This window comes from Pongo pygmaeus, chromosome 7 (genome assembly GCF_028885625.2).
Source record: "Pongo pygmaeus isolate AG05252 chromosome 7, NHGRI_mPonPyg2-v2.0_pri, whole genome shotgun sequence".
In the NCBI taxonomy this organism is placed as follows: domain Eukaryota; kingdom Metazoa; phylum Chordata; class Mammalia; order Primates; family Hominidae; genus Pongo; species Pongo pygmaeus.
The window spans coordinates 87403348-87525243 of record NC_072380.2 but is presented as its reverse complement, the minus strand read 5'-3'; the positions used below and the strand labels follow the sequence as shown (position 1 = coordinate 87525243).

The following is a 121896-nucleotide window of genomic DNA, read 5'->3' as shown; positions in this document are numbered from 1 at the left end:
CTTTTGGGCACTCTTAAATTTAGAAAAAATTTTTCACCTCTTAGAGATGAAAGTGAGATTGAAATTTACTATCTGATTTCCAATGAGCCATCCACATTTCAGAACCATAGTTTAATTTTCATTTATTACTAGACACAGCAAGCAGTACCTACAGAAATATGAATGTAAGTAGAATCTACAAGTAAACATAGGTAGCAAATGTTTTGGAACTCTACACATCTTTATATGAAATTGCATTGCAGAATATATTGACTGTTAAAAACCTGATGCCTTATTATCATGATGAGACAGGAATAGAAAATGGCAGAGGACTACAGGCAATTTATTTTCACTACAAGCCTGCAATATCATGAAGAATTGTAAACATAAACCATTCTCATTGCCATCTCAGGACTGTAATCTTGTCCTCCAAAGGTGTCACACCTGGGTCTCAGTTGTTTTAAATGATTCATTTCATATTTCTAGATATTCTTGATCAGTCAAGTTATCAGGTTCAACAGTTTTTAAAATAAATGATATTATTCTCGTCCATTTTATTGAAGAAAATCATGTCAACATAGGATGCTAGGTTTGAATATTTATAAACCATGGAAGCAACTTGGAAAGAATTAAAGTGATTTTGTTAAAAATATGGTTTTTGAGTTCACATTTTGATGTGTATATAAACAAGTCAATTCCAGAGAAGATGTTATAAAATGTGTCTTTTAAAATAAATTGGACATTAGAGATGTATGTGTGAACGTGTGCATGTGTGTGTGCACGTGGCATAATTAGAGCTCTTGTGACCTCACATGCCTAAATTATATTGCAGGCATGCCAACAGAGGGACAAATAAGCGTCAGAAGAAAAGCTCAAGTAGTCCTACAGGAGAGACTTAAATGCATTTTATAATTCAAAACAAATACATATTCATTATCATATGTATTCTATGGGAATTATAGAAAAAAACCTTTAATTATGACAAGGTAAACAATGATTGAAGTTACAATAAATCTATTGTTATGATTTACTAACTTAAAATATTGACCTTGATGTAATAATACATATTTTGTGTGGTGTGTCCTTTGAGAAATACAATGTTATTATTACACTGAGATAAATACTGTCATATGCTTATACATTTCTACATTTATTATTATAATTTAGCAGGAATGATTAATGAATGAACTATGATTTCATTTATTTCTACTTCGTTAATTTATTTGCTGTCTCTTTTTAACACCTCCAGTGCTTCTCCTTAGTTAAGATAGATGTCATGTCAAATCAAAAATATTCACTGGATTCCTAATGTACAGTGTAAAGAATTCAAAAAAGTACATTTAGATAACTAGAGAATAGTACTTAATACTTTCTAGTATAGCTTGTAATGTTTTTTTTGAACACAGAATATTTTAAAAATCTGATGTAAAGATGGAGATCTTCTCCCTAGAAAAATCTACATTTGCACATCTAAACTAAATTTTGCATGAAATTACATGGGATTCACTGTTTTCTTCAAATTTAAGATATGTCCTGTTTATAAAATCTTGCAAAAATAATGTTGGACTAGTCACATAACTGTGGGTAGTTTATGTAAATTAACTGTGCCTCAATATCCTCATTTGTATGTTCCGAAAAATTTGACTGCTTATCTCTTGTGATTGTTGTAGGGATTAGAGGAGTTAATATATGTCAGGAGCCAAGTTCAATGCCTGGTTCAATGTAATACTATGTGTCTGTCCTTATTGCAGTTTTAAAATGCTGCAGGTAGGTTGAAGGGGAATGTAAGCCTGGCTTCCATAGTATATGAAGATGCTGCATTTGGGCTAGGCCTTGAGATTTGATTTTGGATTAGCAGAGAAGAGATCCAAGTGTTCCTAAAAACTGTGAATATATTTTTAGAAGTAGAAAATGGTGTGACAGGAATTACTAAAGTATTTTCAAAAGCTGAAGCCTCTATTAATGAAAGCAAGGGGTAGTTACCAGAATGGATGAGGCACCCACACAGAATGAAGAGCTCTTATATCATGCCAAAGGAAGTTTGGGTAAGTCAAACAGGATCCATATTTCTATCACACACCTTTCTATCTTGACTTTAATTCTAGTTTGCACAAGTCAAGCAGACTGTAACAATGAGGAACAGAGTACTCAAGCTCACATTTGCTACACATAGCTGAGTGGTAAAGATAAATTAATTTTTCCAAGGCAGGATCAATAAACCTATGGAAAATGTTGCTAAAAATAATGACATTACACTGAATAAAAAAAGGAATGGTAGAGTAAAGAGAGAACAAAAAAGAACCAAAATAGGAAAACAATTTGGCCTTAAAGGTACAAATATCATGTGAAGAGTGAAATAGTTCAAAGGTCCCATATACAAACTCTTTAACACTAATGGAATGCATTAGATTCCCATGCATTTAATTGCAATGTAATATTTTGAAAAACACTGATGGCTATTTCTCTCTCTCTCTCTCTGTCTCTCTCTCTCTCTTTTTTTTTTTTTTTGAGGTATATTTTACCCTAGCAAGCCACACGCATTTGTCCATCTACCTGGTAGAGGTGGGTAGAGATGGAGGAGAGTTATAGAGTGTGCCACAGAAGGAATGAAGTTATGTTCAACTCTTGATATATAAAGTAGAATTCTCTAGCAAGACTACAGCCTAGAGAGGGATTTCTCATGGCTCCATTTTCTCCCTTCCTCAATTTAGGGTACCAGCAGGGAATCCAGAAGAACATAACTCTAAGAGTCATCCCACAAGATGGAGAAGATACATCTTTTGTCTATAACAGGTGGGCCAATTCCAAGGTAGGTAAGAGGATATGACAAAATAAAACAAAATTCCACCTGCATTCCTGACATTAGGAATGGCAAGAAAGACAAATGAGGCCAAATGAGGGTATTTCCTCTGCTCTTTCCTGAAGTTGTATGTGTTATATAAGGTGAGGGACGTGGGAAGAGGAGAGGATAAATCCTGGCCCAGCTTCTAGTTTGGGTCCATAGAGGGGCCATACATATTTCAGCCTTCTTCCAGTGCATGTCTATAGGCTGAGTTGTTGATCATTTCATCCAGGATGATGAGCTCTTCCTAGGACTATTTTAATGATCAGGTCAGGGTAAAATTTAAGATAAATTGACTTTTTTTTTTCCTGCTAATAAGTAAGTAGGGTCATAGAAAGAAAGTCCAATTGCTTAGAGACTAAACACAAGATATGATGTTAATGTTCTGCCTATTTGAATATTGATGTGAGTTAAATTTACTCAATCTACTTTTATATCCATAATTTAAAATATGAAGTTGAGGAACTGATTTTCATTTATAGTACATCACAATTATGAAGTTACTACACTATGTTCTACTTCCAAGACACTGAAATGAAACTGAAGTTTTAAAACATAAATGCCCTATGCTGGAATAATTTTCTTTTAGTACAATATACTTAAGCAACAAGCAAGTAATAACAATGAAATATCTTTAGTTGTTTTAATTTTAAATTCATTCCGTTTGGTTGTTTCAATTATTTCCCTATCGTCACAAATAATCAAGGACAAAATGTAATACTGTGTTCTGTGGTTTAATTTTTTTTTATTGTGAAATTTTCTACATCAGGAAACAATGTATTGAAATAAAATTCTCTGCTAGTACTTGTAATAAGCTTTGCCTTACAAGTCTCTAAGCAAAGTCTGGAAAATTCTCTGTAGAAAACAGTTGAAAAGCATTTTAGACTTAAGAAATTTTCCATAACTAATACCTGAGTAAATTGTTTTCAAGTTATTGAGGAAAGGGGGAATAGAAACCTACCAGATAAAGTGCATATTAACCTTCCAGTTTCTTTTTTTGTTTTGTTTTGGTTTTTCTTTATTTTTTTTTCGAAACAGAGTCTAGCTCTCTCGCCCAGGCTGGAGGGCAATGGCGCCATCTAGGTTCACTGCAACCTCCGCCTCCCAGGTTCAAGCTATTCTCATGTCTCAGCCTCCCGAGTAGCTGGGACTACAGGCACCCACCACCACTCCCAGCTAATTTTTGTATTTTTAGTGGAGATGGTGTTTCGCCATGTTGGTCAGGTTGGCCTCAAACTCCTGACCTCAGGTGATCCACCTGCCTCGGCCTCCCAAAGTGCTGGGATTACAGGCGTGAGTCACAGTGCCCGGCCAATCTTCCAGTTTCTTAACCAATAATTGTACTAGAGAAAATGCTGATTCAGTAAATGTATGAAAATAAAATAAAGACTGATGATTTTGTAATTGGGAACAATTCCAGAAATAAATGAAGGCTGCTCATACAATATATTTCATAGCGTTGTTTTTCACATAGTAGTTACTTAAAAAAAAAAAAGTTTGCTGAATGAATCAATTATCCTTGAGAACACCTGGAATCAGTTAGCCTAATACATTTACCTGGAATACAGAGTGCATTCTTCCAGAGCTAAAGATTTGTCCGTAGCACATTTGAATAATACGGCCATTTCATTTCCTCCCATTCATTTCCCTTCACCTCCAATCTTGGCTTTCCCGTAAATGCCTTCAGCTGTGCTAAGAATTTCACCACTGACTGCTTTGCCAGTGTAGAGGCCTGAGCAGTGGTCCAGGCCCAGACCAATTGCTCCTGGGCATTTTCCTCAAGTAGCTCGAACATTCAGTTCTAGGGTTTGGATTTAAAAATATCTGCCAACAATATACTGACAGTACAATGGGCTTTTAGATTTTTCTTTCTTTTTTATCAAAATGAATTTTTAAGGTCATACACTAGTTTTTTTTTAACAACTTGTATTCTTTTTAAGATGTTTCCTAAGTAAAATTATTTTATTTGATACTACTTAGAAGGAGCTCAGTGACAGGATGGATATAATCCTGAATTTTATTTTATTCTATTTTTGTTCCTATTGTTACTCAGAAAAAACTCCTAATATAGTTGTTTATGTGTTAATTGTGCTGAAATGTTAATTAGGTTGTCTGCATACAAAACTATGTTTTCCCTCAGTTCTTCCATTTATTAATTGGAAAGAGTCTACAATTTGGGGTCAAATATATCTATTTCTGAACCCCTTTACTCTTCTATAAAAGCTGTGGCCTTGGCCAAGTCACTGTTTTGCTCCAATTCAATTCCCTTTTTCCTTCATCATTGCTACCAGGACAAAAACAAATATCTGCAGACATCACACAGAGTCTGAAAATAACTGGGCATGGTCCATCACACATAGACTTAGCTAAATGTGCCAATGGCATACGTAGTCATATTCTGACCTGCAGTTTTGGCATCTTCGAAAGTAGCATCATTGTGTTCTTTTAGGATGCCTTTGTCTGTAGATACATTTGGCAGCCCGTTGGTGATGATTCCCTTTGGCTGTGTGTTGTGGGAGTTTGTTGTTGTTTCTTTAGAAAAGATAAATTTTTGTATCTGTTTCTTCTTCTTTTAAAAATGTCTATTAAATGTCAGCTCAAAGATGGGCAGTAGGTAGTATTAGTCAATGCTTACAGGTCTCATACAGTAAGGGAGCAATATGGGGTTTTGAGATGTAGAGGCAGATTCAAATCCTAATTCTACCTCTAACTAGCTATCGGACATTATTTAACCTTTCAGAACTACCTGGCTCTTCACTTCTAGGAGAAAATAATACCTCCCTTACAGATTATTGTGAATACAAATTAAAACTTTTATAAATTGTTTAGCACACAGTAAGCTCTCTCCCCACAATATTTTATAAAAGAATCAGAAATATTAGAGTTAGTATATGTAACTCTTTCATTTTCCAGTGGGAAATTGATATCTGGCAAAGTTAAATGACTAGCACGAAATCATACAATTATTTACTGCTGAGATTGTTATGTAATCCACTTCTCTTAATAATATCTAATGCCCTTTTTACTCCAGAACAATGCCATCTTTATTAATTGAGTATACCAAGATCCTATTTCTGACCTAAAGAATGATTACATTTTTCACTGTGATAGGAGCAAATTTTAGTAATCTTATTTTATATTGGAGGTTTACATTAGAATTTTTTTTGTCTAGAGAAAAATTTTGTTCAAAAGCTAATGCATTAGCAAAGTATAATTTATTTAAGGACAATATAACTAAGTTCAAAACAACTTGATTTCCCTGGTGTATACTCTGAACTTCACTCTAGCAATCAAGGATAGTATATTTAAATGTGATTTAATAGTACTTAGTTGATGCATTATTTAATTTATTGCATCATGTGACTGCACAATTTCATCATTGTAGTGCAAAAGCAAGTTTACTGAATAAGTGCTATGGTTTCAGCTACTTCTTTAGTATTAGAATGTAGTTTTCTCCATTATTTATATATAGTTCATTTTATACCATGATGATTTTGAAGTAAAATGCTATTTCTTACTTTCCTTATATAAATGTATATTCATCTCATGTCTAATATAATCAAGACAAAATAGTGCTCAGTTCAAAAGTCCTTTGCTGTTCAGAATAAATGGTTTGGTAGAATGAAGGTCTAAACTGAAGCACTATGCATGTGATGGCCTAATGGCTTTCTTAAAAATATATTTCTGACAGAGTTAATTTTGTTAGAAACAACCCTGCCAAACTAACTACACTTCTTAAAAAAAAGAAAAAAAGAAAAAAGAAAAGAAAAGGTAATAGTGGCTGTAAGGTACAGATCTTCTGTTGAAGGAAGCGCCTTATAATGTCCCTGTGGGGTGGTGAAACATTAAAAATCGAATTCTAACAGTTACTGGTATATCTGGTACATCAGAGTCTTCTTACACTAATTGGCCATTATAACTTTGAGTAAATCACTTAATCTCTCTGAACCTCTGGTTCCTTTTCTCTCTAATCATAAACAGTAATCTCTGCCTAAGAATAATGAGATATTTAAGCTTTTGCCATCCCTGAGAGAAAACTGTGTTAAATTAATTTTTTGCCTGGGCTTTGATCTGTCAGTGACACTCTTTGTGTCCAATAACTTCAAAGTATCTCTTACCACATCCCATTTTGTTAATTCATCAAACCCTGACCCTAATTTCACCGTCATTCCCCTACTAGACCGTACTCTTTTTTTTCTTTTCATAGCTAGTTTTCCTGGCATTTTCTCACTCCTGATATAACCACATATGACAGCAAAAACATTGGAAAAACTGCAACTTATTTCATGTGCCTGGAGTAGAAGGACAGACAGATTCAGTGAAGTTGCAGGCATAATCAGAGGTATTTCCAGTTTCTGGTCCTTCAGGTAGGGAGCTTGGAAGCCATCATTTTATTCCTAAGATCAAGTAAAGAGCTGAATGAATTGAAAAACCATCTCCTCTTAGATCCATCAAAGAAATGAGGTTACAGGTCAAACTGCTGCCCTCAACATTGGCGAGACAAACAGGCAAATACATAATATACCAGAGCACTAACCATCCAGCAAAAACCTCTGAGGGAACCCATGCTGGGATAGGAAAACCTGAACTGTAATCAATGACTTGCTGGAGGCTTAGAGCAGACAAGTCTGAGAGTTAAAAACTCCAAGGGGGACTTAGCCGTAGAGGGACACCCCCACTTTTGTGAGCCAACCCTCAGAAGTGCAAGCTGGTTCTCAAAGTAAACAACAGAGGAAAATCCCCTTGTCCTTCCAGAAGAGAGAAAGGAAAAGGAACCATTTTGAAATGCACCAGAGCATGCTGCTCTTCTCCAAAGGCCTGTCCTCAGGATAAACTATTTAACCAGAGTCTAAATTATTGCAGTTTTATGAAGGCTAACCTACCTGGGGAAAGGAAATATCCAATTTCAGCCCACTCTAGCCATCCTCTCCTACCTAAATGGTGTAGGTAGGGAGACTGTGTGTGAATTTTATGCTCCAGAGGAACAAGCTCACTAACAGATTGAGACTTAATTACGGGACAGCAGAATGCTTCCCCTCCCCTCACACCTCACCACCACATTACTAAAGGCCTATTTAAAGCAGTTCCATTTACCCAATACATGTCTGGCTATCAAGAAGGAAAAAACAAGGCGTACTAAAAGGCAAAAACACAGCATGAAGTGATGGAGCAAGCATCAGAACCAGACTTAACTATGATAGAGATGTTGAAATTATTAAATTGGGAATTTAAAACAACTATGCTTAGTAAGCTGGGGGCTTTAATGGGAAAGTAGATGACATGAAAGCAGAGAGATGGAAATTTTAAGAAAAAAATTTTTTAATGCTAAAGATAAAAAACACTGTAACAGGAATGAAGAATGCCTTTGATGGACTCGTTAGCAAACTCACAAGACTAAGGAAAAAACTCTGTGAGCTTGAGGACATGTCAGTAGAAACAGCATATCCTCCAGTTTCTGGTCCTGGAAAACAGCAAACAGAAAAAAGATGTAACAAAAGGGAACAGGTTATCCAAGAACTATGGAAAAACCGCAAAAGGTAAAACGTAAACATAATGGGAATACTAACAGACAAAGGAAAGGAGAAAAGAAGAGAAGAAATATTTGAAGGAATAATGACTGAGAATTTTCCCAAATTAATGTCAGGCATGAAACCTTAGATCCAGGAAGCTCACAGAACACCAAGCAGGACAAATGCTAAATAAACAAAAACAAAAACAAAACAAAACCATCATACCTAGGCATGTCATATTCAAACTGCGAAAAAATCTCATGTAAAGAGAAAACCCAGATAAAAGCCAGAGGAAAAAAAATACCTTACTTATATAGGAGCAAAGACAAGAATTGCATTGAACTTCTCAAAAACCACACAACTAAGAAGAGAATAGAGTGAAAGTTTTGACCAAAAATAAACACACACACACACACACATACACACACACACATTTACCAATCTAGATATCTGTAACATGCAAAATTATCCTTGAAAAGTGAATAAAAAATAGTTTCTGAGACAAACAAAAATTTTGAGGATTTGTTGCCAATAGACTTGCCTTGTAAGAAATGTCAAAAGAAGTACTTCAGAGAGAAGGAAAATTGTATAGTCAGAAACTGAGACCTCCATAAAGAAAGGAATAGCATCAGAAAAAGGATAAGTGAAGATAAAAACTTTTTCTTATTCTTAATTGATCTCATAATGGTTTATTCAAAATAATAATAGCAACAATGTATTTGATTGTATATGCTTATATATACATTAGTATATGCTTATGTATAAGTGAAAGGAATGACAGCAACAATACAAGAGACAGAAGAGAGTAATTGGGAATAATTTGTTATTATAAGATACTTGCACTACCTGTGAAGCAGTGTAGTGTTATTTGAAAGTAAACTTGAATTAGTTGTAAATACATATTGCAAATTCTAAGGCAACCACTAAAATACGTTTAAAAAAAAGTACAACTGATATGCCAAAAAAAGGAGAAAAAATAGAATCATATAAAATGTTCAAGTAAAACCACAAAAGGCAGAAAAAGAGTGGAAGACAAAAGTAGGAACAAACAACAAATGCTAATGAGGAGAGCAACAGGATCTCACATTTATTGCTGGTGGGAATGCAAAATGGTATAGCCACTTTGTAATAGAGCTTGGCAGCTTTTAATGAATCTAAACACACTACTACCATGTGATCCAGCAATTGCCCTCCTTAGAATTTACTCAAATGAGGTGAAAACATGTCCACACAAAAATCTGCACTCATATGCTCATAGAAACTTTATTCATCATTGCTAAAATGTGGACTCAACAAAGATGTCCTTCTGTAGATGAATGCATAAACTGTGGTACATCCAGACAATGAAATATTATTCAGTGCTAAAAATAAAAGACCCATCAGAAGATGAAAAGACATGGAGGAATCTTAAATGCATATTACTAAGTGAAGGAAGCCAATCTGTGAAAAGCTACATCCTGTATAATTCCATGTATATTAATTTCTAGAAAAGACAAAACTATAGAAACAGAAAAGGATCTGTGGTAAGTAGGGGTTATCAGAGAGAGAGAGGAATGAATAGGTGAGGAACAGAGAAATGTTAGTGCAGTAAAACTATTATGTATGATACTATAAAGGTGCTATATACATATAATTATATTATATAGAACACATGTTATATAATTTAGACCATTATATTATAAAATTAAATTACACTATTACATTATTGTATATTATATATATTATTTTCACAAATGTGTAAACCCATAGAATGTATAACACCGAGAGTAAACATAATATGTGCTACAATAATATAACGATATAATGTAACATAAGGTATCTGTAATGATACTGGCTCTCTTCTTGCTATAAAGGCATACTGGCAACTTTGGGAAAAAGGGATAGAGGCATACAGTGATTAAAATGAAATTATTCATGACTGAGTAAAAAGAGCTAAAAGTAATTGATGTACATTAATATACTCACATATAAACCCATGTTATTTTCACCAGCTGTGTATCTCCTTAAATATTTTCAAGTACTATGAGCGCCACAGCTTGGAACACGTGACTTAAGAGACTAGTGTGTGATATCTTATTACCCGGACATTTCAAATCATGTTTTTTTAGCAATCCAATCAAGACTGTCTGCCCTCAAACTCATGTGGTTTAAGAGTATCTGATATTATTTTTACTTTTTTTTGTCTCCCACCTCATAATATACAAAGGAAACAATATGATTATTTGAGAGGTTTAAACTTTCATATAAATTTTAGATTTTTAAAGAAGAAATTTAAAAACAAATTTTCCTAACTTATCTTGAATCTCTCCCTACCTCTTCTTAGAAGATTGTTGATTCCAACTCAAGGACTAAGATAATAACTTGAAGTATATAATTATTTTCCTGAGTTTTGATTGCTCATTCTCTTGGGGATCCCTAGTCTTCTTTTCACACTGTATTCATACTTGTTAGGTTGGTGCAAAAGTAATTGCAGTTTTTGCCATTGAAAGTAAGGGGAAAGCTGCAATTACTTTTGCACCAACCTAATAATTTAACAGAGCTAAAAAAACAAAAAACAAACAAACAAACAAAACAAAAACAAAAAACCAAAACACTTTTTCTTTGTAATTTAACAAAGTTGAACCTAACTGTAGCATCTGAATTTGTTTACATTATATAGTGTACACATAACTACATATGTTAATATCACAAGTCCTCCACCCTATTTTTATTTGTGAAAGTCAAAACATTAAAGTTAAAAAGTCAACCTGAAGAATGCTACAATGACATTATTAATAAAAAACAAAATAGTCTTTAAATTAAAAAATATTACTAGAAACAAAGACATATATTTCAAAATAACAAAAGGGTCAATACACATTTTATAAAGATATAATGGTAATATTGAATAAACACTTAGAACAACAGAAAATATGAAACAAAAACTCCAGGAACTGAATGGCAAAATGGACAAATTAAAATAAAAATCACAGATAAAGATTCTAATACTTGTCTCCAGTAGTTGATATAATAAGTAAAGAGAAAATCAATTTTAATTTAGAAGACTTGAACCAAATTATGTTTATGGAACATTCCAGTCAACAGCAGAAAGCGTATTCTTTTCAGTGAAGATAGGATATATTCCAGGCCTTACATCAAGTCTTAATATATTTAAAAGGACTGAACTAGTACAGAATATATGGTTTCTGACTACAATTGACTTATAAATTAGAAATCAATAACAGAAAGAAATGTGGAAAATACAAAACTATTTTGAAATTTTGATTCCAAATAATTCATGGATAAAACAATAAATCACAAGGGAAATTATAAAGCATTTTGAAGTAAATGAAGATTAAAATGCAACCCATCACCATTGTGTTATGCAGCTAATGCAGTTGTCAGAGGGAAATTCATAGCTTATATTAGTAAAGAATAAAGGTTGAAATTAATTATATTAGCTTCTGAAGCTAGAAATTAGCTAGAAAATAAGAGTAAATTAAATCCTGAGCATTGGGAAAAAAAGGAAATGATTAAGAGAACATGAATAAGTGAGAGGGACTAAAACATAAGCAATAGAGAAAAATCAATGAAATAAGTATAACCGATTTATTGAAAAGATCAATAAAATTCTAGCTAGACCAATCAACAAAAGAAAAAAACAAAATGATTAGCCTCAGCAGTAACAGAAGAAACTTCCTTACAGGTTTCTTACATACTTAAAGTATAATTAGATGTTATAAGTAGCATCTAAGATGGTCTCTAAAGATGCCTACCTTCTAGTATTCAGAGCCTTGTGTAATACATACTCTCTCCTTGAGCAATGTGCTTCTAACTAATAGACTATCTCAATATTAGGGCATATTATTTCATTGGTATATAATAGGAAATTGTAACTCTCATTTTCTTAGCAAACAATTTCATTTGTTGCTGGCTTTAATGAAATAAATTGCCATGCTAAATAGGCCCATGTGTCACTGAAGGCAGCTTCTGGCCAATAACCTGCTAGGAATTACGGCCCTCAGTTCAATAGTTCAAAATAAACTGTACTCTGCTAACACGTAGGTGAGCTTGGAAGTAGCTCTTTCCTTTGTCAGGCTTTCAGATGAGACCCAGTTGACACCTTGAATGAAGCTTATGACAGACTCTGAAGCAACAGACCCACCTAAGACATAATCTGATTCTGACCCACAGAAACTGTGAGAAAACACAGTGTGCTATTTTAAGCTGTTAAGTTTGTGGTCATTTGTTATGCAGCAATAAATAATTGATATAATATTACGAACAAGTGCACACCAATAAATTCAACAAATTGTATGAAGTGGATGAATTCCTTGAAAGACACAAGTTGCCAAAATGAAATTAAAAAATAATATGCCTAAATTAAAAAATATTTCACTAATAAACAGTGAAAGTTATTATATTCATATTAGGGAACTTTCTCACAAAGAAGTCTCCAGACTAAATGGCTTCAGCAGTGAATTCTATCAACATGTAAAGAAGAAATAACATTAATCTTATAGTACTTCTCTCAGAAAATAAGGGAAAATGAATCATTAACCAACTCATTTTATAAGACCAGTATTACCGTAACAAATGAAAGATCAAAAGGAAACAAAACCATGTACTAATATTTGTCATAAATATAGAGGCAAAAATTCTTACCAACATATTATCAAATCCCAACAAAATTTAAAAAGTATAGTGCATCACAACAAAAGGGATTTATCCCAGAAATGCAAGGTTGGTTAGCATCTGAAAATCATTTAGTGTAATTCATCATATCAACAAAATGAAGAGAAAACAGACATTCATATCATTTTAATAAATGCTCAAAAAGAATAGGACAAAATTTAGCATCAAAACAGAAGAAAAGAAACCTTCCCACTTTGATATAGGATATTTATGAAAAAGCTACAAGTTATATTATGCTTACTAACAAATAGCTACTTTTTACCAAAGAGAAAAGATAAAAGGCAAATATTTCTGCACTCATCACTTCTAGCACACATTTTTCTAGAGGTCTTAGCCAATACATTATGGTAAGAAAAAAAGAAAACAGGATAAAGATTGGGAAATGAAGAACTAAAAGTTTCTTTATTCATATATGACATAATTGTGTGCATTAAAACGTCAAAGAGTCTTTTTAAAAGCCACTAGAACTTATTTAGTAAATTTTAAAATAATGCTATAAAATAAGACCAATATACAAAATCAGTTGTGTTCTTATATACTAGCATTGAAGAAGTGGAAATTGAAATTTAATAAGACATTATTTAAAGTTGCATAAACACTAAGCATTACATTTAATAAACAACTTATAAAATGTGTACACTATAAATTCCAAAAATTGCTGAAATTTTAACAACTCTAAAGAAGTTGAGATATATATATATATTATATATATAAAATACCATGTTCATGAATTAGATGACTCAATAATTTTAAGATTGTAATCTCCCACAAATTTTTCCAAAGTTTAAAAAAATTTTAAGCACATTCTCAGTTGGGTCTTTTTTTCATTGATAGAAGTTAACAAACTTGGCCAGGTACAGTGGCTCCTGCCTATAATCCCAGCACTTTGGGAGGGTGGGGTGGCAGGATTGCTTAAGTCTAGCAGTTCAAGACCAGCCTGGGCAACATAGGGAGACCCCATCTCTACAAAAGAAAAAAAAATAGCTAAACATAATGGCTTATGCCTGTAATCCCAACTACTTGGGAGGCTGACATGGTAGGACCACTTGAATATGGTAATTGGAGGCTGCAGTTAGCCATGATTGTGCCACTGCACTCCAGCCTGAGTGACAGACTGAGATTCTCATGAAAAGCAAAACAAAGCAAACAAAAAAGAAATTAACAAATGGGTTGTAACATTTATATGGAAATGTAAAAAATTTAGAACAGCCAAAACAATTTCAAATATATATATATGAAGAAATAATAGTTTTTATGAAGTATTGCTGAAGTAATTGGATATCCATATGCAAAAATAAAAGTGAATGTTAACCTTTACCAATCCTCATACAAAAAAATTAATTCAAAGTGCATCATAGGCCTATTCAATAGAGCTAAACCATAACTCTTTGAAATAAATCATAAGCGAAAATCTTTGTGGCTCTGGGTTAGGCAAATATTCCTTATATGGCACATAAAAAACACAGAACACAAAAGAAAAAGATTAATAAATTGAATCTCATAAAAATTAACACCTTTTGTTTTTCAAAAGACACAATTATAATGAAAAAAGACAAGCCACAGTCTAGGAGAAAATATTTCAAAATATATATATGTGAAAAGGGCTCGTATCCAGAATATATGAAGAACAACTTATAACTCAATAATTAAAAGCAGCCCAATTAAAGTAATGGACAGAAGATTTGTAGATCCTTCACATATATACTATATGAATGACCAATACATATAGGAAACAATCTTAGTTCTTAACAATAGTTAGGAGAGAAATATGAATTTAACCACACTAAAGTATCACTAAACTAGAATGACAAAAAAAAAAGCAAATTAAAAAATAAAACTACAAAAACAAACAAGCAAACAAACAAAGAAACCTAGGAATACTAAGTATTGGCAAGGCTGCATCACAGCTGGAACTTTAATATATTGCTGATGAGAATGTAAATAAATGGTACAGCCACCTCAGAAAACTGGCAGTTTTTTATAAAATTAAATATAAACATCATATAATTCAGCATGTATACTTCTCGGTACTTATCCAAGATAAATGAATTTGTGTTCACACAAAGACCTATATATGAATGCTCATAGCAGCTTTATTTATAATAGTCTGTAGTTGTAATTAATTCAAATGTCCACTAACTAGTGAATGAATGAACAAATTGAGTTATATTTGTAGAATGGAACATTATTCACCAATAAACTGAATTACTGATATGTGTAACAACCTGCGTAGATCTCCAGATCATTAAGTATAAAATTCTATATATGGAAGACTACATTCCATGTGATTCCATCTTACAAAATTTTAGAAAAGATTAATCTGATCTATTGTGACAAATAGCCATTCAGCAGTTGCTTGGGACCAGGGTGGGGGAAGTGAGTTGCCTAAAGGAGCATCAGGGAACTTTTGGAGTTGATGGAAATGGTCAGTATTTTGCTAATGGTGAAGCAATAAGACTATACATTTCCCAAAGTCATCAAACTCTATGCTTAAAACAGGTAAGCATTAATGTATGTAAATCACACCTCAGTAAAGCTGTTTAAAAAATTCATCCTGTCCAAGTAAGAGATAAAATATACAGGTAAAATATTTTCATTTATCATTATTAATATTATCTACCTTCTCTTTCTCATCGATGTTAGAAATATCCTCAATATGACATATGGTCAGATATTGAGAATTTTAGTTTCTATTGGGCAAAATGAGGTGATCATCTTCATACATACCAGTCACGTTATGTAGACCTGGAAAGAGAAACAAAACAGTTTTATTTAGCTTCAGAAAGACATTTTAAAATAAACAATATCCATCCTATCAATTATCTTTTAAATAAATGGAATCATTTTGCCCTCTCTATTTTTTATTTCACACCTGGAAGGTCTTAGTCATAGAAACTGTATTTGCTTTCTGCTGGGTGTCAGGCTTGCTCTTGTTTTCTTTGGCAATTCTTTAGAGGCATCATTGTGAAATTTACTCAGAGGATAAAAGTTTAGATATGCTTGAAGAAATTTCTGGTATTCCTGACATCATATGGTTAGAAAAACCTCTTGGGTATTGGGGTAAAGGAAAGGGATGGGCATATCATTTATGGGGAAAATAAACATTAATCACAGAATTTTACAGATAAATTACGGCTTCTGAACTGCAATTATTTTAGGTGTACAAAAGGTAATCACTTTTTTCTTTTTCTTTTATTATATATATATTTTATTATATATAATATATATTATATATTTTTATTATATATATTTATATATATATAAAATATATAATATATAAATAAATATATTTTTTTTATTATACTTTAAGTTCTAGGGTACATGTGCACAACGTGCAGGTTTGTTGCATATGTAAACATGTGCCATGTTGGTGTGCTACACTCATTAACTCATCATTTACATCAGGTATGTCTCCTAATGCTATCCCTCCCCACTCTCCCCAACCCACATCAGGCCCCAGTGTGTGATGTTCTCCTTCCTGTGTCCAAGTGTTCTCATTGTTCAATTCCCACCTATGAGTGAGAACACGTGGTGTTTGGTTTTTTGTCCTTGTGATAGTTTGCTGAGAATGATGGTTTCCAGCTTCATCCATGTCCCTACAAAGGACATGAACTCATCTTTTTTATGGCTGCATAGCATTCCATGGTGTATATGTGCCACATTTTCTTAACCCAGTCTATCATTGTTGGACATTTGGGTTGGTTCCAAGTCTTTGCTATTGTGAATAGTGCCACAATAAACATACGTGTGCATGTGTCTTTATAGCAGCATTGATTTATAATCCTTTGGGTATATACCTAGTAATGGGATGGCTGGGTCAAATGGTATTTCTAGTTCTAGATCCCTGAGGAATCACCACACTGACTTCCACAATGGTTGAACTAGTTTACAGTCCCACCAACAGTGTAAAAGTGTTCCTATTTCTCCACATCCTCTCCAGCACCTGTTGTTTCCTGACTTTTTAATGATTGCCATTCTAACTGGTGTGAGATGGTATCTCACTGTGGTTTTGATTTGCATTTCTCTGATGGCCAGTGATGATGAGCATTTTCTCATGTGTCTGTTGGCTGCACAAATGTCTTCTTTTGAGAAGTGTCTGTTCATATACTTCGCCCACTTTGTGATGGGGTTTTTTTGTCTTGTAAATTTGTTTGAGTTCTTTGTAGATTCTAGATATTAGCCCTTTGTCAGATAAGTAGATTGCAAAAATTTTCTCCCATTTTGTAGGTTGCCTGTTCACTCTGATGGTAGTTTCTTTTGCTGTGCAGAAGCTCTTTAGTTTAATTAGATTCCATTTGTCAATTTTGACTTTTGTTGCCATTGCTTTTGGTGTTTTAGACATGAAGTCCTTGCCCATGCCTATGTCCTGAGTGCTATTGCCTAGATTTTCTTCTAGGGTTTTTATGGTTTTAGGTCTAACATTTAAGTCTTTAATCCACCTTGAATTAATTTTTGTATAACGTGTAAGGAAGGGAAACAGTTTCAACTTTCTACGTATGGCTAGCCAGTTTTCCCAGCACTATTTGTTGAATAGGGAATCCTTTCCCCATTGCTTGTGTTTGTCAGGTTTGTCAGAGATCAGATAGCTGTAGATGTGTGATATTATTTCCGAGGGCTCTTTTCTGTTCCATTGGTCTATATCTCTTTTTTGGTACCACTACCATGCTGTTTTGGTTACTGTAGCCTTGTAGTATAGTTTGAAGTCAGGTAGCATGATGCCTCCAGCTTTGTTCTTTTGGCTTAGGATTGACTTGGCATTGCAGGCTCTTTTTTGGTTCCATATGAACTTTAAAATAGTTTTTGCCGATTCTGTGGAGAAAGTCATTGGTGGCTTGATGGGGATGGCATTGAATCTATAAATTACCTTGGGCAGTATGGCCATTTTCACGATATTGATTCCTCCTACCCATGAGCATGGAATGTTCTTCCATTTGTTTGTATCCTCTTTTATTTCGTTGAGCAGTGGTTTGTAGTTCTCTTTGAAGAGGTCCTTCACATCCCTTGTAAGTTGGATTCCTAGATATTCTATTCTCTTTGAAGCAATTGTGAACGGGAGTTCACTCATGATTTGGCTCTCTGTCTGTCTGTTATTGGTGTATAAGAATGCTTGTGATTTTTGCACATTGATTTTGTATCCTGAGACTTTGCTGAAGTTGCTTATCAGCTTAAGGAGATTTTGGGCTGAGACGATGGGGTTTTCTAGATATACAATCATGTCATCTGCAAACAGGGAAAATTTGACTTCCTCTTTTCCTAATTGAATACCCTTGATTTCTTTCTCCTGCCTGATTGCCCTGGCCAGAACTTCCAACACTATGTTGAATAGGAGTGGTGAGAGAGGGCATCCCTGTTTTGTGCCAGTTTTCAAAGGGAGTGCTTCCGGGTTTTGCCCATTTAGGATGATATTGGCTGTGGGCTTGTCATAAATAGCTCTTATTATTTTGAGATGCATCCCATCAATACGTAATTTATTGAGAGTTTTTAGCATGAAGGGCTGTTGAATTTTGTTGAAGGCCTTTTCTGCATCTATTGAGATAATCATGTGGTTTTTGTCTTTGTTTCTGTTTATATACTGGATTACATTTATTGATTTGCGTATGTTGAACCAGCCTTGCATCCCAGGGATGAAGCCCACTTGATCATGGTGGATAAGCTTTTTGATGTGTTGCTGGATTCGGTTTGCCAGTATTTTATTGAGGATTTTTGCATCGATGTTCATCAGGGATATTGGTCTAAAATTCTCTTTTTTTGTTGTGTCTGTGCCAGGCTTTGATATGAGGATGATGTTGGCCTCATAAAATGAGTTAGAAAGGATTCCCCCTTTTTCTATTGATTGGAATAGTTTCAGAATAAATGGTACCAGCTCCTCCTTGTACCTCTGGCAGAATTTGGCTGTGAATCCATCTGGTCCTGGACTTTTTTTGGTTGGTAAGCTATAAATTATTGCCTCAATTTGAGAGCCTGTTATTGGTCTATTCAGAGATTCAACTTCTTCCTGGTTTAGTCTTGGGAAGGTATATGTATTTAGGAATTTATCCATTTCTTCTAGATTTTCTAGTTTATTTGCATAAAGGTGTTCATTAGTATTCCTGATGGTAGTTTGTATTTCAGTAATCACTTTCTTAAAAAAGAAGTTCTTTAAGATCTGAGAGACAGAGCAAGGGTCAAACACATATGATTTTTAGTTAGATATTTTTCTGACTTTATTAGTCCTTGATAGACCAATATTTCCTTGTATTTCCTAAAAGCTTTTGGAATTTTATTTTATTTTATTTTATTTTATTTTTTGGTTGAGACACGGCATTGCTTTGTCACCTAGGCTGGAGCACAGTAGCACAGTCACAGCTCACTGTAGCCTCAACCTCTTGGGATCAAGCAATCCTCCCATCTCAGCCTCCTAAGTAGTTAGTTAGGCCTATTTTTTTTATAGAGACGGGGATCTCAAAACACCTGGCCTTAAGCAATCCTCCTTCCTTGGCCTCCCAAAGTGTTGGGATTTCAGGCATGAGCCACCACACCTGCCCAGAATTTTATAATTTAAAAACTCCACCCTAGTCTTCTAAATAAAAGCAAATAAAATAAATAAACTTGAAATTTCTTCTTAGCATCTAAACTTATGCTTTAAACCTTTTATGTTTGACTAGTATATTCTGCAAGCAAGAAATCAATATGCTTGGAGTTTTCCTGAATTCTTTTTGAAGAAACCTTTTCCCTTCTGTAAGAGAAATTTGACGTATGGCTCCTTTGAATTATCTGAAAGAACAACTATTGGGTTGAGACAGTCAGACCATATGAATGAAAGCATTTAAAAATAGTGGCTTTTTCTGGCCGGGCATCATGGCTCACACCTGTTATTCCAACGCTTTGGGAGGCCGAGGCAGGCAGATTACTTGAGTTCAGGATTTTGAGACCATCCTGGGCAACATGGTGAAACTCTGTCTGTACCAAAAATTAGCCCAGCATAGAGGCATGCTCTTGTGGTCTCAGTTACTCAGGAGGCTAAGGCGGGAGGATTACTTGAGCCCAGGAGGTCGAGGCTGCAGTGAGCCATGATTGTACCACTGCTCTCCAGCCTGGGCAACAATAAGACCTTGTCTCAAAAAAAAGGAAAAAGTGACTTTTTCAAGATCTGTCTTTCAGTATGAAAGAAATTAGAGATATCAAAAGGCCTTAAAGAAATAATTGAAAATATTATCACCATCCTCAATGACTGGCATTACATAGTCTTCTTAGACATCTTCTTTGTGGTAAAGTTTTATACTTTAAAAATATAATATTAAAAAGAATTAAAGTAAATTGATTTAGAACAGTGAATAGATTATTCACAAAGATAAGTAGCAAAAGTAAAAATTATCCGATTGGTGGAATATGAGGTTCAAATTTGAATAAGTTAGGTGGAGCATATAATATTTTAAAATTTACCTTAATTCTATAAACCACTGGGGATCTGTTGAAGATTTTTTTCTCTCTTCATTTTTTTCTGTTTTTTTTTAAAGAAATGTATTCTTGTTATGAATTAAAAGAATATACAAGTATATGTAATAAAAAACAAGTGTTCCTTAAGCCTTCATTTTTCTCACATCTTCCTCTAATCAAGACAAAGTAGTGAATAGTTTGGTTAGAATTATTCCAGAATTTTTTCCTATGAACTCATATATAGTTTGCCTGAAAAAAAGTGGGATGATAGACATTACATTGCAACTGTATTTTTTAATTAATTGGCATTTCAACAACATTTTTTCATGTCTGTACATATAGATCTTTTGTATTCTTTTTAAATGCAGTGAAATATCCACAGGATATATATGCCATAATTTTTTGATGCACATTTAATCTGATTTCACTATTTTATATGGTTTTTAATTTTTCATTTTGACATCATTTCAGACCTAACTATAATTGTAAAGCTTCCTTAAATTTTTACACCTTACTTAACCGTAGTACAATAATCATAACTAGGAAATTAACATCAATGTAACACTGTCAACCAATCAAGAAACTTTATACGTATGTTCCCAAGTGTCCCACTAATGCCCTTTGTACTGATTCATATCTAATCCAGAATCACACATTGTATTTAGTTGGCATGTCTCTTTGGTCTCCTTCATTCTGGGACAGTTCTGAAATTTACTTTGTCTTTAACACTTTTGAAGATTATTGGCTACTTATTTTGTAGAATTTTCCTCAGTGTATGCTTATGTATTTCTTCATAACATAATTTACCTTATGCATTTGGGCAAGAATCTTACGGAAGTGATATGAGCTCCTCAGTACGTCGTATTTGAGGACATGATAACAATATATCACATTGTTGGTAATTTTAAATTGATTGCTTGCATAAATTGGAGGATTCTAGGTTTTACCACTTTAACATTGCTGTATTCCCTTTGTAATTATTAAGTATCAATGGAAGATGATTTTGAAAATATGAAAAATCCTAGTTCTTATTCAACTTTGCCCACTAATTTTAGCATCCATTGATGATTCTGGTCTGCAACAATTATTATTTTTTTTTTCTGAGCAATTTCTTACTTTCTAAAACTTTCCGTGACCCAGACCTAGAATCAGCCATTTTACCAAGGAGCCCCAGTTCCTTATATTGGAGAGTAAAATTTAAAAGTCAAGATCTGAAGGCTGGATGTACTTATTACTACTGGGAAATCATTGCTTATAGGCACTCAGTGGACAGAGCTGATTATACATATATATATATATATGCATATTTAACCGTATGTCTACACATATGTATATTAATTTCTATATTATCCACGTATGTATGTATATAGGTCACACACAAACGTCCATGTATATAAAAAACCATGAGTTTCTACCAATATTTTCAATTCCATCTGGCATTATAGTGTTCCTTCTAGCCTTCTCTCCTACCTTATTTGAAACTTCTTGCTTCAACAGTGAGAAGCCTGGCTGTTGTTATCTACAATATAGTTATGTAATTGTTTAATCCTAGAGTATACATTGTATATTTTATACATATTACATATGTATATACTTATGTAATTGTTTAATCCTGAAGTATTTTTAGAATTGCTAAGACGTATTCCATGAAAACAAATTTACAAACTATAGAACAATATTTGTATATAGTTTTTGTTTGTTTTTTTGTATTCTTGCCATATGTAATCAAAACACTGTTTTCCAAGGTTACTTAGATTAGCTCTTTTCTTCATCACTCGCTTCAGTGTGGTTATGTTATTCATTTATAATTCACTTAGGCTTATTGCTCATATCCCATTTGGGTTTTCCCTACATCCTAGTTGATTTTATGATTCTACTATTTTTGACTCCACAAATAATCTTGCCAAAATCATCTTTGTTCTAATGACTTTATGTGAATTTGTAAGTATTTCTATAGGTAGATTCCTAGAAATGGAAATTCTAGGTCTAATACATGTACATTGTACATTTTGATATACATTACCAATTTATTACAAATACCAACACTAACATACAACCCAACCAAAAGCTTCTGAGACTTTGTTGCTCATACACATCAACACCAAATACTGTAAATTTTTTAAATTTTTGCTAATCTTATTACTGAAAAAATTTGTCACCTGTTATTTTAATTTGTTTTTATTTGACTCATGTTGGAGTGGATATTATTGGCCATTTCTACTTGTTAGTGTGAATTGCTTGTTCATTTTTTTTTTGCCTCCAATCCTATGCATATTTTATACTTATTTTATACTTTTCTTGTTGACGTTTTTTAGAGTTTTAAAAAATATAATAGATATTGACCCTGCTGTTTCCTATACATGTTGCAAATATTTTCTCTCAGATTGTCACTTGACTTACTTTTCTTTTTTGGTGGCTTGTGCCATACCAATGTTTTCATTTCTTATGGAGTAAAGTCTATCAATATATTCCTTTATGAAGTCTTCGTGTGTGGTTTAGGAAGGCTTTCTCCACAGTAAGATAATAAAAATATCAACAAAATATGTAAAACAATTTTTCTTACTGATTTGAAATACCACTTGTACAATACTCTAAACTGTCACCTAAACATGTGTCTGGAATGCACCATTCTGGCAGTCCTTGAGTACAATCTCAGGGCCCCTGGAAGTCCATGTGATCTTTTCATAGACCCACAAGATAAAAACTATTTTCATAATAATACTACAATGCTATTTATCTCTCACTTTCATTCTTTTATGCATGGTTAGTGAATTTTTCCAGAAACTACAAGCATGACATGTGATGTCTTAACAGGTTGAATGCAGAGGCAGCTGTGAGAAACCAGTTGCCTTCTACCAAGTCAGTAGTATATATGTGTATGTGTGTGTGTGTACACATACATATTAGCTTCCTATGACACACACACAAAGCTAGTATTTAAGCTGAAAGAGATTTTACATTAGTGAATATAATTTCTGTGAGATAAATATTTTAATATTAACATGTCAGATTTAATGACTACATTTATTGGGTAAACATTTAGTGGATTGGGGTGTAACTCCATCTTTGTTTTTTTTTTTTATATATTTTTTATTTTTTTGAGACACGTTCTCACTCTGTTGCCCAGGCTCACCTGCAGTGGGCCACACATGGCTCACTGAAGCATTGAACTCCCCAGGCTCAAGCTGTCTTCCGACCTCACCTCCCGAGTAGCTGGGACACAGGAACGTACCACCATGCCTGGCTAATTTTTGTATTTTATGTAGAAACGAAATCTCGCTATGTTACCCAGGCTGATCTCGAGCTCCCAGGCTCAAGCAATCTTCGTGCCTCAGCATCCCAAAATGCCGGGATTACAGTCATGAGCCACCACACCCAGGCTGTAACTCCATCTTTGAAACCATGATTGAAATGTGACAGTAGATTGGTTACAGAAACCAGAGTTCCATAGAAATCATGAACAACATTCTGTGAGAATTAATTGGCTATAGAGGATTTAAAATAATAAATGTTAAATTTTAAAATTTTTATTTGTAATTATGTGCAACACATCCTTTAGACAAATAAAATTTATAATTAGTATGTGCATATATATATATGTATTATGCACATGAAGTTTTTGGGGAGCAGGTTATTAAACATTTACCAGCATACTACTGATGAAATATCAAGGGGATAAATATTAACACTATAACAAATTCTACTCTGCATACAACAGAAAGGGTAACATTTAAAAATCTACTAAACTTTATACCAAGTGTTGATGAGGATGTGGAGCAACGAGAACTCTCATATGCTTCTGGAAGAAATCTAACTTGATGAAACCACGAGAAAATTATTTGGAGGTACCTTTCAAATTAAACATACTCATCATCTGATGCAACAATTTGATCCTAGTTATCTATGTTTGTAGAACTGTATCTGTACACAAAATATATGTATAAAAATATTTATAGCTGCAAACTGTAAATAAGCCAAATAGACATTAACAGCTAAAAAGTAAATAAGCTATTAAGCAATCATACAGTCGAATTCTATATAGCAACCAAAGAGAATAAACCACTGTCACATGTAACAACATGGTTGAAACTAAAACCAAGAATCCTGTGTTGCTCAATGACTGCAGGATGATATCGTGAGAACATATGGCTAATGAATGAGGTGGGTAATAAGCTGAGATTCTGATGGCAAGAAGAAAAAACAGGAGAATGGTAACAGACCAATGGGAGAGTAAACTAAAAAATTTTCAGCAGTCTATGTTATGGGATAACAACTTAGGAATCTTCATGTTGCATAATAGAGAGTCCTTGAGGCAGTTATGGTGTGAGAAATTAAGGAAAAGAGAAATGAAAAGTGCTGAATTTCAATCATTTTGGCATGGCAAATAAATAGAATCTTTGATGTACTTAAAAGTAATTCTAACGCAGACAATTTGCTTTTAAAAATAAAATTTTATTTTAAATAGTTTTAGGTTTACAAATTAGTTACAAAGATAGTATGAAAAGTACCCAAATATCCCACATCCAGTTTACATCTTACATTGCTATGGTACATTTGTTTTACCTAATTAATCAATACTGATACATTATTATTAACTAAACTCCAAACTTTATTCAGATTTTATTGGTTTCTTCCTAATGTCCTTTTTCTGCTCCAAGATTTTATCTAGGACTACTAGACAATTTGTTTTAAATTAACCTTTTGCTATTGCTGGACTTAGTTCTTTTAATAAAACACTTTCCTGAGGCTGACTTCCTGGCATGAGCCAATTAGTCTGGTTTTATGTAGATTATACTAGGATATGATGATTGAATCCTCTTTGTGATTCTCATGTTTTATTGCCAGGTGTTATACTTTTTTTCCTAGAAGAAAATAAATTTGTTTCAAGATGTTAGGATGATCATCTAAAATGATTGAACATAAACAATCTAACGTCAGAAAATATGCCAGGATGACCAATTTTATCTACTTCTGAAGCCATTGGGCTTTCTTTTAACCTCTAGTTGAAGGGTCTTGAATCTATTTCTAAGTACCAGTATAACTTCTGTTGCTCTCAGATTTTTGGCAAATCATGTAAAATTCCTAAGTATCAAACATCATGGTGTGTATACTAAAACTAGAAATCAGAAAAGTCTGAAAACTGCCTTACCAAAGTTAATCATGACTCATCTGTATGCCTGAATTCAGCTGTGAGGAACTAGAAGTACCAGTCTTGACACTTGTGATGTATTAAACAGCCCTTAGCAAAACAGATTGCCCAAATTGTTCAATTAGTTTTTCAACACTGATCCAATTCACCTGTGGTCATGTAGCCAGAGCCTAGGAAAATATTTCCCTGTGGATGGATGTCCAGTGAAATAGAACATTTAAAAATAAAAAAATAAGTAAATCTTCCACAGACTTTTTTTTTTCAAACTTCTTCTGATATTCAACCAATTTTGATTCCAAAAGAATCTTTTGGAATATAACAGAAAATATGCTATCTGGGTATTAAAATGTTTGGTGAGATCTAAGATTTATTGTATTCATTCATTTAAATATATACTGAGCTGCTATTAATAATAAGTGCCAGCCACTCTACTAAGCCTTGGAAATACAATGACAAATCACTACAAGGAAAGAAAAAGACAGGGTATCTGCCCTCATGGAGAACATTTTCTGATGGGAGAGGGTTTTTGCTTAAATAGAGAGACACATACAGCACCCATGTGCTCCAGAAGTGCCTCAAATAACTTTAATAGGGTACAGTTGTCCTTCTTGATTTAAACACAAGCAATTATGGTCATTTCCAGTACAATACAGGTTTCACTAAAAAAGCATTATGAATTCAGTATTCTTATATATATTTTAATCTTTTATTTGTAGCCATCAATGCTTTCAATATTTGTAAAAACTTCTCTTGTGACAATGACCTCCAAAAACTGTCTTCTTTATAGTCTTACTACATTAACTACTATACGAATCAGTCAATATTTACTGAATGCACAAGTATTATATCCTGGCAGCTTGTCTTTTCAAACTTCAAAACATGGGAGAGGAAATATTAGGTGACTTGTTATAGGTCATACAGCAGATAAGTAGTTAATTAGACTGGGTCAACAGTCATAACCAAATGAAGCCAAATCTCACATATCAATGCTGACTGTGTACATGTTGGCAATGCTATTTAAATTTCTTCATTGATAAAGAGAGTAGCTCTAATAGCCTTGTGGGGCTGGATTACAAGTTGAGTACATTTTTGAAGAGCACGTTTTTTAGTGTATAAAATTATGTTAATGGAAAAATATGGCTGATGAATTAATAGTATAAATATATTATTTTGCAGATGGATGAACCCAGAATAGTGTGTAGGAGGGAATCACTGAGCTAAAAGATGGTTCATATATATATTTTTTCTTATGTCCAATAGGTTTAGCCAATACAAATGTTTCCGATGTGAAATGGAGAATATGGACTAGCACATTTTATATGCTAGCAATGTTCATAAAGTTTTTAAAGATCTTTTTGACATTTTTCATTGAATTTCAAAATGATTAATAGTAAAAGTTTGCAAAACTGAAAAGATAAAAAAAAGTAGATTCTCTTTTTTACACATTATTAAATTTTGAACTACCATAATAAGGAAGTATGGCTTACATTATTAACTGTTCATAAACACATCTTAAAGACTATGAGCCTTTCTGAATTTTAGGATCATTTATGAGTTGTTCATAGATAAGTTACCATCCCAAATACATGTTGGTTAAAAGGTTTTGTGTATGAGTTTTAGGATCATTTATGAGTTGTTCATAGATAACTTACCATCCCGAATATAGGTTGGTTAAAAGGTTTTGGGTATGATGCCCTGAACTTTGTATTTGTCAAACTTTCCTAGGTGAATTTAAATAGATCAAGAGAAACAGAAAAATAGAAATAGAGAAAATAAAGAGGAATAGCTAGGCACGACATAATGTCCCTAGCCACAATAAATAGCATAATCACAATATTAACAATGTGAGCGTTGACCACATTATGGCCATGCAGAGCCACAGAAAATAAATAATTACTATATAGAAGTATAGTGATTTCAAATACTTAGAGTTTTTATAATCATTATTTAAATTTATAGATTTATTTAATCCTTCATATTATAAATAGTTCTTAATTTTATCAATTTTAAAGACTATATACAAGATAAGAAATTAGATTTTATTTCTTAAACTTCATGGTGAAGAAGATAAAATGATATAAGAAAATTAAATATATTAGTAGTACATTTAAAAAATCTCAGAATTAAGTGAGCCTCAATACTCAAAATTTAATATAAAAAGAAAAAGTGAAAGGACTACTAGTAAAGAACCTGGGGCTTTATACAGATGCAAACTGATCTAATTATTTTTCAGCATGAAATATTATATTAGTCTACTTACATATTATGCACCTACCACAGATCTCAGGAGTTCTAATATTTCAATATGTTGTTAAATAATGGTCGGGCATGGTGGCTCACACCTATAATCCCAGGACTTTGGGAGGCCGAGGAGGGCAGATCACTTGAGGCCAGGAATTTGAGACCAGCCTGGCCAACATAGTGAAACCCCAGCTCTACTAAAAATGCAAAGAAATTAGCCTGGCATGGTGGCAGGCACCTGTAATCCCAGCTACTCAGGAGGCTGAGGCATGAGAATGGATTTCACCTGGGAGATGGAGGGTGCAGTGAGCCAAGATGGTGCTACTTCACTCCAGCCTGGGTGACAGAGTAAGACTCTGTCCCCCCCACCCAAAAAAAAAAAAAAAGAAAGAAAGAAAAAGGAAATAATTTAAAATATTTGTTTGAATGCAACCAATCAGCATATGATTGATTTATAAGCTTGAATTAATGAATTGATTAATCTCAAAAATGTGATTTCAACAGATTGATAGTTGGTGTTGTGACATTGTTCCTTGAGTTTTACAGAATCATTTGTTTGCCTCACAAGGTGAATTGAGGAATGAGTGTAAGGAATACTAAAGTCAAACATGAGAATCACTACATTAAGCAAATCCATTCTTTGCATGTGTTACTCTGAGGTCGACATCATTTCTAAATTCCTTTCAAGACTATTCGCAACAGACTTGCTTTCTTCATTATTGTGACCTTATTAAGTGCGACTTCACTTCCCCTTTGTTCAGCTTTTATGCCCTTTTGCCATACTTGTGTCCAATTCTCTTTGCTGGCTTCTTTTCCTCTTCCACTGACTGTGGACGTTGGTCCCATGAATTGGCTTAAGTTGAAGTGCAATCTCTGACATTAACTTTGCTGCAACTGTTCTTTCAACCAATTATGTTAAATGAAAGCTGGATTTCCCCCACCACACAGCTCATCTTTCTCAAAAATCCTAAGCAAATGACACCTAATTCTCTTTCCTTCCTCTCCACTTGCAACTTGCCAAGATCTAGAGAAAAGCTCAAATCAATGCCGGCCTTGTTTCTAACAGTTGCTCTCACATCCTTGCCATTTCTTCAATTCAGAAGCAGCCTTGACAAATGCAAATCTTGCTTTTCTAATGGTGCACTTGTCCTGTGAAATGCTGCTGCAGAAAGTTGAGGAAGCCTCTGGGTGTTCTGCACCTGGGCCTTGCAGAGCACACAGGTACTCCCTGCACCTCTGTTCCCTCTCCCGAGGGTCCCCACACAGCTGCTGCAGAATACTTGTCCCTTCTCGTTCTGACAAGGTGCCATAACTAGACAGCATAACTTTCTACTTCATTCAAGGCATTCCATAACTCTCCTCTTTCCCCTGAAACACAATTCTTTACTTTCACTTTTCTGCTTTTCCTCCAATCTCAGAGGACAGTTATAATTTCTTTTTTAGGCTTAATCATGTTACTTATGCTCATAATCAATGGCCCCCTCTTCCTTTAAGAATGTGTTCTAAAAACTATCCAATTCTTATTTTTTATTACTCCTTAACCTAAAAATATTCCCAAATCCTTTTTTTCTTCAAAAATACGTTACTTTTCCCCCCATATCTTTCTATCCATTCAAGGAATCATATCTTTTAAAAGAGAATTTGAATCCACCATCCTCTTTTTGCTTTCACTCTTGGCCACCCTTCTCTAGCAGCTAACATTTCTCAGCACCTCAGTGGCTGAGAAATGTGGCTAACCCTATTTCCTGGTGTACTGCACACACAGTACACAGAACAGGTAAAAACCTGCCTTCATGGAGCAGACGTTACAGGTCAGCTATATAATACATTAGAACATGATAAGGACAATGTAAAAAAATACAGCAGGGATAGGGATAGAGAGGAGGAAGTAAATGGGTTTGTGGTTTACAACATTCTTGCCAATGATTAAGAAAAGCCTCTCTGAGAAGATGCCATTTGAGCAAAAATTTAACGAAAATGAGGAGTGAGTCATATAGAATTTGAGGGAAGAGCCTTTCAAGGAGAGGTCAAGCCAGTGCCAAACATTGAGACAAGAAAATAGAGGCAAGTGTGGCTGATGCAGAGAAAGAGAGGCATGACATGAGGTCAGAAAAGGGAAAAAAGGAATGCTGATCATTTACCAGACATGAAAGCCAAGTGCTGGACCACATAGATATGGCTCATCTCAAGTGGGTAGTTCGATTCTCTTCTGAATGGTACTTGGAGTGTACTGGAAAGAGAGAATAGCATGTGCAAGTGTGTCCACATGCACATGTCATGTTCAGTTTTAGGCAGATGGACCTTCCTTGTAAGGAAGAGAAGGTAAGATGGGAAAGGAAGGCAGGAGCCAGACCATGAAGGGATATGAACATGAGGGTAAGAGAGTGGAATTTCAGTCTATAGCCAACAAAGAGCCATCTATACCTTATCAAAGGGATTAGATAAGGAGAGTGACTTCAAATATATGGAAGAAGAAGTCTGAACCAGATGGCAAGGTTCTACTAAGGGCAAAGAACCTCCTGAGCTCTCGGACTTCCTAAGGAACCTTCTCCAGCCTCCCTCCCACATTCCCAGGTCACCACACACACCCAGATAGTCTGTTTGCATCAGATCGCACGCTTTGCTTGTTCTGTCCGTTGCCTCTGCTCTCTTGTGTTGGTTATTAAGCTCTTGTCCTTCACAGCCTTCTATATTCTGTTTTGTGATTCTGCAGTTTGGACTCTGCAAATTACACTTCTACTCTGTCAGCTGTCTCCTGTTAGGATCTGCCACTGCATAGAGATTGGAAGTTTGGAGCAGAAAGAAGGGAAATGCTCATTTCTTTTCGTTTGCTGTTCTTTCAGCAACAATTCTTCATCCCCCTCAGGCAGCAGCAGCTGCTTCCAGTGGTCATTGGTTATGATTTTCACTTTTTTTTTTTATTTCTTCATTTCACTTACAGGCCCTAAACAGCCATGTCTGAGATATTAGTACCAGCCACCTGATATCCAGCTCCTCTGAGATGTAGGTTCTGCTTCAAGGGGCCCCTCCTCAGAGTTTCAGAGGTACCAGCACCCGCTGGACAGCATCTCTCCTTCGAGACTGTGGGTCCCAGCACATGGAGACCTGCCTCCAAGCTTCTACAGCCTCATGAGCAATCTTTTCCCTTTGTTCCATTAGTCCTACAGGTGAAGGCTGCCTGTTGAAATCACTGCTCTGTGTTATCTCAGTGTATTTTTTTTGTTTGCCTTTGTACTCCTCCAGTACTTGTTTAACCAATTTTCTATGTTAAATTTTCTCTATTAAAATATCTGGTGTAATTACGCTTTTCCTGACTGGACCCTGACTGGCACATCTCTTTATTTTTCTTCTTTCTCCAAACATTCTGCTGAAAACACTACATAGACCTTTGTTACTACTGAATCTTCAAGGATATCTTCTGTGTTATTTTTTTTGTCAAATAAAATTGCACTTCAAAAAAATTAAACAAGTATCTAGGAGACTGCAATGTTCAAGACATTGCACTAGACACCATAGAGGGCATGGAGTACTAGAGAAGTCTCTCTCTCTCTCCTGGCAGAGCAATAACCAGAGAGTTCTCATATAGTGTAAGCTTTTGTATTCTACGCTGTCAACTAAAACAATCACTTACATCATTTCAACAATTGGTAAGTTTTATTAAACAACCTTCTTCTTAGTATGTTTGTCTTACTTCATCATAAGCTAAAATAATATAATGTTTTAACCTATTTTATATTAGTATTATTTATTTTTACAGGGATAGGCCAATCACCTCATTTATACACTAACACAGTAAAACCTCAATATTAAATTGGCTCAAACAGAACCATTCTCTTTATGCAAATGTGCTTTAGAATTCACAGCCTTCTCTACCTCCTTCCTTCCATTCCTTCTCTTTCTGGCTAGGCTATTGAGGGAAGGAGCATAGGAGGAAAGGAGAATTGGTAGGAGATTGTTAACTTGTGTAAACAAAGTAATAGCTGTTTAAAAATTGGAAGGCAGAATTTTGCAGGCCCAGAAGGCAAAAGAGAGGAAGCTAAAACTGAGGAGTCAGGACCATTGTAAAGAAAGAACATTGGCACTGATTAGAAGCCTGGAAAATCAAATACCAGTTTAAAGGTTGGTACATTGGACCTCTTAGGAAGTGAAAAAGGCATATTTCACATCCTTTGTTTGAGATGAATGAATTCTCAAACTGCTAGATTTCAATGAACTGGAAGATACATTATTTGTGGGATATGTTCAAGAATTCCTAAGGGTGATAGATCAACAGGAACGGGCATAATTTATTACATTCTAGCTGACAGAGTGAAGAATAAAGACAATTCTGTGTAAGGCTCACATGAAAAAGGAAGTCAAGTGTAAAAGAAATCAGATCTTATTTTTTCCTGATCTCTAGCCAAACATTCAGTTAAAAGGTGAACTTTTCTTCCAGCAAAGAAATGTTTCTTGCCAGGATTGTGGAGGTAAGCTATCTTATTCCAGGCCAAACTGGGAATGAATTATGAAAGCAAAACTTATATCTTTTGGAAACCGGATCAACTAAAGATCTGATGCAAATGTTAAAAGGAATTGAATTCAGGAAGATCTGGATTCTAACTCAGTCTCAAAGGGAATTTAAAGACTTTGTGGTTTCCTCCCTGCCCCCCCTTTTTTTCCTGGAATCAAATTTTATAGCTATTATATTTGTAGTAAAAAATATGTTTTCTGAAGTTTGTATATGTTATGTGAAGCTTTTAAACCACTATTTCATTTAAACAGCAGCAGATGGTGCATTTCGTTTATGACAGTTCTCCTGTGGATCCTGTGGGACAGTGTTGTTCTTCGAATGTTTCTATAGCATCACCAGCAACTCCGTGGGCCTGCCAATTAACAATGCTGTTGCAAAAAATCATCAATGATTCAAATCAAGCACAATGGTACTATTCTTTGATGCTAATAGTAAAGATTATAGAAATAATATATTTATAATTTGCATATTCAGTTACTTTTATCATTTTAAAGGGATGAATAAAGAAAAAAGTCCTGCTTTGTTCAAAGAAGAAAATAATCACACATTTGAAGTTTGTTTATAATAGACATTCATTTGTGATTGGCTAGTATTAGATTCTCTTAAACCTAGTAAAGTATATCTGCCAAGAGTATATACTCTACTATAGATAATGTATTTGTAAACTATTTTAAAAGACAAAGGGAATTTTACTGCAGAGTTTATAAAAATAAATAATACAGAATGTTGTTTGACTAATGAAACGTGTGAGAAGCAATTATTACTCCTCTTCCCCACATTTTATGAGGTGGGGGGTGGTAATAGCAGTCCATTGTTATAGTACGTTTTATGAAATTGCTTCACTATTTTTTATGAAATTATTGCATGGACCTAGGTTTTATTATGAAGAAATAAGTGTCAGCTTGTATACCAATTTCTTTAGTATACATTTTAGATTTTTTTAAGAACAATTTGCATCTAAATGGCAGAAGACATAAACCCTGTAGTGTACTTGCTTCAAGATGTCATGTGTCAATTTTCAATTTCAAAGTGCTTTTTGTAGAAAGTAATGTAAACACAGAGCTAACCCAGAGCCATTAGTTCTGTTTCTGAATTTCAAGAATATCTTATTATAGTAGAGCTTGTTATAAAAGATTACATTGTTAAGAACTTCAATGGCATGTCTTGAGTCCACTAAGTAAAATGAAAATGAGATAGTTTAATACATTTTCTTCCACTGGGTGTTTTGAAAGTTATGTTGATTTTACTAGTTACAGTGTTCATGATATTTGAGGTGAGGGTTTTAATAGAAAGGTACCAAGGTACTCTGTTTGGCTGTCCTGTTAGGAGGGATCATGACAGAGATAGACACCATTCAGCAATATTTAGTCAAAAATACTATGTGTAAAATATTGTGATAGAAATATATTGAGAATTAGATACACTGTAGTCAAAACCAGTATGTTAAAAGTACTCAAATAAAACGATAAAATGATTAGTGGCATGAAAAGAAAGCGAATCAACTAGTATAGGAATTCAAAGACCAAAAAATTTACTTTTCCTGAGCAAAGCAAGAAAGAAATGATATTTGAGGAGTGTGGTTAGTAGACAGCATCTAAGATGGTTCCCAAAGATCCCTGTCTCCTAATATTCACGTCCTGTGTAATCCTTCTAAGTGACTCTACTACGGGATAGAACACTGCAAAGGTGACTGGATATCACTTTTGAGATTACATTACAAAATGACGTTGGCTTCTATCTTTTTGGCCTCTCTTGCTAACTCGCTTGCTCTGATAAAGCAAGCATGTTGCGAACTCCACTCTGTAGTGGCTAGGAACTGAAGGTGGCCTCCAGTCAACAGCCAGTGAGGACCTTAGACCCTCAGTCCAACAGTTCACCATGGACTGAGTGCTGCCAACAACCAAACATACTACTTTGATGTAGATTCTGTCTCCAGCTGAGCCTTGGGAGCAATGCAGCCCCTGCTGATGCCTTGATTTCAGCCTAGTGGGAGTCTCTGAGACAGAGGCATCCAACTAAAATGTGCCTAGATTCCCGATGAAAAGAAATTATGTGACAATAAATGTTAGTTGTTTTAAGCAGCTAAGTTTGGGGGTATTTGTCACAATCATAATTATCTAAAGCAAGAAGTGTGAAGAAAAAGCAAAAAATTTCAGGTAAATATGTTTAGGCAGAAGAAGGGAGATTAAAGAGTATCCCCTGTTAAAGGAATAATAGAAAAAATGCACAGAGCTAGGAAATTTCATGGGGTGCTTGAGGGAAAGCAAATATTTGAATTTGATGAAGTATAATGCACACAAAGATTTTGTAGAGGTCAAAATTTAAAACACTACATTGAAGCCTCAATACAGAAGGTCTGGAAAGTCAAGTTTAGGATATATATATATATATACACACACACACACACACACACACACACACACACACACCTATACATACATATATATACACACACACACATATACCTATACATACATATACACACACACACACACCTATACATACATAATACACACACACACACACATATACATACAAATATATATATATATTTAGTTGAATTAGGTACATGAGCTAAGCAAAGGAGTACTTTAGGTACTTTTACCAAGAGTAATGTGTAAATAATGTGAGAAGGAAAGAATTACGAAATGTACTTTGAAAAACTATACAATTGTACGTGGAAAAAGTAACAAATGAAAGTGATAGAATAAAGATGTGAGAGACTGAGGTAGAGGAAGAAATGATAGGTTTTTTTGTTTCAATCATGAATTTATCTGAGATTTTTAAGGAGATATATAATACATCCATAAGGATTTAATTTTGGATTATGGGGAAAATAGTGACGCAATATGAGAAATATTAAATTCAAGGGAAGAAGAATGACTGGGAACGGAGAAGATATATCTAGTTTTTTGACCTGAAGGCAGGATAGCAATACCACACTGTGATGACAAAGCAAAGCTACTATGAGCATTTTAGGATATAATTTGCATGTGGGTTATATTTAAAGATGTGCAAAATGATCAAAGTCAAAGTCTGGAGAGAATCTTGGAAAAGGCTCACATTTAGGACCTGAATGAAAAAATATTAAAAAGAGCCAGAGAAAACCGGGAAATTAACAGGAAAAGTAGTTGGTAAGAATGTAGATGCAGACAAATTCTTATGCAAATAGATCAAAATCCAGTGCTTTAGACCAAAATCAGTGTAGTCAAACTTACTCCTTAGCCATTCAAAAACAAATTTCAGAAAAAACTGCTATATTTGGAGGCAGAAATTGCATGTGGGTTATAGTTAATTTTTTAATTGTGCCCTCCAAAACAAACCAGTTGTAAATGTACTTAAGCAATTGAACTAAGTTACTTGCTACATAATATTTTTAAAAGATAGTTTGTGTAAAAGATAATTGTGTTAATTTTAGAGTCTGTCTTTCTGGTATCTAGATAAAAATGTCAACTATGGATTTATTCATTTATTTAACAAACAAATTTATTTGCACATTTGCACCTTCTATGTGAAAAGCATTATTTTAGGTCTTGGGGGCATAGCTCTAAGTAAGACAGACATAAACCTCACTCTTTTGGAGCTTACATTCTAACAGGTCATGTTTCTAATAGAATATGACACTTTCATAAAAAGGTATCCCTTAACTATATATTAACTTATGAAGAAGGACATGCAACTATCTTAGCAAATACAATGTCAGGCCTTACCACTACATAAGAGCCACATTAACATAGTGTATTTTTGGGGGGAAGACCAGATGTTGTTTGAAGTCCACCAGGGTATTACTCATTTGTGCCGCTGAGTTGTTTTGATATCTCCACCTCCTATTCAACATTTTACTTCCCTCTTTGGTAGCTTTGGTTTGAAATTCTTATTACCCTTGGTACATTTTGATACCAGCCCCCACTCACAGGATTTGGTCTAGACCTCACTCCAACTCTCTTTTCTCTCTAGGCAGTACATAGGACATGGGAATATTCAGTGGTACATTTCTATACATATGACTTACCAAGTCAAGAATAGTACCATGATAGTGATGGTGGTAATGACATAAGGGTTAATCAGAGAAGGAGGACTGATCTGAGCCCACCAAACCAGGGTAAGAATTAGCACTCCAAATCCAAGAGCTGTCGAGGTTTGTTATTGACACTCCCAGCACATGCAAACAATTGAAGTATAATGGTAGCACTCCAAGTCTAATACCATGAGGTCTTCCCATTTGTACAAAAGCAATATAAAGTCTAAGATATTTATCTGTTGAGTGATGTTTCCCAAGTATTCACAACAATACGTAGAACAAGTAAAAACTCAGTAACTATTGTTGAATGACTGAATATGTGCATTGTAGCTATGTGTAATTTTTGTAAAAGTCTATGTTCATCCCTGTTAGTTATCTCTTTTTCGCATGCATACTCATGCACAAAACCCCACAAACTTTAATTTTCAGAGAAAGCACAGTATAAACCTAAGAGAAGGAAGAGAAGCACTTTCATGTTTTGTATTTTAGAAGAACATTTCATTTAATGATGGATTCCATGTATGTATTATTATGCAGCATAGCGCTATTTCTTCCTAACCAAATTTTATATAAAAAATCATCTCTCTTTTAAGAAATGGCTTTGGAAAAAGTAAAATGTCTTTCTAGGCTTTTGATACAGTCCTTTTACATAAAGTGACCTGCCCGGAATTATTAATTTTACCCCTGCTTTACTGTTTTATAATCCCTGAACATGTAGATTTCACTGTTTTTTATTTTGAAAGGAAGGCATAAGGTATTAAATAGTATAGATATTCCATTTACTTAAATATGACCAAACATTATTATTGCCTAAGTTGTGAATAACTACATGTTCATGTTATTCTAGATTATATACGTGGCTAAAGGGGCCAAAAGAAATTATGTTTTTTGGAACATTTGTTTTCCTTTTATGAATATCAGTGTGTCTGTGTACTTGTGATTTAGGTGCTTTTCTATGAAACTTGGTGATATTTAATAATTTCATAACTATCATAAACAAAGTATAATAACCCCTTAATAATTATACTATATGTTATAGCTACTTAAGTAAACAAAATATCTATATTCAGTGTACCTAATAATTTGTCTATACAATATTTTGTGTTTGTTGTTTTAGAATATCTCACAAGAACTTAATTTAGCATGAGATTGAGAATTTCTGACTGACAATAAACATCTCCAAAATTTAATATTTTCTTCTTTCTTATAGAAATTATTTAAGAATCTTTTATGACAATACAGTTAAATAGCAAGAAAAGGATTTTATTAAACCAGTCATTTATTTTTCTCTGTGAGTTTGAAGAGTTGCAGAAAATGTGAATTCATATTTCTGAAAATCTGTAGAAAAAGGTAAGAGATAATATCAGTACCCTCTATTCAAGTGCAGGATCATTTTCCCATGAATTTAGAGTGAAGACACCTGGTTTTGATTTCAATTTCAAATATTTTAGGTTAATTTACACTTCATTACATTAGACCATATTGAGCTAAGAAGCTTTATAAAATTTAATTAACACAGTCATTGCTCTTGACAAACTTATGTACTGATATGATTTAGTGTGCTTTGATTTGGTTGAGTCTTCTTAATTTGTGTTGAGATCTCTGCTGTCGGTTAACTTTGTTCATTAGAAAAGTGATACAAAAGAATAGGACCTAAGTTTTCCACATATGGACTGATTTGCTTTATGCAATTCTATAGCTCCAAACCACAACTCAACCATAATCAGCAATGCCAACAACTAACCAATCAACTAATAGAGCCTTACTCAAGACCTACTACTACATGTCTAGAATTGAGGAAGCTTCCATAGATATAAACACAACACACTCCTTAATCAATCCATGCTACAGGGAACAAATAGGGTGAACAGGCAAGCAAGAGAGGACTTTGTAGGACTAACACTTCACTACAACCAGAAAAAAGTTCAAGTCAATGGGTCAGAAATGTCCTCTCTATTGTATGACAGCTCATTATCTTTTATAGGTAATGATCACCATGTGGTAAACATCTGTACTTTACAATCTTCAGCATTAAGAGAAGCAGAGCACTGGAAATTGTCCAGAGAATTAGGATGGGTAGGCAACACACTTTGGACTACTTTGGTTCAGTTAGGAGATTTTCCTATTCCATCCCTATTCTGTTTCTCCTATAATAGGCCAGAACTGTTGCAGAGCTATAATCTTAGATGGTGACAATGTCATTAATATTTACTCTTGCTGTTGTCATCTACTCTACATTTTTGAAAAAAATTAACAGATGATGGGGAAAAAAAAAAACCTAAGAACCTCTCTCCTTTCTCTCTCTCTCTCTCTCTCATAAGTAATCACTTTTCCCCATCTGAAACAAATTAACTCCTGGGGAGGAGAGATATTCCAAGAGCTTTCACATATTCGTTGCCAAGGAAACATCTTCTATTGTCCACACCCATCTTGCAGCTCACACAGTAGATGGCTTCGTATCATCAGACACGTGTCCAGAGAAACCAGCTAGTTTACATATACTTTGAGATTGTTAAAATCAAACAAATGATCCCACTGTAATCTGCATTGGATTACTTTTTTCTTTCTTTCTTCGTCTTCTTTTTTTTTTAAGTCCCAATATAGTATATGTGGGGTTGTGACAAATGGTATGGGTTGAGTTTTCAAATACTATTTACTGTGTTGTGTATAATCATAAAATGGCTTCACTAAAGGTACCTCCTCAGTGAACATCCTTCAGTATTGTGGAGCCCTCTACTGGGAAGCTCTGTGTATCAAACTCAGGAAAAAAGTTTTGTTTTCGAAGATCCACCAAGTTTCAGCTTTTGTACTGGTAAATATTATGTAACTCTTTCTTTTGAACTTACGTTTATTTCAACAGTTTGAAGTTACTTTATCAAAGTGGTTTCTCTTAAATTGTTTACTGTTTGTTTTTTCTTTTTGGTTAAAACAGTTTCTTAAAAATACTTGATCTAAACTCCAAGTTGATATAAACCATTATTCTAACTTAATCTTTTTAATTTTAAGAATGGAGTAAGTAGTTTGTTTGTTTGTTTTTTGACTGGGAAGGCCTCAAAAGCAAGCACAATTCAAACTGTGTGGTTGTTACTAGTCATTCTGTCACACTTTTAAAAACCTCATATCAATATCATACATAAAATATATTAAAAAGTATAAGAAGAAAAGATAATCATTTTTTAAATATGACACAATGAAGCTGCAAGTGTTATAAGATCTGAATTGCACAGCCTTGGGTGAGAGAAATTACAATATTCACTATGCAAAGAACAGTACCAAGGGAAAGTTTGAAATTCAGTGTAAAGATTAAAGTCAAATAAAGAATTTTTTTTTGAGGTGAAAAATTTTTAAAGACAAGGTTTTATTTCAGGAAATGTCTCAGTAGGGATGGTTATCATAGGTTGCCCTGTTTTAACTATGTAGTCAACATTAACTGGAATGACATTTGATATGCCCAATAAAAATATTACATTTAAATTATGTTTCTATAACAATATAGGGATATGAATTACTGCTCCTTGTAATGTGTGATTTCTATGTCTTTAAGTTAAAATTAACCTAAGTATCCACTAAAAGAGTTGTAGAATACAGAAAGCACTCTATAAACATTTTATCATATTCAGGGGATATTCTACTGACTTTGAGACGGTACACTCAGAGAAGCAATGGTAAGGTGTAATCCCTCTAGATTTAGCAAGAAACATTAAAGTAGAGTGTTCATATAATTCATTGTCCCAATCAAGACACCTTTTGTTGGGGGTTGGGGGTCTCAAACTCCTAGGACCAAGTGATCCGACCACCTCAGTCTCCTGAGTAGCTGGGATTACAGGCACGCGCTACGGTGCTGGTTACAAATCATGACACTTTTGAAAGTAAAAGATATTCGAGTTTGCAAAAGCAATATCACAAATCAAAACTGTCTTGGGGAACCTGAGACCTATGGTCACTCAATATGTGACTCCATATATGTCTGCTGCATGGAGGCTTAGTTATTTTAGCATGGGGTAAATATGCTTAAAAGAAATATTGTGAATAATGTTTTCCTAGGTTTTACTGTATTTCCTTTTTTTTTTGCATTAAACTGATAGCTAAGGGCATTGCATTTTGAGATCTGCTATACCAATGGACTGTAATAATTCTGCTTACTGTTATATAGTAGTTGGTGTTTACCCAAAGTATCCTTCATCAGTTGGAATAGTGTATTGAAGTCAGACAGACTGCGTTTGAATCCTACCTCGGTGATTTAATGTTTGGCATTTAAGCCTAATTTTCCACATCTGTAAAATTGAGATACTATAATGCCTGTGTCTAAAGTTTGTTATGGAGGATTTAATGATATATATATAGGATTTAATTATATATTAAAATAATTTATATATATACAAAATAAAATGCTGTATACATCACATGGGCTCCATATATGAAAGTTGTTCTTCATTAATAAAAGGATTTTTGTTTATTCAGTGTTTTTTGAATATTCTATATGCACTGTTTGACTTTTTCCCTTGTGACTCTGAAGTTTGTATTATTTGTTTATATTTTACAAGTGAGGTTACTAATGGTCACAGACATTGTGTGATTTAATCAACCTTGGGTTTTTTGGTTTTTTTTGACATGGTCACTTACTTTAATAACAATACATAAACCACGTTATCACCATGGAATGTAAATTCAGGTTAGACAAGAGAATTTCACAAGTGTAACAGCATTCTGTAGTATATAAAAGTTTGTATACACTGTCTGACTAAACCAGCATTCTCACAAATCATTAATCAATTCCATGGTAGGTAGTTTGTTTAGTTTAATGTTTACAATTCTTGTGGAGAAAATAAGCAATGCATACTTTACAAAGTGTTCATTTACCTTTGCATGAGCCCTTAAAATACATATTTCTATTTCAAGATGACATTTAAAAATTATTCTAATATAACAGCAGCAAAAATATAATTCTGCAATTACAAACAAACTAAACCAGAATCTGTAAGTTATTCTCATGTTTACAATTATGATTCTTTAATAAATACTACTACTATGCAGCTCTATTATAAGCTTTTTACATTTAATTTAAACACACATGCATATATACTTTCAGCTGTGGGAGGCTTTACAGGTTCTATTCCATGCACTTTTTTGACAGAGTTCTAAAAGAGCCAGCCAGTCCACAAGATAGGTAGAAAAAAAGTTAAATTAACTGGGCAAATAGGACTCTTATATAACATCCCAAACATGCGAGACTCTGCAGCAAACTGGGAGTACTTCAGGGTTAGCCTGCTGTCTTCTCTGGAAATAATTTCATCTTCACAGTTTAAGAAGGTGGACATTTCAACACTATCAAGCGCGTTTAGGTGACATGTTTTTTTGTGTGTTAGCTTGACTCCCCTAGTTAGTAAACTAGTCACAGGTGATTTAGTCACCAGGAAAATGAAGCCTGCAACAAAGGAAGCCAATATTCAAAAATGCCTTGTTACCACCTGAACCCACTCAAACAGTTCATTTTCAATGTTAGTATGTAACTTCGGTAATGAGATGTCTAACTAAAGCAAGCTCCTCCAATGAGATCAAGACAGCTTCTTTTCCTCTTAGGCTTAGGTTTTGCCCAGAATTCCCGAAACATGGACTAGCCCATATCAATGGTCATTGCTCCTACAAGAAAGCCGTGGGCTGCCACATGCATGTGGATCAGATGAAGGGACATTTTAGTATTTCCCCTGCTCTTCAATTTGTATAATCCCTATGCAACAATTGCTGCAAAACCTGCCATTCCGATGGGGATGAATGGTGCGTCTTTAGCTCTGCTAATAAGTTTGGATCCCTGATCTTCATCATATGAAGAAAGGGAAGCATCTGTGTCTGTTGACAGCAATTGCTTGAAGACTCTCCCTAGAGCAAGCAAACCCCTCACACAGCTTCTGATCCCTGGGACTATATTATTGAATGTAAAAATCATTGGGAGATGTTTATGAAAAGTAGGCTGGGGAAGGTATCAACTCATTTGGTTAGATGCACAGCTAGGCTAGAATTACTTCAAAGGTGTTTGAATATTTAAACTCATCATTGGAGAAGAGAAGAATATAGCCTTTCTTTTTAAAAGAGGGTGAAGTTTTCTTTTTTTTTTTTCTTTTATTATTATTATTATTATTATCATTATTATACTTTAGGTTTTATGGTACATGTGCGCAATGTGCAGGTAAGTTACATATGTATACATGTGCCATGCTGGTGCGCTGCACCCACCAACTTGTCATCTAGCATTAGGTATATCTCCCAATGCTATCCCTCCCCCGTCCCCCCACCCCACAACAGTCCCCGAAGTGTGATGTTCCCCTTCCTGTGTCCATGTGTTCTCATTGTTCAATTCCCACCTATGAGTGAGAATATGCGGTGTTTGGTTTTTTGTTCTTGCGATAGTTTACTGAGAATGATGATTTCCAGTTTCATCCATGTCCCTACAAAGGACGTGAACTCATCATTTTTTATGGCTGCATAGTATTCCATGGTGTATATGTGCCACATTTTCTTATTCCAGTCTATCATTGTTGGACATTTGGGTTGGTTCCAAGTCTTTGCTATTGTGAATAATGCGGCAATAAACATACGTGTGCATGTGTCTTTATAGCAGCATGATTTATAGTCCTTTGGGTATATACCCAGTAATGGGATGGCTGGGTCAAATGGAATTTCTAGTTCTAGATCCCTGAGGAATCGCCACACTGACTTCCACAAGGGTTGAACTAGTTTACAGTCCCACCAACAATGTAAAAGTGTTCCTATTTCTCCACATCCTCTCCAGCACCTGTTGTTTCCTGACTTTTTAATGATTGCCATTCTAACTGGTGTGAGATGGTATCTCATTGTGGTTTTGATTTGCATTTCTCTGATGGCCAGTGATGGTGAGCATTTTTTCATGTGTTTTTTGGCTGCATAAATGTCTTCTTTTGAGAAGTGTCTGTTCATGTCCTTCGCCCACTTTTTGATGGGGTTGTTTGTTTTTTTCTTGTAAATTTGTTGGAGTTCATTGTAGATTCTGGATATTAGCCCTTTGTCAGATGAGTAGGTTGCGAAAATTTTCTCCCATTTTGTAGGTTGCCTGTTCACTCTGATGGTAGTTTCCTTTGCTGTGCAGAAGCTCTTTAGTTTAATTAGATCCCATTTGTCAATTTTGGCTTTTGTTGCCATTGCTTTTGGTGTTTTAGACATGAAGTTCTTGCCCATGCCTGTGTCCTGAATGGTAATGCCTAGGTTTTCTTCTAGGGTTTTTATGGTTTTAGGTCTAACATTTAAGTCTTTAATCCATCTTGAATTGATTTTTGTATAAGGTGTAAGGAAGGGATCCAGTTTCAGCTTTCTACATATGGCTAGCCAGTTTTCCCAGCACCATTTATTAAATAGGGAATCCTTTCCCCATTTCTTGTTTTTGTCAGGTTTGTCAAAGATCAGATACTTGTAGATATGTGGCATTATTTCTGACGGCTCTGTTCTGTTCCATTGATCTATATCTCTGTTTTGGTACCAGTACCATGCTGTTTTGGTTACTGTAGCCTTGTAGTATAGTTTGAAGTCAGGTAGTGTGATGCCTCCAGCTTTGTTCTTTTGGCTTAGGATTGACTTGGCGATGTGGGCTCTTTTTTGGTTCCATATGAACTTTAAAGTAGTTTTTTCCAATTCTATGAAGAAAGTCATTGGTAGCTTGATGGGGATGGCATTGAATCTGTAAATTACCTTGGGAAGGATGGCCATTTTCATGATATTGATTCTTCCTACCCATGAGCATGGAATGTTCTTCCATTTGTTTGTATCCTCTTTTATTTCCTTGAGCAGTGGTTTGTAGTTCTCCTTGAAGAGGTCTTTCACATCCCTTGTAAGTTGGATTCCTAGGTATTTTATTCTCTTTGAAGCAATTGTGAATGGGAGTTCACTCATGATTTGGCTCTCTGTTTGTCTGTTATTGATGTATAAGAATGCTTGTGATTTTTGCACATTGATTTTGTATCCTGAGACTTTGCTGAAGTTGCTTATCAGCTTAAGGAGATTTTGGGCTGAGACAATGGGGTTTTCTAGATATACTATCATGTCATCTGCAAACAAGGACAATTTGACTTCCTCTTTTCCTAATTGAATACCCTTGATTTCCTTCTCCTGCCTAATTGCCCTGGCCAGAACTTCCAACACTATGTTGAATAGAAGTGGCGAGAGAGGGCATCCCTGTCTTGTGCCAGTTTTCAAAGGGAATGCTTCCAGTTTTTGCCCATTCAGTATGATATTGGCTGTGGGTTTGTCATAAATAGCTCTTATTATTTTGAGATACGTCCCATCAATTCCTAATTTATTGAGAGTTTTTAGCATGAAAGGTTGTTGAATTTTGTCAAAGGCCTTTTCTGCATCTATTGAGATAATCATGTGGTTTTTGTCTTTGGTTCTGTTTATATGCTGGATTACATTTATTGATTTGTGTATATTGAACCAGCCTTGCATCCCAGGGATGAAGCCCACTTGATCATGGTGGATAAGCTTTTTGATATGCTGCTGGATTCTGTTTGCCAGTATCTCATTGAGGATATTTGCATCAATGTTCATCAAGGATATTGGTCTAAAATTCTCTTTTTTTGTTGTGTCTCTGCCCGGCTTTGGTATCAGGATGATGCTGGCCTCATAATATGAGTTAGGGAGGATTCCCTCTTTTTCTATTGATTGGAATAGTTTCAGAAGGAATGGTACCAGCTCCTCCTTGTACCTCTGGTAGAATTCGGCTGTGAATCCATCTGGTCCTGGACTTTTTTTGGTTGGTAAGCTATTGATTATTGCCACAATTTCAGCTCCTGTTATTGGTCTATTCAGAGATTCAACTTCTTCCTGGTTTAGTCTTGGGAGGGTGTATGTGTTGAGGAATTTATCCATTTCTTCTAGATTTTCTAGTTTATTTGCATAGAGGTGTTTGTAATATTCTCTGATGGTAGTTTGTATTTCTGTGGGATTGGTGGTGATATCCCCTTTATCATTTTTTATTGCATCTATTTGATTCTTCTCTCTTTTTTTCTTTATTAATCTTGCTAGAGGTCTATCAATTTTGTTGATCCTTTCAAAAAACCAGCTCCTGGATTCATTTATTTTTTGAAGGGTTTTTTGTGTCTCTATTTCCTTCAGTTCTGCTCTGATTTTAGTTATTTCTTGCCTTCTGCTAGCTTTTGAATGTGTTTGCTCTTGCTTTTCTAGTTCTTTTAATTATGATGTTAGGGTGTCAATTTTGGATCTTTCCTGCTTTCTTTTGTGGGCATTTAGTGCTATAAATTTCCCTCCACACACTGCTTTGAATGCATCCCAGAGATTCTGGTATGTTGTGTCTTGGTTCTCGTTGGTTTCAAAGAACATCTTTATTTCTGCCTTCATTTCGTTATGTACCCAGTAGTCATTCAGGAGCAGGTTGTTCAGTTTCCACGTAGTTGAGCGGTTTTGAGTGAGATTCTTACTCCTGAGTTCTAGCTTGATTGCACTGTGATCTGAGAGACAGTTTGTTACAATTTCTGTTCTTTTACATTTATTGAGGAGAGCTTTACTTCCAAGTATATGGTCAATTTTGGAATAGGTGTGGTGTGGTGCTGAAAAAAATGTATATTCTGTTGATTTGGGGTGGAGAGTTCTGTAGATGTCTATTAGGTCCGCTTGGTGCAGAGCTGAGTTCAATTCCTGGGTATCCTTGTTGACTTTCTGTCTCGTTGATCTGTTTAATGTTGACAGTGGGGTGTTAAAGTCTCCCATTATTAATGTGTGGGAGTCTAAGTCTCTTTGTAGGTCACTCAGGACTTGCTTTATGAATCTGGGTGCTCCTGTATTGGGTGCATATATATTTAGGATAGTTAGCTCTTCTTGTTGAATTAATCCCTTTACCATTATGTAATGGCCTTCTTTGTCTCTTTTGATCTTTGTTGGTTTAAAGTCTGTTTTATCAGAGACTAGGATTGCAACCCCTGCCTTTTTTTGTTTTCCATTTGCTTGGTAGATCTTCCTCCATCCTTTTATTTTGAGCCTATGTGTGTCTCTGCACGTGAGATGGGTTTCCTGAATACAGCACACTGATGGGTCTTGAGTCTTTATCCAATTTGCCAGTCTGTGTCTTTTAATTGGAGCATTTAGTCCATTTACATTTAAAGTTAATATTGTTATGTGTGAATCTGATCCTGTCATTATGATGTTAGCTGGATATTTTGCTCGTTAGTTGATGCAGTCTCTTCCTAGTCTCGATGGTCTTTACATTTCGGTATGATTTTGCAGTGGCTGGTACCGGTTGTGCCTTTCCATGTTTAGCGCTTCCTTCAGGAGCTCTTTTAGGGCAGGCCTGGTGGTGACAAAATCTCTCAGCATTTGCTTGTCTGTAAAGTATTTTATTTCTCCTTCACTTATGAAGCTTAGTTTGGCAGGATATGAAATTCTGGGTTGAAAATTCTTTTCTTTAAGAATGTTGAATATTGGCCCCCACTCTCTTCTGGTTTGTAGGGTTTCTGCTGAGAGATCCGCTGTTAGTCTGATGGGCTTCCCTTTGATGGTAACCCGACCTTTCTCTCTGGCTGCCCTTAACATTTTTTCCTTCATTTCAACTTTGGTGAATCTGACAATTATGTGTCTTGGAGTTGCTCTTCTCGAGGAGTATCTTTGTGGCGTTCTCTGTATTTCCTGAATCTGAATGTTGGCCTGCCTTGCTAGATTGGGGAAGTTCTCCTGGATAATATCCTGCAGTGTTTTCCAACTTGTTTCCATTCTCCCCATCACTTTCAGGTACACCAATCAGACGTAGATTTGGTCTTTTCACATAGTCCCACATTTCTTGGAGGCTTTGCTCGTTTCTTTTTATTCTTTTTTCTCTAAACTTCCCTTCTTGCTTCATTTCATTCATTTAATCTTCCAGGGCTGATACCCTTTCTTCCATTTGATCGCATCGGCTCCTGAGGCTTCTGCATTCTTCACGTAGTTCTCGAGCCTTGGTTTTCAGCTCCATCAGCTCCTTTAAGCACTTCTCTGTATTGGTTATTCTAGTTATACATTCTTCTAAATTTTTTTCAAAGTTTTCAACTTCTTTGCCTTTGGTTTGAATATCCTCCCGTAGCTCGGAGTAATTTGATCGTCTGAAGCCTTCTTCTCTCAGCTCGTCAAAGTCATTCTCTGTCCAGCTTTGTTCTGTTGCTGGGAGGAACTGCGTTCCTTTGGAGGAGGAGAGGTACTCTGGTTTTTAGAGTTTCCAGTTTTTCTGCTCTGTTTTTTCCCCATCTTTGTGGTTTTATCTACTTTTGGTCTTTGATGATGGTGATGTACAAATGGGTTTTTGGTGTGGATGTCCTTTCTGTTAGTTTTCCTTCTAACAGACAGAACCCTCAGCTGCAGGTCTGTTGGAGTACCTGGCCGGCCGTGTGAGGTGTCAGTCTGCCCCTACTGGGGGGTGCCTCCCAGTTAGGCTGCTCGGGGGTCAGGGGTCAGGAACCCACTTGAGGAGGCAGTCAGCCGGTTCTCAGATCTCCAGCTGCGTGCTGGGAGAACCACTGCTCTCCTCACAGCTGTCAGACAGGGACATTTAAGTCTGCAGAGGTTACTGCTGTCTTTTTGTTTGTCTGTGCCCTGCCCCCAGAGGTGGAGCCTACAGAGGCAGGCAGGCCTCCTTGAGCTGTGGTGGGCTCCACCCAGTTCAAGTTTCCAGGCTGCTTTGTTTACCTAAGCGAGCCTGGGCAATGGCGGGCGCCCCTCCCCCAGCCTCGCTGCCGACTTGCTGTTTGATCTCAGACTGCTGTGCTAGCAATCAGCGAGACTCCGTGGGCGTAGGACCCTCTGAGCCAGGTGCGGGCTATACTCTCCTGGGGCACCGGTTCCTAAGCCCGTCGGAAAAGCACAGTATTCGGGTGGGAGTGGCCCGATTTTCCAGGTGCCGTCTGTCACCCCTGGAAGGGGAACTCCCTGACCCCTTGCGCTTCCCGAGTGAGGCAATGCCTCGCCCCTGCTTCGGCTGGCGCACGGTGCACTCACTCACTGACCTGCGCCCACTGTCTGGCACTCCCTAGTGAGATGAACACGGTACCTCAGATGGAAATGCAGAAATCACCCGTCTTCTGCGTCGCTTGCGCTGGGAGCTGTAGACCGGAGCTGTTCCTATTCGGCCATCTTGGCTCCTCCCCGAGGGTGAAGTTTTCTAAAACAGCTAATTCTGTTGATTACGTTCTTGAACTAGGGTTAGAATTCCTCACCCTACCCCTAACCCCCAATTTATGTAACACCTGTTCACCAAAACATTCTGTGAAATGCTGAGAAAGTCTCCAGCCTAAGGATTTTAAGGTACAGTTGTTGCACATCTTATTTTGGCACTTGAGTTTGGTGAGAGAATGACCTGATGAATCTTTTGTGCTTGATATTGTAATTTTGCGTTGTTAGCCAAAATGTTAGTACTATCAGTCTGCCTTTCACTTCCATAATTAAGTTGCCGAACTCAACATCTTTTTTTATTTCCTAACCTCGATCTTTCTGTATACATAGTGGTTAAGAGTATGCTTAGGCATGTATCAGATTTTCTGGCTTTAACACTTCTTACCTGCATAAGCTTGGGCAAGTTATTTAATTCTTTGATGCCCCTGTTCTCTTATCTGTAAAATAGGCAAAATAGTATTAGCTCAAGATAATACTATATAGCTTATGATGATTAAAAATGAGATAACATCGCATATAAAATGCTTGGAAGTGTCTAGATTATAGGAAGAATCTAAAATATTAATTTTTATTATTATTGACACTCCTTTTACCTCTCAACAATTTCCTAAAACAGTCCAATTCCATCTGAGCCAGATACAATTCAATTTTATAGCAAAGAAATCTCCAACTATTCTAAACGCTCTGTTTCATCATTAAAACCTGAATTTCTGAAGAATTCGGTTTCTCCTATTTAATCTGTAAGTGGATATATAGCTTATGGTCCATAAGTCTATAGTTTTTTGTTTTTTTTTTTGAGATGGGGTCTTGCTCTGTTGCCCAGGCTGGAGTGCAGTGGAGTAATCTCGGCTCACTGCAAGCTCCACCTCCTGGGTTCACGCCATTCTCCTGCCTCAGCCTCCTGAGTAGCTGGGACTACAGGTGCCTGCCACCACCCGCGGCTAATTTTTTGTATTTTAGTAGAGACGGGGTTTCACTGTGTTAGCCAGGATGGTATCAATCGCCTGACCTCGTGATCGGCCTGCCTCAGCCTCCCGAAGTGCTAGGATTACAGGCGTGAGCCACCGCACCCGGCCAAGTCTATACTTTTTAGGTTAGGAAACAATGTTTGCGTTCTACTTCATTGCTTCCAAAAACATTATTCTACTCCACTCAAATAAAAAATTCTTCTTTCAGCTTATGCTATTATGCTATTCCACCCTCCGCCTCAATGCTGGTGTCTGCCGGCTTCATGGTCAATCACTGGTTATTGCCCCTGGCTCACAGTTCTCTCACTCACAGATCCCACTATTATCCTAGATGACTTCAATGCCTATGGTTGATCTCTCCAAAAGTCTTGTCTCATGATTTGTTGACCTTCTTAGCATTAACACACCTCAACTACTGCAGCCAACCTCACCCATAGCCATACCTTGGAACTGGTCATTACTAAGAATTACCCAACATTCTTAAATATAAACTGTAATGCTTCACTCTCGAACACATCTTCACTTCCATCAGCCTCCTTAACATCTCTGTGTTCTTTATATCTTTTACTTTGACCTCAAGAAGATATGTAGTTCACACATGTCCTCCCTTGTCTTCCCTCCACTCTCCTCCCCTCCCATTCCTTCCCTCTCTTCTTCCCTCTCCCTCTTTTTCCTTCCTCTCCCCTCCCCTCTTCTGTCATCTTCTTTTCTTTCACTCTCTCACTCTTTCTTCTCTCTCATCAGTCTCAAATCTTCATTACTTAAACCAGTAGGTGGTTAATGTTTCACTGTCTTGTCTACTAGTTCTACACAAATCTGATAAAATTTTACAATACACCTGACAAAATTCTAACCTTTCATTAGTCCACTTATTCAGTATCTCTTATAGCCAAACTGCCAAGAATTTTTATACAAAATACAGCTTGGATTGGCACCATGATAAAATCATGGTCTTTTGTCTTAACTGGAAACTCAATGATGTCTTACTGAAATTTCATAGATTCTCATAGAGTTCCATCTTCCATTTCTCAAAATGGCCACTTTGGACCTTAATTACTCTCATTAAAACATATATATATACACACATATATATATACCCACACATATGCACACACACATACACACACACACACACACATACATATATATCTATACCCTTTTTGACCACTTATCCCCAAGTTCTAAAAATATACAGTGCCACAATCATACTCAGTAGAAAACCTTGCCTCCCAACCCAATAATGAAATGGAGGCTAATAGAAATATTTTCAACCATTGTCCCTCTCACTAACAAGTTCATCTGCATTGTAATAAATGATTTAAGACAAGGATGGGGATTTTGGATATTTACCTGAAGGGATGGATGTTCGTTGCTGAAACTCTATCACACAACTCTTAGTGTTTCTCTGATCATAGATGAGTGTATCAGCACACCAACTCAAGTTGGGCTAATTAGATGATCTCTTCTGAGAACTGGAAATTTAGTTTTAGAGATTTTAGGTGGTCTCTGATGGTTGTTTGAACTGCCATGCACAGACTCAGGAGCGATGTGCACATAAAAAAGCAGGCTATGTGGCATTGAAGCAGAGCTACCAAGGGAAGCAGAAATGAGAAACCCACAGCCCTAGAGAGTGGGATTTTGAATCTTGAAGAGTTTCTGGCTCCTATTTCTAGTCCCTAGTGAGGTGTGTTTCCTGCTCTGAGGTCTGAGGAGACACTTCTAAACATTATATTCTCTCTTTTTGCATAAACTGGTTCAACTGGGCTGCTCATAAATGTAACCAAAAAACTTCTATTTAAGCAAGTGTTCACACCCATTTATCCTTCTTCCTTGCAATTTCTATGGAATGGTCTCTCTTCTACCATAGGTAAGTCCCTCCATGTTTTGCTCTGAATACCCTCCCTTCTTGCTTTCTTTGAGACCTTATACTATTGGTCATCAGTACTCTCTCCCATGTCTTCAGCCTCACCTGCATCTTAGAATATAAACATCCTCACACTGATGACACCTTGGAAAATAATAACACATCTTTCTTGGAACCTTCTCTCATGAGTTGCCAAATCGTCACAAGTACACTAAAAAAACCCTTTCTCCATCCATTGCTAAACTTCTAAGAAAAGCAGTCTAACATCAGAACCCAATTATTTATCTTCTATTTATGCTTTGCCACCTCAATTTTCTTTCTGTGCTCAATGCCCTCCATTGATAATTTCTTAACTTTCTGGGATACATTATAGCGTTTGACATAGTTAACTCCCTCTTTTCTTTTAAAACTAGCTCTTTCCTTCATTTCTGACATGCTACACTCTATACTATACATATTCTTGTTTGTGAAATCAACACTTACTCATCTTATGATACAGAATTGCACATATACAGCCCAGATCTCTCTCTTCTAAGCTCTAGTCACATACATAGATACAAACATGCATATATATATGCACATATATGTAAACATATATGCACCCATTTATGCATGTATTTAAATATATGCATACATATAAATTGTATGTTTTGTGTGAACGTACACACACACACATCTTTCCTCTTAACATTTTCTTCAGGTACCTCAAACTCAACATTGCCCAACGTGTTGTTCATCATGTTCATCCACAACCCTCTAGTCCTCCAGAGTTTTCTAGCACCTCACCAAATCACACTGCAATCCACTCAATCACCCAAGACAAGAATCTGATCCATGAGTTTGGGACTGCTGCAAAATCTTCTCCCTGTCTCTAATGTAATTCTCCTCAAGCCCAGAATTTAAACTATTGGCAGAGTGATTTTTCCAAATGTACATTTAGTCACCTGTGCCCATGTCTACTGCTAACAGTGGGGGCTTGGAAGAAGAGTATACTTGGGGACTCACCTATTATATATCTAAATAATTAAAAGTGATATGATAAATACACTGTCATATAGAATCAATTATTTCCTCCTACCTTAATATATTTTCATACCAATAAAGTCATAATATATTGCAAAGCTATATTTTAAGTAACTAATGTTTGGTAAAGTATCACAGATAAATGAATGAATTATTATTGCCCATGTCTAGATTTTCAGATGTTAGGATGATAATATTTGCATATATCTACTTCAGTAACATATATATATTCAGTAACATATATTTTACTCTATATAATTCAAGATACATTCAATTATATATTACTATATATAATTCAGTAATTATTTTTTCAATAAAATTTGTTGACTTCATTATAAAAAATTGTAAGTTATATGGTTAATATCAATATTTTCTTGTAATCTATGTTCTATTGAAAACAATACCAAATTAGCAAGCCTTCTTTGAATTGCTGTAGCTCATGAATAGCTTTTTATTAATTGCAATTTGTAGAAACCTTTCTCTGCTGAGGCAGTAGCACTTGGCAATTGTAAATAAAATTCTTAAATAAATACTTATATCAGAAATAAACATTTTAGATTTAAACTTTGAAGTAGGGTCACACATAATAAATTACTATGATTGCAGTAAATATTATAAAACATTTTAATTTCATTATATAAAGTCACTATTAATCACATCACATTTTTTGCCTTCTCTTAAAGTAACATTTAAATGCACACATTAAACTAAAGACTTGGTGTCACACTTACACTTTTTTATGGTGTATCATGTTTACTTCTTAAATAATTTTATGAGTTATAATTGTTTCATATATATTTGCCCAGGCTGATCTTGAACTCCTGGCTTCAAGTGATCCTCCCGCTTTGGCCTCCCAAAGTGTTGAGATTACAGGGGTGAGCCACCACACCCAGCTTATAAATTATTGAAAAATGCAAAATAATCCTCAGTTGCCATATGTAAGTATTGTGTATACCATATTATTTTTGAGTACTTCCATATCTTGAATTGAAATACAATGAGAAGCAAAAAAATGGATGCTTGGCACTACTGGAAAGTGATAAAATGGTTTCAAGTATCTATTATATTTTAGATATCTAAAGGGAAAGATTTGACAAGGTGCAAAAATTTGTCTTTTTCTCTCATTTAAGTATTTCTGCAGGTCAAATTCTGAACATACTGCAAAATAGTGTTTGTCTACAATATATCCAGTGGTACAACCTTATAAGCCTCTATGGCTTTTGGATTCGGCCGCCTTTTGTTTCAAGAATGTATGGAAAATATGTGCAGAAACATTTCTCTGGAGCCTGAATGGGTTTATTCACAAGAGTGTATGTTTAGGATTATGGGTCACACTGCGCCAGCATTGACAGCCAGATAGCCAGGGACAGAGGTAAGGGTGAACAGCCTTCCTTATTTGCCTAGGACTAAGGGACAGGCATTCCTGGGATGTGGGATTTTCAGTGCGAAAGCCAGGGAAGTTCCAGACAAAGTGAAATTATTGCACCAGAGAGTCCACATGTCTTTTAATAAAATTTGTGTACATGTTTGTAAGATGCATAGTTCCAAGTCAGTGGTTCCTTTTGCCCACGTCTTAGGGTGGTACTATGTCATTCATTTGCTTACACTACTTTAATCTTCCCTTGATTACATAATAATAATATCCAAACAGCTAAGACATTAGATAGCATGAAAAAAACACTAAGAACAATGCCTAATATAGCAAATTTTAAGTAAATGTTAATCATTATTATCCCACCTATAGTTAAAATCCTAATAGTTAAATCCCACAAATAGTTAAAATCCTACCAATAATTTGTCTGCATAACACACAGTGGGTGATAAATAAATGTTTTTGAATGGCCCAGGAGGAGTTTCTGCTCTGTATAGGATTTACAATTTACAAATTGTAAATGGGATTTACAAATTAAAATGGAATAGGGACTGGAGAATTGGTCTGGCTTTAAAATTTTACTTCAGAACTTCCAGTGATCAGGCCATTGGTGTCCAGAGGATCTGAAAGTATAAATTAGGATTCTCTAAATGATAAGATCCAGGTATTTTCACTTGAAATTTGGAGCATAATTTTAGGGAATTCAGAAACAGTTGTCAGAAGAGTGGACAGCTGTCATTTAAAGCATACATTCTGCAAGTCAGGAACTTAGACTTCAATTTGTGAGGATAAGGAGCCAGTTTTAGGGAGGAAGGCGGAGAAATAAAAGCAGAGTAGAAAGTTGCACTAACATTCAGAAGTGTTGATTTTCTACTTTATGCCAGAAACTTTGCTAGGGTTGGACTTTGATCAGACCTCTGGAGCTGAATGAGAACTGTATTACATTCAAAAGGGGTTCAGAGTTGGTGGTGCTGTGACTTGAAGTGCACACACACCTATCTTTTCTAACTGGTAATCCTGTTTTCTGGATCTCATTTGCACAAAGGTAGACAAGCAGAGCGGTGTGAGAGTACAACAGATGTCTATGAGTTACTGGATTTGGGGAGTAAGAATCTGCCCTTGGCAGCCAGGTGCGTTGGCTCACGCTTGTAATCCCAGCACTTTGGGAGGCCAAGGCGGGCTGATCACGAGGTCAGGAGATCAAGACCATCCTGGCTAACACAGTGAAACCCCATCTCTACTAAAAATACAAAAAATTAGCTGGGTGTGGTGGCACGTGCCTGTAGTTCCAGCTACTCGGGAGGCTAAGGCAGGAGAATGGCTTAAACCCAGGAGGTGGAGGTTGCAGCAAGCCAAGATCGCTCCACTGCACTCCAGCCCGGGTGACAAAGTGAGACTCCGTTTCAAAAAAAAAATAGAATCTGCTCTTGGCTTTTGCTGTCTGCCTTGGCCACGATTGTCTCTTATATTGTACTGGGCTAAGGATAAGGTGTAAGAGCATCAGTGGACCTCGATGTATAGAGCAGAGACTTTTAAAGTAACTGCATTAGAACTCCAATCTGGATCTGAATTCTGAATTTTGTGCTTCTACCATTTTAAAACATACCAGGCATCATCATTGAATGAAATAAATTTGTTCCAGATAGTAAAATTAAACTGTGTTTCCACTAAACCCTTTTCCAACAGTTTTTATTATAAATTTGGTGACATGATTCTACCTGCAGAGAAAGGGGACTATTTCAACATGAACATGTCAAAACAGAATGTAAACAGTTATTTCAGCCTTATGAAATCCCTGTAAGATAGGGCAGGGAGCTATGTATTATTGCCTTTATGTTTCCTGTGTAGAAAGGAAAATGAAGCACACTGGGGTCAATTAATTTGTCAAAGGTCACCTAGCAAGTTGGTGAGACTACCATTCTTCCAATATGCTTTCCACCAGACCATGTTAGACCTTAAAGGTCATGGATACACATTTGTTTCCAAGTCTGCATTGCATTTTGGAGTGCGGGACCAGGTGACTAATGGAGAAATAGTGTTTGGATACTATGTTGTTGAGTTTGGAAGAAACAGCCCTATTTAAGCCAATGACTGAAACTGAGGGAATAACCTGACGGAAGGCTTTAATGTTCCACAGCCAAGTCCTGCCTGCCTGTGTCAAGATACATGCAGTTTTACTTCAGCAGTAAAGAGGGAAACATCTGTTACAACGGAGCTACTCCAACGCAGGGGAGATGAGAGAAAAGTTGATTATAACATTGAAAATATCCACCTAATTTCATAAAAATGCACTATTGAACAGGAACAATTTGCTGGGTTATAAAAGCTGTTGGATTAACCAGATGGCATTGTTGGATGCAAATCTTGCTTTCCACTTTGCACAGTAGATGTTTAAATGTCAACAGATGAGTCCTCCAAGTCCCTTTCAGTTCTGTGCTTTCTGGAAATCTTTAATTAGCTCTGTTGACACCCATCAGTCAATCTGCAAATGTTGAAACTTCAAATATAGTAAGCTTACAAGAGGATATTTTATATATATCTGTGTATATATATTTAAATACCCTTATAAAGAATGATAATGGATACATCCTTTCTATTTTTCCATCTTGATCCAAGTCCATTTTTCTAGTCTGCTTGCTTGTATCAGCAGGTAAACTTCTTTTAGGAGAACATCTTTGTTGATTAACCCAAGAACCCTAAATAATTGATCTATGTAAAGTGGTAGAGGTCTTGTGACTGCCACCCATCTCTTTCCCTGCTTGATGTCCTATTGCTCACCCGCGCCTGCTCCCGTTTGCCTCATGAGGCCAGGATAGTGAGAACTATGCCTGCACTAATTTAATATGTGTGTTTTGCTACATCCTTCCCCACAACATGATGTTTAATACTGTCAGGAGGCCTGGACTGTTCATGTCCCAGTGTCAGAGTGTGGCACTTGAGCTCCAGTAAAGATTAAGAAAAATGAATCTCCAGCTTCTTCTGAATTAGATCTTCATGGTTACTTTTAGTTAATAAGTTTCAAATAAAATTCTATGACATCTCAGAGTTCAAAAAAATGTTCATTTCCACATTAAGAAAATGGATTTCAAACATAAACAGAAATTACTTCTGTATTTTCATGTCATTATCCACCTCCACTTTCATAGATGATTGAGAGAATGTTTACAGACCCATTAGTATTTGTGGTCTAACCTGGTAAATTAGACGTTTTACAGAACATGAAGTCAACTAGTACAATTCATGGAAATGGATTCTGTGTGCACATGAGAAGAAAATTATATTAGATGAAAACATTTTCATTAATGCTTATAAATGATAATGACATATATTGACAGGTCGTTAAGGAAACGAATGAAGAGACATACAAACAAATGTTTGCACAAACATGCGTGTAAGAATATGCATACATACTGAGGAAAATGAGCTGGGTGCCTGGAAGGAGAGATGCTGGCCACCAAATCTGATTCTGTGTAAGGACCAGACCCTTCCCACCAGTAAGGAGCTTTGTCATGCTGTGCTTCTTTCACAACCTAAAAGAGCCCAAAATAAATGTTTTCCTACACAGAAGCATAAACTTATCATGTGCATTCTTTCACAATAGTGGCATAAGCCCATAGGTCTGAAAGAACTGTACAGTAGCAAGTACTGACCTTCTCAGATGTGGTGAGATCTTGTTCCATAAGAAACCAAATGGTAATGGGGTGTCCCAACTAAGGATTCTCAGGACTAAAAGAAGCTGCCTTGATTTTAATTGCATTCTTCATTCTTGGATAAATGAATCTTATTTTAATCTGATAGTCTCCAGAAATGTTGTATACACCAAAATTGAAACGCATGGTTCAACGATTGCAGGTAGGTGGATAACAAGAGTAAATGAGACAGCACAACAGAATTTCTCTTATCAAGTACTTAACATGATCAAGTTTCTCACGCTGCCTGGCATTCATGCTGTAAAACGCTCTGGAAAACCACACTTGCTATCTATGTGTTGCCGATCCATTAATAAACACCAGCAAAAACGACCCCAGAGAAGATCATCAGTTTTAGATCATTAATAAGATATATGCCTTTAGTCTAAACAATGTGAATGAAGATAATTCGTGCTTTAACTTAGCTGTTTATTTATATATTAAAGACAGGCATATCACTATAGAAACTAATACTTCTATAGATTAATCTTATAAGACTTTTTGCTCTCATCAAAATGATGAAATAACTTTTACTATCATCACTTTATAGATGAGAGAACAAAAAAGTTAACTTATTTGCCATAAATTAGCAGCTATTGAAAGTGAATAAACTGAGACTTGTGCTCAGACATACTGATACTATATCTCATTTGCTTTCCATTACACTACACATTGATTCTTACATCTCTACTCTCAGCTACACAGGATATGTCCATAATATGTATTATTGGTGATATAATTTCTGCCAGGAGACAGACACCCAAAATAATGGTTTAAAAGACTGGAATTGTTTTCTCCCTTACCTAAAAGTCCCAGCTGGTATCAAAATTCTGCTTCACAAAGCTGTCAGTGGTCCTCATTTCTCTTTTGTTGTTTCACCACTCTTCCATTCTTGAGTGTTGCTCTTAACTGCATGTCCAAAATGGATTGCCAAAACTTCTGCATTCTAGCTAGCATGGAGAAGAAGGATAAGTGGGAAGACACACACACTCCTTTCCTTTAATGTCACTTTGTGGAAATTTCACACATCAGTTCTTCTCACATTCCACTGGCCACAACTTAGCTACATGGCCACACCTGACTGTAAGACAGGACTAGAAATATGGCCTTCCTCTAGGGACCACATGCCATGGTCAGTAATAAGTTAATAGAAAAAGAAGGAAGAAAGAGATGCAGTCTTGCTACATAATGGGAGATAATTTTAGATTCTTTGAATGCTGCCTTCAGAGTCCTCATTTGCATGTTTAATACTTTTTCCACTAAAAGATCTTAAAACAAAGAAAGGAAATAAGATTTGCAAATTATATTTAAGAATTAAATTATTTTAGGCAATGATTTTAACCAGGCTATTTTTAGTCCCTTGGAGCTTAATAGGTTGTTACCTGCATGTTGCATGAGTTTAATGAACTGAGGGTTATTCACAATATCTATTTTAACTTTTTATACAGCGTCTCATTGAAACTTATGTGTATTTAAAATTTAAATAAATAAATTTAGTTCTGCTAAAAGTGTGGATGTGAAAAACACCAAAAAATCATAATGGCCATTTTGTAGTCTACAAGTATGTCATTAAACTGGTGTCAGAGAATGCAGTGAAGTGAAGATGGCTCTTTGTTATTTAATTTGAATATCTGAATGGGTTATACTCTTGGAATGTCTCTCAACCATCAGGAAATGTTTATGGTTGGAAAGGAATACCTTGTCAATGGGCCATAACCAGGTTAACTGGACATGAATTCTTTCTGGATTCCTACATTTTTATTTTCAATGAAAATACAAAGAGGCATCTTGATGCCAAATAGTAGGACATTTTGCATTCCTCCATTTAAAATTTGTCTTCACAAGAGATTAGAGAAAATAGATTGAATTTTCAGGGAATGCATTCCCCTGAAACACACTTTTCTGTTTGTTATTTATAGTACTAGTTAGCTTTCTGTGCATATGTATTTTGCTATTGGTGTCAGTCCAATATCTTCCTTCTAAGCCTCACCTTACCATCTAACAAAAGTTTTCCGGCGTAGACCATGGGCAAGGGTCTGAGTGAGTAAGTTTCTTTGAGCTCCAGATTGATGTTAAGATTTAAATCAAACTTCTCTTCCAGCTTTTTCCTCTTACAAGTTAGCAGTTATCACAGTTGCCTTAGAATGTATATTATGTAATTTCCTTGAATAATTCTTACTTTTTCCTAATACATTTGGCTTAATTCTTTACAGTGGGCTAATATTGGGTATAATTATTACATAGATTGAAAAGTGTAAAGGGGATGCAGGCATCATTTGATCTATAAATCAGACTTTGAATTTAAGGGGATATTATTGGAATGTTTTATTTGAATATAAGTGTATTTGAGGCCATACATTCTTTTTTAAGCTCACTAGATTTCTAGAATAGCAGGAATTAGAGAGAAGGGTAGCTTGTCTTGGCCTGATCTCTAGTTGGATAGAATAGGGAGAAGGTGAAGAAGAAAAAAAAAAACTGTAAGAGAGCCAGGTTTCTAGTATCTTTGGAATTTGTGTTTCCAGAATTGTCCAGTTACAGTTTTAGCCACTATGCAAATGTCTATATGCTTGCACACACAAATATTTAAATGTAAACAGAAAACTAAAGCCACTCTTTCCCCCACCCAAAGTCTATTCTCAATGCAGCTGCAGAGGGTCAGTTTTAAACTTATGTCATTTGTCTCTTCAGAACTCTGCAACAAGTCTGGTTCCACCAGACAAAAAGCAAACTTCTTTAAAATGGCCTAAGAGCTCTCTCTCCCTCTGCCCTACATGCACCCTACTCCCTCTGGACTTTATCTCCTATTCTCTTCCCCTTCAACAACTCAACTCCAGCCACACTCATCACTTTGCTATTACTTGAACACACACACCCCAGGTGCTTTTCCATTTTTAGACCCTTGTTTTAGCTCTTCTTGGCCAAAAAGACCTTTCCTCCAGATGTATTTGCTTATCTGACTCTTCATCCCCTTCTTGAAGTTTCTCCTCAACTATAACCTTTACACAACATGGCCTTCCCTGACCACCTATTTAATTTACTTCCTACCTAGGCTTCTGACAGACTCCTTACTTTACCTTTGTCTTTTTAAATAGTATTTGCCATCTTCTAAAATACTATAGAATTCATCTGTTTATTATGTTCATTGTTTATTATGTTTCTTTCTACAGTGTAAGCTCCATGAGGACAAGGATATTTGGTTTATCTACTACACATCAAAAAGGCCTTACATAGTGCCTGACACACTGTGGGTACTCAATACAAATGAGTTGATGAATGCACAGTGTCAACCTCCTACTCCTAAATACTCAGCTCATTCTCTCTCTGTGTTTTTTCTTTTCTGTCTGTCTCTTTCTGTCTCTCACACACATACATTCACATACATATTAACTCAAAGGCATAGTAGCTCATTTATTCAATATCTCAGACCCTGATTAAATGGATATATAGCTAAAAGTAGTAAGTGGGCATTTAGCTCTTTGTGGCTCCTGTGACGACAGAGAGTCTATTGTAGAAAGAAATGAACAACCAAATAAGAAGCAAAAACTACTTATTCAGTGCTTGCTATAGCAAGGGACTTAGCTACCATCACTGGCATTTTAGCAGATTCAAAGGTAGGCAGACAAGTGAGGAAGCCTCATAGAGGATAAAAGGGGAGGTTTCAGATACACACTGATTGAGCTTTTAGCAGAGAGTAGGTGTAAGCGGGCTAACCAGAAGGCTATATTTGTTAGGAGCACATATTTGGTTTTCTGTGGTTGGGCATAAGTTGAAAGCAGGAATAAAACTTGGGGAAGCTTTCAGTTATTAAATAAGCTCTAGACATTTTGATCCAATTGTTAGTGTTCAGTTTCTCGGATTGTTGTTTGAGATAACAATCTAACTTCCTATAGGTTTGGCTTATAAACAGCAGGCTAGCTTTCTGGGCTGGTTAATGTAGATAATGGATTGATTTCCTGAACTAATTATTGCAGGTTGTGGGTGAGAATTCTATTTTATATATGCTCTGGTCACTGTCCATTTCTATATTTAATCTCTCACTATATACATAACAAATGAACACACAGAGCAGCTTTTAAGGGATGAGTAAGAAGTACAAATCTGTATACCTATTTATAAAATTAAATTAATCTTCTCTAAATAATCATTTCTAACAACTATCGTCACTTCTACAAATCTCCTTGACTTCCAGAATCCCAGTGAATTACTTACAGGATAAAAATTACAAGAAAATAATAATCTTTTTTTGAGATAAGTTGCCCAGGTTGAAGTGCAATGGCATGATCATAGCTAACTGAAACCTCAAACTCCTAGGCTCAAGTGATCCTCCCATCTTAGCCTCCCCAGTAGCTAGGACTGCAGGTGCACACTATTATGCCCAGCTAATTTTTGAATTTTTTGTAGAGACGGGGTCTCACTACGTTGCCCAGGCTGGTGTTAAACTTCTGACCTCATGTAATCCACCCACCTTGGCCTCCCAAAGTGCTGGGATTACAGGTGTGAGCCACTGTGCCTGGTAAAAATAATCTTGATGCAGTCCTTTCTGGGCCCCGCTGAGATGGTTCTCATTTGATTACAAACATTGGGAAGGGTAAACCACTCAGGGGTATTGGGGGATGACCTGACAATTCATTAATCATATCAGGTACTGGGCTAAGATCAGTATCCATTGCCTTCTGTCATCTATTCTTACTTTGCTCCAATCTGGTTTCCACACTGCAAATCTCAGTTCATGCTAAATGTAGAGTAAAGACAGATGTTATTGAAATATTGCCTCATTCAGTCACCTCCATCACTTCTTATGGTTCTGAAGGTAGAGGACAAAATTGTTAAGATGGGCAACAAGACCCTCAAAGCCTTGGCTTTCCCTATCTCCTCAGCTTCTCGTCATCCCCAAACCCTTGTTTTGTGTTCCAATCTGATAATAACCCCTTGGATTTGGCCACGTTCCCTCTCACCACACAGCTCTCCCTGCACTTTCTCTCTTCCTAAGGCTTTTCCTCCAGCTCACCTTGTGATCATTTTGAGTAGTTAACTTAGTCTCATGTTTTAGATGTCAGAAGCTTCAACTCTTTTGCTAGTTTTATACCTCCCTGTTTATTACCATCATAGCATCATGTATTTGAGTCCTAACAGTTATTAGCTTTTATCGAAAATTCAGCAAATAAATATTCTGTCTGTCTTCTCCACTAGACTGAAGCTTTGGAAAGAAGGGGACCATTTTATTTTATTTTATTATTTATTTATTTATTTATTTATTGAGACTAAGTCTTGCTCTGTCGCCCAGGCTGGAGTGCAGTGGCGGGATCTCTGCTCACTGCAAGCTCCGCCTCCTGGGTTCACACCATTCTCCAGCCTCAGCCTCCCAAGTAGCTGGGACTGCAGGCGACCACCACCAAGCCTGGCTAATTTTTTGTATTTTCAGTAGAGACGGAGTTTCACCTTGTTAGCCAGGATGGTCTCGATCTCCTGACCTCGTGATCCTCCTGCCTCAGCCTCCCAAAGTGATTACAGGCGTGAGTCACTACGCCCAGCCAAAGGGGACCGTTTTATTTTTAACACTATTTTGATCTCAGTGCCTAACACAGTGTCTGACATGTAACAAATACTCAATAAATATTTGTTGAATGAAGGAATCAATGAATAAGTGCTAAGAATATACAAATGAGTAAAGTAAGGCGAGTACTGTGAAGGAGTTCCTGGTCTAGACAGGAGTTAAAAAAAATCAGATATAAATAGTAGATAATAATCCATAAAATACTGTGACATAATCATAGCAGAGGGAACAATTAACTGCAGGAATTTAAGGCTATCTTAAAAAAGGTGTTTCTTGACTGGGCCTTAGAATAGGATTTTTTAGTTGTTGAGGAAGAAGTGAAAATCAGTTATACTCTCTTATCTTTGATCCCTGTAACACAGATCTTAAATATAAAACATTTATTTGTAATTTTTGGATCAGCAACTATTCCTGATTCTTCATAATAGTATTTCTCTGTTCATTGAGCACGATGATTTACGGCTGAGTCATAAACTATATAAAATATTTTGAAAAGAAATAATGACATTTCTTTTGAAAAGGATTAAGCTGCTGTTTCTTTTACTATTCTTAGTGTAAATTAAAAAGGGGAAAAAGGAAAAATATCTTTCCATAATGCTAATAAATCAAGTTATTCAAAGCTATTCTTTGATGGATAGAGAAATATTGAACTAGGCAAAGTGAGATCCGAAAACTAAGAAAGTTTGGTTATGAGACAGACCTTTATTCGGAGGTTTTTCTTACAACACTCAGTTATCCTTGCTGTTCTCAGTTCAAGAGGAAAAAACAACACCCTGAAAGTCGCTGCTGAAAATATAAACTTTCCTTATTTCCAAAATATTTCCTCTTTGAAGAACCGTATATTTGAAAGCCAACAGTCTCATGTTCTTAAACAGTCTTGCCTTCTCCAGTGGCAGTGTTTGTGACAAAGATTCTCTTCTCTCAAATGTTAATTGTTCTAGTAAATACGTCAAGAGCTTTTAGGAATCCAGGCATTTTAGACAACTCTATACACAATACGAGTCTTTATCTAACACATCGTATCTTCTTTTATATGGTTAGAGCAAATATAATAAAAGATTTGTTTCAGAGGAAAAACAAGAAAAAAATACCTTAGCTTCACAATGATGATCTAGTTCTATTTACTGTATATTGAGATACCTAAAGACAAATAAAATTTAATGAGTTTCTTTTAAATCTTTATTTAAGTATAAATTGTAATATATGCCTAATCACATTTGAATATTCAGCAATTTTTCCAGTTCTACCTGATTTAATTTCAGCTGGGTTTGAAACAGAGAGAGTAGTATTTGCAACCTAACTGGAAAAATTGGGGGCAGATATTGAAACACGGTTAACTGCACAGAACTGACATTTGAAGGTCTCTCATAATTTTATATCTCTAATATTATTGTCATGGAAACGGGAGAAGAGATGATGACAATGCCTTTTCAGCAACAGCGCCCAGCAGTCCCCTATCTGATGTGCTAATCAAGAGCTAATACATTGAAAATCTTAAGTCTCATGGGTTTGTCCTGTTTTTTTTAATTTAATGCTTAGTCAAATATTAAGCTTAAACAGCTTTTGATATGCTGATAAATGTCACTCGATTTGTAGGGAGGGAAAAAAACACACAAAAAACCTTGCCATTTAATATTAATATAAATAAGTTTTGACTAGGCTATATATTGAACAAAAGACAATATACCTCAAAAGCTTTCTATAGGGATATATTTTTGAATGGAAGATTAATGCTCTCTGTTTCACTTTTTAGATGTCTCAGAGCCAACATAGGAGGCTATGTGTGTACTCTCTTGTTCCCTGTAAAAATGATCTATTGATGTTTTGTAAGGAAGGTTATTTATGTCTTTCCATATATTTGTGTATGTATATACACCCAAAGACATATATATATATAGATAAACAGGCATATATATTTATCTATAAAGAGTTTTGTCATATTCATCTCGACTGTACCAATCATTGATTGGGCACTCAGTGAAACAAAGTAGAATTGTGAATTTTTACATTTCACCATAGCTTCTGTTATTGACTTGTGGAAAGGTTACTCTCAAAAACATAGCCTTATTTATCCAAACAGGTGCCATTCCTGGTGTTTAATTTCGATGACTTATGTGTATTTGCTGAATATCTGAGCTTTTTTTTTTTTTTTTAAGAAACTCATTAAGTAAGAACATCCACACAGCTGGTTGACTTAAGTTGACTTCCTGCCCAAGTCCACAGTCAAACTTTTCTTACAGTTCTTTATGATCATTAGGTGTTACCATAGGGCAATTTACTGCTATTATTCCTAGCATGCCATGTCCTACATTAGTACAAAGTTATTGAAATACTATTTTTGGCTGTTTTGGTTAATAACTTTCTCCAGTGCTCTTCTTGTTAATTTCTCATTTTTTCTTTCCTTCTTTTATGTTTTATAGTGCCCACTATGAAATTAGAGGCAGAGTGAAATTACTGGGGGATAATTTTCTTTTTCTTAGAAATGTATTTGATCTATTACCTTCAAAGAATAATGGGAATAATCAAGAAGAAGACAGCAGGGCAAACTATTTCCTTAGCTGTAATGATATGCTTATTGTGATTCACTACAGCTTTTTTTAGTATCTATACATTAAGTATATATTTTATGGTATTCTTTAAAATTAATTTTTAAATCAAAATTAAATGTGCACATTTAAAATGTGTCAAAACACAATAGTTTCAAAAGCAATCATTTTAAAAGGCTTATTATTAAAAATATAAGTTCTTGTCCTCCTTCTCTCTCTAATTCCCACTCTGTAGACGATTTTACCTTTTTGAGACTGATGGCATTTACATGCATCTCAACATTGTGCATATAATCTTGTTCCTTGATTGTTTTTTATTTTAGGCACTATTTTTATTTTATTTTATTTTATTATTATTATACTTTAAGTTTTAGGGTACATGTGCACAATGTGCAGGTTTGTTACATATGTATACATGTGCCATGTTGGTGTGCTGCACCCATAAACTCGTCATTTAGCATTAGGTATATGCCTAATGCTATCCCTCCCCCCTTCCCCCTCCCCCCACTCCACAACAGAACCTGGAGTGTGATGTTCCCCTTCCTGTGTCCATGTGTTCTCATTGTTCAATTCCCACCTATGAGTGAGAACATGCGGTGTTTGGTTTGTTGTCCTTGTGATAGTTTGCTGAGAATGATGATTTCCAGTTTCATCCATGTCCCTACAAAGGACACGAGCTCACCATTTTTTATGGCTGCATAGTATTCCATGGTGTATATGTGCCACATTTTCTTAATCCAGTCTATCACTGTTGGACATTTGGGTTGGTTCCAAGTCTTTGCTATTGTGAATAGTGCCGCAATAAACATACGTGTGCATGTGTCTTTATAGCAGCATGATTTATAGTCCTTTGGGTATATACCCAGTAATAGGATGGCTGGGTCAAATGGTATTTCTAGTTCTAGATCCCTGAGGAATCGCCACACTGACTTCCACAATGGTTGAACTAGTTTACAGTCCCACCAACAGTGTCAAAGTGTTCCTATTTCTCCACATCCTCTCCAGCACCTGTTGTTTCCTGACTTTTTAATGCTTGCCATTCTAACTGGTGTGAGATGGTATCTCATTGTGGTTTTGATTTGCATTTCTCTGATGGCCAGTGATGATGAGCATTTTTTCATGTGTCTTTTGGCTGCATAAATGTCTTCTTTTGAGAAGTGTCTGTTCATATCCTTTGCCCACTTTTTGATGGGATTGTTTGTTTTTTTCTTGTAAATTTGTTTGAGTTCATTGTAGATTCTTGGTATTAGCCCTTTGTCAAACGAGTAAGTTGCGAAAATTTTCTCCCATTTTTTAGGTTGCCTGTTCACTCTGATGGTAGTTCTTTTGCTGTGCAGAAGCTCCTTAGTTTAATTAGATCCCATTTGTCAATTTTGGCTTTTGTTGCCATTGCTTTTGGTGTTTTAGACATGAAGTCCTTGCCCATGCCTATGTCCTGAATGGTACTGCCTAGGTTTTCTTCTAGGGTTTTTATGGTTTTAGGTCTAACATGTAAGTCTTTAATCCATCTTGAATTAATTTTTGTATAAGGTATAAGGAAGGGATCCAGTTTCAGCTTTCTACGTATGGCTAGCCAGTTTTCCCAGCACCATTTATTAAATAGGGAATCCTTTCCCCATTGCTTGTTTTTGTCAGGTTTGTCAAAGATAAGATGGTTGTAGATATGCGGCATTATTTCTGAGGGCTCTGTTCTGTTCCGTTGATCTATATCTCTGTTTTGGTACCAGTACCATGCTGTTTTGGTTACTGTAGCGATTTTAGGCACTATTAATGATAAAAGATTTAACTCATTCACATTCCCTCCTCCATTATACCCCATCTCTAAGTTTCCCTTGCCATTGTTAGTATCTTTATACTCAATTCCACAGCTGAGCCATATTTACTTACTCCGTATTATGTTCTTTCTTGTACAAAATTATGTTGTCCCTGGAGTAATGAATGTCTCCACTTCATTTCTTAATTTGCTCAGTTCTATGTAATCGTCACCATTTCATCCCCAGATTTCTAATGTTAAGAGCAAACCAATTCTTGACACATTGAAGCTTACCATTTTTTGTATGTGTTCAGGGATTTATTTTGTTAACTGCTTTATTAAGATAATTTAAGATACCATACACTTGACTCCTTTAAAAAGTATGATTCAATGGCCTTAAGAATATTCACAGATGTGTGTCCTTCAACGCAATCTATTTTAGAACATTTTTATCCCTTCCCCTAAAAAACACTTCAACACACGTCTCCCCAGCCCTAGGCAACTATTACTCTATTTTCTGTTTCTATAGATTTGGCTATAAACATTTTATACATATTGAATAATACATGTGGTCCTTTGTGACTGGCTTCCTGTAAGATGAGTAGTAATGCCTCTACTTTTATTTCTTATATTAATTTTTGTGTCTTTTCCCTCTTTGTTATTGTATATATTTATGGACAAAATTGTGATGTTTGATATATGATACATGTATATATTGTGAAATGATTCAATCTAGCTAATGGGTTAAATCCATTACCTCACCTAGCTATTTTTTTTTGTGGTAAGGACATTTAAAGTCTACTCTTGGGGCCGGGCGCGGTGGCTCACGCCTGTAATCCCAGCACTTTGGAAGGCCGAAGTGGATGGATCAAGAGGTCAGGAAATCAAGACCATCCTGGCTAACATGGTGAAACCCTGTCTCTACTACAAATACAAAAAAAAAAAAAAAAAAGTAGCCGGGCATGGGGGCGCGTGTCTGTAGTCCCAGCTACTTGGGAGGCTGAGGCAGGGGAATCGCTTGAACCTGGGAGGCGGAGGTTGCAGTGAGCCAAGATCGCGCCACTGCACTCCAGCCTGGGCAACAGAACAAGACTCTGTCTCAAAAAAATAAAAATCTACTCTTTTAGCAATTTTGAAACATAAAATACATTATTATCAACTAAAGTCATCATGATCTGCAATAGATCACTATTTTTTTTTTTCCCATCTAGCTGAAACTTTGTACCCTTTAACTAGTGTCTTTCCTTTCCCCATCCCCACTTCCTCCAGACTCTGGTAATAAATATTCTACTCTTTACTTTTAGGCATTTGACTTTTTTAGATCCCACAGATAAATAAGATCATGGAATATTTGTCTTTCTGTGTCAGGCTTATTTTACTTAGTGTATCATTCTCCAGTTTAATCCACGTTGTTGCAAACGACAGAGTTTTCTTTTAAAGACTGAATTGGTTCAGATAAAGGTTTATCATACTTTTTTTGACCTTTTCAAAAAACCAACTTTTGGCATCACTAGCACTCTATCGTTTTTTCATTCTCTGTCTTCTTTTCATCTTGGCCCTAATGTTCATTATTTCCTTCTTTCTGCTAGCTTTGAATTACCTTGCTCTTATTTTTCTAGTTCTTTAAGGTTTATGTTAGGTTATTATTTGGGATCTTTTTTTAAAAGAAGAAGATTGTGTATGTGCATAGTAGCTGTAATATTTATGGGGTAAATGAGATATTTAGATACAGGCATACAATATGTAATAAATACATCAGGGTAAATGGAGTATCCATTATCTTAAGCATTTATCCTTTCATTGTATTACAAATAATCCATTTAAACTATTTTAGTTATTTTAAATTGTACAAAAATTAGTGTTGACGATGGTCACTCTGCTGTGCTTTCAAATACCAGATCCTATTCATGCTATTTACCTGCATTTTTGTACCCATTAACCACCTCCAATCCTTGCCCCCAGTACCATTCCTAGCCACTGGTAACAATCATTCTACTCTGTCTCCATGAGTTACATTGTTTTAATGTTTTTAGCTCCCACAAATAAGTGAGGACATGCAAAATTTGTCTTTCTGTGCCTGGCTTATTTCACTTAGTCATCTCTAGTTCCATCCATGTTGTTGCAAATGACAGGATCTCATTCTCTTGTATGACTGAATAGTATGCCATTGTCTTCTTCTACCATTTTTTTTTCTTATCTATTCATCTGTTGATGAACACTTTGATTGTTTCCAAATCTTGGCTATTATGAATAGTGCTGCAATAAATATGAGTGTGCATATATCTCTTCGATATACGGATGTTCTTTCTTTTGGGTATATACCTAGTAGTGGGACTGCTGGATCACATGGTCATTCTATTTTCAGGTTTTTGAGGAATCTTCAAACTGTTCTTCATAGTAGTTAGACTAATTTACATTCCCATCAACAGTGTATGAGGATTCCCTTTTCTCCACATCCTCACCAGCATTTCTCATTGACTGTGTTTTAGATAAATGCTGTTTTAACTGGGATAAGATAATATCTTATTGTAGTTTTGATTTGCATTTATCTGATGATTAGTGATATTGAGCACCTTTTCATACCCCTGTTTGCCATTTGTATGTCTTCTTTTGAGAAATGTCTATTCAGATCTTTTGCTCATTTTTAAAATCATATTATTATATTTATTCCTATTAAGTTGTTTGAGCTACTTATATATTCTGATTATTAATTGCTTGTCAGACGGATGGTTGGCAAATCTTTTCTCCCATTCTATGGGTTGTCTCCTCATTTTGTTGATTGTTTTCTTTGCTGTGCAGAAGCTTTTTAACTTGATGTGATTCCATCTGTCCATTTTTACATTACTTGCCTGTGTTTGTGTGATGTTACTCAAGAAACCTTTGCCCAGTCCAATGTGTTGGGGAGTTTTCCCAATGTTTTCTTGTAGTAGTTTCATAATTTGAGGTCTTGGATTTAAATATTTAATCCATTTTGATTTGATTTTTTGTATATGGTGAGAGATAGTGGTCTAGTTTCATTCTTCTGGAAATGAATATCTGGTTTTCCCAGCACCATTTATTGAAAAGATTGTTTCTCCAATGTATGTTCTTGGCATCTTTGTTGAAAATGAGTTTTTTGTCGATGTATGGAATTATTTCTGGGTTCTCTGTTTTGTTCTATTGGTCTATGTGTCTGTTTTTATGACCAATAAAACAACTGGTTACTATAGTAACCAATAGCTCTGTAGTATAATTGAAGTCAAGTAATGTGATTCTTTACGTTTTGTTATTTTTGCTCAGAATACTTTTGGCTATTTTGAGTCTCTTGTGGTTCCATGTAAATTGTGGGATAATTTTTTCCTTCTTTCTTTGAAGAATGTCATTTGTATTTTGATAGGGATAACATTGAATCTGTAGATTGCTTTGGATAGAAGGAACATTTTAACAATGTTAATTCTTCCAATCCATAAACATGAAATATATTTCCTTTCTCATGTGTCCTTTTGAATTTCTTTCATAAATGTTTTATAGTTGTCATTGTAGAGATGCTTTATCTCTTTGGTTAAGCTTATCCCTAGGTATTTTTTTTTGTAGCTATTGTAAATGTAATTATTTTATTGATTTCTTTTTCATATTGTTCACTGTTGACATAGAAATACTACTGATTTTTGTATGTCCATTTTGTATCCTGTAACTTTAGTGAGTTTATCAATTCCAATAGTTTTTTGGTGGAGTCTTTAAGTTGTTCCAAATATAATACTATATTATCTACAAAGAACTTCTTCCCTTCCAATGTGGATGCCCTTTATTTCTTTCTCTTGTCTGATTGTTCCAGCTAGGGCTTCCAGTAGTATGTTGAATAACATTGGTGAAAGTGGGCATCCTTGTCTTGCTCCAAATCTTAGAGGAAAGGCCTTCAGTTTTTCCCCATTCAGCATGATACTAGCTTCATGCCTGGCTTTTATTGTGTTGAAATATGTTCCTTCCATGTCCGATTTTTTGAGGGTTTTAATCATGAAGCAACGTTGAATTTTATCAAATGCTTCTCTAATATCAGTTGAGATGATCATATAATTTTGTCCTTCATTCTGTGATATGATGTATCACATGGATTGATTTGCATATCAATGCATATTCTCTTTTTCTCTATTTTGTGGAAGAGTTTCAGTAGAATTGGTATTAGTTCTTTTTTAAAATTTTGTTAAAATTTAGCAATAAAGCCTTAGTCTTAGGCTTTTCTTTGCTGGGAGACTTTTTATTTTTATCTCATTACTTATTTTTGGTCGTTCAGGTTTTCTATTTCTTCGTGATTCAATCTTCATAGGTTGTACGTGTCTGAAAATGGATTTATTTATCCCAGGTTTTCCAATTTATTGGCATATAATTGCTCATACTAGCGTCTAATGATCCTTTGAATTACTGCAGTATCCATTGCAATGTCTCCTTTTTTTATCTCTAATTTATTTGGGTTTTCTCTCTTTTTTTCTTAGTTGTTGCTAAAGGTTTGTTGATTTTATCTTTTCAAAACTGACTTTTCATTTTGTTGATCTTTTGTATTGTTTTCTTTGTGTCAATTTCATTTATTTCTGCTCTGATCTCTATTATTTCTTTTCTTCTACTAATTTTGGGTTTGTTTTGCTCTTGCTTTTCTAGTTCTTTAAAATCTAGCACTAGGTTGTTTATTTAAAACTGTTCTTATTTTTTGATGTAGGTGCTTATTGCTATAAACTTTCCTCTTAGTACTGTTTTTGCTGTATCTCATAGATTTTGGTATGTTGTATTTTCATTTTCATTTGTTGTGAGACATTTTTCAATTTCCTTCTAATTTCTTCATTGACTAACTGGTCATTGAGGAGCATATTGCTTAACTTACATGTATTTGTATAGCCTCCAAAATTCCTCTTTTTGTTGATTTTTAATTCTATTTAATTGTGGTCAGAGAAAATACTTGATATTACTTTAATTTTTTGAATGTTTTAAGATTTGTCTTGTAGTTTAATATATGGTCTATCTTCGAGAATGATCCATGTGCTGAGAAGAATGTGCATTCTGCAGCCTTTGGGTGAAATGATCTGTAAATTCCTACTGGGTCCATTTGGTATATGGTTCCTATTAAGCCCAATGTTTCTTTGTTGATTTTCTGTCCAGATAATCTAACCAATTCTGAAAGTGGGGTTATTGAAGTTTCTAGCTATTATTGTATTGGGGTCTATCCCATCCCTCTTTTTAGCTTTAATAATATTTGCTTTATTTATCTGGGTGCTACAGTGTTGTGTGCACGTGTATTTACAATTATTAAATCCTCTTGCTGAATTGACCCCTTCATTATTATATAGTAACCTTCTTTGTCTCTTCTAGTTTTTGTCTTGAAATCTATTTTGTCTGATATAAGTATAGCAACTCCTGCCCTTTTTTAGTATCCATTGACATGGAATATCTCTTTTCATCCCTTTATTGTGGGTCTATGTGTGTCTTTATAGGTGAAGCGTGTTTCTTCTAGGCAACAGATTTTGGGTCTATGTGTGTCTTTATAGGTGAAGCGTGTTTCTTCTAGGCAACAGATTTTGGGTTTTTGTTTAAATCTATTCAGTTGCTTTATGTCTTTTGATTAGCGAGTTTAGTCCATTTACAGTCTATGTTATTCTTTGTAAGTAAAGACTTACTTCTGCCATTTTGTTGTTTATTTCCAGGTTGTTTTGTGGTGTCTTCTTTCTTCTTTACTTCTTTTCTATCTTCCTTTAGTGAAAGTGATTTTACCAAGTGGTATGTTTTAACTACCTTGTATTTTAGTTTGTGGCTACCTGTTGTATTTTTTTTTTTTTTTGAGGTTACTATGAGGCTTGAAATAATATCTCATAACTCATTATTTCAAATCGATGAATACTTAACACTGATTGCATAAACTAACAAAGAAGCAAAAAGAAAACTAAAAAAACTCTACACTTTAACTTCATCGTCCCACATTTAACATTTTGTTGTTTCTATTTACATCTCATTGTACTGCTCATGTCTTGAAAAGTTGTTGTAGTTATTATTTTTCATAGGTTTATTGTTTAGTCTTTCTACAAATGGTATGAGTAGTTTACAAACCACAATAACAGTGTTTTAATATTTTGTGTTTTTCTGTGTACTTACTACTAGTAGTGAGTTTTTTACCTTCAGATGATTTCTTATTGCTCATTAATGTCCTTTTCTTTCAGATTGAAGAACTTTAGCATTTCTTGTAGGACAGGCCTGGTGTTGATGAAATGTTTCGGCTTCGGTTTGTCTGGGAAAGTCTGTATTTCTTATTCATGTTTCAAGGATATTTTCCCTGGATGTACTATTCTACAAGAAGAGTTATTTTTTTTTCTTTTGAACTTCAAATATGTCATGCCACTCTCTCCCAGCTTGTAGGGTTTTCACTGAGAAGTCTGCTGCCAGATGTATTGGAGCTCCTTTGTATATTATTTGTTCCTTTTGTCTTGCTGCTTTGTGGATCCTTTCTTTATCCTTGACCTTTGGGAGTTTTATCATTAAAAGTTTTGAGATAGTCCTATTTTGGTTAAATCTGCTTCTATAACTTTCTTGTACTTGAATATTGATATCTTTTTCTACGTTTGGAAAGTTTTCTGTTATTATCCCTTTGCATAAACTTTCTATTCAGATCTCTGTCTGTACCTCCTCTTGAAGGCCAGTAACTCTTAGGCTTGCCCTTTTCAGGCTATTTTCTAGATTTTGTAGGCATGCTTTTGGTTTTTATTTTTATTTTTGTCTCCACTGTGCATTTTCAAATACCCTGTCTTTAAGCTTACTAATTCTTTCTCCTGCTTGATCATTTATGCAGTTAAGAGACTATGATGCAGTCTTCAGTATGTCAACTGCATTTTGCAGCTCTATAATTTTTGCTTGATTTAAAATTATTTCAATCTTTTTCTTAACTTTATCTGATAGAATTTTGAATTCCTTCTCTTTGATATCTTGAATTTTGTTGCGCTTTCTCAAAACAGCTATTCTGAGTTCTCTGAATAAAAGGTCACATATCTCTGTCTCTTTCAGATTGGTCACTGATGCCTTAACTAGTTCTCTTGGTGAGGTCATGCTTTCCTGGATGGTCTTGATGTTTGTGGATGTTCATCAATGTCAGGGCATTGAGAAGTTAGGTATGTATTGTAGTCTTCATGGTCTGGGCTTATTTTTTACCTATCATTCTTGCAAAGGCTTTTCAGGTATTTGAAAGGACTTGAGTGTTGTGATCTGAGTTTTTGGTCACTGCAGCCATATGGGCTTTAGGGGATACTCCAAGACCAGTAATGCTGGCTCTGGCAGACTTCTAGAGGTACCACCTTGGTGGTCTTAGGTAAGATCCAGGAGAATTCCCTGCACTACCAGGCAGAGACACTTGTTCTCCTCCCGCTCTGTGCTGATGTGCCTGGAGTTGTAGTGTGGGTGACACAAGCATCCTTATGGCCACCACCACTGGTACTGTTCTGGGTCAGACCTGAAGCCAGCATAGCACTGGGTCTTACCCAAGGCCCTCAGTGACCACTGCTAGGCTACCACCTATGTTCACTCAAGAAATGACTAAGGGCTCTACAATCAGCAAGTGGCAAATCCAGCCAGGCTTATGCCCTTTCCTTCAGGGCAGGAAGTTCCCCTGGCCCTGGAAATTTCTGGAGATGCCATCTGGAAGCCAGGGCCTTGAGTTAAGAGCCCTAGAAATCCACCTGGTGCTTTATTCTACTGTGGCTGAGCTGTCCTCCATGCCACAAGACAAAGTCCTTCCCACTCTTCCCTCCCCTTTCCTCAAGCAGAGGAGTCTCTCCCTATGGTCACTGTTGCCTAAGACCCATGAAGAGTATTACTTGGCTATTGCTGTGGTTCACTCAAGATCCAAGGATATTTTTAGTCAGCTTGTGGTAAATGCTGCCAGTTCTGAGCTCTTTCTTCATGGAAGTAGGCTCCCCTCTGGCCCAGGGCAGGTCCAGAAATGCCATCTAAAAGCCAAGTCCTGGAATGCGGACCCCAGGAGCCAGCTTGATGCTCTACCCTATTGTGGTTAAGCTGGTATCCAAGCCGCAAGGCAACATCCCCTGTACTCTTTTTTCTTATTTCCTCAAATAGGGAGTATCTCTCTCACAGATGTCTCTGAATTCCCAGTAGTCATTCCTGCAGCTGGGAATGTGCTAGTTCACACCTGAATTCAGCCCAGCTCTGAGTCTCATCCAAGGCCCACAGCAAGTACTACATGACTATCACTGCTGATTACGCAGGGCTCTTTAGTCAGCAGTTGAATTTTTCTACGACTGGGTTCTTCCTATCAAGGGAGCAGATTCCCTTCTGGACCAGGGTGTGTTGTGAGATGTTGTCCAGGAGCTAGGGCCTGGATTGGAAGCCTTAGGACTCTGCCTGGTGCCCTATTCCACTGTTGATGCACAGGTATCCATGTTTCAAGACAAAGTCCTCTTTACTCTTCCCTCTCCTCTCCTCAAGTAGAGGGAAAGAGTCTCTCCCAGAGCTGTGGCTGTACTGTCTGGGATTGGGAGAGGAGTGACAAAAGCACTTTCTTGGCCACCCCTGCTGATATCTCACTAGATTGCACTCTGCTCCCCACCCCCGAGTCCACTGGCTCCGAGTCCAGCAGAGTACCAGTACTTTCCCAGGAATTGCAGTCCTTGTGGCCTACACTGCCTTTCAAGTTTATTTAGGACCTCAGAACATTTTAGCCCATGGTAACAGGGCTTGCTGGAACTCAGATTCCGACCACTGGGATGAACAACTTGCCTCTGGCTAGAGCTGGTCTAAATGCTCCCTCTATGGGCACTAGCTGAGTTCTGCCCAGTGTTGCTTTCTTCTGTGACAGGGCAGCAGTAAGTTTCAATGCAAAGTCACACAATCACTGCTCTCTCCCTCCCCCAGGTGCACAGATTCTCTCTTCACATCATGCGGCTGCTGCCAAGGTATGGGAGAAGGGTGGTGCAGACAATTCAAGACTGTCTTTCCTACCATCATCAATGCTTCTTTCCTTAGTTAAAACTAAGTGTTAAAACTGGGTACTGTGGTAGCTCTCCTAAATTGTGGTTCTTATAAAGCGGTATTTTTGTATGTGTGGATAGTTGTTTAATTTGGTGTTCCTGTCGAGGGTACAATCACTGGAGCCTTCTATTTGGCCATCTTGCTCTGCCTCCTACCCACTGTTCTTTTTTAATGTGAGCATTTCCAACTGTAAATTAATCTCTGAGTAGGTTTCTTTTGCTCAATTCCAAAAGTTTCAGTAGATTGTATTTTTGCTTTTATTCCACTCTAAATATTTTCTAATTTACCTTGTAATTTCTTCTTTGACCCATTGGCCTTTTCGTAGTGTGTTATTTAATATTTACATATTTATGAATTTCTTATTTTTTTCTATTACTGATTTCTAGTTTCATGCCATTGTGTTTGGAGATTTTTCAGATGATTTTAATCTTTTAAAGTGTATTGGCCAGGCATGGTGGCTCATGCCTGTAATCCCAGCACTTTGGGAGGCCGAGGCGGGCAGATCACGAGGTCAGCAGATCGAGACCATCCTGGCTAACACGGTGAAACCTCGTTTCTACTAAAAATACAAAAAAAAAAAAAAAAAAAAGCCAGGCATAGTGGCGGGTGCCTATAGTCCCAGCTACTCGGGAGGCTGAGGTGGGAGAATGACGTGAACCAGGGAGGCGGAGCTTGCAGCAAGCCGAAATCACGCCACTGAACTCCAGCATGGGTGACAGAACGAGACTCCGTCTCAAAAAAAAAAAAAAAAGTATTGAGACTTGTTTTGTGGCCTAAAATTTGGTGTACCTTGTAGACTGTTCCGTGTGCAGTTAAGAAGAAGGAGTATTGCGTTGTTGAATGCAGTGTTCTGTATAAGTCTGTTAGAAGTAATTCGTGTACAGTGTTCAAACTGTCATTAAAACAAATCTTCAATCTACTTGTTTCTTCCATTATTGAAAGTGTGGCACTGAAATCTCTAACTATTCTTTCAGAATCTTCTATTTCTCCTTTCAGTTGTCAAGTTATGTTCCATGTATGTTGGAGCTCTTTACGTACATAAGTGTGTGTGTGTGTGTGTGTGTGTATAATTGTTACATATTCTGGATTGGTTGATCCTTTTATCAATGTATAATGTCCTCTGGGTCTTTTAACAATCTTTTACATAAAGTCTACTTGGGCCTATAGCCATACCAACTCTCTTTTCGTTACTATTTGCATGGAATATATTTTTATGTTACAATATATTCTTTTCAACTTGTTTGTGTCTTTGTATATTAGTTAAGTCTATTGTAGACATCACATGGATGAACCTGTATTTGTATCCATTATTACAATCTCTATCTTTTAAATAGAGCATTTAACCTATCTACAGGTCAAGAAATTACTGATAAGAGCTTCTGCATTTTCCTATTTTTTCTATGTTAGATTTGGTAAACTTCGTGATTACTTTTAGCACCTTAAACTTATAACTACCTACTTTGAAATTATATTAATTTTGCTTCAATGGCATACAAAATTCTGCTTCTATACATTTTCATCCCTCTTCCTTATATTATTATTTTCTCAAATTGCCTCATTATATTTTGTGTGCCTATTAAGTTTGTAGTTATTGTTTTACACATTTGTCTTCTTTTTTTTTTATTATACTTTAAGTCCTGGAGTACACGTGCAGAATGTGCAGTTTTGTTACATAGGTATACACGTGCCATGGTGGTTCGCTGCACTCATCAACCCATCACCTACATTGGGTATTTCGCCTAATGCTCTCTCTCCCCAGCCCCTCACCTCCTGACAGGCACCGGTGTGCAATGTTCCCCTCCCTGTGTCCGTTTGTTCTCATTGTTCAACTCTCACTTATGAGTGAGAATGTGTGGTGTTTGGTTTTCTTTTCTTGTGTTAATTTGCTGAGAATGATAGTTTCCAGCTTCATCCATGTCCCCGCAAAGGACATGAACTCATCTTTTTTTATGGTTGCATAGTATTCCATGGTGTATATGTGCCACATTTTCTTTATTCAGTCTATCACTAATGGACATTTGGGTTGGTTCCAAGTCTTTGCTATTGTGAATAGTGCTGCAATAAACATACGTATGCATGTGTCTTTATAGTAGAATGATTTATAATCCTCTGGACATATGCCCAGTAATGGAATTGCTGGGTCAAATGGTATTTCTAGTTCTAGATCCTTGAGGAATTGCCACACTGTCTTCCACAATGCTTGAACTAATTTACACTCCCACTAATGGTGTAAAATCATTCCTATTTCTCCACATCCTCTCCAGCATCTGTTCTGTCCTGACTTTTTAATGATCACCATTCTAACTGGTGTGAGATGATATCTGATTGTGGTTTTGATTTGCATTTCTCTAATGACCAGTGATGATGAGCATTTTTTCATATGTTTGTTGGGTGCATAAATGGAAAACACTCTTAAGGATATTATCCAGGAGAGCTTCCCCAACCTAGCAAGACAGGCCAACATTCAAATTCAGGAAATACAGGGAACACCACAAAGATACTCCTTGAGAAAGGCAACCCCAAGATGCATTTGTCTTTTAAATCATATGAGATAAAAAGAGGAAGAAGTACAAGTAAAAATATAATAATACTCACTTTTATATTTACATAAGTTTTATGTTTACTTGTGTTATCTTTCCATATGACTTGCTTCAAGTTATTATCTAATATATTTTAATTTATCCTGAAGAATTCTCTTTAGCATTTTTTTGCAGGGCAGGTCTACTAGCAATAATCTCTAGTTCTTTTTCTGGAATTGTTTTAATTCTTTTCTTAATTTCGAAGGATAGTTACAGCAGAAACATAATTCTTGATTGACAGCTTTTTTGTTTCTTTCAGCATAGCAAATATGTCATTCTACTGTTTTCTGGTACCCATATTTTCTTATGATAAATGAACTGTTAATCTTGAGGATCCCCTTGTATGTGATGATTTGCTTTTCGTCTGATGCTTTCAAGATTCTCTTACTGTCTTTGTATTTTCACAGTTTGATTATAATGTGTCTCTATGTAGATTCTCTGAGTTTTTTCTATTTGGAATGTGTTGAGCTTCCTGGATGTATAGATTTATGTCTTTCATCAAATTTGAGAAGTTCTCAGACATTATCTCTTCAAATTTTCTTCTTTTTTTTTTTCTCATTTTCTTCAAGGACTCCCACTATACCTATGTTAGTATGCTTTATGGTGTCCCACACCTAGGCTCTGTTTATTTTTCTTCATTTGTTTTTCTTCTAAGACTTCAGACCGAATTGCCTGATTGAAGTATCTTCAAATTTGCTGGATCTTTTCTCTGCCTATTTAAGTCTACTGCCTTCTTTTAGCTCTTTTTCAATGGTTGCCTTTAGCTGTTTGAACATATTTAAGACAGTTGACTTTAAGTCTCTGTCTAGGAAGTCCAGTGTCTGTGTTTCCTCAGAGACAGCTTTTGTTAATTTCTCTTTTTTTTCAAGTGACTGGGTCATACTTTTTTTTTCTTGGCTTGCCTCATAATGTTTTGTTAAAAACTGGATGTTTTAAATATTATGATATTGGTAACTCTAAATCAGATTCTCCCATGTTCAAGATTTTTCATTTGCTTGCTGTGGGGTTACAGTGGATTTTGTAAACTACTTCTGTAAATATTGAGTTCTTTGTGATGTGTGGTCTCTGATACCTTCTTTTTTTTTTTTTTTTGAGACGGTCTCTGATATCTTTCACCTTTACCTTCATTGTCAGCCATTGATTTGACAGGGATTTCTTTAGTGTCTAGAGCTGAAAACAAGCAAACAAAAAACAAACACAGAAGAAGAAGGAGAGGTGAAAGAAAAGAAAAGTTTCTCCAGTCATTGCTTATCTCTGATCATCCAAAGCACTACACTTCTAAGCCTTTCCTCCCAGGCTTTCAATATGACCATTGTTTGCCACAAGTGTTATTTTATGCACCACACAGAGTAAGTCATTCATTTTTCTTTCAGTGTTTTTGAAGAACATGCTTTTTAGGCACCTCTTTGCCCTGAGACAGTTTTGAGTTCGGTAAAACAAATGTAAGTTCCTTCATTGCATCAATATTTCAGGAATCCACAGACAAGTAAGCCAAAACAGACAAACACAATTCCTTGGGAACAACTTTCACTCTGCGACTTTTAAAACAAGGTAACTGCATCAAGAATGTGGGCTGCTATTTTAAAGACAGTAGCATCATGGGGAATTTGGTGGAGTACAAATATGTTAATTGCTCAAATCCTTTTCTATTTTGTGTTAGTGTCCTCTCTTCAAGTTAAACATTCACTTGTTTGCTGTAAACCTTTGACTATCTTTCAGAGTTCCTGTAAGATTGATTCTGACAGACTTGCCAATTTTTCAGTGTTTCTAGGAATGGACTAACCCCTGGTTTGTCCCTACTGTGTCATTTTTGCTTACTCTTGCCATGTTCTATACCCTACCTTGGTAAATATTTCATACTTAAATTTGCAAAGCTCATAAGATATGGAAATCTCTAAATTGTTAAAATAAAAACCCTTGGGCAACTTGCAAAAACAAATACAAATTATTCTAGAAAAATGCACCTTTCACTTTAGTTGCACAAAGTTACTACATATAAAGCCCCACTGAAGATAAGCACACAATTTAAAACAAATAAACACATGAAGAAAAATTTATCATAAAAAGGATTCAGAAAACTAAACTACAACATTTAGATAATTATAATCTTAAAAAATTAACATATTGTTTGAGAATGAGAATGTTTTAAACTTTGATTCACATAATTACATTAATTACACAGGGCTAGATGATTGATAAGATTCATGAGATTCCAAAGATTATACTCATTAAAGGCTTTAAATAAAGCTAAATATGCTGGTATAGCAGTAGGAGAGAAGCACAGGCAAACATCAGAGAGATCTGAGGCTTCCCAGTGAAATATCAAAGGCCTCCTAGGATTCTTTCTCAGTCAGACTGGGAACAGTGGGATTCATGTTTTATTGCTCTTCATTATGTTGCTTAAATGCCTCCATGATTGCTCATCTCATGTAACCAAGAAACCACTTTCAAAGACCAAATGTGCATGTTCAATTTCTGGTTCCAGTGTTTTTTTTTTATGAATGTATAAGGTGGTGTTGCTTTGTTTGTTTGCTTTTGATGGCCTTCAACCTGTCCCATTTGGAATTTTCTTCTTCACAAAATATTTATAATGTAGTACCCTGCACTAAGGTATCTCTTATGTTCCAATTCTGAACCATACTTCTAGTTCATTTGTTATTATCCAAGAATCTGTTAAAATTCATCACAACCAGGATACATTGAACAAATATGCCTTGGTCTTTCTACAGTCTGACGAGTTGGTGGAACAGCTGGAGTATGTATTCCCTATAGCAATCTATTAAGATTTAGTAGTTATGTCATCTATCATCTACTTTTTCATAATGTTTCATAATGTTTTAATTAGTCATCTGAACAATTTCACCCTGTTTAATTGTTCCAATGATTTTTGTATCCCTTTTATTCGTAACATTATTTTTTTCTCAATATTTCTAACTTTTTTCCGTCATTCAACCCATTAGGAGGATTTGAGCCCAGATCTGCAACAGCCTTCCTCACATGCTTTTACCCTTCTATCAGGAGAGTCACACAAGAATCCCAAGCATGCTAAGCCCCATTTATCACATCAATCATTCCTTGGGTAAAAGGCCTAAATTTGGAACAGTTTATCATTATGTAATCTAAGTGAAGGTGCCTGCATTTTCAACATTTCAACACCTTTAGAAGCATTCAATTTATCATAATAAGGGTAGAGTTGGACTACTCCCAATTTCAAGGTATTTCTACATAACCCTGCCTTCAGCCAGTTCAACAGATTAAGACTTCCACATTTCTGCAAAAGGTGCATTTTCTGAACTCTCTGAATGTTCCCAAGCTGCAGGTTTTGGATATCTCTTGATCTTCACTTCCTTTACTACACACTCAAAGCCTTCATAGTCTTTTCAGTGATTATCAGTTTGGCAGAGTGACATTCTGATCAAAAGAAACACCTGTACTACCCCCTGCTTTTTATCATGTCCCTTACGATTATAGACAGAATCTATGGTGGTTACTTAACTTAGCAGACCAGAAGCCTCATACTTCGCGTAGTTACTCTCATTTTTGCCAAAGCAGCCAAAAGCAGCCAAGGCGCAAAATTCTTGGCTGACTTCCCTTCTGTCTGAGTTTCTTTTTAAATCCATTTTGCTATTTCCCTCAGCTCCAGATCTGTCCACCTCCAGGTTGATATGATTTTCCTGTTGTCACTGGTCACAGCACCATTCAAATGTATGCTAGCTTGGGAATCAAAGGTCCTTCATATCCTATTTCTTCATTTTCCTTTCTTTCAAGTAGAACTCTAACCATTATTTAATTTTAAAGCCAAGGGCCATTGCAAGTATCCTGCTCAGAGTACCAACTGCAGCAATTATAAAGGGTCAGACCATTGAAAATACTCCTGAGATTCCACAAGGTTTACTTATATCAGCCTTTAATAAAGAAAAAGAATATAATACAGGAGGAGCTAGAAAGCACAAACAACAGACAGAATGGAGATTTCTAGGCACAGCTTCTAGACTCTTTTCTCAGTCACATAGCACAGGCTTCATCTGTGGATCATGAACCACCAAGATATATGTGAGAAATCATGATTTGACAGAGCCAATGCACAAGTTTACTGGATGGGTCTTTTATATTCCACTGGTCATAGAACTAAAATGAGACTGAGAAACCAGGTGAGCTAGATGCAAACCATTAATCTATACATTTTTAATAAAGAGAGTAGACAAACTGATACAAGATACTTCCAGGCAAGTTTAGAACTTTAAACAACATATTATAAATCACTAGCTAATATATTTATTTTATATCTTGATTTAAGGTCAGAAACAGAGTATCCCTGGAGACAAAATAGAACTACCACAGAGCAGCACAAATTAACCCTATCACTAGACAATGATTAAAAAAAACAAAGAATAAAAACAGCAGAAAGGAACAGTAAAACACAAGCATATTTGAAAATAATAAATACAATATGTAGAGTGATAGATGAAGTCTTTGTAATTAAAAACTACAGATTAGGAATTACTGAGAAAATAGAGAAATGGAAAATAAAGATATGAAAAATACTCAGAAATCAGTGCAGAAACATAAAAAGAAGAAAAATGAAAAATGAAGTTAAAAGTCATAAATGATACAAACTTCGAATATATGCTCTTAAAATTAATAAAAGTTACAATAGAGACAGTAATACAAAAAGGATATTTGAAATAACTTTCCATGACAGTTTAAAGCTATATATTATAATATTCAATAAGTAAAATTAACTTAAATATAAATAAAAATAATATGACATTTTAAACATAACAAGAAAATTGCACAATAGAAAACATAACAAGAAAATTGCACAATAGAGAAAAAAAAGATCTTAAACCCAAAATGAAAGGAGAAAGATTATCTTTAAAAAGTAACAAAGAAGGCAATAAGAAACTACGTTAAAATATATTATATAGATTTTTAAATGATATATAAAATAAAATAATTTCCAATTGGGAATTCTATATATTTCTAAATTATTGATAGTATTGAGGACAAAATCAAGACCTTTACAGATAAACTAAGACTCAGATAGTTTATATACAAGGTCTTTTAAGAGAGCAATACTATGTGATATATTTTAGGGAAAAAGAAAATTTAATTCAGAGGATATATGCAAGAAGAAATTATGGAATAGATTCTGATTCTTCAAAATGGGTAAATTTAAATCAGGCTTTACTGCAAGAATAATAATGCGTAACTTGGAAAATAATAAAATTATGGAACTGAAATCGTGGCAAAAAAACTGGTGACATAGAAAGAGTAATTTATGTTAATGCATTGTTTGGGAGGAAAGTAGAAATAGTGATTAACTTTAGATTTTGCTTAGTCATGTATGCATGTCAAATTCAAAGAATAGAACCTGAAAGATAGGGTAAATAACTTCCAAATTGAACAAGAAAATAATATGTTACACTTATATAGTGCCCATCTCTGTGCTAATTTTCTTATTTACATAATTAGTTGTCTCTGCAAACATATGTGGAAGGAATCTCTTTTTATGATTAACCAAGATCACATGTTAAGGATTAGTTGGCAGTGCTGTGATTTAAGCTTAGGTAATATGGTTCCAAAGTCTGCATGCTGAACTGTACACTATCCTGTGTCCCTGAGAAGGAAAGAGGACATAAAGAAATAAATAGGAAAGGGAAATAGAACTTATTAAGAGAACATGATGAATAATAATAAAAAACTTTGTTAATCCAATAGCAGACTGGGAGAAAAGAAGCAAGAATATATTATAGAAATAATTCAAATATATTAGAAAATGCAACAACTATAAAAAGATTATTTCTCTTTTAAAAAAGAGATTGGTGTTTGAATTACATAAAAATTCAGCTCTATGATGTTATAAAAGACACTCTCAAAATATAAGGACATAGAATACTTAAAAATGAAAAAATAAAAGATGTAATCATTGAAAAAATAATTGATAAACTGAACATCATTAATATTAAAAATTTCTGCTTTGTGATAGACACTGCCAAGAGAATGTGAAGACATGTCACAGATTCAGAGAAAATATCTGTAAAAGATACATCTGATAAAGGACTATTATCTAAAAAGTAGAAGGAACTCTTAAAACTTAGCAATAAGGAAACAACCCAATTAAAAAAAATGAACCAAAGACCTTAACAGACACCAAAGAAGATATACAGAAGGCAAATAGCATATGAGAAAATGCTTACACCTGTAATCCTAACACTCTGGGAGACTGAGGTAGGAGGATTGCTTGAGGACAGGAGTTCAGGATCAGCCTGGGCAACACAACAAGACCCCTCTCTCTACAAAAAAATAAAAATAAAAATAAAAATAAATAAAAATAAAATAAAATTAGCCAGGCATCACGTACCTGTAGTCCCAGTTACTCAGAGGCTGAGGTGGGAGGATTATTTGAACCCAGAAGTTCAAGGCTGCAGTGACCTATGATTGTGCCACTGCACTCCAGCTTTGGTGATAGAGCAAGCAAGTTTTTTCTATTTCAAAAACAAAATGCCCCATATTATGTGTCACAGGGAAATGAAAATTAAAATGAGATACCCCCATACATCTATTAGAATGGCCAAAATCTGGAACACCGACAATACTAAATGCTGACAAATATATGGAGTGACAGGAATACTCATTCATTGACGGTGGGAATGCAAAATGACACAGTTACTTTTTAAGGTGGTTTGGTGATTTCTCGCAAAACTAAACACACTGGTATCATTCAATCTGGCAGTCGGGTTCCTTGGTATTTACCCAACTGAGGTAAAAATGTATTTCTGCACAAAAACCTGCACATGGATGTTTACAGCAGCTTTATTCATAATTGCCAAAACTTGGAAGCAACCAAGGTTTCTTCCTTCATTAGGTAAATGGATAAACTACGGTACATCCAAACAATGGTATTGTGCTCAGTGCCAGAAATAAAGGAGCTGTCAAACCATAAAAAAAGAACGAACCTTAAATGCATATTACTAAGTAACAGAAGCCAATCTGAAAGGGTTTCAATCAGTATGATTCCAACTCGATGACATTCTGGAAAAGGCAAAATTAGGGAGACAGTGAAAAGATTACTGTTTAGAGGGAGAGGGAGATGAACAGGTGGAGCATAGAGGATTTTTAAGATAGTGAAATTATACTGTATATTATAATAGTTGATATATGTAATTACACAATTGTCAAAACCCATAAAATGTACAACGCCAAGAATGAATCCTCTTGTACACTATGGGTTTGGGTGATAAAGATGTGTCAGTGTAGCTTAATCAGTTGTAACAAACGTATAATGCTGGTAGGAGATGTTTATGTGGGGAAGCTGTGTGTGGAGAGGGCAGGGGGTGTATGGAAACTCTTTGTACTTTCTGGTAAATTTTGCTGTGAATTTACAAATGCTCTAAAAAAGTCTTAAAAGAAAAAAAAATCAAAGAATGGAAAAAGATTCATCAGGCAAATCATAACTGCATCTGCCCTGTAAATATCAGACAAAATAGAAATCCTAGGGTCTTTACTAGGTATAAAGGAGTTATTAAATTTGATATGAGGAAATGTTTACCAGATAACAATACCAATTATGAAATTTATCTTCCCGGCTTCTAGAAGCTGTCCATATTCCTCGTCTTAGGATCTCCTTTCTCTATCTTCAAAGTCAGCAATATTGTGTCTTTCTGACCATCTTCCTTTCTTACCTCTCTCTCTCTAAGCTACAGTTAGGAAACTTTCACACAAACGTGTGCACATCAGGAGAAAAGTCTGTGTGGCCCACTAGTAATTCCTCTTGTTAGTATACTCTTTGAGAAACCCTCATGCATGTGCACAGGAGACATACAGACATACGTATGCAGAGTATTAATTGCAGTATTATTTGTAATAGCAAAAACCTTGGAATAGCCCAAATGCCCATTGGCTGAAGGATGGATTAACAAATTGTGGTACAGTCAGACAATGGAATTTTAAACAGTAGTTAAAATAATGAACTATATCCTCATGTGTCAACATAGATAAATCTTAGAATCATGGTTGTTAAGTCAACAAAATATAAGTAATACATCATACGGTACCGTTTTTTGAAAGCTAAAACTGGAAAAATTATATAATTTTTTTATTTTCTATTTTTTTTATTTCCATAAGTTATTGGGGAAAAGGAGGTGTTAGGTTATATGAGTAAGTTCTTCAGTGGTGATTTGTAAGATTCTGGTACACCCATCATCCGAGGAGTATACACGGCACCCTATTTAAAGTCTTTTGTCCCTCACCTCGCTCCCACCCTTTCCCACAAGTCCTTAAAGTCCATTGTATCATTCTTATGCCTTTGCATCCTCATAGCTTAGCTCCCACATATCAGTGAGAACATACGATGTTTGGTTTTCTGTTCCCGAGTTACTTCACTTAAAGTAATAGTCTCCAATATCATCCAGGATATAGTTCATTATTTTAACTACTGGTTAATATTCCATTGTTTGACTGTACCACAATTTGTTAATCCATCCTTCAGCCAATGTGCATTTGGGTTATTTCAAGGTTTTTGCTATTACAAATAATACTGCAATTAATACTCTGCATACGTATGTCTGTATGTCTCCTGTGCACATGCATGAGGGTTTCTCAAAGAGTATACTAACAAGAGGAATTACTAGTGGGCCACACAGACTTTTCTCCTGATGTGCACACGTTTGTGTGAAAGTTTCCTAACTGTAGCTTAGAGAGAGAGAGGTAAGAAAGGAAGATGGTCAGAAAGACACAATATTGCTGACTTTGAATGCCATTAATTCATTCCTTTTTGTGGCAGACTAATATTCCATCAGATATATATATATATATATATATATATATATATATATATATATATATCACAGTTTCTTTCTCCACTCATTGATTGATGGGCATTTGGGTTGGTTCCACATTTTTGCAATTGTGAATTGTGTTGCTATAACCATGCATGTGAAAGTATCTTTTTTGTAAAATGACTTATTTTCCTCTGGGTGGAGACCCAGTAGTGGAATTGCTGGATCAAATGTTAGTTTTATTTTTAGTTCTTTAAAGAGTCTCCACACAGTTTTACATAGTGGTTGTACTAGTTTACATTCCCACCAGCAGTGTAGAAGTGTTCCCTGATCACTGCATCCATGCCAACATCTACTCTTTTTTGATTTTTTGATTATCACCATTGTTGTCAGAGTAAGGTGGTATTGCATTGTGGTTTTGATTTGCATTTCCCTGATCATTAGTGATGTTGAGCATTTTTTTTCATATGTTGTTGGCCATTTGTATATCTTCTTTTGAAAATCGTCTACTCATGTCCTTAGCCCACTTTTTAATGGGATTGTTTGTTTTCTTCTTGCTGATCTGTTTGAGTTCATTGTAGCTTCTGGATATTTGTCCTTTGTTTGACTTATAGATTGTGAAGAATTTCTCCCACTCTGTGGGTTGTCTGTTTACTCTGCTGACTGTTCCTTTTGCTGTGCAAAAGGTCTTTAGTTTAATTAAGTCTCAGCTGTATATCTTTGTTTTTATTGCATTTGCTTTTGGGTTCTTGGTCATGAAATCCTTGCCTAGAAAGGTTTTACAATGTTATCTTCTAGAATTTTTATAATTTCAGGTCTTAGATTTAAGTCGTTAATCCACCCTGAGTTGATTTTTGTATAAGTTGAGAGATGAAGATCCAATTTTATTCCTTACATGGGCTAGCCAATTATCCCAGCACCAGTTGTTGAAAGAGTGTCCATTCCCCACTTTACATTTTTGTTTGCTTTGTCGAAGATCAGTAGGCTATAAGTATTTGAGTTTATTTCTGGGCTCTCTATTCCCTTCCATTGGTCTATGTGCCTATTTTTATACCATTACCATGCTGTTTTGGTGATTATGGCCTTACAGTATAGTTTGAAATCAGGTAATCAGTGATGCCTCCAGATTTGCTCTTTTTGCTTAGTCTTGCTTTGGCTATGTGGGCTCTTTCTTTGGTTCCATGTGAATTTTAGAATTGGTTTTCTAGTTTTGTGAAGAATGATGGTGGTATTTTGGTGGGAGTTGCATTGAATTTGTAGATTGCGTTTGGTAGTATGATCATTTTTACAATGTTGATTCTACCCATCCATGAGCATGGGATGTGTTTCCATTTGTTTGTGTCATCTATGATTTCTTTCAGCAGTGTTTTGCAGTTTTCCTTGTAGAGATCTTTCACCTTCTTGGTTAGGTATATTCCTAAGTATTTTATTTATTTATTTATTTAGAGATGGAGTCTCACTCTGTTGCCCATGCTGGAGTGCAGTGGCATGATCTTGGCTCACTGCAACTTCCAATTCCCGGGTTCAGGCAATTCTCCTGCTTCAGCCTTCTGAGTAGCTGGGACTACAGGCACATGCCACCATGCCCAGATAATTTTTTGTATTTTAGTAGAGACAGGGTTTCACCATGTTGCCCAGGCTGGTCACCAACTCCTGAGTTGCCTCAGCCTCCCAAAGTGCTGGTATTACAGTCATGAGCCACCGTGCCCAGACTGTTTATTTATTTATTTATTTTTGCAGCTGTATTAATCAGGGTTCTCTAGAGGGACAGAACTAACAGGATACACACACACACACACACACACATATATATACACACACACATATATGGGAGTTTAATATATATACACACATGTATATATATACACACACATATATATACACACACACATATATATGGGAGTTTAATATACACACACACACACACACACACATATATATATATATATATGGGAGTTTAATCAGTATTAACTCACAGGATCACAAGGTCCCACAATAGGCTGTCTGCAAGCTAAGGAGTAAGGAGAATGAGTCCAAGTCTCAAAACTGAAGAACTTGGGGTCTGTTGTTTGAGGTCAGGAAACATCCAGCATGGGGAAAAGATACAGGCTGGGAGGCTAGGCCAGTCTCTCTATTCAGATTTTTCTTCCTGCTTATATTCCTGCCCACCCAGATTAAGGGTGGGTCTGCCTTTCCCAGCCCACTGAATCAAATGTTAATCTCCTTTGGCAACACCCTCATAGACACATCCAGGATCAATACTTTGTGTCCTTCAATCCAATCAAGTTGACACTCAGTATTAACCATCATACTAGCTACTGTAAAAGGGGTTGAGTTCTTGATTTGATTCTCTGCTTGGTTGCTGTTGGTGTATAGAAAATCTACTGATTTGTGTACATTAATTTTGTATCCAGAAAATTTGCTGAATTCTTTTATCAGTTTTAGGAGCTTTTTGGAAAAGATTTTAGGGTTTACAAGGTAGACAATCATATTATCAGCAGACAGCAACAGTTTGACTCCCTGTTTACCAATTTGAATGCCCTTTATTTCTTTCTCTTGTTTCATTGCTCTGGCTAGGACTTTCAGTACTATGTTGGTGAGAGTGGGCATCCTTGTCTTGTTCCAGTTCTCAGAGGGAATGCTTTCAACCTTTCCCCACTCAGTATTATGTTGGCTGTGGGTTTGTCATAGATGGCTTTTATTACATAGAGGTATGTCCCTTGTATGCTGATTTTGCTGAGAGTTTAAATCATAAAGGGATGCTGGATATTTGTCAAATGTATTTTCTGCATCTATTGAGATAATCATGTGATTTTTGTTTTTAATTCTGCTTATGTGGTGTATCACATTTATTGACTTGCATATGTTAAACCATCCCTGCATCCCTGGTACGAAACCCACTTGATCAAGGGGGATTATCTTTTTGATATGTTGTTGGATTTGGTTAGCTAGTATTTTGTTAAGGATTTTAGTATCTATTTTCATCAGGGATATTGGTCTGTAGTTTGCTTTTTTAGTTTTATCCTTTCCTGGTTTGATATTAGGGTGATACTGGCTTCATAGAATGATTTAGGGAGGCTTCCCTCTTTCTTTATCTTGTGGAATATTGTCAATAGTGTTGGTACCAATTCTTCTTTGAATGTCTGGTAGAATTCTGCTGTGAATCCATCTGGTCCTGGATTTTTTTTGCTTTTGGTAATTTTTTAGTTACCATTTCAATCTCACTGCTTGTTATTGGCCTGTTCGGGGTATCTAATTCTTCGTGATTTGAGCTAGGAGGATTGTATATTTCCAGGAATGTATTAATCTCTTCTAGGTTTTCTGGCTTATCCACGTAATGGTGTTCATAGTAGCCTTGAATGGTCTTTTGTATTTCTGTAGTGTCAGTGGTAATATCTTTCATTTCATTTCTTATTGAGCTTATTTGGATTTTCTCTCTTCTTTTCTTGGTTAACTTTGCTAATGGTCTATCGATTTTGTTTATCTTTTCAAAGAGTCAGTTTTTGTTTCACTTACCTTTTGTATTGTTTGTATCTTTTTGTTTTAATTTCATTTAGTTCTGCTCTGATCTTGGTTATTATTTTTCTTCTGCAGGATTTGGGTTTGGTTTGTTTTTGTTTCTCTAGTTCCTTGACCCAACGATCATTCAGGATCAGGTTATTTAACTTCCATGTATTTGCATGGTTTTGAAGATTCCTTTTGGAGCTGATTTCCAGTTTGATTCCACTGTGGTTGGAGAGAGTGCTTGATATAATTTCAATTTTCTTAAATTCATTGAGGCTTGTTTTGTGGCCTATTATATGGCCTATCTCGGAGAAAGTTCCAGGTACTTTTGAATATAATGTATATTGTGCAGTTGTTTGATGGAATGTTCTGTAGATATCTCTTCAGTCCCTTTGTTCCAAGGTAAAATTTAAATCCATTGTTTCTTTGTTGACTTTCTGTCTTGATGAGCTGTCTAGTGATGTTAGTGGAGTATTGAAGTCCCCCACTAATGTTTTGATGCTGTCTATCTCATTTCTTAGGTTTACTAATAATTGTTTCATAAATTTGGGAGCTCCAGTGTTAGGTGCATATGTGTTTAGGATTGTGATATTTTCCTGTTGGACAAGGCCTTTACCATTATCTAATGTCCCTCTTTGTCTTTTTTAACTGCTGTTGCTTTAAAGTTTGTTTTGTCTCATATAAGAACAGCTACCCCTGCCCACTTTTGGTGTCTGTTTGCACGAAATATCTTTTTCCACACCTTTACCTTAAGTTTGTGTGAGTCCTTATGTGTTAGGTGAGTCCCTTGAAAGTAGCAGATAGTTGGTTGGTGAATTCTTATCCATTCTGTAGTCCTGTATATTTAAAGTGGAGAATTTAGGCCATTTACATTCAATGTTAGTATTGAGATGTGAGGTACCCTTCCATGTTGCCTGTGTAACTTGATTTTTTGTTTTATGGTTTTATTTTTTAAACTGTATTTTTTATAGGTCCTGTGAGATTTATGCTTTAAAGAGGTTCTGTTTTGATGTGTTTCCAGGATTTGTTTCAAGATTAGACCTCCTTTTAGCAGTTCTTTTAGTGGTGGCTTGGTAGTGGCGAATTGTCTCAGCATTTGTTTGTCTGAAAAAGACTGTATCGTCCCTTCATATATGAAGCCTAGTTTTGCTGGATACAAAATTCCTGGCTGATAATTGTTTTGTCTGAGGAGGCTGAAGATAGGGCCATAATCCCTTCTAGCTTCTAAGGTCTCTGCTGAGAAATCTGCTGTTAATCTGATAGGTTTCCATTTATAAGTTACCTGGTGCTTTTTCCTCACAACTCTTAAGTTTTTTTCCTTCTTCTTAACTTTAGATAACTTGATGACAGTGTGCCTAGGCTATGATCTTTTTGTTATGAATTTCCAAGGTGTTCTTTGTGCTTCTTGTATTTTGATGTCTAGGTCTTTAGCCAGGCCAGGGTAGTTTTCCTTGATTACTCCCCTAAATATGTTTTCCAAATGTATAGATTTTTCTTCATCCTCAGGAATGCCTATTATTCCTAGGTTTGGTTGTTTAACATAATCTCAGACTTCTTGGATGCTTTGCTAGTATTTTCTTACACTTTTTTCTTTGTCTTTGTTGGATTTGGTTAATTCAAAGACCTTGTCTTCGAGCTCTGAATTTCTTTCTTCTACTTGTTCAATTCTATTGCTGAGATTTTCCAGAGCATTTTGCATTTCTATAAGTGTGTTCATTGTTTTCTGAAGTTTTGATTGTTTTTTGTTTATGCTAACTATTTCATTGAATATTTCTCCCTTCACTTTTTGTATCATTTTCTTGATTTCCTTACATTATGGTTCACCTTTCTCTGGTGCCTCCCTGATTAGCTTAATAACTAACCTTCTGAATTCTTTTTCAGGAAAATCAGGGATTTCTTCTTGGTTTGGATCCATTGCTGGTGAGCTAGTGTGATTTTTGGGAAGTGTTAAAGAGCCTTGTTTTGTCATATTATCAGAGTTTGCTTTCTGGTTCCATCTCATTTGGGTAGGCTCTGTCAGAGGGAAAGTCTAGGGCTGAAGGCTGTTGTTCAGATTCTTTTGTCCTATGGGGTGTTACCTTGATGTAGTCCTCTCACACTTTTTCTATAGCAGTGGCTTCTTGAGAACTGAGCTGTAGTGATTATTGTCTCTCTTCTCGATCTAGCCACCCAACAAGTCTACCAGACTCTGGACTGCTACTGGAGGTTGTCTGCACAGAGTCTTGTGATGGCAACCATCTGTGGTTCTCTCAGCCATGGATACCAGCACCTGTTCCAGTGGAGGTGGCAAGGGGATGAAATGGACTCTGTGAGAATCTTAACTTTGGTGGTTTAATGCAGTATTTTTGCACTGGTTGGCCTTCTGCCAGCAGGTGGTGCTTTCCAGAGAGCATCAGCTGTGGCAGTATGGAGAGGAACAGGCTGTAGGTGGGGCCCTAGAACTCCCAAGAGTATATGCCCTTTGTCTTCAGTTACCAGGGTGGGTAGGGGAGGACCACTGGGTGGGGGCAGGGCTAGGCGTATCTGAGCTCAGACACTCCTTGGGTGGGTCTTGCTGCAGCTGCTGTGGGGAATGAGGATGAGGTTCCCAGATCAATGGAATTATGATCCTAGGAGGATTGTGGCTGTCTCTATTGTTTCATTCAGGTTGTCAGGGAAGTGTGGGAAAGCCGGCAGTCACAGGTCTCACCCTGCTCCCACACAGTCCAAAGGGCCAGACTCACTCCCACCGTGCCTCCCTCCAACAGCACCGAGTCTGTTTCCAGGCAGTGGGCATACACGGCTGAGAACTTACCCCAGGCTACCCACCTCCCAGCTGTGAAAGCAAATATAGCTTTCCTTCTTCCCCCAGTCTGCACACCTGATTCACACCCTCCCCCGCATTCTGGCCAGGAGGCTTCTTGATCAGTTCAAATTGTACAAAGTTTAGCTGGGGATTTCCTTCTCCCTGCAGCCTTTTTCCCAGTGCCTCTGGCCACCCCTCCAGAAGGATACCTATGAGGCCAGGCAGGAATGGCCTGCTTGGGGATCCACTGAGCTCACAGAGCCTTTCCCGCTGCTTCCTCTACCTTTGTTTTTCGTTTGGCTCTCCAAATTGACTCAGCTCCAGGTAAGGTCAGAATCTTCTTCCATAATCCAGACCTTCAGTTTCCCCAGTTGGGGTATGTCTTCAGGGTCGGACAATCCCCTTTTCCCACTTTGGCAGTTTGGGCACTCACAGTATTTGGGATGTCTCCTAGGTCCTATAAGAGCAATCTGCTTCCTTCAGAGGGTCTGTGGGTCCTCTGCTAAGCTAACCTCTTTCTTTCCCACCATCTGCTCTTCAATAAACCATGTATCTTAGTTGAACTTTTTCAGACTTGATTACATAAACTGTTTTTTCAAGGTGAGTGGCTAAGACTGGCCTTCTGGGGAAACTTGTTTTTATAATGTAATATTTTTATTGATACAAATCTGTGTCAGAAACTTTTTAAAAAATTTATGAAATTGATAAAAACCAAATTTGAAATATTGAGTACTTCTGGAAGGTAGAGAGTGAGTTATATAATTAAGGAGAACTACATATGTGACCTCAAATGTATCTCATATGATTTTTTCATTTTGAAAAATTCAGAAAAAGAATGTGCAAATGACATCAAATGGTAAAATTTGACAAAAAAGGCTGCTCATTATACTCTATTATCTTTTTGTATATGTCTGAAATATTTTATTAAAAATGAATTATCAATTTATTGAGATATCAATAGTTAGCAGTTGAGACAGGAACTCTGGTTCAATTTCAACTCCCCAACATGCTAGCTATGACACTTGTTACTTGAACAAGTCATTTTACAAGTATGTGCCTCAGTTTCCTTTGAATGGGTCAATAAGAACACTTGTCTCATTGAGTTGTGGTGAGGACAAAAGAGAATGAATTAGCATATTTAAAACACTTAAAACTTATATTGGCAATTGCAATAATTTATTTTGTGTCAACTTGACTAGGCTGTGGTGCCCAGTTGTTTGGGAAAACAGTAATTTAGATGTTGCTGTGAAGATATATGGGAATGCAATTCACATTTACAATCAGTAGACTTTAGGTAAAGCAGATTATCTTTCATGATGGGATGGGTCTCATTCAATCGAAGACCTTAAGAGCAAAGAATGAGGTTTTCCCAAGAAGGAATTCTGACTTAAGGTTGTGTCATAGAAATCTTGCCTAAGTTCCTGGCCATCTGGCCTGCCCTGTAGACTTCAGATTCACAAGTCCCCACAATTGTGTGAGCCAATTTCTTAAAATAATTCTCTCTCTGTCTTTATATGTCATCAATCTATCTATATTTATATATGTATTCTACTGGTTCTGATTTTCTGAAAGGCTTGACTAATATAGCAGCTTAGTAAGCCAGATGTTCTCTGTCCTCTTTTAGGTCTATATCAGCACAGCATAGTGGGTAATATGAGACTATATAAATATTTGGGGCATAATTCAACCTGCATGTTTTCTTTTTTGAGTTTTTTGGATAGGACTCTTACATATTAGTTTTACAAAATTGTGGTTTGAAACTAAATATTCTCTAAAAAACATACAGGATATATTTTTCTGTATACTAAGAGGTTGAAATTTACTTTTGAACTACTGTAGTTCAGATAAAGTAAGAATTAATAAAGTATTTAAGAAGTTATGGTAGTTAAATTAATATGCCCGACATAAAATGCATCCTGGAGGAAACTGCTGAAATTTACAGAAAGATGTAAAGATATACCATGTGGCCACTAGAGGGCATGCAACATCTGCCACATTTTTCTTCAAGACCAAGGACTTTTGCCTATAGACGAAAGTAGTTATGGGTTCAGTCTAAGAAATAAGAAAATGGAGCTCCATTTATATTTCAATCATTGTAATTGAAACATATACAAGTATATGTTAATAAAACACCACTAAATAAGAAAATGGAGTTCCATTTATATTTCAATCACTGTAATAGAAATATGTACAATTACATGTTAATACATCATTAATTCATTACATCAATATAATTGAAATATACATATAAACAATTTAAAATCAGTGCATTCACTTAAAGTCATTTTTAAACCCATTTTCAATATTTAGGTATTATTTCCCAAGACCAAATTTTTAGTTTTTGTTTTTTTAGTTGTATGCAATATCATATTTTTAAATGTAGGAATGCATTTGACCAAGTCAGTGAATAATAAATAAAATTAGGTTTTAAGTTTATTAAAAATAAGAATCATACTTCATTTTTGAATCCCACTATATTTACTACACTTTAAGAGTGTATGTTGTTATGGAATTCAAACATTTATATTGAACTAACATTAGGTACTTTGCAAAGGTTTATAATGCAATTCCATAGGCATCACTTTACTAGACATACAAAGGGATGACAGTATCAGTCAAATCATATTCTCTAGGAATTCAGGGCCAGGTGATAGACTTGCACGTCACAACAAGACACTCAAGGAAAATGATTTTATCTTTTTTTAGTTGTTGGGGAACTCACTTGGGATCTTCTATTGAACCTTCAGATTCACCTCTTCTTTCAAGCAGTGGGCGTGTTGGCTCCATGCTCTTTCTTTCTCAAACCCCTAGGAATTCCATTTATTTCCCTTTTTAGATGGTAATTACTATACCACCATCATAATAGGCATCCCTCACTGTTTCTCTTTTTGAATTCCCTTCTATAAAGCTACCAGATCAATTATTTATTGACACATAATATTTGTACATATTTATGGGGTTCCTGTGATATTTTGTTACATGCATAGAATGTGTAATAATCAAGTCAGGGTATTTAGGATATACATCGTCTCAAGTACGTATCATTTCTATGTGCTGGGAACATTTTTAGTCCTCTCTTCTAGCTATTTTGAAATATAAAACATATTGTGTTAACCATAGTCACTCTACTATCAAACATTAAAACTTATTCCTTTTATCTAACTAGGTATTTGTATGCACTCACCAATCTCTCTTCATACCTCCCCTGCCACCCGTACACCCTTCCCACCCTTCCCAACTTCTAGTGTCTATAGTTCCACTCTTTACCTCCATGAGATAAACTTTTTTAGCTCCCCCATATGAGTAAGAACGGGCAATATTTGACTTTCTGTGCCTTGCTTATTCCACTTAACGTAATGACCTCTAGTTCCACCCATGTTTCTGCAAATGACATGACTTCAACCTTTTTTATGGCCGAATACTATAGTATTCCATTATGTGTATATAACACATTTTATTTATTCATCCATTGATGGAAGTTTAGGTTGATTCCATATTTCTGCTATTGTCAACAGTGCTGCAATAAACATAAGGATGTAGATATCCCCTTGATATACTGATTTCCTTTCTTTGGGATAAATATGTAGTAGTGGGATTGCTGGATCATATAGTAGTTCTAGTTTTATCTTTTTGAGAAATATTCATACTGTTTTTCATAGTGGCTGTACTAATTTATATTCCCACTAACAGTGTGTAAGAGCTCTTTTCTCTTCATTCTCACCAGCATCTCTTTTTGATTGTTTTTAACAACAGTCATTCTAACTGGGATAAAAAAAAATCTTATGGTGATCTGATTTACATTCTTCTGATGATTAGCGATGTTGACCATTTTTCACATACCGTTTGGCCATTTGTATGCCTTCTTTTGAGAAATGTCTATTCATATTCTTTACCCAGTTTTTAATGGGATTATTTGTGGTTTTTTACTGTTGAGTCATTTGAGTTTCTTGTGTATTCTGGATATTAGTCCACTGTCAGATGAATACTTTGCAAATATTTTCTCCCATTCAACAGGTTGTCTCCTCACTCTGTTGATCATTTCCTTTGCTGTGCAGAAGTCTTGTAGTTTAATATAGTCCCATTTGCCTATTTTTGTTCTTATTGGCTATGCTTTATAGGTCTTAGCTGTAAAATCCTTGCCTAGACCAATATCCTGAAGTGTTTCCCCTATTTTTCTTTAGCAGTTTCATAGCTTCAGGTTGTATGTTTACATTTTTAATCCATTTTGTATTTTTTTTTTTACATTTGGTGAGAGATAGGAGCCCAGTTATATTCTCCTGCATATGAATATCAAATTTTCCAATTACCATTTATTGAAAAGGGTGTCCTTTTCCCAATGTATGTTAATGGCACCTTTGTAAAAAATCAGTTGCTTATAAATACATGGATTTATTTCTGAGCTCTCTATTCTGTTCCGTTGGTCTATGTGCCTGGTTTTATACAAGTATCATGCTATTTTGGTTACCAAAGGCTTGTAATATAAAATCAGGTAGTGTGATACCTCCAGGTTTATTTTTTTGCTTAGGATAGCTTTGGCTATTTGGGCTCTTTTTTGGTTTCATAAAAGTTTTAGAATTGTTTATTCTATTTTTGTGAAAAATGGCATTGGTATTTTGATAGGGATTGCATTGAATCTTTAGATTGCTTTGGCATTTTAACAATATGAATTATTCTAATCTATAAACATAGAATTTTTTTCCATTTGTTTGTGTCCTTTTTAATTTCTTTCATAAGTATTTTCTAGTTTTCCTTGTAGAGATCTTTCACTTCCTAGATTCCTAGGCAGTTCCTAGTAATTCCTAGGTATTTTAGGTTTTTTGCTGCTATTGTAAATTGGATTACATTCCTGATTTTTTTCTCAGCTAGTTCATTATTGTTGAAGGGGAATCCTATCGATTTTTCATACATCAATTTTGTACCATGCAACTTTAATAAATTTATTTATGAGATCTCAGAGTTCTTTGCAGTCTTTAGGTTTTTTAATTATAAGATTATACCATCACCAAAGAGGGTGTTATGGATTGGCTGTGTACCCACCCAAATCTCAACTTGAATTGTAGCTCCCATAATTCCCACGTGTTGAAGGGGGAACCCAATGGGAGATAATTGAATCATGGGGTAGTTCCCCCATACTGTTCTCATTATCGTCAATAAGTCTCACAGGAGCTGATGGTTTTATAAGGGATTTCCCCTTTCGCTTGGCTCTCCTTCTCTCTTGCTTGCCACCATGTAAGATGTGTCTTTGCCGGCTGGGTGTGGTGGCTCATGCCTGTAATCCCAGCACTTTGGGAGGCCAAGGCAGGCAGATCACGAGGTCAGGAGATCGAGACCATCCTGGCTAACATGGTGAAACCCCATCTCTACTAAAAAATATAAAAAAAATTAGCCAGGCACAGTGACAGGCACCTATGGTCCCAGCTACTCAGGAGGTGAGGCAGGAGAATGGCGTGAACCTGGGAGGCAGAGTTTGCAGTGAGCCAAGATCGCGCCACAGCACTCCAGCCTGGAAGACAGAGTAAGACTCTGTCTCAAAAAAAAAAAAAAATGTGTCTTTGCCTTCCACCATGATTATGAGGCCTCCCCAGCTATGTGGAACTGTGAGTCTATTAAACCTCATTTCTTTATAAATTACCCAGTCTCATGTATGTCTTTATCAGCAGCATGAAAACAGATGAATACAGTAAATTGGACATTGAACTTGAGGGAGATGATTTAGGGTATCTGGTGGAAGAAATTTCTAAGCAGCAAAGCATTCAAGAGGTGACTTTGGATGCTGTTAAAAGCATTCAGTTTTAAAAGGGAAACAGCATAAAAGTTTGGAAAATTTGCAGCAGGATGATGTGACAGAAAAGAAAAATCTGTTTTCTGAGGAGAAATTCAAGTGGGCTGTAGAAATTAGCATAAGTAATGAGGAGCCAAATGTTAGTCAGCAAGACAAAGGGGAAAATGTCATCAGGTCATGTCAGAGACCTTTGCAGCAGCCCCTCCCATCACAGGCCTAAAGGCCTAAGAGTAAAAAATGGTTTTGTGGGTCAGGCCCAGGGTCTGTGTGCTTTGTGCAGCCTAGGGACTTGGTGCTGTGCATCCTAGCCACTCCAGCTGTGGTTAAAATGGGCCGAGGTACAGCTCAGGCCATGGCTACAGAGGGTGCACGTCCAAAGCCTTGGCAGCTTCAATATGGTGTTGAGCCTGTGGGTGCACAGAAGTTAAGAATTGAGGTTTGAGAACCTCTGCCTAGATTTCAGAGGAGGTATGCAAATGCCTGGGTGTCCAGGCAGAAGTTTGCTGCAGTGGTGGAGCCCTCATGGAGAACATCTGCTAGAGCAGTGCAGAAGGGAAATGTGGCGTGGAAGCCCCTACACAGAGTCTCCACTGGGGCACTGCCCAGTGGAGCTGTGAGAAGAGGGCCACCATTCTTCAGACCTTAGAATGGTAGATCTACTGATAGTTTACACCATGAACCTGGAAAAGCCAGACACTCAATGCCAGCTGTGAAACAGCCAGGAAGGGGCTGTATCCTGCAAAGCCATAGGTGTGGAGCTGCCCAAGATCATGGGAACCCACTTCTTGTATCAGCGTGACCTGGATGTCATCAGTGAAAGGAGGTCATTTTGGAGCTTTAAGATTTGACTGCTCCACTGAATTTCAGACTTGCATGGGGCCTGTAGCCCCTTTGTTTTGGCCAATTTCTCACATTTGGAATGGGTGTATTTGTCCAATGCATGTACCCCATTGTGTCTAGAAAGTAATTAACTTGCTTTTTATTTTACAGGTTCATAGGGAGAAGGGACTCGCCTTTTCTTAGATGAGACTTTGGACTATGGACTTTTGGGTTAATGCTGAAGCGAGTTAAGACTTTGGGGGACTGTTGGGAAGGCATAATGGGTTTTGAAATGGGAGGACATGAGATTTGGGAAGAGCCAGAAGTGGAATGATATGGTTTAGCTCTGCCCCACCCAAATTTCATCTTGAATTTTAGTTCCCATAATTCCCACGTGTTGTGGAAGGGACCTGGTGGGAGATAATTGAATCATGGGGGCAGTTTCCCCCATACTGTTCTTGTGATAGTGAATAAATCTCACAAGATCTAATGGTTTTATAAGGGGATTCCCATTTCACTTGGCTCTCATTCTTTCTTGCCTGCTGCCATGTAAAACATGCCTTTCACCTTCTGCCATGATTGTGAGGCCTCCTGAGCCACATGGAACTGTGAGTCCATTAAACCTCTTTTCTTTGTAAATTATGCAGTCTCAGGTACCTTTTTATCAGGTGCATGAAAACAGACTAATAGAGGGACAGTTTGACTTTTTTGTTTCCAATTTGGATGGCTTTTTGTCTTTCTCTTGGCTAACTGCTCTGGCTAGGACTTCCAGAACTATGTTGAATAGAAGAAGTAAAAGTGAACATTCTTGTCTTGTTCCAGTTCTTAGAGGAAAGGCCTTCAGTTTTTCTCCATTCAGTATGATGTTAGCTGTGAGTTTGTCATATATGGTCTTTGTTATGTTGAAGCCATATATAAACATTATTATGTCCATTTGAGACAAATAGATATTGAACATTTTTTTCCCTCCAGGATAAAAATGCTTAACCAACTAGGCATGGAAGGACATAATAAAGGGGGTCTTTTTATGTTGAGCATTTTTATCCTGAAGAGATGTTAAATTTTATCAAAGCTTTTTCTACATCTATTGAGATGATCATACTTTTTTTCTCTTCATTCTGTTAATGACATATATATATGTATATATATATATACATATATATATATATTTTATTGATTTGCCTGTGTTGAACCATCCTGTCATCCCTGGGATAAATCTTACCTGATCATGGTGTGTTATCTTTTTGATACACTATTGGATTCAGTTTGCTAGTATTTTGTTGATGGTTTTCACATCAAATTTCATCAGGGATATTGGCCTGTAGTTTTTTGCTGTTGTTGTTGTTGTTGTTACATTCTTGTCTGTTTCGGTATAAGGGTAATGATGGCATTTTAGAATAAGTTAGACAGAATTTCTTCCTCTTCTATTGTTTTGGATAGTTTGAAAAGAACATATAAATGGCCAACAGGTATATGAAAAATGGTCAACATCACTAATCACCAGGAAAATGCAAATCAAATCACAATGAGATATCTTATCCCAGTTAGAAGTGGAAGTGGATCACTTGAGCCCATGAATTTGAGACCAGCCTGGGCAACACAGCAAGACTCAGACTCTACAGAAAATTAAAAAATAAGCCAGATGTGGTTGTGCACACCAGTAGTCCCAGATGCTTGGGAGGCTGAGGCAAGATAATTGCTATAGATGTCTTTATACGTGTGATGAGTTTCTTATATGCAGCATATAGTTGGGTGTTCAAAAAATTTATTCAACCAGTCTATATCATTTAAGTATAAAGTTTCATTGTTAACTGTTAAGCAAAGTGGAAGTAGGACTTGGTGATTTTAGAAATTTCAGTCTCTCCAGATTACAAAAGATGCTACAATTAGGAGATTTGCTGTCAGAAAATATACTTTCAAGAGACAGACAAAGGTATGATGTATTAGGTAAGGATTCATGCTAGAGATTCAAAAGAAAAGAGTTCTGATATGTTGATTGGGATCATATTCTATGAAAGTTTACATATCAGACAGAAGACTTTCACATTGTGTTAGCAAATTACTAGGGATATATTGGCTTGAGAGTAGCATAATGAAATCATTACTTATGCAAAATGGATTTGGAATGGGCTGCAAGTCAGTCTTTGTTGTCATAATAAAAAGATAAATTCCACATCAAAATAGTAACTTTAAACTTTCTAATTTTATGTATATTTTAACTTTTAGCTTCTCTAGAGCAGGCACACTCTTATCTTTTATTTTCAGTGTTTCCCATAAAGCCAGCTGTGATAAAGCACAATTATTGTTGGTTGAATGTATAAATCTGTAAAATGGCATCCAGGCTAATTTTTTACTGTTCTGTCATATTTAGGTGAATGTAGTAGAGTGGGAAGCATACACAATTTAGTCAGGTCAGACTGAAGCCATAGGTCTGAGTTTCATCTACTAGCTGTGGAACATTGGGAAAATTTCTAACCTTTTCTGAATTTGAAAAAAAAAAAGATAGTTCAATTGCAATGATAATATTGCAAAGAGCTTGGAAAAGAGAAATAATAAGAAAATTGTACCCTGAAACCTGTATTATATTCCTATTGCTACTGTAACAAATTACAATGAACTAAGTGGTTTAAAACAACACAAATTAGTTATCTTATGGTTCTTCAGGTCATAAATCTAAAATGGATTTCACTGGACCAAAACCAAAGTGTTGGCAGGACTGCATTGGTTTCTGGAGACTAAAAAGATGAATTTTCTTGCCATTTGCACTTTATAGAGGCTATCCATATTTCTTGACTAGTGATTCCCTTCTATCTTCAAAGCCAGCATTAACCAGTTAGGTCTTTCTCGCATTGCATTACTCTAACACTAACTCTTCTACCTCCCTTTTTAGCATATAAATGATCCTTGTAATTACGTTACTAGATTGTTTTAGACAATCTAGGACAATCTCTTTATTTGTAAGGTTAGCTGACAAGCAACCTTAATTTCATCTGTCACTTTAATTCTCTCTGGCTATGTAACAACCTATTCAGAGTTTCTGGGGATTAGGACATGAACATTTTTTGGGTAATGACATTATTCCACCTACAACAGTCTACTTTTTGGCTTCAAATATTCACATCTGTCTTACATTCCAGGTACATTCCTCCCATTTTAACATTCCCAAAGTCTTAATTAATTATAGCATCAAAGCAAAGTTTAATAGCTCATCAAAATATCAACTCCAAAGTCCCAAATCTCCTTATCTAAATCAGATGTGGGTGAGGCTTTTGATATAATCCATCCAGAGTCACAATTCATCTCTAGCTGTGATCCACTAAAATTCAAGAAATTAGTTATGTTCACCCAAAGTGAAATGGTAGGCAGACTAATGATAGTAGTATATATTCACTTTCATTTAAAATGGGAAGAAAATAAAAAAAAGAAAGAAAGGCATCACTAATCCAAGTAATTCTGATATCATCTGGGTAAGCTTCATTTGGTTTCAAGTCCTGGAAATAATCCTCTGAGATTATGGCTTTACCTTCTGGGCACCTGACTATGCCCTAGGAGTTATTCTTTCTCTTGAAAGAGAGTACATGTTTGCAGATTATTTGTTTTATCAATCTGTTTAAGGATGCTGTAGCCAGTACTCTCTTTGTCTTTTTTGATCCATGGTCCAAGCTGGCAGTATTTCTGCTGGTATAACATTGTCAAGAACACTGTGGGTCTCCCACACCTAATCTCTTCAAAGAGTTCTCTGTACAAGTGCATCTTTCGGTCATTCTGAGGCACTAGAATTTAGCCATACCTTTGGTTGTCTCTTGAAAGTATGCTTTTCTGACAACAAATCTCCTAATTATAGCATATTTTGTAATCTGGAGAGACTGAAGCTTCCAAAAGCATCAAGTCCTAGTTCCACTTTGTTTAACAGTTTAAACTATCTCTTTCCTCTTGCTTTTTGCTGTAAGCCAGAAGAAGAAACCAGCTGCACCTTAACGTTTTGCTTGGAAATGTCCTGTTACTTAAGTCTATCATTTACAAGTTCTGCTTTTCACATAACTGAAGGACACAATTCAGCTAAGCTTTCTGCCACTATATAGCAAGGATATCTTTTCATTCAATTTTCAGTAGCATGTTCCTTATTTCTGAGCCCTCACTGGCAGCACTTTTAAGATTTATATTTCTCTAAATAATATGTTCATAATTATTTATGTATTCTCTAAGATGATATTATTTCTCTGGCATCACATTTAATATAAATATTCTATAAGCATCCTCTTTGTGACAATTTAGGTAATCTAAGAAAATACATGTTTTCTTTACCATGCCCTTCCCTTTATTCTAAATCCTCACTAGCAAAGTTCTTAACATCCATATTTCTACTAATGGTCTATTAAAGGAAATCTAGGCCTTTCCAATCATACATCTCAAAATTTTTCCAGCTTCTACCCATTACCCAATTCCAAAGTCATTTCCATATTTTTAGGTATTTGTGACAGCAGTACCCTACTTGCAGCTATCAAAATCTGTGTTTGTCAGAGTTCAACTGGAGAAGCAGATCCATAAAGAGATTGATATTATGAAATTTATTACAAGGAACTGGCTTACATGATTCTTTGGGCTATCTAGGTAAGACTGAAATCCTTGAATGAATTTCTTACTCATCAAGAAGATTGAGACTTATTTTCAAGACTTTTCAACACATTGAATCAAGTCCACCCAGATCTTGAATAATCTTTTACTTAAAGTTGATTTATTATAGATTTTATTAACATCTACAAAATACCTTTACAGAAATACCTAAATTTGTTTTTGAATAATTTGGGACTGTGGCCTAGCCAAGTTGACATATCAAACACATCAAGAGATTATCAGACTCTGTTACCCTAACATAACTATTATTATAATTTTCTTTGTCTTTATAGACATTAGAGATAATTATTTTCATAATATACATCACCTTGATATTTATTTGCTTTGTGGCTTTTCATCATAGATCTTTTAGATGCTATTGAAAACTTTCCATAATTAAATAGATCATAATTATATAATATTTAGTCTAGTTTTTGCCATAATTAACATTTCTTTTCATTTTTTACATTAGAAATTGCACCATAATTAACTGCATGTTAATACTTTTTTATACCGCTTTATTTTTCCTTTATTTTAAAAGGCATATACCTCAAAATATAATCAAATAGCTCCAGAGATGAAAGGAGTTTCTCATAAAAGCTTTTGGATGCAACTGTAAAAACGGCATCCACTCTCCACTGCAGAAAGCTTTCTTCTTTCACTTTTTGAAGTTTTACTCCAACCTCACCCTTTGTGTCCATGCTCCTGAATTCTCTTGGTCATGAGACGATGAGCTCAGATAACACCTTAGATGAGGCCAGTGACTCTGACCTGTTTCGTAGGCTCACAATAGATGCCAGGAAGACTGAAGCTCTAATTGGAACTATAAGAATTGACTAGTCTATCAAATTGCTCTCCATTTCACATATGAGACGATAATATTATATTCCTACACACCAGAATTAATTTCCTCTCTATAAAATGCACGTCTTTATTCACTTGCTAAGTTCAAATGTCACTGCATTTCTAAAAGCACCTATTCCTTCTACCCAAGCAGAGTTAATTACTTGTGTATAGGCATTCCTAAACCATTTTCTCATGTCTCTGTTTTACAGTAATACCAGTCATATTGGATGATAAGCATTATAGTTACTGGTTGAGGTATGTCTCTCTCACTAGTCTGTAAGCTGCTTGAGTTTGGGGTTATTTTAATTATTTTTTTAATTATTTTTTTAATTTGATCACTCTACAAAATTTTTTTTCGTAGAAGCCAGAGAAAGCAATAATATAGGCCTCTTTTACACTACTTTTTCTTTATTTCTCTATGGGATTTTGGTGCTGTTAGTAATATTGTCTTCTTAAGATTTTCTTCTTCTCTTTCTTATGTGATGCCATTCTCTCTTCTGGGTTTCCAGCTCTTTCTTCTTAGTCCTTAAGAATCCTTTTTCCTAATTTGACCCTATAATGACAGTGCCATCAAGGCTGCACCATCAGATCTTTCCCTTTCAGAGTGATGTAACTCGTTTTAAATTAGAAAATAACTGTGATTTATTTTATTGAATTTAGAGTTCACCAATTCAGGAATACGTAGGCTAACCTTGTAAGAATTTAAGCATAGATAAAATGATGATTATGAAAAGACATAATTGAAGAGTTTAATGTTTTCAGGGAGAGACTGAACTAGATAATCTCTTTAATATAATTGCAAAATTCAGAACTAATACACTTGTAGCAAAGCTAATTCACACAACTATTTTTTTAATTGAGATTTTTAGGGTGCTGGATTAATTTAATTTTTGAAATTAAGAATAATTTAATTTTCAAAATTTAATTTTTTAATGGAGAGGGTTTTATTTAAAGAAAGCTTGGTCCTAATTCTTTTGAATATAGCTCCTTAACATTTAAAAATATATATAAATAATTGACCAATAAAGGTTAACATTAATTTAGAAGATGTATAATTTACTCCCATTTCCAAAGTAGTAGAATCTGATTTCACAATGTATCACTGAATTGAAATACATCTAAGAAATACTATGTCTTGAATATATCCTAGATGCTGCATACTGTTTGGTAGAAATAACTAAATATCAGCCTCTGCTTAATCTTAATCACTCACTGAGCTATCATGAAAGATCAGATTGTCAAATTAGACTCACAAGAATCAGATGACTTACTCAGTGTCAAGCGTCACTATAATTTCAAAGACATGGATACTCAAGAGGCACAAGTGAAACAAAGAGAGATCTGGGATCTCCCAATGTTCTTTCTTTCAGCCATGCCCTCTGGCCTCAAATAATAGATAAGGTCTCCAAGTGAGATGAGTGAGATTTTCTTCACTCATCAGGAAACGTCTAAATTATAGAACATTTCCAGTTCATATTCCAGAGAATTATATAATTTACAAAGCATTCGACAGAGATCTATATTCTAGACCTATTCTACAGATATTCTAGATCTAGATCTATATTCTAGATATTCTACAGCTATATATATATGTGTGTGTGTGTGTGTGTGTATGTGTGTATATATATATAGATGTGTGTGTGTGTGTGTGTGTGTGTATATATATATATATATAGTCTTTTAACTAAGAGGTCCAGGAGAACAGGAGAAAAGGTGATTGAGCAAAGTCATTTGATTTCTCCACCATCTCCCCAGCCCTCCCACCCACAGCATCCCTCTGGAGAAGGGAATAAATGGATCATAGGCAGGTTGTCTGACTTCTTTCTTACTCACAATATACTGGAGAATAGAGAAGGTTGTGAAACTTGTATGCACACCTAAAATAGAAATAAAACACAACCTTCTCTATTCTCCAGTATACGTGAGTGAGAAACAAATTAGGCACCTGCCTGTGATCAATTTGCTCCCTTTTCCAGGGATGCTCTGAGCAAGAGGGTTGGGGTGATGGTGGAGAAAGCAGACAATGGCTCAATCACCTTTTCTCCTGGACCTCTAGGTAAAAAGACTGGTGATATATTTTAAAGAAGTCTTCTTTATAGAATACTCTTAACAATTGCTACCGTATGTGCACAGACAAGTTTTCTTAAAACTTATAGAAAGAATAATAAAAATTTATAAATTTATGTGGCAAATAGATGTTTCTCTGAAATGTAAGATAGTATTATTTGTTACAGAATATTGTAACAGACTTTTAATGAGACAAAAGAACAAACATAGGTAATTGGGAATAGGACCAGTCAAGGTACAGACGAAATTAAAAGCTCTGGACTTCTAGAAAAGTCCATGCCATTGTCTGAAGAATTGACATAAGTATCTATTGTTTCTCTCAGTAGAGGACAAAACTATACAATGAAGAAGATGGTTTATTAAAATCACTGCCCAACACTTACTTTATATCATATTAAGTTTTCCTGTAACCCCTTATAAAATAATCTACTACAAAATTTTGTAGCCTTTTTCTAGTTTAATAGGTTTCCACTCCTAAGATGTTTCTGTTTATAGATAGATATGGAAAATATTTAAACTAAAGGACTAGAAAGTATGTCTTATCCTTCTTTTTGCCACCGATTTAAGACATGAGAAAAGTAAGGGCTTGCTATTGATAGTCATATAAAGGCAATAATTTTATCGGTTCATCAATTCCTGTGTCATATGAAAATATCTTAGATTTCTTTTCCTCAGATCATTCCCTTTCTTCCTTTGTACACTCGCTGAATGAATGTTCTCTGCTATCTCCAAGTTTCCATTTATGTGTTAGCGATATCTCTAGCCTGCATCTCTTCTAAAGTCAGTATCTGTATTTCATCTTCATAATAAATATTTTGAATCTAGATGAACTTGAACTAAAAAGATCCAACAATAATTTGTGATATTTATTTTGGGAAAGAATCATATTTTACCAGGACAACTTTATATGTAGCCATAGTAAGCATGTGTCTTATCTGTATAATTTCCTTAATATCATCATTTCACTAATTGTGGAGGAGATAGATGTACACAAAAGAAGAGAGGAGCTTTAAAAAATGTATAATGCCTGCATGTTGGAACATTACTTGATCAGCAGGTTTCTGATATAATATTTGAGTCCACAGTGTGACATATGTATCATAAAATAAATTCAAAGGCAAAGAAGTAAACAAGCAGACAAACCCACTTTATAAGTTTTTTCACTTTGTTTTCACAGATAATTCTTGCGGTCACAATGGTGATCTGAAATCATCAACTGTTATAAATAATACTGACTGGAAGTTTTAACTTTTCCTTACATTCATCAAACCTATTAGGGGAGGAGACAGATTTCTCTCTTTTCGTTTACTTTTAAAACATTTTCGCTCTTCTTGATCTAAATTAATGAAATTATAAGCATCAATTTCACAAGGAAAAAATACTTTTTTTCATCATTGACTTTTATCTTTAATCTTCATGCACTTAGGGCATAAATGTTATTTATTTGGCCTCATAAATAATTCTGAGGGATTTCTCTCCATATCATGCCAATTTCTTAGTGCACAAATGTACCATCCTTTCCTAGACCAAGGTTTCTCAATACAAGCACTGTTACTTTTTGAGCCTGTATGAGTCTTCATTGAGGTAGGGAGAGGTTCTGTGCATTGTAGGATCTTTAGCAGCATCGCTGTTCTTTACCCACTAGATGCTAGAAGCACTCTGTTTCCCACCATTACCAAGTAGTGACAAATACATCTCCAGATACTGACAAATATACCCTAGAGGACAAAACCGCCTTTAATTGAGAACCACTGACCTAGATTATAAACACGTCTCTGGTCTTTCTTAACAAAGCCTACAAACAAGATCTGAAAGAACCAAATTATTTTATTTCCAAGTAACTTTACTCTGTGTGTGTGTGTGTATGTGTATATATATATATCTATATATATATACGATATGTACATATATATAAAAGTATATATGTGTGTATATATATATATAAGCATATAGATGTATATGTATGTATGTGTAGATATACATACATATATATATATATACACACAAACACACACACTTTGTGTAATTCCAGAAAAAATTACAAGAAATTCATGGAAATATAACATAGAACATAACAAAGTAAAAATATCAATATCTGGCATTCAGTAACAAGTTACCAGACATTCAAGGAAGCTGAAAAATAGAGTCCATAATGACATGGAAATTTAATTAATCAAGACTACCTAGAAATGATACAGGTGATAGAATTCATAGACAATGACTTTAAAACAGTTATTGTAATTGTATTACGTATTTTCAAGAAGTTACAGGAAATATGGAATATGATAAGTAGAAACATGTTAGATATAAAAATAACCCAAATCAAACTTTTAGAGATAAAAATTAAAATGTCTGAGATGAAAAATGCACTAAGCACCTTTAATGGTGCATGAGACATTTCAGGGGAAAAAATTGTTGAACTTAAAGATATAGCAATAGAAAACAACCAAAATAAAACACAGAAAGAAACAAAGGCTGAATAAATGGACAGAGACATTGGCAACTAAATGCAATCAAATGTATGTGCAATTAAAGTTCCTGAAGGAGAAGAATGAAGAGAGAACAAATCAAAATATTTGAAGAAGCAATGCCCATTTTCCAAATATGATGAAAATACCCAAAACACAAGAAACAGAAAGAAAACTACACCAAGGAACGTTGTAATCAAATTAATTAAAAAGACCAATGAAGAGAAAATGATAAAAGCAACTGGAAGAAAAAGACATGTTATATACACTACAGCAACAATAAAGATGACAGCGGATTACTTAATGGAAATAAAACAACTGAGAATATTGTAAAGTAACATTTTTACAGTATTGTCAACCTGGAATTCTCTAACCAGTCAAAATATCTTTTGTAACAAAGGGAAATAGGCTTCCTAGATACACAAAAGATGAAAGATTTTATCACCAGCTGACTTGAAATCCAAGAAAACCCTTCAGGCAGAAGAAAAATTATACCAGATGAAAATCTGGAACTACTCAAAGAAATGAAGAGCAACAGAAATGGTAACTACATCTGCAGTCAAAACTTTTTTTCTTACTACGTTTAAATCTTTCAAATTATTATCAACAGTCCAAAGAAAAAATAATGAAAATGACTTGTTATGTTTATAACATGTATAAAAGTAAAATGTATGACAACAACAGCACTGAGTTCGAGGACCTAGAAATAAAAATAAATTGTTTTTAATACTCTATGTGAAGTGGTATAGTATTAAATGAAGGTAGAATGTAAAAGTTAAGCAGATGTACCTCAAACTCTACAGCAAATACTAAAATAACAACAAGAAAGTTATACTTAAGCCAGCAAAGGAGTAAAGTAATGAAAATTTCTAATTAATGAAAATGAAACATAAAGCAAAGGACAGATATGATACACAGAAAACTAAAAGCAGACGAAGATTTTATTCCAACTGTAACATTAATAACATTAATTATAAATGGTCTAAACATCCCACTTAAAAGTCAGAGGTTGTCAGGTTTGATTAAAAAAGAAAGACCCAATTGTATATGGCATATAAGAAGCCCCATTAAATACAAAGACATAAATAGATCACAAGTGAAAGCACGGAAAATGATATATCATGCTACCTATAATCAAAATAAAGTTATGGTGCCTAAATTAATATCAGAAAATGCAGATTTCAGAGAAAAGAATAGTATTATTAGAAATAAACTAAAGTCATTTCATAATGATAGTTCAGTTATTCAAAATAATATAACAATCGTGTGTTTATATACTGATAACAGTTTCTAAGTATATGAGGAAAAAGCTGATTGAATTGTAAGGAATAAAAGACAAATAAACAATTATAATCACGCTTCTTTCACCATGATAGAATATGTCTACCAAAAGTTACTAAGTTCAGAAAGTTTAAAGTGCACATGAAACATTTAACAATATAGTCCATATTCTGGATCATAAAAGAAGTCTCAAGTATAAAATGATTAATATCATACAAATTATGATGTCTTCAGAATGCAAACTAGCATGAGTAACAGAAATATATAAGGAAAATTCCCTAGTTTTGGAAAGTAAATAACAATTCATACATTCAATCCAATGCAATGAGGCAAGAAAAGAAGAGCACCCAGATTGGAACAAAAAGTACTAACACTGTTTTTCTTTGCAGATAGAATGATTGTGTCCAGCATCCTAAGAAATCTCCAAAACAGTTTCTAAAATTAGTATCTGAGTTTATCAGGGGTGCAGGAGACAAAAATAACTTGTATTTCATTATAAAAGCAAAGAACAATTGACAATTGCAATATTTAAAACTCTATTAAAATAGCACCAAAACTATGAAGAGCTAAATCTAACAAAAAGTGGCAAGACCTGTATACTAAAATTTACAAAACTTCGTTGAGAGAATTTAAAGATCTTAATAAATGGAGAGATATACCATGCTCTTGGGTCAGAAGACTCAATATTTTAAAGATAACAATTCACCTAATACTGATTTATAAACCAATTCAATTCCATTCAAAATCTTGACGAGCTTTTTATCAAAATTGACAAGCTGGTTCTAAAATTTATAGGGAAATGCAAAGGTCCTAGAAGAGCCAAATAACCTTGCAGGAGAATAAGGTTGGGGAAGTTTCACTATCTATTAGGTTGGTGAAAAAGTAATTGTGGTTAATAATTCAAGTCTTATAATGCCATGTAATCATGACAATGTGTTATTGTCATAAAATAAACAACACAATGGAGGGTCCAGAAATAAACCCATTTAGATATGATCAATTGATTTTTTTCACAAAATTCCCCAGGCATTCTGTGAAACAAGTGTACTCTTTTCAACATTTTTTTCTGGAATAAATTGATATCTACACACAAAATGAACTTCAATCCATACCTTGCACCATATAGAAACATTAATTCAAAATGTATCAGTGATTTAAATGTAAACTCTAAAACTATAAAACAGCCTAGGAGAAGATCTTTTAACCCTTGATTTAGTCACAGATTTTCTAGATGTAACACAAAGTGTACAGTTCATAAAGGAACAAGCTAGAAAATTAGACTTCATCAAAAATTAAAACTTCTGCTCTTCCAATGACACGGTTAAGAGAATGAAAACACAAGAACCAGACTGGCAGGAAATATTTGCAAAACACATATCTGATAAAGGTCTGGTATTTCAAATACATAAAGAACTCTCAAATGCAATGATAAGAAAATAACTCAATTTTTAAAATGCACAAATGATTTAAACAGACACTTCACCACAGAAGACATAGGGATGCAATGAAAAGTTGAAAAGATGCTCAATACTCTTTATTGATTGTGCACCTGAAAAGATACTCATTAGTCATTATTGAAACACAAATGAAACCTTTAATGTGATACCACACATTACCACCCTATTGAAAGCAGGTTTTCTCAATCTAGGCAGCACTGACATTTTTGTCACTATAATTATTTGTTGTTGGGTGCTGTGTTATAAAATGTAGGGTGTTCAGCAGTGTGCTTAGCTTCTTGATACCAATAGCAAACACTGCCTCCAGCCTTCTCCAGGCCTTGGCAGATGTTCTCTGGGCACCAAATCATCCAGGTTCAGAACCACTTGCCTATACTACGGCAGTCACCTCCAGCAGTCATTGGTCTTGTCCGACTCTCCTTTGCTCCACACTACTGCCCAAGTTATCTTCCACAAACCAAATCTGACTATATCCTTCTATTCCTTTAAAGACTTATCCTGGTTCTCAGGTGATTTTTATTTTTTTAAAAAAAACTATATTCCTCACAATTCCATGACTTTGTTTGTTTGTTTACACACCTACCTTGCACGTCTTCTTTTTCTGTGACTTTGCACATATAGACCCATATGTTGCAGCCAGTCAGAGCTCCTTGCTGAATACACTGCATCATTTTTGCTTCTGCTTTCAAAGCATTTGCACAAAACACTTCTTCCACAGAGAATACTTTGCTCCCACATTTTCCACTATTACGAAGCACAAATATCTTCACCTGAAATTCTGAAATATTGAGATAAAGTACACCATCTCTGTGAAAGCCTTGCTGACATCACAAAGGAGTATTATCTTGAGGTTTTTAGAGTGCCCCCACCAGAAAACAGGTGAGAAAAAAAGCTTTTTTTCTTGTTAGAATAAAGGTCTATCGCAAAGTGTGATTATGTAATTATTTCTTCTCTCAGGGAGCAGATGTTTTATATGTTAAGTGGGTACTAAGATTAGTTAATTGTTCTGAGTTCGAACAAATAATTATCCTCTAAGGGTAAGCAAGTTCAGGAATGATGCAACTGATGATCTTGAATATTTCAAAAACCCAGCAATTTAGGCCACAGACTTACAATTCTTTATTGAATAAGAGTTGTAGAAATTTGTTAATCATTTCAGTTATTAGCTTTATATGATGGGTTTCCACAGCACATATTTTTCATACCTTCATTATACACTTAGTATTTTTATATCATATTTTTTATACATTGTCATCGCCACAATTAATTTGTGAATTCCTTGAAAGCCAAGCTAGTGTTTAACTTACCTGTTTTACCCTCAGGATAGCACTAACCAAGTATGGTTGTGTTGTATGTGCACTGCTCAAGACACTTAGGCAAGATGGTGATCAAGAGCTAAAAGTCAATGTGCCCTAGAGAAGTACTGTGCCCACTACAGGAAAAGGAGGGCTTTCTCTAGATTGCAAAAAGGCAGTAATAAGCTAGCTGTGATACTATTTTAATGCCTAGCATACTACTTTAATGCCTAGATGCTACTGTAATGCTTAGCTCATAGTAGTATTCAAATAAAGCTTATTTAAATTCCTATTCCTCTCAGGCAACTTGAATGTTCAGGGCTCTGTTCAGGCCAACAATCTCAGAACACCATGCTCTACAGGGACAGGAAATTTTTTTTTATTTTTTGAGATGGAGTCTTGCTGTTGCCCAGGCTGGAGTGCAGTGGCGCGATCTCGGCTCACCGCAGCCTGCCTCCCGGGTTCAAGCAATTCTCCTGCCTCAGCCTCCCTAGTAGCTGGGATTACAGGCGTGAGCCACCATGCCTGGCTAATTTTTGTATAATTTGTAGAGATGGGAGCACCATTGCACTCCAGCCTGGGCAACAGAGCAAGACTCAGTCTCACACACACACACACACACACACACACACACACATACACAAAGATATAAAGGTACAGTAAAAATGTGGTATAAAAGATGTAAAGGTACAGTAAAAATATGGTATAAAGGATAAAATACGGTACACCTCTATAGCGCACTTACCATGAATGGAGCTTGCAGGGCTGGAAGTTGCTCTGGGTGAATCAGTAAGTGAATGCTGAGTGAATGTGGAGGCCTAGGATATTTATTACTATATACTTAGCTACTCTAAATTTAGTTTTAACAAATTCTTTCTCCAATAATAAATTAACCTTAGCTTACTGTAACTTCTTTTATTTTATAAACCTTTTAATTTTTTAACTTTATGACTCCTTTATAACACACCTTAAAACACAAACACATTGTATAGCTGTACAAAAATACTTTTTCTTTATATCCTTATTCTATAAGCTTTTTTTTTTTACTATTTTTACTTATTCATTTAATTTTTACTTTTTTTTTTTTCTTCAAAACTAAGACAGAAGCACACATATTAGTCCAGGCCTACACAGGGTCAGGATCATCAATATCACTCTCTTCCCTCTCCACATCTCATCCTATGTGAAGGTCCTCAGAGGCAGTAACATGAATGGAGCTGTCATCTCCTATGATAATGCCTTCTTCTGGAATACCTCCTGAACAACCTCCCTGAGGGTGTTTTACAGTTAATTTTTTTTAATAAGTACAAGGAATACTCTTGAAAATAACAATAAAAAGTATTGTATAGTAAATACATAAACCAGTAACATAGTCATTTATGATCATTATCCAGTATTATGTATTGTATATAATCGTATGTGCTGTGGATTTATACAACTAGCATCACGGTAGGTTTGTTTACACCAGCATCACCACAAGCACGTGAGTAATGTTTTGTGCTATGACGTTACAATGGCAACATCAGTAGGCAATAAGACTTTTCCAGTTCCATTATAATCTTATGGTATCATCATCATATATGCGGTCCATCATTGACAGAAACATTGTTATGTGGCACAAACTATATAAACAACTTTTAAGTCATAGGAATACAGTGACATCAATCAATGGAAAGCAATCTGCAGAAAAAAAAATTGTTATTGATTTATTGAGACAGAATCTCACTCTGTTGCCCAGATAGGAGTCCAGTGGCACAATCATAGCTCACTGCAGCCTTGAACTCCTGGGCTAAAGTGATCCTCCCGCCTCAGCCTCCCAAGCATCTGAAACTACATGTGAGTGTCATCACACCAAGCTTATTTTTTAGATTTTCTTTTTTTTTGGGTAGATACTGAGTGTCATATACTTCCCAGGCTGGTCTCCAACTCTTGACTTAAGTGATCTCCCGCCTTAGCCTCCTTTGAGATTACAGGCATGAACCACCACAGCCAGCATAAATTAAAAAAAGAAACATTTATTTTTCAGTTAAAGATATGAATAATATGAAGATAAAAGATATGTGAAAATCACATTTAACCCTAGCTGTGAAAAAGGAAATAATTCAAGCTTAGAGCAAATGTATGATTTTGCAAATTTCAAACTTTAGTGAAATCTGATAATGGCCAAGAATTTTATGACTTTGCAAAGTTAACTGGATAAGAATAAAAATAAACTTTCACTTGAAAATGCAAAATTCTACGTAATGGAACTTCCTTTTGCTAAACTTCATTTATGACATTGAATAAAGGTTTTGTAAACATGAAGAATCTAATAGTATTTTGACAGTCTCTGGAAACTGAGGAGATAATAGGTCATTCGAATCCTAGAAAGGATTATTCTTGACTTTTACTTCTTTTCCCCAATATTATATGGGTTATTTTTAAGGCGTTTGGGGGCGGGACCTCCTTATATTGCCCAGGCTGGTCTTGAACCCCTGGGCTAAAGTGATCCAACCTCTAAGCCTCCGGAGTAGCTGGGATTACAGGTACATGCTGCCACACCCAGCTCTATATGAGGTTTCCTAAAGAATAATTTTTGCATAAAGAATCTTAGGTTATATGCCATATAGACTAAATTTTGAGTAGACATACTAAATATTTCTATATTTGGTGATAAGAATGATTTTTCAGCCACCACTTGGATACCTGTTACTTGGTTATCAGCAAGGACCTTTGTAAGAAATAGATATCACACATACATTAGAGAAGATTTTTTTAAAGTGACTGTTTTTAAGGTATACATGGCCTTTATGGAAAACGCAAGGACTAGTGTAGTTAGTACTTCAGAGGCTAAATGAACTGGGAGCCATTATTATTCCACTTAAGGACTAGGATAGGGATGATTATGTGCACTGGGCGAGAGAGAGCCGTCTGACTTTGCTATGACCTTCAGCTGAGGACCATAGCCAGCCTGCAGTGATTCTTCAGGGAAACAGAGGAGATAAAGAGCTTAACTTCACTCTCATTCCTCCCTCTAATGTCTCAATGGTTTTCCCATGGATTGACCCAAACTGGGAGTCAGAGTCTGTTAGTTTATTCCATATAGATTGTTTCCCAGGAAACACCGCAGATAAAGCAAAGAGGAGCATGAATCTTGAGGAGCAAATGAAAAATAGCATACTGCCTTGGGGTTAAAAAAAAAAGGTATCTATTAGGCAATTTAATTAGGCTTTCGTTGTGCTTAACATGTTAGATTTTGAACTGCTGTTTCAAAAACTAAATTTACTTTTCTTTTATCTCATAGTTAGCTAACAGTTTCTTACAAGATTTGATATTTTTAAAATCTAAAACTAAAGTTTAAAAAATAGAGAATTATTTATATTTTTCTTCTTCACTAGCTGAGCAGAATTAAGGGAAAGAAAACAATAAGGAAAACGACACTAATGTATACAAATGTAATGATTTTACACTGGCTCAGGTTTTAAGACCCTTTTACAGAGATTTTATAGAGGGTGAAAATCTTAACAGTTTTAAAATTATTCTGTGATAACTGTGAAAATTAGTACAGCAGAACACACACACTGAGGGTCTCATGGGCTCCCTGAATTATGAATCTAGTTCTCACAGATCTCCTGACATTTGGCTTACATAGTCATCATCTGTCATGCTAATTAAAGTTTTTACTATAATATATAAATTCAGAGTGTACAAACCAAGTTTGAAATGAATATAGAAATGGAAATATTTCTAAACCCTAGTAAATATTTATGATTTATTTTATTTCTTTTATAACTTTTTTTGGTCCTCTTTCAAAATGAGAATATCTCTCTGATATAGTACTAGCTTCAGGACTTTGTAGTTCAGTTTGTATTCACCAGCAGCAATTTCAATACATTATCTCAGGTTCGTATGAATCTTAGTGGTGTGGAATCGCCTTAGCAATTAGGTGCATGTAAACTCTACTTTTGAGACCCTATTGCTAGTGGTCTTAGGGCCAGGAGAAATGATCTTACATGTAGAGTCTTATTGCAGACATAAAGAATGTTTTCTTCTTCTGAGTTATCAGAGAAAGAAGAGAATGATGCAAGGTACCCATTAAAAATAACTACTTAAATCTAGTTCAACCTTGTATGTGTAATACAAGGTAAATCCATTAATCCCCTTGTAGAGTCTTTATCTGTGACTTTTTCCTAGTTGGCCTGAGATTTTATAACTCTAAAGTGATATCTTCTACATTGTTTTCATACCATCACCAGTCAGTACTGATAGCCTAATCATGTTGGCTTTATTTCCAAATGGTTCCATCTAAAACTTTTTAGTTTTATCTGGAAAAGGCAAATGTCACCAGCTGTATTATTTACTACATAATAATATATTAAATATATGCTCTAAATAGTTTTATAGGCCATAAATGAAAATAAGATGCCCAGGTCGGGCACAGTAGCTCATGCCTGTAATCCCAGCACTTTGGGAGGCCAAATCGGGTGGATCACTTGAGGTCAGGAGTTCGAGACCAGCTTGGCCAACATGATGAAACACTGTCTCTACCAAAAATACAAAAATCAGCCAGGCAGGTGGCACGCCCCTGTAGTCCCAGCTACTTGGGAGGGTGAGGCAAGAGAATAGCTTGAACCTGGGAGGCAGACGTTACAGTGAGCTGAGATTGTGCCACTGCAATCCAGCCTGGGTGACAGAGTGAAACCCTGTCACAAAATAAAATAAAATGCCCAAAGTTCGAATAAAGTAATGCATATGCAGCACTATATGGGAAATTGCACTCAGTTTGAACTTTGTACTATGTGTTCTACACTGTCAAGAAACATTCTCACCCATAAGGCCAGGAAGTAGAAATTATAAAGGGACATTGTCACTGACATTGCTCAGGGTTGGAAAGCACATACTCTTGCTTCAGATAGTCTCTGACTAGATGTCATATTATCATTGCAGTCTTGAGAAGTTACCCAGTGGTGAATCTCAGCATGGCTTATTCAGAAGTATTCAAAGATGAGATAATAAAAAATACCACCCATTCCTCTTAATATGTAGTATTAATATGCAGTCATATTAAACTACATTAAACCATTAAAATTTCATGTATTAATAATATTTAAGGATTAAGTCCAGATATATTGTTTCCTAAAATAAAGTAATGGATTAAAATAGAACATAACTAAATATCTCCACTCTCTTTATTGATTCTTGTCTAACAAACAACTTTAAGACCATGTAAATATCCATTAATGTTATATTTTTACTTGTTTTATCTTACAGTGAGAATTTCCTGTCCTAGTTGTCACTTGTTTACTATTGGTCTAAAAACCTACAAGGAGTGATTTTATTATTTATGTGACACTCTACTTAATAGAAAGCACAGCCCTATAAGCATGAAATTAACTATAAAGAAGAAGTCTTATGATTTCAAGTAAGCAGACTGTATTCTTCGTCTTCCATTGCTTGCACACACACACAAAGAGAAAACAAGACCATAAGCAGCTCACCTGTCCACCTAACAACCAGATGTATTTCAGAAGAGACTTAAGCCAGAATTCTCTTACCCACTCAAGCCGTAAAAATATAAAATTATGGGAATAAAATGTCCAGTATCATTCTGAAGTATTAATAAGTTAATAAAAAGTGACCATTTCAGATTTCTTAGAGTATCTGTTTAGAGTTTGTTATTCTTACTCTGTAAATGAATAAATGACTATTTGCCAATTCAGCTCATAAAAAACTTTAAACTATGTCAGTGCTAATGTTGATGAGAAAACATTTTAGATTGTTCTTTTCAGGGTGACCATTAAGAAAACAAGAGAATATGAGATATTAAAGAAATTTATAAATATAAAACAACCAATTTTCTGAAAAACATAAAAAAGAGTTGGCTTTTCAGATTGATATTAAATGAAGCTCTCTGTCATTCACCATAATATTTACCTGGAAACACTACATTCATGAATATTCCACTAATGTACCTATATAGGAATTCAATTTTTTTCTTTACTGTTTTTGCTTTCAACTTTTTATACATTATGATTTAATTTAATTTAACTTTTATTTGTGACAGCAAGAGATTTTTTGTACACTGAAATGATTGTTCTGAATTTCTAAAACTGTACTTTTTTATTTTATATGTTGCTTTTCATAATTTTACTTCTTAAGTTCTCAGTACTTCAGTACTAAAATTAAATTGAGAAATCAACACGAAAGACTTCATGTACTGTTTCTTTATTTTGATGACTAGGATTGTCAAAAACTCGGATGCACACCATTTTTTTGGCCTTAAATTTAAATTCTTTTTCTTCACCCAGTGAAGTCATATCATGATCTGAAAGGGGTAACAAATGGTATATCTACTCGTGAGTTATATCCATCCTGGGATTGTTCTAATTCAGGAGCAAGAGTAAAAGATTGTGTAAGTGAAGGATGGCCCTTGTTATTTCCCTGCTTTCCTTTTAATGCAGTGCCCTTTTAAGGCCATTTTTTAAAAAATGAGTAGGTTAATAATGTTCATTTTGGCTAATCCTAATTTGTCTATTCTAAAAGTAATGGTAATTTCCTACAAGCAATTTTTCCCTAATTCCTACAGCCAACTCGGAGAATACATCAGCAACAACACACAAAAAAAGAGGAAGCAGTAGCAAAATAAAAATAAAAAGGTAATATAATGAGAGTATCTGTGGCAACGACCAGAGCCCTAAATTACGGAGACACACTGTGATTGAGCAAAATAGTCAACTTCATGACTAAAATGAAAATTATTAGAGTGCCTTTTAATGTAATGAAATGTGGTTTATTTTTCCTGAGTATTACTATCATAGGCAGATAATTCTTTTCAGGATTTGCTATCATAATATTTGGTATTCTTCATTTTTTTTTGGCAGTCTTAGTGTTTTTCTTAAACTGCATGTGGTTTTCACTATCTACCTTGTGTGGATTATTTTTAAAGCCTTACTAAAAATCTTGTCATCTACTTGCCAATGAAAAAAATTAATTAAGAAAGCTACTAAATTACTTGAAATGTTTTATAAGCTCAATGTGCTGAAGATAAAGGCTATTTGTAATTATCAAATTACTTAAAAATTTGATTAAGAATCATATAATATAGAGATAAGATTAGATAGTCATGCAGAAATACACATATGAATAAGATCTAAAACATATAACTGAATATCTTAAGGAGCATATATTGTTTACTTGACAAGTTAACCCATATGGTAATATCAGGAAAACATTGAACTTGCACTGGTAACCTGCTGAGTTTATTAGGTCAGGAAGAAAAGCATCGAAAACATTAAAGAACACTATTTAGAGTATTAATACAAGTCACCAGTATTTTAAGGTTTCTCCTTCCTGAGAACATA

General features: G+C 35.4%; 1 long non-coding RNA gene and 1 pseudogene across 2 annotated transcripts; one reads left to right on the top strand and one right to left on the bottom strand.

Moving 5' to 3' along the window:
* Window positions 1–825: 825 nt before the first annotated feature.
* Window positions 826–53307, top strand: LOC134740115 (uncharacterized). 2 transcript variants are annotated; one of them, XR_010127350.1, is made up of 7 exons: window positions 831–965; window positions 2691–2788; window positions 32573–32730; window positions 36279–36423; window positions 37553–37692; window positions 39036–39154; window positions 53178–53307. It is a non-coding gene; the product is annotated as an uncharacterized LOC134740115 (long non-coding RNA). The 2 variants fall into 2 exon arrangements; XR_010127351.1 differs by lacking the exon at window positions 36279–36423 and having other exon boundaries at window positions 826–965.
* Window positions 41870–42286, bottom strand: LOC129042097 (HIG1 domain family member 1A, mitochondrial-like; annotated as a pseudogene).
* Window positions 53308–121896: the final 68589 nt, after the last annotated feature.